The sequence below is a fragment of the Lampris incognitus genome, chromosome 8 (assembly GCF_029633865.1).
Source record: "Lampris incognitus isolate fLamInc1 chromosome 8, fLamInc1.hap2, whole genome shotgun sequence".
Classification (NCBI taxonomy): Eukaryota; Metazoa; Chordata; class Actinopteri; order Lampriformes; family Lampridae; genus Lampris; species Lampris incognitus.
Genome location: NC_079218.1, coordinates 12,373,375 through 12,517,553, shown reverse-complemented (window position 1 = coordinate 12,517,553; position 144,179 = coordinate 12,373,375). Strand labels below are relative to the sequence as shown.

Below are 144,179 nucleotides of genomic sequence, written 5' to 3'. Positions count from 1 at the left end.
TCGGTTATTATGCAACAGTATTTAAATAGGGTGGGAAAATGTGCAGTCAGTTTAGACTGAAGAGGTCACTTAGATGAGTGATGACATGTTTCTGTCAATACACGTTGTGTCCAGATGAACTGACTCAACTTTCTTAGATAACATTATAATGGTTTTGAAATCCGTTGCCGCGGGTGCTCAGATAAAAAGATGCAAACGCCTCTGTGACAGAGGATGAAACAGAGGAAAAGGAAGAGGAAGAAACAGAAAGAGAGACACACACACAAAGAAAAGGCTCAAGATAGACAGAGAACTAGAGAGGAAAATGAAAAATAGAAGTGGAAAAAAAGAACGGCAGATAGAAAAAGATAAGCACACTGCAAGAAAATAAGAATGTGTGAATTAGAGAAAGCAATAGTGTGTGTGTGTGTTAGACAGAGAAAGTGTGTTGTAGAAGGGAAAGACAGTCTACATGTTAGAGAGAGAGAGAGAGAGACCTTACCTTCATCATGTGTCTGTTGGCAGAAGAGAGGGACATGTAAGTCAGTCCAGCTGATGTGATGGTGTCCTACTGTTTGCTGTCAGATCAGTAAAACTTACCTCATTCCTCACCTCAGGCACGAATCTGTCAAACAACACAATGACACAACCCCCCTCACATTAGTGGTACATTAACTCGATAATGGGAGCTGCCACCTGTGTAGTATTGTCATGTTGAAATACAGTTGTTGTGGTACATTACTTTTTTTTTCTCTTAGGATCCCCCTCCCCCTTCTCCCTAATTGTACTTGGCCAATTACCCCCACTCTTCCAAGCCGTCCTGGTCGCTGCTCCACCCCCTCTGCTGATCCGGGGAGGGCTGCAGACTACCACATGCCTCCTCCGATACACGTGGAGTCGCCAGCCACTTCTTTTCACCTGACAGTGAGGAGTTTCACCAGGGGGACATAGTGCGTGGGAGGATCATGATATTCCCCCCAGTTCCACCTCCCCCCCGAAACGGCGCCCCGACCGACCAGAGGAGGCGCTAGTGCAGCGACGAGGACACACACCTACATCTGGCTTCCCACCAGCAGACAGGGCCAATTGTGTCTGTAGAGACGCCCGACCAAGCCGGGGGTAACACGGGGATTTGAACCGGTGATCCCTGTGTTGGTGTAGGCAACAGTATAGACCGCCACGCCACCCAGATGCCCCGTTGTGGTACATTTCTAATGCTGTGTTATTATGAAAACTCTTTGATCTCTTTTGGGAATGTTCCTCATATCTTAGTAAAGACGGGCTACACCTGAACCGACTGGGTTCACGGATGTTTAACTGCAAACATTCTCCACAGTGTCTCAGCTGTTCCAGAATGACTGATCACTGAAAACCCCTGCGCCACTGTGGACACAGATGTGGTCACTTCCTCTCTGCCCACAGCTTCCTCAAGCGCTGACACCCCCTACATGTCTGGATTGTGTCTCTCAGTGGCTCCCGCTGAGAGACACGGTGTTGCCTCAACAAATATTAGTTGTTCATCTCCTAAGAATTTTACTGTTTTCATGAATTTTATAGTTTTAAGCCTGGTGATGTATGCTCTAGTATAAATGTAATGGCCACTAGACCAAATGCATGCCTGCCTCGTCTGAAAAACAGACCTAACGGCACTGTCAAGAACAATCTTCTATACATCAAATCACAACTATCTGAAACTGCTGATAAAAACATAGCCCATATGGCATTAAAATTAAATATGGCTGTTTTTAATGTGAGGGTATTATCCAACAAGGCATTTGGTATAAATGACTGTTGGGATAGGCTCCAGCATCCCCGCGACCCTGAGAGCAGGACAAGCGGTTTGGATAATGGATGGATGGATGGACCTTATTGCTGACAATGAGCTGGACTGTCTATTTCTCACTGAGACTTGGTTGGATGTGGATGCACCAGCAACCCTTAAAGAAGCATGTCGCACAAATGATGTGTTTTACCATTTCCACAGAGAAGGTAAGAAAGGTGGGGGAACAGCTGCAATACTCACTGAAACTCTAAAGGGTGGAGATGTTGGATGGTGTTGATGTCGACTGACCTGTTAGGAGCAGAGGAGTTGCTCCTGTTGACAGAGGGGGACGGGAGGGGAGGAGGAGGCTTGCTGTTCCAACTGGGAGGTTCTGGCTTCCTGTCATCCATCTGGGGCCTGGACACACACACACACACACACACACACACACACAACTAAAGAACAATACACTACACCACACTACATAGTACACAACACTATGCCATATCACATCACACTACACTACACTACACTACACTATACGACACTACACACTATATCACATTACACCACATCATAATGCATGATACCTACACTACACTATACAAATACTACAATACACTACATTAAACTGCACATCAGTACACTACACTATAATACACCATGTCACACCACATCACATCACACTAAACTATGCTACACTCCATCTACAAAATAGTGTTGCACTATATTGCACTAAACCTATACACTATACCACAACGAAATAGACTAAAAAAATCCCCAAAATGAAATGAAATAAAAGTGCGAGTTTGTATTTATGTGTGTATGTTTTGTCTGTGTGTGTGTGTGTGTGTGTGTGTGTATGTATGTACTGACATGTTGGGGGGAATCCGGGCAGAGGAGTTGCTCCTGTTGACAGAGGAGGACGGGAGGGGAGGAGGAGGCTTGCTGTTCCAACTGGCAGGTTCTGGCAACCTCTCATCTAACTGGGGCCTGGGAGACACACACACACACACACACACACACACACACACACACACACACACACACACACACACACACACACACACACACACACACACACACACACACACACACAAAAGCAGGGTACTGATCAGAACATCATGTTAGAGATGCCATTTATTTACACAAGTATTCCTGCTGGTGGCTCCTTACCCCAAAAGCTGCAGTCTGGTAAGAATATACACACACACACACACACACACACACACACACGTGTATTGATATCCACTCAGTAGTGTGTGTGTGTGTGTGTGTGTGTGTGTGTGTGTGTGTGTGTGTGTGTGAAACCCACCTCCACGGCTGCGAGGCCATCTGCAAAAGGCAGCGAGAGAAACAGCGGTTAGTTTAACCCCTCAGCCGCTCATTGCTGTGTCTAAAGGACACCATCACTCTTCAAAGGTTAATTGAATTAGTGAAAGTCAGTTTACCTTGTCTGTTTTAGTGAACTGGTTTCCTGTCGAGACATGAGAAACTGTTACCAACAGCATCACATTGAAAGAAAGAAAGAACTAAGGCACAAATGTCAGTGATGACAGACAAACAGGTGGGGTTGTGTACCTGGCATGGGAGACTGGTTGGGTCCTCGGTCTCCTCGGTTTGGTTTTTTATTCCGGAACACTTGTGGTGGTGCGGAAGGTTTTGGACCCACTACACCCACTCACACACACACACACACACCCACACCCACCCACACACTTATAAACACGTTTGCTTTGTAACATATATTCAACTTTGCATAACTTCATAATATGTTTCTTGCATTATGTGACAGTAATTGTCTTTGTTTGATGGCTGGGAGAGCTGATGCTGGATAGGCTGGGAGAGCTTGGTCTGCTCATCCTGTGGGCCCAGGGGACCACGGCCCTGCCTGGAGCTGTGCCCGAAGAGGTAACGCCAACGGCGGTCTGACAGGATGCGGAAGTGGGGCAGGCTAAGCTAACTGCTAGCCCATGCAACCTGTCAGTTCTGAACACCGATGGCGGTCTGGCGGCGGCCTCGCCTAGCCTTGACTGTGTTTTTAGTGTCGTCGTGTGGAGTGTGGGGAGGTGTGTCGAAGGTGTCTGGCTGGGAGAGCTGGCGTTGGATCGGCTGAGGGAACTTGGTCTGCTGCGTCCTGTGGGCCCAAGGACCATGGCCCTGACTGGAGCTTTGCCCGAAGAGGAAACGCAGAGGGCGGTCTGACAGGATGTGGAAGCGGGGCAGGCTAAGCTAACCGCTAGCCCATTCAGACCGGCAGTTCCGACAGTCATCCTGGCTGGTGTTCATTCTCCTGGACAGGGATTTTTTTTTTTTTAGTTTAGATATATGTGTTAGTTTGGATATATGTGTTCTTGTAGTTTTATGATATGTGCTTTTGTCTTTGCGTTGCACTGCTGTGGGCTGAATGAAACGAAACGACAAATAAAGTGTTTCTGAGTGTGTAATTCATTTTTCACAGGAATGATGCAGATTATTCAAGCCAAGAGGGAAACGTGTCAGCTTTCGCTAGCTGGCTAATTTTCAACCCTCGTCCTTGCGGCCTGATATCAATCGGCAGAAATCGTAATTAAAAACAAGCTAATATGCAGACAGGCGTAATGCTGCTGTCACAATGGCAAGTGCGTGAAAGCCAGTCAAGAAAGCAGCTGAGCAACAGCCCCTGTCAACGGTTTAACGCCTGACATTTTCGTGGTCAAATTATAAACACGTCACAGGTACACAATAAAAGCCCGTATTTCACATCGATATAGATCCAAAGATTCGACCTCGTCTCAGTCGTTGGAAAACATGCTGTTTACCCACATCGTTCTCACTTCCTTCTGTTCCCCCAAAATGTCACTGTGGTCGTGTCTGCATTTGGAAGTCAAGACCAAAGACACAAGTGGAGTGGGTGTGAAGTGTGTAAAAAAAAAACACCAAAGAAAACCCTGACCTTTCAGGGGACCAACTCACCCTTTGCTGGGGGTCTCCCTCCGAAGTGGGGGGAATGATCTCGTCTCAGTGGGGAGGGCTCCACTGGCTGCATGCACGTGCACGTGCGCGTGCACACACACACACACACACACACACACACACACACACACACACACACACACACACACACACACACACACACACACAAGGTCAGTGCACGGACCCGTCATGAGTTTGCTTTCTGACTGGAGTGACCAAACGCTACAATGTTACAGCATTACAATGTAACAACGTTACAATGTTGCAATTTCATTTAGCAGATTCTTTTATCCAAAGCGATGTACATCTGAGAGTTGATACAACACAAACAAGGGTCCAGTAAGGAGACAGCAACGCGAGTAAGTGCCAAAAATCCAAACACCCCGTATTTCAGTCCATTTTCAGGTATCCCAACATAAGGCTTTTGCTCACCAAGTTCTGAATTTTTCATCCAAAAAATTTTTGCGCGCCCTCACGGTTTTTTCAATTAAGTTTACACACCAACTCCTAAAATGTCGTCCGTCGTAAATGTTTTCAGAACAGTTTTGATTTTCCGTGTTTTTTCCGCATCTGCTCATAAGATGAGCCACAATGATGGATTAAAAAGAAAATGCATTCGAAAAATTCAGTTTTAGAGCGTTTAGGCCCTTAATATGGAAAAAAAAAAGATTTGGTCCTGTTTTTCAATTGGCCTGACTTTGATCCCTTTCCTATGAGATGGGCGATTCTTAAATGATTCTTAAAACGAGGTGATGAGCTACTCCTGTGTGATTTAAGACTGTCGGACTCGATCGGATATACCGTTTTTGCAGTGTAGCTAACTGTTGTAGCCTACTCACTGTGTTGAAATAGGAAATGTCTAAAAAGTGAGCGTTCGGCTTCACTGAAGAAAAGGAAATTCATCTTTATTAAAGGTGATCTCTTGTTTTCAGATGCGAGTAAAGTGGCATCCTACCAGACTGCTTATATTACCATTAAGAAGTTTTAGTTTGCCGGTAAAAAATAAAATTTGTTGTCACCTGGCTATTTGAGTATTTACATTCTGCTCTCCTAAAACCAGTGTCAGGTGTGTGTGTGTGTGTGTGTGTATGTGTGTGTGTGTGTGTGTGTGTGTGTGTGTGTGTGTGTGTGTGTGTGTCTTCTCCGTGGATTGACACCTTGTCATGGTGGAGAAGCTTGTGTGGTCCTGAGATCCAGGGGTGAAAATCTGATATCAACTTTGGAGGGGACAATTACATGAAAATTTCTCAAGTGCAATTCCTGAGGGGGACGCCAAAAGTAGTGCTGTACATCAGGGGTGAAATATTGGGGGGGGATATATCACATTTTTCCCAGGATGAGGGGGTCGTGTCCCCCCTGGGACTTCCGCCTATGCTGAGATCCCGAGAGCAGTGCCGTCTGGAGCTATGCCCCTGGTAGGGTCACCCATGGTGGTAAGGTCAAGGGGGAGGTTCCTGAAAAGTACAATCCAACCAAGACCTCAACAGTGGAACAGACAGAGGATGACGGCTGACTTCAGGGAAGCGTCACAACGGCTGGTAAGGCGGATGAAGGCTGCAGCAGAAATGGGCCCCCAGTCATCTTGGACTCCATGACAATGGATCCTGGCCCAGATCTGTCGAGGACTGTGTGGTGGCCGTCTGTGCACCAGTCTCCCCATGTTAAACAAAGTCACGCACAGGCGAGCTCCATAAAGGAAATCCACCCTAACATCCCGGTTTAAGTCTTATGGCAACCGGCAAGTGGCGACGGGGAGATCTGGAAGCCCCTAGTCATGAGCCGGCACATCAGGCGTTGGGTGCTAGATTCAGTCACTTGGCTCTTGGAACGAGGTAGAAAGAGCCCTTCAGTAGCTGCACCCAAGACTGAGCAGCCCTCTTTAGGATCCACTCTGCTCACCCCACTTGGGGAAGGGGTTAGAAAAAGTGCCCTAAAAGTAGCTTACTGCAAAACTCCTGACTGGATTACCGCATCCAGAGGGGGATCACCACATGCGGCCAGAAACATAGAAATATGAACTTTGGAGCCTGGAATGTGTGCACACTGACGGATGGTGCAACCAGTGGCAGACCAGAGAGGAGAACCGCAATCATTTCTAGAGAACTAAACATTCAGGTCCACATAGAGAAACCCTTACCTGTGGCTGCTGGGCCGGCTCGGGGCTGGAGAAGGCTGGAGGACGAGGGGTCAGAGTGGGGGGCGGGCCTCTGCAATAGACACGGTTGTTCCTGTTATCTACACACACACACACGCACGCACGCACGCATGCACACACACACACACACACAAAAGCAGGGTACTGATCAGAACATCATGTTAGAGATGCCATTTATTTAATATGGAGCCTCACTCATTATGGCTTTTTCCAGACAACATCGCTGTCCACACACACACACACACACACACACACACACACACACACACACACACACACACACACACACACACACACACACACATCTGCACAGGCCCGCTTCCACACCCTAGAGACAGCCCATTATTCAGTTATTTAGAAAATCGTTAATGTGCAAAAACACAGATGATATGGGTCACAGTTCATATTCTTCATATGACTTCATTCTAAGTTTCCATTGTAGACACACTGATATTATAAACTGGAAGTGGTAACCAATAACTCTGAGTGGATTACAGACCAGGCAAGTAGGGCAAATGCCCAGGGGCCCAGTCCACCAGGGGCCCCAAAATGAAGTGGCGGTCCTGAACCGGTACAGGCATGCAAAGTGCCTTATATACACACTATTGTTGGAGTCCACTCTCTCGTCCACTGAAGCTGCAGCTGACAGGACTGTGCAGCAGTAGTCCCGCCGAAACACATCATCAGCAGTCCAACCAACTACCCTCCTGAAGGTCTACTCGTGCTCTGTTAGAGGGATAACCATCCAACGCTTGCTAAAGCTATACATCTCCATAGACCTTTAAAATGTGATGTAAGTTTCATGTCCAAATAAGGGATTACAGATCCAGGCCTGTTTCAGTCCAATGGGTGTAACATGATTCCCTTTAACTATGTCCAATGCTAATATTGAGCAGCGGGCAGCCGCCGTGCAGTGCATGGGGACCAACTCCAGTTATTTCCATTGCCTCGGTCAAGGGCACAGGTTAGTGTTGGTATTAACCCTAACATGCATGTTTCTTCTTGATGGTGGGGGAAACCGGAGCACCTGGAGAAACTCCACCACAGACAAGAGGAGAACATGCAAACTCCACACAGAGGACGACCTGGGATGACCCCCAAGGTTGGATGACCCAGGGGTTCGAACCCAGGACCTCCTTGCTGTGAGGCAACAGCGCTAACCACTGCACCACCGTGCCGCCTTATGCCTTTCCAGATTGGTTGAGGTGGATTATGATTGGTTTTGAATATTCATTAAGAAATTGCAAGCAATTATCAGCATTGCATAACCTGAATTTGCATGCCCATAGCCCAGTGACACTAACATTCGCACCAGTATTTGAGAAAAAGGTACCACAAAAAGTGGCAGAAGCTGCACACCAGATTAAAACAAGATAAGGGTTAAAAAAGACATCACCTCATGTTCACTGTTTTTTTTTTAGGCCGGGCTAACGTGTTTCAGCTATAACAGCCTTCATCAGAGCATGTCCAGTGCATGCATAGTCAGGTTAAATACAGCCAATGTGCAACTAATTACAAAAATCTGCCCCACCAGCTGGGCAGGGGAGGTACAAAAGTGCAGAGGGTCAAATTAAAAACATCACAAGTCACTACAGTCAGTGATCATAATCGATATTGATCGATCATAAATCATAATCACATAGGATAAGCAGATTATGGACAAGATTTCATATAAGTGGCCACAAATACAGCAGAACATACACAGCAAAACACAATAGATGGGTCCATCAAAAAGTCAAATCACCTTTTTAGTCAGCCAGTCTTAGAGCGCCATTATCGCGGGCATACCCGGACACATACAGATAGATGTAATACAGAGCAATATGTGTTGGTAGGCCGATTTATAAGAAAGGTTTGAATGTGAAGTCATCATTTAGGCCTTGTGGCTCCATCGTATTTAGTTTCTCTATCCAAAACATTTCTCTTCGTGTTAACAATTTGGGCAGGTTTACGCCACGGGGGCAGTTCACTTGATCCAATAGTAAGGATGATGCAGACCCATGTACGGTTCGCTTCAATTTAATGCTTTGTATTGCATAGTCAAGGCTGCCTGTGTGTATGGCAGTTTTATGCTCAGTTATCCTCGTTTTAAGGCATTGTTTTATCTGACCAACATATGATTTCCCACAGGGGCAAATAATCCACATTAGTGGAATTGCAATCGATGGACTGCGTGTACTTGAATTTACGACCGATGCAGGGTTGCATTAAGTGTTTGCAGATGACAGCGTTGTTGCATTGGGCACATCTCCTGATTTGTAGTTCCTTGTATTGAGAGCCAATTGGAGTGATCAGCTGTGTCTGTAGGGATGCCTGACCAAGCCGGAGGTAACATGGGGATTCGAACCGGCGGTCCCCATGTTGGTAGGCAACGGAATAGACCACTACGCTACCCGGACGCCCCTTAGATAAGTTTTCTAAACAAATTCTTTGAATCCATGGAACGAACCGAACAGGCCTGCCTTGTTGCACAATCCAACTGCTTGCTGAAGTTTCCCATCGTAGCTTGCCAGGCTAGCTCAGGTGCTTCTCATCGATGTTGTATTCCAATTTTCTGTGTCGGGTTTCAGCAAGTCTGTTTTTCCAAGGCTAATCCTGTAGGGGGCCACGTGTTTGATTGTCTGAGGACCTACTTTGCGTTACCCAGACCCACAGTCTGCAAGAATTTAAAGTATACTTATTTTCCTCTACAAGTGCTGCTCCAGAGAGCCTTCCCTGGTTAGAACACTTGTAGACTGAATTGCGCTGCATTTTATTCAGGCTCTGTCTCCATTAGATTAGCCTTTTTGTTATTTAACCAACTCTGGCAATGTTACTCCTTTATTCTTTTATGTTTCAATTTCTTTTTTAAATGTTCTTTCTTTATCTTATTACATTTTAGCTTTTATTTTATTCTGTATTTCTTATTCAGCATCTTCTCGTGCCTTATGTAAAGCCTGCTGAATCCCCTTTGTGTATTAAATGTGCTGAATAAAATCTTGCCTTATTGCTCATAGGGACGGAGACTTTGAAAACAACAACACACACAGAGCTGAAAGTACTTATTCCAGTTTATACCAGCAGTCCACATCTGGTGAGTTAGATTACAGGTCTGCTGATGCAAAACCCACCTCACCCTGTATCACCAGTCTTCTACTGCTGCTCACCGGCACACACTCCGAACAACCAATGTCTAGTCTGGCTCTGCTGGATCAATAGGGAAGCAAATGCCTTGCTCAAGGGCACCAATGTGTTTTGTTTTTTTTGCCACCTTGTGGTTTTTGCCTACGAGCCCACTAATCTAAAGATCTCTGGAGACTTACCTATATAGTCGCTCTCTCCAATGGGCAGCGTGGGACACAGTTTGTGAGTGAGGTCCTCCGTTGGCTCAGAGGGAGGAGGCTCGTAATCGTTGTCAAAGGCATCATTTTCTGCCATGGGACCCTCGGAAGGAGACTCGTAATCATTGTCACTGTCTTGGTTCTCTCTCTCGTGGTCTTCCGTAGGAGACTCATAATCTCCCATGCTCCCTTCATCGTCCGGGTTCTCATAGTCATCATCACTGTCCTGGTGAACAGAGAGGGGGGGGGGGGTGAGATGGAGAGAGCTGGAGCACAGATAAACAGAGAGAAATGTACAGAACAACAGGCTGATACACAGGGACACAGGCATATATCGAGGAGTAGATTTGAAGAAAGACAAAGAGACAGAGACAGATAGATAGAGAAGGGAGAAAGACAGGCAGAAAGACAAAGAGACAGATAGACAGGAAGATAGAGCAGCAGACGTACAAATTCATCTTCATCCCAGCCTTGGTCATCAACAGGCGTGTCTGTGAAGCAGAGGCAAACAGCTGTGAGTTAAAATGACCGGTGGGAGAACACAATTATGAAAGCACCAGTCTACTAACAAACTTATTATTGGCTTTGGCCCTTTGTAAGATTTGATCTTATCTATTTAGACAAAAAAAGACAGTATGTGATAACAAAACACAAGCTTCATATGGATTTTGAGCATCAGAAAGCTTTCTTGGTATCTAACAGAACAAAAATCCAAAAAGCTTTTTTTTTTTTCATCTGCAAATGAAACTCTTCAAGAACCTCAAGATTTAAACATCATCCCACATTTGGATGGTCAACTAAAGTGGTGACCGGATTGCTTCAAAAGTGTAACGCTGCTTTGTCAGAGTATTTCTTATTCAGGTAGAGTCCAGCGGTGGTCCCGTGTCCAAAACCTCTAAAACGAAACCACTGAGTAAATCGATATCATAACCGGCATGCACGGTGCCAAAAACTGCAAAAATAAATCAAACTTCAAGATTGTTTTTATAGCGTTCAAAATATAGACCAAGCTGTTTTATTTGGAAAAATATCTGACTTGCGATACAAACTGAAATTGTACTGCATGTGATTCAGGATAATTGTTCTGAAACTGAAAAGAAAGGCAGTGATGAGACCCCATACCACGCAGCCTTATGGTTACAGAAGACCATAGATGACCCATTTCACTAGCTAAATTAATTTCATGTACTTATGAATGTAAATACTGAAGCTTTCCCTACCTGGTTGAACATACTTGGGAACCGTGGGTCTGGAATAGTGAAGGTGTGGGGGGTGTGGAGGAAGAGAGATAGAGTTATACAAATAGAAGAGGAAGATAGACAGAAAGAGAAAAACAACAAACTCTCTCTCACTCACTGACAAAGAAACAAGAATCAGGTGAACAGAGACACAAAGAAAGAAATCGAACCAGCGGGTGGATGTTTAATGTAAGTCAGAATGAAAATGAAAAGACGCTCATACTTTTTACCGAAGAAGCCTCTTCTTTCTTCTTTCTTATTGATCTCAGTGCAGAGCTTAGAGATCATACTGAGGAGAGAAAGACGGAAATGGCAACAGAAGAGGCAAAAGAGGGCGAGAGGGATGGAGAAGGGGTGAAAGAGAAATACAAATTAAACTAGTTCAAATTAAATTGAAATGACGACACAGCTCTTAACATCTTTTAACCTTTGACACTCCGTTGGCCCATAACGGCTGCTTGCTTGCTGTGCAAGATGTTGACAGGCAGACTTTAAACGCCTCCACCAGAGTCGCTGTAGATCACATGACATGTTTGAGGCCGTGTGATTTATTGGACGCGTTTTTGTCGATGACTAACAGGAAGTGGTGCCGCTTGGAAGTTTTTATATCAGACTCACTCGCTACCACCACCCCCCCCCACCCCCACTGCCCTGTTAACTTTACTGTATGACGGGGCAGTGTTTGTCCGGTCCCATGTCTGCCCTTGTGGTGGTGCCGGGCAGGCTGAAGAACCTCATAATAACCCCGTCACTTTCACCACACACACTTCTTTATTTCTTTATGCGTGAGAGAGGAGGAAGGTGGCATTGAGCACCAGCAAACACAGAGCTCCTCCCCGCTGGCTTAGTAGTTTGCTAAAAACTGGAGCAAAGCCAAATGTATTTTGTGAAATGCTTGTTTGGTCATTTCTTTAAATATGTTGTCAGGTTTATTTATCAGTTTCCTTGTCTGTATAGTTCTTTATTTACTCGAGATAATATGAATTGAGCTCTTTAACCTTTTACTTTGGCCTGAACAGATCTGATAGACAACCTCTGTTTCTTCAGCTCGCTCGCTCGCTCACGCTATCTCTCTGTTCCTTATTCTTCTTTGTGGCTTCATGTCTTCCTGTTCCTCGGTCCATTTCTCCTCCTCCCCCTCCTCCTCCTCCACTGTTTCTCCATCACATCCTCTACAACTCAACGTCAGGCCAACGGTCTTCTCTCTGTTGCTCTTTTTTTCCCCCTGTTTCCATCTCTCAGTTTGTTTCGTTGACTTTACCTTTTCTATCTCTACTTGTTCATTTTCATCTACGTTCTCGCGTTTCGTCTTGTCTCCTTCCTCATCCTATGTCCCACCTTTTCCTCTTCTTAGCTGTTCACTGTTCTTTCCCTCCCTCTCTGGTTTTCGATAAATGAATCAAATGTCAGAAGAGGTGGGACTTTTTTCTTTCTCTCTGTTTAGTGTCAAACTATGCAGATGGTTGCTACTCACGGAGCGTGGATTTTGGGGAACTTCTGCAGGGCGTTTTCATTCATATTCTGCAAACAGCAGAAGAAATAAAAATAAATATCATGTCACAGTTCATATTACGGCTTCTACCATAGTACAGTAATGATTATATAACTTTGAAACACATTATTCTTTTTAAATGCTGCCAAAATAATACTCCGTTTAATACTGCAAAGAGCACCAGTACAACAGTCCTGTTCCATTTAAGCCCTTAAATGTCAGTATGACAGCAGCAGCACCATTATCATTCGGTATACGGTTGATCTGCCTGTGTTTGTTCTGTTTTACTGTGAAAACCATAATAACATAAAAAAACAATTTTTTTGGGGTTATTTGTTTCTTAGAAATACTGAACGGAGATCTGAATAAATAACACAAAAGATTACAAGCTCCCCAGTTACTGACAAAGACGGCATTGCAAGCTATGGAAGAGATTGAATGTGTCTTTAATCCATCAGATTGCTTCGCTGAAAGTCCTTGCTGATTATATGGATATGAATGATGATTATGGATAAAATCCCGTGAAATTATCTGACTACAAGAGAGCTTGCTCCATGGTCCTGCCACGTAGCTGTTGGTTGGGGCCTCCCAACGCCATCTGATCTTTCAGGGCCATCTCAAGGTACAGCATTTCTACACAACACTAGCAAAACATTGAGAAAGTGGCACGGCTCCACACTCACCAGAAATCCGAGTCCGTTTATAGAATTATTCAACACCACTTTATCACAACCAGGCAAGCTCATCTGACAGACAGAGAGAGAGAGAGAGAGAGAGAGAGAGAGAGAGAGAGAGAGAGAGAGAGAGAGAGAGAGAGAGAGAGAGAGAGAGAGAGAGAGAGAGAGGAGAGAGAGAGAGAGAGAGAGAGAGAGAGAGAGAGAGAGTGAAAATAATTAAAGAGAATTAATCATGATTGGCAACATTATCTCACTATATGTGTTATAGAGGTTAGAGCAAGCCCGTCGGGTCCCGACACGCTGAGTTGATTTGGCTCGGGCTCATTCAACTTCTTTCCTTTCATTGTGCCCATATACATGCAGAGCACACATCGGCCACTGTATGAAATATTGTTGCATTAATTATATCAATTATATTATACATACGTTACATATGCATGTACACGTGCATTACATGTGACAATCAACCATGCTGTGTGTGTGTGGGTTTGTATGTATCAGACAGAATGCGGGTCAGAGAGGGCTTAAAGTGATATTGGTGCATCTCGGGTCGGGCTCATGCTGAAAAATTGCAGACTTTATCGGGCTGGGGCCGGGCTAGCAGGAGTTTTTGGCCTGTGCAGGGCTCTAATAGGGGTAACACTCCATTAGCAGCCATGATAATGAAGTCTTCCATTTGTCTCTTAAAATGGTGCTGAATTAGTGTGACCTCATTGGTTCGATAATCTGTGAATGCAAAATTGACTTCTTGGTTTATGATAGGCTGCATTGCTAAAAAAAGCAGATATCAACACCACATACAGCAATATAAGAAAATGCGAATAACAATGTTACATTATACAGCGGTTTTTAATGTTGTTATTTGTATTTTCTCATGCAATGCAGCCTATCAGCAAACCAGGAAGTAGGTTTTCTTCTTTTTTTTTTAACAAGTCACTTTTTAATCCTTAAATCCTTAACGGAACAATCATTTTCAAAATCACCAGGAAGTAGGTTTTCACATTTACAGATTGTCTGCCAGTGACATCACTAGCGGACACAATTTCGGCAGTGTCATGGCACATGTTCTGTGGCCTTCAAAAGCATATTATTAATTTATTTATTTATCTGTTTGTTTATTTATTTATTTTTCAATTCCCCCCCCTTTCCCCCCAATTGTATCTGGCCAAATACCCTGATCTTTTTCAGCTGTCCCGGTTGCTGCTCCACCCCCTCTCTGCCGATTCGAAGCATGGTGAAAGATAAGATAAGAGAGATAAGAAAAAGATTAACCTAAGATAAATTAGTGATTACTATAGTAGTTTTGGTGGTTCTTGTATATATATATATATATATAGTGAATATAATAATGCATTAATCTGTTCAGATCTTTATATTTGCATTTTTGATCTTGACCTCGTGTAGTAGTCCTGTACTGTAGGCTAACGTTAGTTGTTCTAACTAGCTTAACTAGCTAGCTGCTAGTTTAGCTAGCTCCTGTCCTGTCTTACGCAATTTTTGCAAAGAAGAATTGTGATGGTCGCAAACATCGTGGACCAGATCCTATGGGAAATCTTTTCACACTTTCTCCCATGAGGAAAAACTAGGAGTGAAGACACAGGAGAGACCAAAGCCCCCCATCAAGCTGGTGCAGAGAGTGGGCTCGCTAAGTCAGAGTTTTAAGTGTTCTAGGTATGACAAGGTGGAGTGGCTAACGGGGAGTGTGCTAAGAAACCGCTTGTATTGCTGGCCTTGCATGATGGTTAAGTCTGCTGCTGCAGGAGATGGGTGTTCCTCGAAGTTTGCAAGAGATGGATTTGAGGAGCTACGAAATTTTGACAGATCTGTTAAGCTTCATGAAAAATCAAAGGAGCATGTCAGTGCAGCCGTGCAATCAAGTCTGTTGGGAAATGTGAGGATTGATACTCTGATTGATGAAACCAAGCGTCTCCAGCTGGCAAAGCATAACGACACGGGCCGGAGAAACCGTGACATTCTGAAAAGGTTGATTGATTGGGTGTCATTATTGGGTCATCAGGAGCAGGCATTTAGGGGGCATGATGAGAGTGAAAAGTCCGATAATAAAGGAAACTACAGAGAGATGGTAGAAGTGTTTTCCCGCTATGATGGTGTTCTGGCTGCTCATTTGAAAAAAATATATAATGGGGGGGGGGGGGGTGGTTGGGTGGTTGCTTCACCAGAAACTTTGGTCAGCAGCCGCCACTGGTCTCTAGGGACGCCCGACCAAGTCGGAAGTAACATGGGGATTTGAACTGGCGATCCCCGTGTTGGTAGGCAACAGAATACATCGCTACACCCCCCCGACGCACTAATATGTGCTTGTTAACTTGTGGAAAGCTTTCAGTTGAACGGGTCTCCCAAAGAAATAGGATGGGAACCCCTACCCCAGGCAGGGTTGAGCTTGAATGTGTGTGGCCCCGGGAACTATATTCTTTTGGCCCTCAAATCAGCCCTCCATTCGCCATCTATGAGGAAGGCTTGTTAAGGGTTTATCCCAAGGTTTTATAAGAAACCTGGTATTACCAGGAGGACAAACAGCTTCACTGTGCCTGTCTTCCTGTGGAGGGCCTCGGTCAAAAGAAGTAAATAAAACAAAATTAAAAATGTAAAGCTTTATAATGAGTAGCTGTTAATAGTGATTCATTAATGAGTTTCAGGCCACATAAACCTTTATTTATTTATTTTTTTGGGAGGGGGGGATTTTCCCCCCTTTTTCTCCCCAATTGCCTTATGGTCGCTACTGTACCCCCTCTGCTGATCCGGGGAGGGCTGCAGACCACCACATGCCTCCTCTGATACATGTGGAGTCGTCAGCCACTTCTTTTCACCTGACAGTGAGGAGTTTTACCAGGGGGACGTAATACGTGGGAGGATCACACTATTCCCCCCAGTCCCCCCCCCCAAACAGGCGCCCCGACCGACCAGAGGAGGCGGTAGTGCAGCAACCAGGACACACACCCACATCCGGCTTCCCACCCGCAGACACGGCCAATTGTGTCTGTAGGGACGCCCGACCAAGCCGGAGGTAACATAAACGTTTATATCACAACTGGTAACATTAGTAGATGGCTTAAAAATATTATAAACTGTTTTAACAATTTGCTATGTTGGCTCTAGTGTCTTCGTCTAAACTCAACCTCTTCCAAATACCGCCTACCAGACCAGACTGCCCAAACCAAAAGACTGGCTAACCTCAATTTAACCTTCAGATTCAGAAATGTCAGCTTGAGATTCTAAATTAATTTTGTTTTAGATTTCCTGTTTTTTTTTGTTTTTTTTTGTAATGTTAATGTTAACAATCATTCAAAAGTTATAATACAGTTGTTAATACTTCCGGAACTGTCTGATAGTATGTTGTAAAAGCATACAAGTGCCCTATCACTCATTTATTAATCACTTTTTACAGCATTCATATCAATTATCTTATAGATAGATAGATAGATAGATAGATAGATAGATAGATAGATAGATAGATAGATAGATAGATAGATAGATAGATAGATAGATAGATAGATAGATAGATAGATATCGTCTTATTACATAAATCATCATTATAAAGAGTGACAAAAAAAGAAAACGTTAAAACATCCTCCAGAAGTGATGGTAAATGACTCAAAGTGAAGGTCTTACCCTTCTGAGGTACTCAGCCAGGGTTTGAGGGCTCCATCCGATCACCTCCGCCTTGGGAGGTATTCGCTCTGAACTCATCCTGCTCTCCTCTGTCGTCTGTCCGACACTCTGGAGGAGTCAGTTCACGCAGGGATCCGTTGGAATAAGATCCTGATTAAAGTCCTGGAGCTGCATTCCAAAAGGAGGCTTCACCCATCAGACAGCAGCCACACCTCAGCTCTCACAAGCGAAAGTAAGAGAAATGTGATGATGATGATGATGGATGATGGATACGGCGACAGTGCAAACTCTCCACGTTAACTGAAGGTTCAGTTTAGTGTCTCAAATCTCCAGAGCTGAGATTCAACAGTTCTCCCAGGAAGTCCAAGACGAAGTCGACACAGACAGACAGCTTCAGATCACTCCTGAAAACCACTGCACGAGGGAAAACAAATGAAACTGGTAAAGTTGAATAAAATGAAACGTAGTATGTTTTTTAAACCTCTTGAGCACTCGAGGGCCCATAAGTATGTTTCGGTACCTTGATTTACTTAAAGAGAAGTGGAAGTAAACAGTTTTAAGTGAAGTCAGACTAAACCAGGTCAAATGGGGTGAAGCAAGGGACAAGTGTAAATATCAGAGAAGAAAACGTCTTCTTTCTTTCTTACCTCGGCCTGCATGTGTGTGCCTCTCTCTCTCTCTCTCTCTCTCGCTCACTCTCACTACACCCCAAGACGCTTCTTGCAAAAACGTCCTCGTTAAAGAGGAAGTGAGAAGCGTAGCTGTGCTGAGAAGAAGAGTGTAAGAAGGAAGGCAACATCCTCTTCTCTCTCACCACAGAGAGGAGAACAGGCAGGGCAGACGCCCACGAGCTGCAGCTTCACCAATGGAAGAAGAAAAAAAAATAATAAAGTGATGAAGGTGTAATGTTTATGCATGTGATGCTTCTTGTGTTTTAATTTGATGTTGTTTTATTTTATTCACTGGGGGGGCGCTCTTGGTTCAGTTTATTGTAAGTGGTTGTGCCCCCCCCCCCCGGAAATTTAGAATCGTTTTGGATCGTTACGACTGCTGCCTTGGAATTAGATTTAATAACTTTACAGATGGAACAATAAAAGAATTGGGATTATTCTCTCTGGATGAATCAAAGGCAGAATCAATGGCCATGGCAAAATAAATGGAAACTTAAAAAAGAGGTCAGAGGACTTCCTAAAAACACAAGGTCATCAGGACCACCGGTCCAGAGCAGGGGCCTGGGCCTGTGCACACACCCACAGCATAGGCGACCTGTCCAGGGTGTCTCCCCGCCCCTGCTGCCCAATGACTGCTGGAATAGGCTCCAGCATCCTCCCCGTCCCCATGACCCTGAGCAGGATAAGCGGTTTGGATAATGGATGGATGTGTGTGTGTGTGTACATATATATATATATATATATATATATATATATATATATGTGTGTGTGTGTGTGTGTGTGTGTGTGTGTATATATGTATATATAAAATCCAGTGAGTCAAGTAAATTCTTTATGAGACAACACAAGCCTGTTTCATGCCATAAGCAATCATCAGCTTATTGACAGCTGATGATTGCTTATGGCATGAAACAGGCTTGTGCCGTCTCATAAAAAAATTTACTTGACTCACTGGATTATTTTGCTCCTTATTTGTTGAGCACTTTCCCTACCGTTGAGTGTTTCTTTTAACAAAGTTATATTCAGCTGATTTCCCTCCCCTTCCTCGCTGAAGAGTTTTCGTCACTGGTTTAGTAGAGCAGATACATAGCTAGAAAGAGGGAAGTGCTCCCATAACCGACATAGCACGGGGGAACTGAGGATCACTGTGGCTGCCTGTTCTTAAAGAATTATTACAAAATGCCAAAAAGACTTGAACGCAGTTTGTTTCTACCAACTAATAATACATGACTTAGGCTGAGGTAAACAACATACTATAGTCTGTATTTTAAAACCTGAAAGTACTGATTATGTTCTTTATCATTATCACAAGGAGTTACCTTCTCAGTGCCAGGTTAGCTTCGTGCTTGTCGTTAGCGCTAAACTCTATGGAGGCAATTTGTCCACCATATAATCATATATAATATTTGCTTCCGTTCAACCTTTGACCAGGTATGACCTATACCAGGTTTTACTATAGCCTATGTCGCTTAGATAGATGTTTAAAGTTCATATGTAGCAGAGCAAAGGTAGCGTTATAAAGTGTCTTCTCCATATGAATAAATAAAGGCCTATTGCTAACTTTTAGCTGACAGCAGATGAATGTGTGAGAAACTCACTGAGTGCAGCAGTCTGTACAAAGTGGTTGGAGAAACGGCCTTAGCGGGATATGAGCTAGAAGACATGAGATGAGGTGGTGAGGAACCAACAGCTGTCCTCTAGTCACCCTCTATGGGAATGCAGCTGCTTACTAGAAGGAGGAAGCGCTCTCGGGGGAGGGTGTGCACCTTGGTATCTATGCTTTGTGTGTCATGCTCGTGAGGATTATTAAAATGTGACAGTAGTGTAAAAGGTTTTTGTCTCGCTCCTCGTTTATTGTCAGAGTGGAATTAAACAATTGCCACGACAACTCTAACTCCTGCCAACGGGACTCCCCCACAAGGCTGCCCTTGCTCGCCGAAAGCTTTTTGCACCTTCTAACCAGCTATCTGTTTGTTTCTGACTTCTGAATGGATGAGTCTGTTGTGTGTCACATCTCTCTCATCTCTCTGTTCTCCTCACTTTTCAGGACCAGAGTGTTGTTGGGGGTGATGGAGGGATGAAGCTTCTCTCTACATTGCAGCCTCTGTTCCTATTGACCGCGACTATGACCTCTCTGGAGACCTCTGTCCGCCTTTTGTTTTGTTTTTGTTGATGACTACTGCTTCATCATTCAGGACAGCTATGCACTGCTAGAAAAAAACAAAACAAAACAATTATGCCAGTTTAAGTGTGTTTCCATCAGATCTGTTTAAGTGAATAAAAGCCTGAACGTAGGCCTACGTGTCCCATGGCATACGTCCACACTTCCACACCCACGTGAAAGATGGATCGGTTAACACTGTCATTTTGACGGTTTTGGCTTTTCAAAGTTTAATAACGTTGCGGGGGGGAGGGAGATACAGACCTGTCGCTCCTAAAATTGCATTATATTTGCATTAAAATTAGTTTTAGATCAATTGCACAAAAATTTATGATAAGAGCTACCTAAAACGACCCAGAGCGGTCAAAGACACGAATCGTAATTTGCGCGCCATGTCACTATGACGTGTGTTGTCGCGTCATTTCTTACGTGACGTTCGTTGCTCTGTCCTAGAAACACACTAGCGCCCTCCAGTGCAGAGAAATAGTCTAAACTTGATTTTTTGATTATTTCCAACATGTCTGGTTATTGATGCCGTTTCAGATGCACCGTGACTACCACCGAGGCGTTGCAGTATTTACAGGCATTGGACAGCGGCCATTTTAAGTTGTTTGAAAAATAGTATAAAATTTGTTAAAATTTTAATTTTGGCATCAGTCGTTTCTTAACAGACAAACTAACATATGCAACGCATTAATATCTCAGTTGGGTATTAATCTTGGCAGAATATAGAGTTTAAAACCGCGGCAGTCAAAATGACTGCCCATGATCGTTTTAGTAGTTTGTAATGTCCGGTCATTGTTTGGGAGTTTCAATGGTTATTTTCAGTTCTTTTTTACATTTCACGTTTTATAGGCCTTGTTACGTTTGTTAGATTAGCAATATATGTTTTCCGGTTTGTTTTTCCAGGTAATATTTTCACTTTTTCAATTTTGCTATTCAAGTTCAACTATGTATCTCTGAAATTTAAATTGTTTAAAAATACTAATATAGTTGTTAAAATTTTAATTTTGCTGTCAGTCGTTTCCTAACAGACACACTAACATGCAATGCATTAATATCTCAATTGGGTTTTTATCTTGACAGAATATAGAGTTTAAAAACTGGTGGTCATTTTTACCGCCCATGGTCGTTTTAGGTAAGTGTGAAGCCTCGGATATATATATATATATATATATATATATATATATATATATATATATATATATATATATATTAACATAGTATTGGATTCATTTTGGAAGCATACTGTGGTGTTTATGACAGAATGACACTACCATCATTCACAATAGTTTCCTAGAAGTCTTGTTTTTCACTTTGTATTTTGTCTGCCATGGACACTGAAGTATTAGTGGATGACAAGGCAGACAACCAGGGTAGTGTTTAACATAACTTTATTCCACATTATGCTCAGGCGTCAATACATCATACATCACTTCCTGAATCACTCCACCCAGCATCCTGCCCTAATAAACATATCACAACATCCCCCCTACTTGGCTGAAGTCCCCGACATACTATAACAAGGGTAAACATATTCTAACAGTCCTGTATAATAAACAAGAACTCAAATGCAGTGTCTTTCAAATGCATTAAACACCATTTGTCCACATATCATTGGAATGATTCAACTAACGCATGTACCTCTCACAAAAGTATAAGATCTTTTTTTTAAATCAACATAGTTAAGAAAAGTGTACATGAAAGATAAGGAAGATAGTCACAAGATGTTATCTCATAACGATAGTCCTTTGTAGTGGGCTGGTTTGATTATAGCCCTTCCAGATCTTGTGTGTGTTGGCTTTGGGCTTTTGAGCTCCTCTGCATTTGTGTTATATTCACCGGTTGGTGTGGTAGGTGTTTCATCTGGGCCCCTGTGATTCTTTTGAGATTAATCTTGAGATTGTGACTCGGCAAAGCGGATCTTTTTTGTATTGTGCTGCAGTTGTGGATTGTATAGCTCTTGCAGAAGGCTCCTGCAACATCTGACTTTGTTTCCATTCGGTGTTTGGATAATGTAGCTCCTTGGCTCAGTGCACTTTTGAAAGGAAAATTGCTGGGTGCCATGTTCCTCTCTCCTTATTAAACACAGCGACATGCTGGCCAGGGTGGAGTGGAGGTAGTTCTCTGTGGCAGCTGCGGTCATGATGTCCCTTCATTACAGCTGCTCTGTGAGCCAGATGCATTCGGTGTCTCTCTTTGCCTGGGGCTGCCCGACTTGGCAGCAGGGTGGTAACAGGCCTACCAAAGATCAGTTCTGCAGGTGAGGATAGCATACTATCAATAGGGGTCGCTCTAACTTGTAGTAATGCTGTGTGTAGATCACTCCCATTTTTCTGAGTTTTCATCACAATTGATTTGTTATGTTGCTTTTTGGGTAGTGGGGTGAGCTTGTTATGTATCTTACTCCCCAGTCGGTTAAAAACTTTTTAAAAGCCTGCCCCGTGTACTGTGGTCCATTGTTAGTTAGTATTTCATCAGGGCGTCCAAATAAGGACATGTACACTTGCATTTTCTGTGCAACTGCTTGGCTAGATACTGGAATTTTCCTTTCATCCACCAGTGGATATTTTGAATATCTGTCTACAGTCAGCAAGTATTGGCGGCCATTGATTTCAAATAGATCAGAGGCTAAAGTTTGCCATGGCTTGGATGGAATTTCATGGAGTTTGAGAGGCTCTTTTGGATTTGCATCTTGATGTTCCACACATACATTGCAAGATCTGCAAACTCTTTCAAAGCCGTCATTCATCTTTGTCCAATAGACACTTTCTCGTGCAAGCTGGTGTGTTTTCTCTATGCCTTGATGGCCTACATGTAACTGTTTTAGGATAGCCTCAGTCATGGAGTCTGGAATGAGAACCTGCCTGCCCTTGAATATGACTCCTGATTCCACTGCGAGTTCGTCCCTAAAGGACCAATAAGCACGCAGGTCTTTGGGCAGGTCTTGTATCTTTTCTGGCCATCCTTGGTGAATCAGCTCTTTCAGCGCATTAAGTTAAAGATCTTCAGCAGTTTCCGTACGGAGCGCATCCTGTTTTTCAGAGGAGAAATGTATTATGGTGATGGTGTGCAACTCTGGATCCTCAATCTCTGCATCAATTCCATCTATGCGCTCATCTAGCTCAATGTCACCATGGTTTTCTGGATTTGGTAACCAGCTTAGAGTATCCGCCAAGACCATTTGTGTTCCAGTCGGTATCTTATTCATAGTTGTACCCGTGTCTTGATCAGTATGCGCTGGAGTAGTGGTGGTGCAGCATGTAGTGGTTTTGCACATATGGTGATGAGTGATTTGTGATCTGTTGTCACTATGAATGACTTCCCGTACAAGTAGCTGTGGTATCGCTGCATCCCATAAACAATGGCAAGCATTTCACACTCTATGTTGCTGTATCTAGAATGGCAGTCTGATAGGGTATACTTAGGCCTTTCTGTGACACATCAACTTCAAAGGTTAAGGATGTGTTTGGGTCGTAATATTTTAAACATGCATCCTCAGTGATTGCTGACTTCAAGTCTTCAAAGTATTTTTGGTGATTTGTGTCCCATATCCATGGTGCTTAATTTTTCAATAACCCTCTCACTGTGTGAACTTTGTCTGCAAACTTTGGTATGTAGGGTGATAGGTATGTTAGGTATGTCAACATTCCCATGAACCTATGTAGGTCATCTTTGTTTTGGGGGGTTGGCATTTTCTGTATGTCTCTGATTTTAGCTGGGTCTGGTTTGATGCTGCTGTCTGTATACAGATTGCCAAAGAATGAGATGCTGTTCTGTTTTATTGTGCATTTGTTGCTGTTGAACACAATACCTGCTTCAGCTGCGCGTTCCATCAGGTTGATCAGGTTTCTATCATGTTCTTCCTCATTTTTTCCGTATACAGCTATATCATCAGCTATGCTGACCACGCCATGAAGGCCCTCAAGGATGTGGTCCATCTTGGCCTGGAAAAGATCTTGAGAGACACTTAGCCCAAATGGCAAGCGTTTCCAACAGTACCTGCCAAAAGGAGTGCGAAATGTTGTCAGCAGTTGTGAGTCTTCATCAAGGTGTATGGAGCAGTATCTTGCTTTTGCATCAAGCTTGCTAAATATTTTTGCATTTGCATACTTTGGATTCAGTTCTTCCACGGTTGAAATCTTGTGCACGCACCTTTTCAGGCTGGCATTCAGCTTTTGTGGATCTAGACATATCCGTAGGGACTCATCCTTCTTGGTGCCATACGCAAGGCTGGAGTACCAGTGTGTGTGTTCTTCCACCTTTTGCAGCACGTCTTGTTCCACAAGTTTGTTTAGCTCTTCCTGGAGCTTGTCTTTGATGTGGATGCTGCGCTTCCGTGGTAGGTCTATGAATGGCTCGGTGTTCTCTTTCAGAATAATCTTAGCAGTTCCCTTGAAGTTGCCTATTTTATCAAGCTGGTCTGGGTACACTCTCTTAAGGTCTGTACAGGTTGATATTTTTGGTGGTTTTGTTTGCTTTGCAAGTGCTTTTTTCTGGTTATCATTTACTTTTTCTTTTACTGTATCCACATTCACAGTTACAAGGCTTAACAGTTCACTTGTGGGTAGTCCAACTACGGCTGGCCCTGGTACATTCACAACGTAGAACCTGGCATTGACTCATTTAGACTCCTTATATTGGCATGGAATGTTAATAGTTCCGAGGCAAGAGATCTCATGGCCACTATATGCAGACAGTTTTGTGTGATTGTTTTTTAGCTTTTTGTAGGCATAGGCTTCATTGTCATACAGTTGTCTAAATGTGCACAGTGGGAGTGTGTTCCCCGATACTTCTTTGACTTCTGCTGCAGTGTTGCTGCCTCTGCCGTCTGTCCTTTCTGCAGCATCTTGCCCAGTGTCCTTTCACGCCACATGCAGAGCATTCATCATTATATGCTGGACACTGACGTGGTTTATGGCTTGTACCACAGTTTTGGCATGTTCGCCCTCTGTTTACAGCATGTACTTTTCCCGAGTGTGACAGATCAAGCTGATTTAGCTGTTCATTGCCTGCTGATAGCGCTTCATATTTTCATCGTGCTGTTAGTATTTCAGCCAAGGAGTAGCCTTTGGGTTTGCCATAGAGATCGTTCCTCAGAGCGTCATGTGGTGTGCTAGCAATAATAAGCTCAGTCAGGCGTACATTAAGTTCCTCATCAGTGAACTGGCATTTCAGTGCTAATGTTCTAGCTCTGGTCACAAAATCCTCAATATTCTCGTCTGTTTTTTGTCTACATTGCATTAAGTGGAGCCTGAGGCTCCTAAAGTTCACATTCAGTTTTAGCTGACCTTCGAAAAAGTTCTATAGGATCTCAGGCTTTTTCTTGTCTGCCTCACTGAGCCCGCTAGCATTCAGTCGTTTAAGCCCTTCGTCTCCAATGCCACAGCATATTTTCCTTGCTTGAGTAAACTACTAATAAGACACGTTAGCCCCTAGCTAACGGCTCTGACCCTTTAGTGGAGCGGTTAGTGATGTCGCCTTGTGGTGCAGTACACCCCGTATCGAATCCCGCACCGGGCAAGAAAATAACCGGTTACACTTGTTTGGCTTCGTCTGCTATTTCCTCATCTTCTAAGTAGAGACACATTTTTTTTTGTATGAATAGCGAGATAGCCTCACCTAAATCAGGGTCGGACCAGTTCATTGTCGGTAAATGCGATGCCATTTCGACTTTGCTATGTTTCCACAGTGTGGTCTGCGCGCTCCCGCTAGCTTCCTAGCCTGACGTAGCCTGTGGCCTACACTCAGCGCCTCCGGCGACAGAAATGATCCTCGGACAACTCTGTTCGCGTCTCACGTCGAGCACAAAGCGGGTCTTTGCGTCGGTCTTATAGGCAATCCATTACCGCTGCCTCCATGCAGTATTAGTGGACGACAAGGCAGACAACCAGAATAGGGTTCACAACATAACGCTACTCCACGTTATGCTCAGGCGTCAATACGTCATACATCACTTCCTGTATCACTCCACCTAGCATCCGGTCCTAATGAACGTATCACAACAGACACCGAACCTCACAGGAAGTTTACTTGTTGCTTTGCAGCATACACATAAATAAAGACCGTTGACTTTAGCTTGTCTGCGGACAGTTCCTCTTCTTCAGCGATAGCCGTTCGTGCAACAGCGTGTAGATAAATGTGCTAAGAAAAAGGAAAAGGACAAAATTCTCTTGGTTTCCTTTGCAACAGCACCGTGGCGCAGTGGTTAGCGCGGTCGCCTCACAGCCAGAAGGTCCTGGGTTCGTGGGTTTCCTCCGGCCGGGTGCTCCGGTTTCCTCCCACAGTCCAAAAATATGTGTAGGCCAGGTGAATCGGCCATACTAAATTGTCTCTAGATGTGTGTGTGTGTGTGTGTGTGTGTGTGTGTGTGTGTGTGTGTGTGTGTGTGTGTGTGTGTGTGTGTGTGTGTGTGTGTGTGTGTGTGTGTGTGTGTGTGTGTGTGTGTGTGTAGGCCATGTGATGGACTGGCGGCCTATCCAGGGCGTCTGCAGCCCAAAGGCCGCTGGGATAGGCTCCAGCATCCCCGATTGGGACAAGTGGCTTTGATAATGGATGGATGGATGTCTTTGCAACAGTTGATGTAAATGTGGCTGAAATACAGTTAGTAACCCGGTGCCGCTTCAAGATTAAAAAACAGAACATCATATATTACACAGATGATCATGTGATTCAGTTCTATTCACATTAGATTTTTTTTCATTTGGCAAATGCATTTCCATTGCAATTCCTCACATATCTTTTTATCGAGTCTATAATTTATCCACCTACGCAAGGCCAAAAACTGTTCCACAAATTTTGGGAATTTCATCGATATTTTCCATTTCCATCAAGCTTTTTTATTTGAAATGACACAATTTGCATAAAAGCATTGTACTCGCTTGGTGATGCTGAACGGGTCAGGGCTGCTCTGTGATGATGTTTGGGGATGATGTTTTGCGTGTTTCTGCGTACGATGCTTTCTAAGCATCCACTTTTCCTTTTTTGCTTTGTTTCATTGTGACAAAGTGTAGTCATTAAGTGTTTTATTTAGAAAATCTTGTTACCTGCATATTTACCTTTCCCACAGGTCACCTGGTTCTAATCTATCAGTCCTGGAAGAGGGGTCCCTCCTCTGATGCCCTGCATGAGGTTGCTCACTTTTTTTGTTTGTTTTTTTTTCCTGAAAAGGGAATAACTGGAACAGGGCCTAAGGACAGAAGTTGTTGTTCATTGTTGTTGAGCCGAATGACCTTGTTTTCCCTTATGCAAATGTAAAGAGCTTGTACTTCTGATTAAGATCTTTACAAATAAACTTGGGTTTAAAAAAGTGATCGACTGAATGTGTGAAAAGGCCATTGAGCCTTAAGGTTTATTCAAATCTAATTTGTTAATGGCTTGGTCAGATTTCCTTCCCCTGTATGAGCACTTTATGAGCACTTGAACAAATTCAACAACTGTTATTGTTAGAGGATGTGTCTTGAGCACCCCCCTTCTCTTTTTCAGTCAGGGTCCGAGTCCTCTCTCCTCTGTCACATCCTGCTTGGCTTCATGTCACATGACTGGCAAGTACACTACTGAAAACATAAAGCAGAACTGAAGTAACACAGTTACAAAACGTGGGCCCAAACACGCAGCTAAGGTTTGTTAACTTGAATTACATTTGAGGAGGAAGATGCATTTTGATCCAGGGACTGAAGACAAAATAAATAATGTCACACAGATGTAAATGAGGGTTATGTGATAACAATTCATTTCTACATTCCACTGACTAAGGAACAAAGTGGCCGAGATGTAATTGAAAATCAACAGAATACAAGTCAATCACGATATAAATTACCATGTGATGTAAGCACATAATATGTATCCTAATTACATTCTTGGAGAAATTCGGTCAAACCTCGCATCCTGTGTGGGGTGATACTCCGACCCCTCCAATACACCCTGGCTCACAGCTCCACCCCTGTCTATACAGTTATACTCACTACTATGTGTGTGTATGTGGGGGAAGGGGTATAGGTGGGCAGATGAGTGGTGATGGTGGTTAAGCAGTGAGGAGTTTGGGGGAAAGAGAGCAAACTTCCTTTTGTATTTCCTGTTGAACACATTTGGTAGCGAACAGCAAAGAGGAACATGTGTCTTTTTTTGAGACACATGAGTCAGCCATGCATGTGCAGCTTTGCAAATGGGGCTGGCTGAGAGCAGCACCGAGGACTCGGATGACAGAAATGTTTCATAGAATAAAATGTATCATTCACAACTTTCATACTTAATGAAATCAACAGGCAGCCAACCTGCTTCAGGTTGTCCCCAGCTTTCTCACAAAAGACAAAAAAAAAAAAACAGCAACAACCACATTCAAATAGGGCATATATTGGTTGGCACTCTAAAAACTCGAACCAGAGAAATGTATTAATTTGTTTAAGCTCGGGTGGGGCTCATCCAGCTAATAATGACTGAAACAAGACTCATACAATATAAAATAGTGAATTTGATCTATTTGAGGCAATGTCATAGTTTCTCATAACTGGTGTGCAATTTGAAATATCTGGACTGCACTGCACGCCCAGCAGTCTGACAGGGTCTGTGCTTATGAGGTGGAGACTGACTTGACTGGCTTATGGACCCATAGAACGAGGGCGCCGTTTGTAAAATGTTATATGCTCAAAACTACAAATAGTTCCCCCTCATTTAGCGTCGACTTGAAAACTCTCCGCCGTTCTTGTTATGCGTAGAGTGACAAAATGGGAAATAATTAACAATGCTGCACGGTGCATGGTTTGTGCTGAATGATAATGTAAACTACTAATAAGACCCGTGTCCGACTCTTTAGCCGAGCGGTTAGCGATGTCGCCTTGTGGTGCAGTACACCTCGTATCGAATCCCGCCCCGGGCAAGAAAATAGCCGGTTACAATAACAGCTAACTGTTGAATCATTATTTGGGCCAAAACATAAATTCTGGGGGGAGGGGGTCCAGTTGTTCAATATTAATTTTACTCCAAAGGCGAGGTTTGAAAAAAAGCAGAGCTTTCTTTAAGGTCTGTGAGGGGTACGTGTAGAAAAATACTGCTGTTGTTTGGAGAACGCAATGTCTTACAGACGCTGTCCCAGGCGTCCCGCACACAAGCGCTCCGTCCTTTTCTCTCGTCTTGATCGTGGCTTGGCTGCTTGGCTTTAAAACCGTGTAGACCAGTGGTTCTCAACCTTTTTGGGGTCCTGGACCCCCCTGCGTATTTTTGATCTACCCTGAGGACCCCTCCACCTGATCTTGGGGGAGGGGGGTTGCAATTTGATAGAAACAGTAGAAGCTGCATTTTAAATTGCATTATAGCATTTATTCACTCTTTGGGGCAAAAATAAGAGCTTTCAGTTGTAACTTAGATATAGTTAACAAAACAGAATTCTGATGCAGTAACTTTCAGATATACACTACCGTTCAAAAGTTTGGGATCACCCAAACAATTTTGTGTTTTCCATGAAAAGTCACACTTATTCACCACCATATGTTGTGAAATGAATAGAAAATAGAGTCAAGACATTGACAAGGTTAGAAATAATGATTTGTATTTGAAATAAGATTTTTTTTACATCAAACTTTGCTTTCGTCAAAGAATCCTCCATTTGCAGCAATTACAGCATTGCAGACCTTTGGCATTCTAGCTGTTAATTTGTTGAGGTAATCTGGAGAAATTGCACCCCACGCTTCCAGAAGCAGCTCCCACAAGTTGGATTGGTTGGATGGGCACTTCTTTGAGCAGATTGAGTTTCTGGAGCATCACATTTGTGGGGTCAATTAAACGCTCAAAATGGCCAGAAAAAGAGAACTTTCATCTGAAACTCGACAGTCTATTCTTGTTCTTAGAAATGAAGGCTATTCCATGCGAGAAATTGCTAAGAAATTGAAGATTTCCTACACCGTTGTGTACTACTCCCTTCAGAGGACAGCACAAACAGGCTCTAACCAGAGTAGAAAAAGAAGTGGGAGGCCGCGTTGCACAACTGAGCAAGAAGATAAGTACATTAGAGTCTCTAGTTTGAGAAACAGACGCCTCACAGGTCCCCAACTGGCATCTTCATTAAATAGTACCTGTTAGAGCCTGTTTGTGCTGTCCTCTGAAGGGAGTAGTACACACCGGTGTAGGAAATCTTCAATTTCTTAGCAATTTCTCGCATGGAATAGCCTTCATTTCTAAGAACAAGAATAGACTGTCGAGTTTCAGATGAAAGTTCTCTTTTTCTGGCCATTTTGAGCGTTTAATTGACCCCACAAATGTGATGCTCCAGAAACTCAATCTGCTCAAAGAAGTGCCCATCCAACCAATCCAACTTGTGGGAGCTGCTTCTGGAAGCGTGGGGTGCAATTTCTCCAGATTACCTCAACAAATTAACAGCTAGAATGCCAAAGGTCTGCAATGCTGTAATTGCTGCAAATGGAGGATTCTTTAACGAAAGCAAAGTTTGATGTAAAAAAAATCTTATTTCAAATACAAATCATTATTTCTAACCTTGTCAATGTCTTGACTCTATTTTCTATTCATTTCACAACATATGGTGGTGAATAAGTGTGACTTTTCATGGAAAACACGACATTGTTTGGGTGATCCCAAACTTTTGAACGGTAGTGTATGTAACAAAACAGAATATGTATTCAGTAACTTTCAGATATATGTAACAACAGAATTCTTATGCAGTAACTTTTAACAATGCAAACGGGAGCGAGATCTCTTATTAAAATACAATAAATTACACTTGTGAAACAGATGTAATTAGAGAAAAAAGTCCTGTTACCCTTTACAGTTTAGGTAGATAAAGGTCTCAGTCACATTTGAGTAAAATAATCCTATTTCTATAAATGTCATAGATCTTTTTTTTAAAAGATATTTTATTTTCACGGACCCCTTGCAATTACACCACGGACCACTAGGGGTCCGCGGACCCCCGGTTGAGAAACACTGGTGTAGACCATCAGCGGAAGGGGACACGCACGGAATCCACAAACTCGTTCGTCGCTGCAGTGCGTCGGGATGTCCTGCTCGCGGTGCTTCCGGTTTGGAGTCTAGGATTTACGACGTTTGCGTCGGTGCCCGAACGCACCGCGTTCACCGCTGCCATGGCAACGGGCAGGTTGGCCACGGCGTAGAAGGAGCGAGAAGTTTGAAAGTGAACGGTTATAACATTATCATTTATTTTATTTTTTTACCAACATGAACCCCGAAACAAATACCGAAGACAAACCGGTACCCGTGAAAATCACCGTCGTGCGTGGAAAGAATCTGGTGAGCTTGTTTTGCTGGGGAAAGGATCTGATCGTTATCAATAAACGGCAATGTTTAAGCTAGCGTCCAATACCGGTGACGTGACGTTACGAAACATTTAGAATTAAACGGGTATTCGTGTTATTCCTTTTATAATCATGAAAGCACAGTAACCATAAAATTAACAAACAACAAAAAACAAAACTAGTTACAGTCAATAAAGTTTGTAGTGTCAAGTTCTGATTTCTGTTTTCTCAAACGATGGCTTCTTGACACTACTATATTCTTTGCTATTAGCAAACGGACACTGATCAAATTAGCTAGTTAATATGGACTTCTGTTTTGATAATTTATTGTTAATTATTAATGACATTAATTCATTGATTTACTTTACTTGTATTATTTAACCATGTAGTACATTTACGTCATCTATCAAATTTAATGTGTTATGTTTACAGTGTGTTAATCTCCTTAGTTTTGAGGAACAGAAAGGCCTCCTCTGTGTACTGTAGTATAAGCAGATCTCACCACAAGGGACTATGGTGGTCGAAGGCGCTTTGTCTACAAAACGAAGCAACTCACAAATAGTCAGGGGTTTCTAAGACCAAAACAAGGAGGACTCAAAGGAAACCCATAATGGAGAAATATTTACATTTGATCTGCACCAGATCCACCCTTCTCTCCCTTATGATCTTCTTCTATTGTCTTCCACATTCATTCTTAATATAAACGAGTAAAGGGAAAACTGATTACTTTTTTCTGAAATAAATTACTTATTGAAGGAGAACATTGCCTTTACAAGGTCAAAATGTGCCATTTCAGCACATTGTACACATGCACATTTGTCCTCCTACTTGAAGCTAATCGCCTCACATTTGGACCATTTGGAGGTCCTCCGGACTACAGATATACCCTACTCAAAAACCGGCTTCTGCAAATGATGTTAATTTTCAAGAAAAGTGGGACATGGTCTCTGGTTACATTTTGGGGCCAATTTGTTGAGTTTATGGTCAAGATAAAGAGTTAATACCATTTTTGGGGCATATTTGTCAAAAATCATGCAATTTACCTCAAACTAATTTAAGTTTCATATTTCAAATTATACTCTATAAACACTGCTATGGTGAGAAATGCATTTTTTTGAAGTTCAGTATTGGTCAAAGTTCAGGGTGTCAAGGGCAATGTTTCCTGTATTGTAAACATTCCTTTTTTTCATTCTTAATTTTCTTGCTTTTCAAAAGGAAAATTACTGACCACAAAGTGCACAGATAGCTCAATTTATAACTGGCTTCTGGGGGAATTGAGCCCACAGAAAACATGAAGAACTTGATCCACTGATCATGATCACGGCACTTTGGCTCGTATAGCATAGCAAGACACACATATTTGGGATTAGGGGCTTGACTCCCATTGGAACCATCCATGCAGAAAGTAAGAAATATCCATTCCATTTGCAATCCATTTGTAAAAGATAAGGCTAATTCAAAGCATGTAAAATCCAACAAAAAGAGAGAATGAAAATGTAATGGGGCTGTTACCCCACTCTGTTTAATTTATTATGTACTTATGATAAAGAAAAGATGCTCCAGATGAAAGGGGCACACAGTAATTCTCCTCTCATGGTCAGCGGGGCAGCAAATCAGACAACTTCCAGAGCTCGGTAAGAGTAGAATTCAATGAGGCGGTGCTGGGAAACTCACCAAGGAAGCAGGCAGCTTCAGCTGGAAAGTCTGTGGCGCAGCGGTCTGTGGATTATGATTTCACCTGCAGCTTTGACTGCTTATGCACTGCTGTGAGTCTCGACCACATGGCCCACAAGCCGGTTATAGGTAAGAACCATGTTTCCTTTGGAGGCACTGTTGTTTGGGTGCACCCTTATTTCTGTCCCACTTACTGGTTCCTGTAACATAGATTAATTAAGATTCTACTGCCATTCCTCACTTTATGCAAAAATGTGAAGCCGCATTAAGCAATATCTGATGGCTAGATGTCAGATGGTAGGGCTACAGAAATCCCAAAACACACAGTCAAAGCTGAGTCACTCACTCCCCGTCTCTCCAGTCTCTTCAAAGAAGTTATGCCCATAATATATACAAGTCCGATATTCACTTGTGCTTTAGCCCTGGTTTGGTTTGCTAACTTATGAGATGCATACTTGGGTCTCTTTGGCTCCCTTTGAATCCCTTCACCAGTCACTCTCCTTGTTTGGCTAATGGCTACTGCACGCTTAACAGGTAGTGTTAGTTTTGAGAGAAGGATGGACTCAACTGGAGAGGGAGTATTGAGATGGACTCAACTGGAGAGGGAGGTGTGATGTGCCTGTCTGACAAAAACAAACAATGAGCTGAGAGTGAAGCTAAACTGTAGACTGGAATGTTGATTCTCAGTAGTATCAGCAGTACCAGAAATCCTATCACATTGCATAGCATTTGATTCAATGCTAATATCAAAAATATTGCTTAATGCAGCATCAACTTCCCTGTTACAATCCAAGTATGTTTGTTTGGTATGACCTCTTGTTTCGCACATATATTACTGGCCTGCTTGTAGTACTCTGCTTGTTGTGTCTTTTATAGGCTGCTGTGTTCAGCCAGTATCTCGGGTTTTTTCTGATTTAGTCTGATCTGAATCTTGAGGAGACACTGTCTGAGACTGACTAGCTGCTACCCTGTGGCTTGACGCACAGGTTAGTCTAGGAGGAAGTGTAGGAACCACCGTTAATTGGTGCTGTTTTGTTCAGTGACAGTGATGGAGATCCTGTCCAGGGAAAAGAAGCAGGCAGAGGAGAGGACAGCCGTTCTGGGTCAAGCCGTGCTGGACCTGCTGCCCCTGCTGCAAGGTGAGACAGCATCAGAGACAGATTTACATCATCTGAACTGATTGTCAGTGATGTTCACATTCACTTCCATATTGATTATTTGGGATATTCTTCTGTGTTCAATTCTGAGTCAGTCTACATCAGCTATCATGATTTACAATTACCAGGATGAGCTCTTATTCTCACAACAACAGGCCTGCAGGGCTCAAAAGTCTCCTTAATGATTTAGTAGACTAAAGCCTTCCATCACAAGGTTACCAATCTCTTGGGAAAATGTTTGTGAGTTATTTTGAGTGAATATGATTGAAGTACAAATGAATATATCGACTAAATTAATTAATTTTATCTGATAAAAAAATTATAATTCAATTAAATTCAATTCGGTTTATTGTCATTAAAAACAATGTGCAGGCACATGGTAAAAATGAAATGAGGGCTGTGGCTTCACCAAACAGTGCAAGACAGACACAGACAAACACAGTATAAGATATACACACATGAAGACCAAAAGCTAAAAATAAGTTAAAAAAGATTATAAAAAAAGTATTTAAAGTAACAATCCTGAAGTTTTACATGCAAGAAAATTGACTTTTTGATACTTCTAACGCTAGGGTCTTTAAGTCAATCGCTTATCCTCAAATTTCCAAATTATTAATGCTTTTGTAGTTTCTTACTTTAATAGTCTAATAGAACTTGCCTTGGAAAGAAAAGATATGGTGCATAGGGGTGCGTGGTGCATGGTGGTGCATGGTGCATATCTTCATCATAGCAGCCAAATGAGGAAGAAGAAGGTGAGTAGGGTTGGAAGTGAAATTTTTTATCTAAAAGCAGATTTGACAGAACAAGATGGTAGAAGACCTTTACCAAAAGATAGTACATCGATAAGTTTTTTGTTTGGCGGCGGGGTAGGTGCTGACACAACAGCACTGCTGACTCTCGTTCATTTTGAATAGAGCTCTCACTTTACTGACACCTACACAGGGGACAGTGAATTAAACAAAAACTTCAGTCCTCAGGATTGTGACTTTGAGTATATATGTAACATTTTTTTATTGTTCCCTAATGAAGGTGTGGTAGGATTTTTTTTCCAGGGTTGGAGCAGTACTACAGCGGATGCTCCAACCACAAAGAGTTCTGTTTGTCAGTTGTTTTTTCTCCCCTCTCTGTAGGTCAGTGCAGCTTCTCATCCACCGTCCCACTGTATCCAACTCCAGGCTCTCCGATTGAGGCTGCTCCACTGGAGGGTGAAAACAAGGTCAGCTGGATCGCTCCCTGGCACGTGGAGAAGCTAAGATGGTGTCTGACGGGCCTCTTCCCATTCATTTCACTGTTGACAAATACAGTTAGATTTATGTTAATTAGTAGCAGCACAAACTTTATTAAGCATGTTCTGTTAAAATGATAACAGTTTAAACAACAAATAACATTCACTGCAACAAGATTTAAATCTCAGTTTTATCCCAAAGTAAATACAGACCATTCTCTCCGTTTCTGTCCTGGAGGAAAGTAAAGACCCACTGAGTCCTCTGCTCTCTTTGTCTCACCTCAGCCATCCCTGGATGTTTCAGTTAGTGTACCAGATTCCCTGCTTTCCGACGCACAGCTGTCTGCCTCCAATCTGCTGAGGGTGACTGTGGAGACGGCCTACTCCGTCCCTGAGGTGTGGAACCCAGTGGCGGGTCCTGCTGGTCCTCCTCCCTCCAGCTACATAGCTGCCCTCCAGATCCCTGTCACTGCTGAGGTGAGATGGATGTGTGGGTATTTATGTACACATCCACATACCTGCCAACCTACATGCATTTTTGCACCACCTATGCAATTCTTGGTCAAAGTACACAGGTATGAGATGTGATTTAAAACTACACAGAATTAGTGCGGTGTCCTTGAATTTTTAATGTTCTCATTCAATTTGTGTATTTAATTCCATGTGACAATGTATAGCCCCAATTTCTGAGACAAAACGCAAGTGATGGAGTCTGTCTCATCATCAAAACAAAACAGAGTACAGAGCCTCCTTGAGCACAGATATATTGAGTACCCTCATAACAAAGAAAGTGTCAATGAATGCCAGGAGAACTGTGTGTCACAAGGAGGTTTGCTCAGATGCTCTGCTTAGGGTGGCAAAGTCATCAAGCTATGAGGCAAAGCTCCCAAGAAGGGATCCTTTGCAGTGGCTTTTATATGCTTGTGGTACATATTGTTATGCAGCTGTTCAAAACATTCATTGGCGGACAAAAAGTTGGGGGTGGGGTGGTTCTACATTTGCAAGTTTTAAAGGTACTTTTGTTTTCTCCTTTGTCTAGTTAAACACATGAAAGCAAAGTTATTTTGAAAAATTAAAAAAGAACATTGAAAATTTGAAAATTGAAAAAGTTCTCAAGTGTATAGGCATATTGTGTATTCCTTTCTTATTAGAGTAATACTTTATTTTAGAGCAGGGCTGGGCAAATGTCTCCCCCCCCCTTTTTATTATTACTACGACTATTACTGCTACTATTACTTTTGGCTGCTCCTGTTAGGGGTCGCCACAGCAGATCATCTGTTTCCATCTCTTCCTGTCCTCTGCATCTTCCTCTGTCACGCCAGCCACCTGCATGTCCTCCCTCACCACATACATAAACCTCCTCTTTGGCATTCCTCTTTTCCTCTTGCCTGGCAGCTCTATATTCAGCATCCTTCTCCCAATATACCCAGCATCTCTCCTCCACTCATGTCCTAAACATCTCAGTCTTACCTCTTGCTTTGTCTCCAAACCAGCCAACCTGAGTGGTCCCTCTAATATAATCGTTCCTAATCCCGTCCTTCGTCAATCCCAGTGAAAATCTTAGCATCTTCAACTCTGCCACCTCCAGCTCTGCCTCCTGTCTTTTCATCAGTGCCACTGTCTTCAAACCATACAACATAGCTGGTCTCACATCTTGTAAACCTTCCCTTTAATGCTTGCTGTTACCCTTATGTTGCAAATAACTCCTGAGACTCTTCTCCACCCACTCCACCCTGCCTGCACTCTCTTCTTCACCTCTCTCTTGCACTCCCCGTTACTTTGGACAGATGACCCCAAGTATTTGAGCTCATATGCCTTCTTCACCTCTACTCCTTGCATCCTAACCATTCCACTGTCCTCCCTCTCATTCACACATATGTATTCCGTCTTGCTCCTACTGACTTTCATTCCTCTTCTCTCCAGTGCATACCTCCATCTCTCCAGGCTCTCCTCAACCTGCTCCCTACTCACACTACAGTTCACAATGTCATTCGCGAACATCATAGTCCATGGAGACTCCTGCCTGATCTCATCTGTCAGCCTGTCTATCACCATTGCAAACAAGAAAGGTCTAAGAGCCGATCCTTGATGTAATCCCACCTTCACCTTGAACCCATCCGTCAATCCTACCACACACCTCACCACTGTCACACTTCCCTCATACATATCCTGCACCACTCCTACATACTTCTGTGCAACTCCCGACTTCCTCATACAATACCACACCTCTTCTCTCGGCACCCTATCATATGCTTTCTCTGAATCTACAAAGACACAATGTATGTAACTCCTTTTGGCCTTCTCTATACTTCTCCATCAACATTCTCAAAGCAAACATTGCATCTGTAGTGATCTTTTGTGGCATGAAACCATACTGCTGCTCACTAATCGTCATCTCTCCTCATAACCTAGCTTCTACTTTCCCATATCTTCATGCTGTGGCTGATCAACTTTTTACCTCTGTAGTTGCTACAGTTCTGCACATCACCCTTGCTATTGAAAATCAGTGCCAGTATGCTTCTCCACTCCTCAGGTATCCTCACTTTCCAAGATTGTGTTAAACAATCTAGTTAAACACTCCACTGCCATCTCTCCTAAACACTTCCATGCCTCCACAGGTATGTCATCTGGACCAACTGCCTTTCCACTCTTCATCCTCTTTATAGCTGCCCTCACTTCCTCCTTGCTAATCCACTGCACTTCCTGATTCACTATCTCCTCATCATCCAACCTTCTCTCTCTCTCTCACAGAAAGTTGAATCAGTTCATCTGGACACAGCGTTTACTGAGAGACATTTTTTATCACTCATCTAATGATAATAATAATAATAATAAGCTTTATTTGTATAGCACCTTTCATACATAAAATGCAGCTCAAAGAGCTTTACATTGAAAACAAGGGAAGCAATAAAACTCAACAACAATACGGATAAACTAAGTTAAAAGTAATTTAACACAGACCTAGGCAAAAAAACATAAAACAAGGCAAGAAATAAAACCACAGTACAAGATAAATAAGAGTAAAAGAAACATCTAAGTGACCATTTCAGTCTCAACTGACTGTAGGTATCCCCGCCCTTATAAACAATACAGTGGCATAACTACCAAGCACAACAGTCAGTTTCATATGCAAATTGCCGTGACCATAAACTCGAGTTACAATGGCAATGTGTACTATTCACAGAAGATTGGGGAATAGTTGCAATCACAGCTTTGTAAGATGGTAACAGATATACTCTTAGGCCACCCCCTCAGTTCAGGGATGGTCATTCCCTCTTCACATAGATGGCCTCTTTGACTTCCCGTTCAAACTAGCATTCCTCCCTATCAAGGATGTGCACATCCTCATCCTTGAAAGAGTAGCCACTGGCCTGTAGATGGATGTAGATAGTGTAGTCCTGGCCTGACGCGTTAGTTCTTCTGTGTTGTACCATCCTCTTGGCCAGTGTCTGTTTGGTATCCCCGATGTACAAGTCATGGCAATCCTGCTGGGACTTACAGTTGCAATCAAAATTATTCAACCCCCCACTGCAAATTAGGTTTATTGGCAAAATTTACAAACTGTCAGCTGTTTGCAATAAACAAATCAAACAAGAATAATTTAAATAGCTCAACACAACTAATATTATAAGTCGTTTCTCCAAATTCAACACAAAATGCCACTTTTAATGACTGCAGCAATCTCAAAATTATTCAACCCCTTCATGACAAGTGTCTTTAGTACTTAGTAGAGCACCCTTTTGCTATTATGACTTGCTGCAAACGTGATGCATAGCCAGACAACAGCTTCTGGCAGCGTTCCTGAGAAATCTTAGCCCATTCCTCATGGGCAATGGCATCCAGTTCACTAATATTCTTGGGTTTGCATGCTGCAACCGCCTTCTTCAAATACCACCAGAGATTTTCTATGGGGTTCAAGTCAGGCGACTGTGACGGCCACTCTAGAATCTTCCAGGACTTCTTCTGAAACCAAGCTTTGGTGGACTTTGAGGTATGCGTGGGATCATTGTCCTGTTGGAAGGTCCAATGACGCCCAAGCTTCAGCTTCCTCACAGACGGCATGACGTTTTCTCCTAGGATTTCCTGATACTTGATTGAATCCATCTTGCCCTCCACATGCTGCAGGTTTCCAGTGCCAGAGGAAGCAAAGCAGCCCCAGAGCATCACCAAACCACCATCATGCTTCACTGTAGGCAGGGTGTTCTTTTCAGCGTATGCTTCATTTTTCCTCCTCCAGACATAGCGCTGATCCATAGGCCTGAAAAGTTCCAGTTTTGTTTCATCGCTCCACAGAACAGAGTCCCAAAACCTCTTTGGCTTATTTATATGGTTTTGAGCATATTGGAGCCGACTTTTCTTGTGCTTTTGGGTCAGTAGTGGTATACGTCTTGGAGTTCAGGCATGGAGCCCTTCAGCGTTTAGTTGCGCCTTACTGTGCAAACTGCAACCTCAGTGCCTGCTGCCACCAAGTCTTGCTGCAGGTCTTTTGCAGTCACTCGAGGGTTTTTGACCACCTGCCTCCTCAGGAATCTGGTGGCAGCTGTTGATAGCGTCCTCTTTCTGCCACGTTCAGGTAGTGTAGCCACTATTCCTTTAACTTTGAACTTGCAAGCTATGCTTCCAACTGTATCTCTAGGAACAGTTAGTGCCTTTGCTATCTTTTTGTATCCTTTTCCTTGTTTGTGCAAGGCAATGATCTCTTCTCTTAACTTTTTGGACAATTCTCTTGACTTAGCCATATTTCTAACATGTAATCAAACGTCACCGTCAACAAACCCCTAGCCAGTCCAGGTATTTGTTGTGTTCTATCTCAAGCACACCTGATGAAACTAATGAAGCCCTTGATTAGTTGCATCAGATGTGCTTGAGACAACACCTGATTTGCAAATGTGTGCTCTTATGAGGGATTCTGTTCAGGGGGTTGAGTAATTTTGAGACTGCAGTAGTCATTAAAAGTAACAATTTGTGTTGAATTTGGATAAAACCCTTGTAATATTAGTTTTATTTAACTATTTAAACTGTTATTGTGTAATTTGCTTATTGCAAACAGCTGAAAAATTGTACATTTTGCCAATAAACCCAATATGCAATGGGGGTTGAATAAATTTGATTGCAATTGTAACAGCCACTATACATTGGTAAATTATGTTACCATCAAGTGTGAGACCAGTTTATTTTTACATCTCTCAGGAAGTTGAGTCTCTATTTAAAAATGAGAACTGTCTGAAGGTGATAAGCATTGAGTTTGCACACAACAACTGGTACATCACATTCCAATCAGATACGGCTGCTCAACAGGAAATGACTTTTAAATCATGTAGTGCTTACAGTATGCCTGGACTATGTGTTTGTGTGTGTGTGTGTGCCAGCCCTGTGATGGCCTGGCGGCCTGTCCAGGGTGTCTCCCCGCCTGCTTCCCAATGACTGCTGGAATAGGCTCCAGCATCCCTGCAACCCTGAGAGCAGGACAAGCGATTTGGATAATGGATGGATGGACTATATTGCTCTGTTTGTGCTGGGGGACCTGATCCTTGGGGTGGACCAATTTCTGGCGCAGCGTATTTTGGGGTTTGAAAACAACTGAGACGCCGTGTTTGGAAATTATGTGTCTCAACTGTTCCAAAACTCCTGCCACATGCAGAATCACCACTGGTTTACGCTAAGGCAGCTGTTGTCCTCCTCTCTTTGACCAGCTGGTGCACTATTTGGGTGTCTTCCTGGCTTTGACAAACACCCAGTTAGGATAACCTCACTTAAACAGGGCCTGTTTAATGTGGGATTTCTCCCCTTCCCTGGCCACTGTGTCGGTGAGGACGTTGTCAGCTCGGTGGTACAGCATCCTGATGACTCCTAGTTTGTGCTCCAGTGGATGATGAGAGTCAAACCTTAAGCACTGATCAGTATGTGTTGGTTTACGGTAAACATCAACAATCAAATATCCCCCATCACCAATTGCAATTTCACAGTCTAAGAAGACTAACCTGTCATTTTTCACATTCTCCCTGGTGAACTTGATTTGGTTGTCCACAGAGTTAATGTGGTTTGTGAAATGTGGTACCGACCACATTAACTCTGTGGCCATTGACCATCCCTGGACCGAGGGGGGGGGGGTAAGAGTACATCTGTCACCATCTTACAATGCTGTGGTTGCAACTATTCCCCAATCCTCTGTAAATAGTACACATTGCCATTGTAACTCTAATTAATAGTCACGGCAATTTGCATGTGAAACCGATCATTGTTTTTGGTCCTTATGCCACTGTATTGTTATAAGGGTGGGGATACCTACAGTCAGTTGAGACTGAAGAGGTCACTAACATGAGTGATGAAACATTTCTCTCAATAAAGTTGTGTCCAGATGAACTGATTCAATTTTCTTTGATTTCCTTACCTGGCTTATTGAGCATGCTTAAAGACTTCTCTCGCTCTCATTTTCTTCATTCAGCAGCCCCCCAAAGTACTTCTTCCAACTTCTCAACTACAGCTCTGCACATCACCCTTATTCTTGAAAATCAGTACCAGTATACTTCTTCCAAGATTGTGTTTAACAATCTAGTTAAAAACTCTGCTGCCATCTCTCTTAAAGTTCTCCATGCCTCCACAGGTATGTCATCTGGACCAACCGCCTTTCCACTCTTCATCGTCGTCATAGCTGTCCTCACTTCCTCCTTGCTAATCCACTGCACTTCCTGTGTCACTGTCCCCACATCATCCAACCTTCTCTCTCTCTCTCGTTTTCTTCATTCATCAGCCTCTCAAAGTACTCCTTCCACCTTCTCAACACATTACCATCTCTATCGTTCATCACCCTAGCCTGCTGCACATCCTTCTCTCTCGGACCATCTGTCTAGCCAATCGGCACAAGTCTTTTTCTCCTTTCTTAGAGTCCAACCTCTCATACAACTCACCATACACCTTTTTCCTTTGCCTTTGCCACCTCTTTATTCACTTTACACTTTGTACTCCTGTCTACTTTCCTCATCTCTCTGACCATCACACTTCTTCTTTGCCAACCTCTTCCTCTGTATACTTTCCTGTACTTCCTCATTCCACCACCAAGTCTCCTTGTCTTCCTTCCTCTGTCCAGATGACACATGAAGTTCCTTCCTAGCTGTCTCCCTCACGATATCTGCAGTAGTTGCCCAACCATCTGGCAACTCTTCACTGGAACCCAGTGTCTGTCTTAACTTCTCCCTGAACTCCACACAACAGTTTTCCTTCTTCAACTTCCACCATTTGATCCTTGGCTTTTCCTTCACTTTCTTCCTCTTGTTGATCTCCAGAGTCATCCCACAGACTACCATCTGATGCTGCCTAGCTACGTTCTCCCCTGTCACCACCTGACTCCAGGTCAGCCTGAAGGTTTGAAAAAGAAGGCTTGGCATTTCAAATGTCCAGAGAATGGATAATTTTATCTCACCTCCTCTCATCAACGTACAATTAGATCACTTGAGCAAGACAGTGGGCCTTCAGTCTTGCTCACTGGCCAAACCTGTTCTCCTTCATGTCCTTACAGAGGGAGCAGGTGCTGCTGTTTCCCAATGGTTTTTTAAAATCTGGTGGGAAGAGGGAGGCTGTGGGCAGACCAAAGAGGTGGCCACTGGCTGCTCTGCTGGCCCAGAGAGCTCATTTCCTTCCTGGGGTCTCCATCCAACCAGATCCAGTCGAGAAGGAAGATGGAGAGCTCACAAGGATCGAGGTATGAACAAAAAATACAGTTCAATCTTAAATACATTCTCCACCCAACATATAAGGTTCTATTTGTAATGTTTCTGCTTTTCTGAAGCGTAAAATAACTCTAATTAATTAATTGAACTTAAATTAAAATAACCAGAGTGAACCTACTGAGAAAAGTAGTGTTCACTAGGTTTTTAACTTGTGCTGGAATGGAATAAAAGTGGGAGAAAGTCAGGCTTTCTGAGTTCGGTGGACTCTTTATTTTCACTATATATTTCCTGCCATCACCTGAACTAAGAGGAAATAAGGGTTGACAAGGCTGTGCATGGGGAGTCAATGTGCTCAGTCTACATAAAATGACCACACACACACACACACACACACACACACACACACACACAGACTACAGATTTCTGCATTCAGCTTAAGTGGGTAGAGTTTTTTTCATTGTTTAGGCATAAGCTAAAGGAGGTACCAAGCTGTGTGATTATTGTGATTTGAATTAATTATTCACGTATTCTTATTATTCACTTATTATTCACTCAGCAATAGATGTCTACACTCTTACCTGGTGTCACTTGCAATGTGCTGGTTGCTCTGCGCTGCTAAATATCACTAAGTGGCTGTGTGCTTAAGTCAACTTTGTTAAAAATGATCCAAAAAAAAATGGATTGAGGGCATCCGTCTGGTGTGGCGGTCTATTCCGTTGTCTACCAACACGGGGATTGGCGGTTCGAATTCCCGTGTTACCTCTGGCTTGGTTGGGCGCCCCTACAGACACAATTGGCCGTGTCTGCGGGTGGGAAGCCTGATGTGGGTATGTGTCCTGGTCACTGTACTAGCGCCTCCTCTGGTCAGTCAAGGCGCCTGTTTGGGGGGTAGGGGGAACTGGGGGGAGTAGCGTGATCCTTCCATGTGCTACATCCCCCTGGTGAAACTCCTCACTGTCAGGTGAAAAGAAGCAGCCAGTGACTCCACATCTATCGGAGGAGACATGTGGTAGTCTGCAGCCCTACCCGCAGCAGCAGAGGGGTTGGAGCAGAGATCAGGACGGCTTGGAAGAGTGGGGTAATTGGCCGGATACAATTGGGGAGAAAAAGGGTGAATTTTTTTTTTTTAAATGGATCAAACTGAAGAATGCTCATCTCTTTCATGAGATAACTGTTGAGATGGGTCTACTTTTTTTTTTAAATTTTTTGTTCTACTTGTTCAGTCTAAATTTTGAGGGTTTCATTGTAATTGTAGCACAGGATGTTTCGTAACGAGGCAGAGATGATGAGAAAGAGAGTCAGCTGGGATGCTGAGCGACGCTGTTTCCTGGATGCAGGAGGAGTGGCCCGGTCAGTCCATCTAACACTGAATCCTAATCCTTACCCTCATCATGATGCTAACATCTACAGTGGATATAAAAAGTCTACACACCCCTGTTAAAATGGCTGGTTTATGTGATGAAGAAAAAAACATGCAACCAAGATAAATCCTTTCAAGTTTTTCCAGGTTTTTTTGGAAACTGCAACCTATAAAAATAAAATGAAAAACAATCAGAAACCCTTTAGGGAAAAATATAAAAAATACAAACTTTACAATAACTTGGTTGCATAAGAGTGTACACCCCTAAACTATAGTACCTTTTGATTTTATTACAGCACTCAGTCTTTTTAGATATGAGTCTGTCAGCTTGGCACATCTTGACTTGGCAATATTTTCCCGCTTGTCCTTGCAAAAACGTTTGAGAGCTGTCCGATAGTGAGGGCATCTGTTGTGCACAGCCCTCTTCAGGTCACCCCACAGATTTTCAGTTGGAATCAGGTCTCGTTCTGGCTGGACCATTCCAACATCTTGCTGATCTTCTTTTGGTGAACCCATTCCATAGTTGATTTGAATGTAAGCTTTGAAAGCCACTTTATTTTGTCATTGTATTCTTACAATGAATTTTTTCTCTGCATTTAACCCATCTTATTATATAGGAGCAGTGGGCAGCTGCAATGCCCAGGGACCAACCCCAGTTCTTCTTTTTGCAAAATTTAGCCAGGCTTGGATGTTTTGTTTTGTTTTTCATTTGAAATGGCATCCATCTTTCCACCCTACCCCATAGCCCAGACATATGATGAATATGGGGAACTGTTGTCACATGTAGGGACCAACCACCATTTGCCAGATATTCCTGCAGCTCCTTTAATGATGCCACAGGCCTCTTGGCAGCGTCTCTGACCAGTTTTCTCCTTGTCTTCTTATCAATTTTGCAGGGATGTCCTGTTCTGGTAATGTCGCTGTTGTGCCATATTTACTCCACTTGTTGATGATAGTCTTCACTGTATTCCATGATATAGCTAATGCCTTGGAAATTCTTTTGTACCCCTCTTCTGATCAATACCTTTCCACAATGAGATCCCGTTCATACTTTGTAAACTCTTTGTGGACCGTGGCTTTTGCAGTTGGATGCAACCAAGAAGATGTTGGAAAAATCCTACTAATTGTCTCTGGTCTCTTACCTGTGAGGGGCGATGATGAGATGTACAGTAGGCTCACCTCAGTGAACCACTGGCTGGCTCGTTACTGTAATGAGCAGGGATTCGGCTTTGTTGATAACTGGCCTTCTTTCTGGAGTCGCCCTTACCTGCTGAAAGTGGATGATAGTCACCCTACTGGGGACGGCACCACTCTTTTGTCTAACAATATAGATGCTGTTTATGTTTAGTTTGACACTAGGGACTTATCATTCAGCAGGTTGCAGGTGATTAGAGAGCCTGCTAGGTTTAAATCTAGTGTGGATGTGGAGTCATCTCGTTTAATCAGTGATGTTTAGTCAGGGAATTTCTCATAGTGTAGATTATCAGACTGACAGCTTGGTCTATAACATTGAGACCATCTCCCTACTCTGCTGTATTGCTCCCAAGCTCTCCTCTCCTAAATGTGTGAATCACAATAATCTAATAAGCATTCCTACCACTGGTGGTGGTGAAATGTGTGATGAAGTAGCTAATAATCTACAGAAGCAAACATCTAATGTTATCAAAAGTGTGACCACATATTGTACAAAGCATTGATAGTCAAAATTGTCAACAAGGTGTCTAATTCCAATTAATATTTCACCTATTGGTAGCTCCAAAGTTCTGCCTACTACTGATCACTTGTCTACCAAAGCCTTACTAATAAATTATCCGATTCTTAAACATAGTTTCAGTATGATTGGGTTATGTGAAACATGGCTGAAACCAAAAGTTTGCCTTCCCTTACATGAAGCTTCCCCACCCAACTACGTATACTTATGCCCATGTAGCTTGGGCAAATAAACAAGGTAGGGGTGTTGCTTTAATATATAAATCTATTTTCAATCTGACTTCAAGACTTGAATCTAAATTCCAGTCTTTTGAGGCTCCTGTTCTTGGTCCATCTCCCTCAGCCATGAATAGACTTGGCTCAGTCCAAACTGTGATACTCTATCAACCTCCTGGCTGTTACCCACTATTTCTTGAAGAATTTGGAGAATTTGTCTCAGGTCTTGTTACTTATTCTGATGAGATTCTAATTCTTGGTGATTTAAATATTAATCTGAATTACGCTGCTAATCCTCTAAGTAAAGCCTTTCTGGTGCTAGTTGATGCTTTTGGGTTCGCTCTGTTGTTCAAGAGTCGACTCATTGCAACGGTAACACCCTTGATTTGGTTTTATCTAAAGGGATAGCTGTTTTGATCTGAATATCTTGCTAACCACATCTGCTGTGTCAGATAATTTTTTTCATAAAATTTGAAGCAGTATTGACCTGTCCACTTAATGTCGGCACAGATGTAATTGCCTCTCGCCATACTGGTCCCTTCACTGTAGCTGTATTTGGCCAGCAGCTGCCTGAAGTCTTGGCTCCTTCCACTATAGTGACCGATTCTGTTGAAAATTTAACTAATGACTTAAATGTGGCCCTCTCTAGTCTCCTGAATTCAGTTGCTACCAGAGCTAGGCAACTAAAGAGGCCTACACCCTGGTTTAACGATGAGACACGGGCTCTTAAGCGGGCCGGCAGGAGACTGGAACATAAATGGCGAAAATCAAAATTGGAAGTTTTTTAACTATCGTGGCATGAGTGTTTATTGAAATACAAACGTGCTTTATCTACTGCAAAAGTGTGTATCTCTCTCACTTAATCAATATTAAGTATTGATTAATAAACATAACCCCAGTTTTCTCTTTGACACTATCTAAACTTACTAAAAAGCAGCTGTCTACTAGCTGCGCATTCACGGCCCATGAGTTTCTAGACTTTTTCTACAATAAGGTTGATGAGATCATAAACAAAATTACTTCTTCAACTCACTTAATCAATATTAAGTATTGATTGATAAACATAACCCCAGATTTCTCTTTGACACTCTATCTAAACTTACTAAAAAGCAGCCGTCTATTAGCTTCTCATTCACGGCCCATGAGTTTCTAGACCTTTTCTACAATAAAGTTGATGAGATCATAAACAAAATTAGTTCTTCAACTCTGGCTATTCCTGCAGATCCTGTCTTACCAAATTCATATCTATACAATGAGTCACTGATAGCCCCTGTTATTTCAGCTTTTGAGACTATCTCTCTTGATACTTTGACTAAGCTCATTTCAACTTCTAAACCAACTACTTGCCTACTCGACCTGTTACCAGAAAAACTTTTTAAAGACCTCTGGCCTTTCCAGGGACCTACAGTGCTAGACATTGTTAATTTATCACTTACTACTGGCACTGTTTCCAGCAGTTTTATGACAGCTGTGGTTAAACCTGTACTTAAAAAACTGCGCCTTGATCCAGGGTCTCTTAATGACTATCAACCAGTCTCTAATCTTCCATTCTTTTCTAAAGTACTAGAGAGACTTGTGTATCAACAACTTTAGACCCATATAGAAGAAACCCATCTATATGAATCTTTTCAATCAGCTTTCAGGGCCTGTCACTCCGCTGAAACTGCTCTGACCAGAGTGGTGAACGATCTTTTACTAGCTATGGACTCTGATTCCATTTCTGTGCTTCTACTACTGGACCTCAGTGTAGGCTTTGACACCATTGATCATTGTATACTATTAGGCAGATTAAATTGTAATTTTGGTGTCTCTGGCTTAGCCCTCTCTTGGCTTAAATCCTACTTATCTGAAAGAACACATTGTGTCTGCTATAGTAATATTACGTCAAAATTCTCTGACGGTAAATATGGTGTACCTCAGGGCTCAGTTCTTGGCCCTCCACTTTTCTCTCTTTATATTTCACCGGAATACATTTCTATTGCTATGCTGATGATACTCACCTGAATGTGCATATAAGGGCTGATGATCATACTCAAATCTCAAATGACTAATTTAGAGGCCTGCTTGGCTGCTGTGAAAATTGGATATGACTAAAATTTCTGCTTTTAAATTCAGATAAAACCAAGATGCTGGTCATTAGCCCTGCTAGACACTGACACCAATTTGATCAAGTAATGACAACAATAGACAACTCTGTGATTTCACAGTGTGGCAGCTAAAAATCTTGGTGTAACGTATGATCCCAGCCTTTCCTTTGATAATCACATTAAAGAAATCCCCAAGACTGTCTTTTTTCACTCAAGTAACATAGCTACAATTCAGTCTTTCCTGTCCATGGCTGACACAGAGACTCTAATCCAGACTTGATTACTGTAATGTTCTGTTTTCAGGTCTGCCACATGCTAGTACTAAAAGTCTTCAGATGGTTCAGAATGCTGCAGCTAGAATCTTAACTAAAACTAAAAAAATTGACCATATTACACCAATTCTTGCCTCCCTTCATTGGCTTCCTATCCATGTTAGATCAGGCTTTAAGGTGCTTCTGCTGACTTATAAAATCCTAAATGGGTTTGCCCCATCTTACCTATCTGATCTCCTTAAACCATACATTCCATCTTGAGCTCTTCGCTCTCAAAATATAGGGCTGCTGTGTTTACCCAAAGTTAAAAAGAAGTCAGCTGGTGGCAGGGCCTTTTCCTATCAGGCCCCGTCCTTGTGGAATAACCTGCCTGCTGCCATCATACAATCAGAGTCTGTTGAGTCCTTTAAATCCAAATTTAAAACTCATCTTTTTGCCTTATCCTACAATTAGTTTCCTTTAAGTTGCGTGCTCCACAACCTGTACTGCATGGTGGGTCGGTTTCTGTCTCAATGAATTTACCAAGCACTGTCCTGCTGACGAACAGGCTCTGCAATGGCCTGGCTGCCTGTCCACGGTGTCTCCCCGCCTGCCGCCAAATGACTACTGGGATAGGATCCAGCATCCTGTGACCCGGATTCAGATAAGCGGCCTGGATAATGGATAATGGATGGATGGATAGATGTTCTGACGATGAGATTATCATGTATAGATCATTGACTTTTGCAAACTGTTCTCTTCTCTCACATGTCTTTTCTCTCTCTCTGAATGATGTCTTCTCCTTTCTCTTTTTCTGTGTGTGAATGGTGTGATGTGAGTCTCCCTTGTGTGCAAGTGCACTCTGTCCTACTCCCAGGTCTCAATGGTGATCGTGGTCGCCACCAGGACACTGCTTGGCATCCTCCTCATCATATTCTTCCTATATTTTATAATTCCATTTTAATTCTGTTATCCTCTTTCAGTGTTGTATTCTGTAAATTGTGTAAACACAACATCCATTGCACGTTGTCCATCTTGGGAGAGAGATCCCTCCTCTGTTGCTCTCCCTGGGGTTTCTTCCTATTTTTTCTCCCTGTTAAAGGTTTTTTTTAGGGAGTTGTTCCTTATCCAATGTGAGGGTCTAAGGACAGGATGTTCTGTTGCTGTAAAGCCCCTTGAGGCAAAATTGTAATTTGTGATATTGGGCTACACGAATACAATTGACTTGACTATAGGAACAGCTGAACTTTATTTGGGGTTAAGCAGAGTCACTTTAATTGATGGCAGGTGTATACTGACTACTGTTTAACATGAGTTTGAATGTGATTGGTAAATTCTGAACACAACCACACCTCCAATTATAAAAGGGTGTGTACACTTATGCAACCAGATTATTATAATTTTGTTATTTTTCGTTTTTTCCCCCTAAAATGTTTCTGATTATTTCTATAGGTTGCAATTTCATTTTGAAAATGCTAATAACACCAGAACACAGAGCGCTTGCTCCACCTATTCTGTCTGGTGGACCAACCACTGCTGGGTGATGGAAAACTTGTCACCTAGTTTTTTATTTACATTTTTGGGAGGTAAATAGATTCAGTTTCTTAATGTGTTTACTAGTTCTCATACTGGTCTTAGCTGTAGTGCTTTAGCTTCAATCCCCCTAATAACCTGACTCCTACAAAAACCCCTGTCCCCACACCCTACAAAACTCTATCTCAAAATAACTCCAGCAACAGAGAAGAAATGGAAGATGGCTTTAGTATGTCTTCTCTCCTTGAAAACATAAGAAATGCTTGAATAATTTTATGGAACTTGGCTCACCTGCTGACCAGATGACCCTCACCCTACATGCAGTTACATTCCCCTTCTTGTCTCTGTCAGAGTTTTGTGTAACCTGTAAGATGTGTGTCCCAGTCCATATATCATTGTTTGTTGGTAACTGCGAATGTGATTCCAGCCTGTCTCAGAGGATTGGCGAGCACAGACTGTGGCCAGTGGAAATGATGATGTCATTGGCTCAGGAACCAAAGGGAAGAAAGGCTGGCAGGCTGGTGAGAACAGAACAGTATTTATAATTTCAAGTCTTTCACTATTAGTAACAGTATCTCAACTTCAGCTCATATTTCTTATAGAAATATGAGAGATTTTACATATAGTTTACGCTAGAGGTCTTCCCTCATATAAACTAGTCGAGGGCATTAGCATTATGTCAGATACATAAACTGCCTTTAAAGTAATATAATATTGATAATACAATACGGGCAGCATGGTGACACAGTGGTTAGCACAGTCGCCTCACAGCAAGAAGGTCCTGGGTTCGAGCCCCGGGGTAGTCCAACCTTGGCTGTGGTGAATACATATTTCAAGAAGAGGGAGGAACACAGGGTGATGTACAAGAGTGGAGGAAAGTGCACACAGGTGGACTATATCTTATGTAGAAGGCGCGATCTAAAAGGGATTAGAGACTGCAAGGTGGTGACAGGGGAGAACGTAACTAGGCAGCATCGGATGGTGGTCTGTATGATGACTTTTGAGACCAAGAAGAGGAAGCGAGTGAAGACAGAGCCAAAGAGCGAGGTGGCAAAGGAAAAGGTGTATGGTGAGTTGTATGACAGGTTAGACACTAAGGAAGGAGAAAAGGACTTGTACCAATTGGCTAGACAGAGGGGCCGAGCTGCAAAGGATGTGCAACAAGTTAGGGCGATCAAGGATGGAGATGGAAATGTGCTGACAAGCGAGGAGAGCGTGCTGAGAAGGTGGAAGGAGTACTTTGAGGGGCTGATGAATGAAGAAAATGAGAGCGAGAGATGGTTGGTTGATGTAGGGATAGTGAATCAGAAAGTGCAGTGGATTAGCAAGGAGGAAGTGAGGGCAGCTATGAAGAGGATGAAGAGGGGAAAAGCAGTTGGTCTTGATGACATACCTGTGGAGGCATGGAGATGTTTAGGAGAGATGGCAGTGGGGTTTTTAGCTAGATTGTTTAACACAATCTTGGAAAGTGAGAGGATGCCTGAGGAGTGAAGAAGAAGCATACTGATACCAATTTTCAAGACCAAGGGTGATGTGCAGAACTGTAGCAACTACAGAGGTATAAAGTTGATCAGCCACAGCATGAAGATATGGGAAAGAGTAATAGAAGCTAGGTTAAGAGGAGAGGTGATGATTAGCGAGCAGCAGTATGGTTTCATGCCACGAAAGAGCACCACAGATGTGATGTTTGCTTTGAGATTGTTGATGGAGAAGTATAGAGAAGGCCAGAAGGAGTTACATTGTGTCTTTGTAGATTTAGAGAAAGCATACGACAGGGTGCCGAGAGAGGAGGTGTGGTATTGTATGAGGAAGTCAGGAGTTGCAGAGAAGTATGTAGAAGTGGTGCAGGATATGTGTGAGGGAAGTGTGACAATGCTGAGGTGTGCGGTTGGAATGATAGATGGGTTCAAGGTGGAGGTGGGATTACATAAAGGATCGGCTCTGAGCCTTTTCTTGTTTGCAATGGTGATGGACAGTTTGATGGACAAGATCAGGCAGGAGTCTCCATGGACAATAATGTTCGCGGATGACATTGTGATCTGTAGCGAGAGTAGGGTGCAGGTTGAGGAGAGTCTGGAGAGGTGGAGGTATGCACTGGAGAGAAAAGAAATGAAAGTCAGTAGCAGCAAGACGGAATACCTATGCATGAATGAAAGGGAGGACAGTGGAATGGTCAAGATGCAAGGAATGGAGGTAACAAAGGCATATGAGTTTAAATACTTGGGGTCAACTGTCCAAAGTAACGGGGAGTGCAAGAGAGAGGTGAAGAAGAGAGTGCAGGCAGGGTGGAGCGGGTGGAGAAGTGTGTCAGGAGTGATTTGCGACAGAAGGGCACCAGAAAGAGTTAAAGGGAAGGTTTACAAGATGGTTGTGAGACCAGCTATGTTATATGGTTTGGAGACAGTGGCGCTGACGAAAAGACAGGAGGCAGAGCTGGAGGTGGTAGAGTTGAAGATGCTAAGATTTTCACTGGGAGTGACAAAGAAGGACAGGATTAGGAATGATTATATTAGAGGGACAGCTCAGGTTGGATGGTTTGGAGACAAAGCAAGAGAGGCAAGATTGAGATGACTTGGACATGTGTCTTTTCTTGCTGGGTATATTGGGAGAAGGATGCTGAATATGGAGCTGCCAGGGAAGAGAAGAAGAGGAAAGCCAAAGAGGAGGTTTATGGATGTGGTGAGGGAAGACATGCAGGTGGCTGGTGTGACAGAGGAAGACGCAGAAGACAGGAAGAAATGGAAACGGATGATCCGCTGTGGTGACCCCTAACAGGAGCAGCCAAAAGTAGTAGTAGTAGTCAGAAAGGGAAGTGGGTGGAAGAGTGGATGTAGGCTTGGTGGATAGATAAAGCTGTGTGTCATCTGCATAGCAGTGAAATTGAATGCCAAATTTCCTGAAAATGTGGCCAAAAGGTTATAGGTAAACAATAAATAGGAGGGGTTCCAAAAAAACAAAAATAAGGCATAAGAAGATGTTGAATAAGAAATACAGAATAAAATAAAAGCTAAAATGTAATAAGATTAAAAAAAAGAAAATTAAAAAAAGAAATTAAAACATAAAAGAATAAAGGAATAGCGCTGCCAGAGTTGGTTAAACAACAAAAAGGCTAATAAAATGGAGATCGAGTGTCTGCGTGGGTTTCCTCTGGGTGCTCTGGTTTTCTCCCACAGTCCAAAGACATGTAGGTCAGGTCGGCCATACTAAATTGTCCCTGTGTGTGTGTGTGTGTGTGTGTGTGTGTGTGTGTGTGTGTGTGTGTGTGTGTGTGCCCTGTGATGGCCTGGTGGCCTGTCCAGGGTGTCTACCTGCCTACCGGCCAATGACTGCTGAGATAGGCTCCAGCATCCCCGTGACCCTGAGAGCAGGATAAGCAGTTTGGATAATGGATGGATGGATGGATAATGAATGGATGGATAACTTGTGTAATTTTTTTCCTCTCTGTTGTTTCATATGTGTGTGCTCATTTCTAGCCTGCTGAGGATGAGCTGCAGATCTCCTTCCATGGTGTGGCGTATGTGGACATGGGCCCCTTGCTGTATCCTGGGGCCTCGCGCATCCGAGGAGCCTACAGAGTGTTTCCCTTCACTGATGCTGATCTACGGGCCAAGGTTAAACTTAGTGTTAAAAAATTTTTTTTTAAAAAAACTTCAACAAAAGTACTTGTATTTTGACACATAACTTAAAACAAATCTGTCTCGATCTTTTTAAAGACCAAGCGCACTGTTAGTGTGTTGAGGGACCTGGTCAGGACTTTAGCCACTCAGGACAAACAACCCACCAACTCCCCCGGTGGCTCCGGCAGCAGAACGTTTGACTCAGTGGGTGGTGATCATTTGCCAAAGGGATCTATTAAGGAATCGCCCAGAAAGGTTAGTATGGTTTTCATGTACACACCAGGATGGAGTGTGTGATGTGTCAGTAAGCTGCTCTGTGCATCCGTCTCATATGAATTTATTCTGGCAGGAGTTTCAGGGCCTCCTGGAATTTGAAAAGAAAACCCTCCATGATATATTTTTTTAAATGCACATGAAAATATAGATTTTTTTTTCCCTCACAGTAAAAACTACTTTTGAAATAGAGGTACTGTTATCTAATTGACTGGTTTTCTTGGGAGTCTATGACCCAGTCACTGGTTTTGCACCTCCCAAAGTGGCTGGGAAAGTCTGGGTGGAATGTGGGAATGAGGCAGCTGTGTAGGAACAGCTACTGCCAATGTGCCATTGAGCAAAAGACTAAATCCTTTCACCATTCAGTGGACACAAAAGCTCATAAAAGATCTTTTCAGGTTGGGTTTATAAAGAAAAGAAAATCACTTTGGTTTGATCTGTGACAAAATCATGTAGTTGTAACTATTCCCCCTCATGTCCTGTTTCCAGTCTAGTGTCCAGGGCGGGCCAGGCGGAGCTGACATTGAGATGGACATGGAGCCACAAGTTAACGCAGAAGGACAGGTGAGCTGCTGTCACGTCACAGCATAAATACAACACAGTAAGTTATGTGGTAGTTTCTGTATAAGTGGGGTCATTTCTGCCAAGTTCTCTCCATTATTTGCTAGATGTACATAGAGTCCCAAACTTACATCATCATTGAGGTCTCTTTGGAGAAGCCACTGGTAGCCAAGAGATCTCCCGAGGAGTTGGCCAAAAGGTGACATTTTGCAGCTTTGTGTGCTAAAATTTGCTTTGCAGATGTCTTTGAATGGTAAAAGTAAAAACGTGTATTTACAATACAGATGCATATGTAAAATAATTTATTTTTTGTAAATGTTTTTTGTAAATGTCAGTCCATTTACCAGGGTTAATCCTGCATAGATACAAACTGTTTCATGTTTCAACTTCCAAAACACAAGGGAGTGTTTGTTGATAAGTAATATATATGTGATATGTGGTGTGTTAATGTGGACTGCCTACTAGGTTAATTTTGGTTTATTTGGAAGTCAGTTTTCTATCACTGTCTGTTATCAGTAGTGTGTAAACGTGAAAAGGTGGTGAGATGCATCTTGATGTGTGTATCTGTATTTTCCTGCAGGGTGAAGGAGTTGATCCCTCCCAGACCTCCACCATCACCATCAGACTGTCCCACCAGAGCTGAGAGAGTAAAACACACACACACACACACACACACACACACACACACACACACACACACACACACACACACACACACACACACACACACACACACACACACACACACACACACACACACACACCCCTTAACCTAACCCTAATTCTAACCTTAACCCTAAAACCAAGTCCTAACCCAAAAATGGACCCTTTTCCTTGTGGGGCCCCAATAAAATGGCCCCACACGGTAGGTGGCTTCTGATTTTTCTATCCTAAAGGGGCCATTTGGGCCCCATTGGGTCAGAAAAACGAGTACACACACACACACAGAATTAGTTTGACTAGGTAACCTCTTCTGTGTTCAGGCAGTGCAGGAGTACCACAGCCAGGTAAATAATGTGATAGCCCAACTTCTAGACAAGTATCAGGAGCTGTTTGGACCTGCCTTCCTGCCTGGAGCTGAGCCCCTAGACCCCAGCACCCAGGAACAACGCAAGATCCAGCTGCTGGGAGAGCTCAACTACACTGGGAAATACTTTGCCTTCAAGGAGCAGTTGAAGGTAGCAGGATCTTAACGTTCTGGATGAGAGATCAGTTAACTCTGATCCAGGCTTAAACATGCAACAGCAAAATAAGCTTTAAATCCCAAATCACCAAGTTTTTGTTGGAAAGATCAAGGTTCAGAGCCAAAGCAGTAGAACAATATGAAAAACTGAATTAAGACCCAAGTAGAAAAGGGAGAGGGTCTTAGTCTGCAGTAAGCTGCTGTTCGGGTGTTTGACAGGAGCTCTAAGGAGTGGTGAAGTTTAGGAATAACTGGCTTATGTGGCTAGTTGACAAATAACTTTAATTTCAGTGAAACCTGCACTAAGAAAATGATACCTGGACCTCTAAGTAAAATGTACATCAAAATATTCTGGAAGGTTTAAATCTATATCTTAAGACCTTGTTAATTTTGACATGTCTTTGTATATTTTTCCTGTTTCTCAAAAAAAAAGGAAGAAAAGTCAAGCTTGGTCTGCAGAGACAAGTCTGTCAGACAATCTTATATTTCTGAAGCTGAGTGTGTTTGTGTTGCTGTGGTTCCAGTCATCAGTGTTGAGGCTCGCTCGGGAAAAGATGCTGCGGACAGAAGACTTATCTGACCCAGAGAAGCTCCGGGCCCTCATCAGTCAGCTCTATGTCTACCTGGTGGACCAGATGCATGTGGCTCTCAACAAGGTTACAGACATCATGATGCGATTACACAACAGTTTATATATTTATTTATTAATGTTTTATTAAGAGTATTGCTATAAACAGACAAAGATCTGGGGCTGCATTCATGAAACATCCTAAAGTTAAAAGTAACTCCTGACTGACTGATTAGGAGAAAACAAATGAAAATAATGGACATATCAGTCCTAACTTTAAGATCATAACAATTTTGGGCTAACAGTAATTCACGAAGCATTTTAAAACTTAAACTAGTTCCTAAATCTGTGAAATGTTAGGGGTAGTTGAGAGGACTGTTGAGAGGACTGAAGTCCCTAAGACCAGATCATAAAAGTTCCAGAAATGGTTGCTCCCATTCACAGCTGCTACTGTTAGACAGGGAGGGGATGCCAGGTCTAAATTATTATAATTATTTTTTTACCTCTATGGACAAGTTGTGCAAGAAGTAAAAGCTGGTCTTGTGTTCAGGTTGGTTCCCCGTTTGCATTGCGATATGTCTCAGGCTTGTTCCTGGTCATAGTCATTCTACATTATCAATGAAAAGGCTTAATTTTAATGCTTACATCGCCAATTTGATAATTACTTTAGGAGGCACCAGACATGTAAGAAGGTACATTAATTATCCAAAAATATAGCCATCTTGATTAAGTCAGTATTTTATTTTTGGTTTCATGAATGTAATCAACGGCACCCACACATTCTCCAAAAGTAAATTCTTCGACTATGGCAACATGATTTGTACCTCCTGCCATTGCATTGTTAGTCTACTTACTGTAGAACTCATCTGATCCAAACGTCTGAAAATTTTTATGAAGAATTCACAGACACAGAAACTGATCACTGTGGACACAGTAAGCGAGCGTGCTCATGAAACACGATATCTCCACGGCAATAGGTTCCACAAAGCCTTTCCTCTTAACATAAGATTTCACACGATTCCTATGTAAAAGTTGGTCTCAGCAGTGTCTTTGCTTAGTTTTCAGAAGAAACTTTTACCTACTTAGGAATCAGGAACACTTTATTTGTCATTTCATTGCTTAGGTAAAATACTTAGTGGATATGTCTCCTGATTGCTAGTGTGCACGTAAATGTATTGTATGATCTAAGGGCCCTGTTTCTTCATCTGACTGTGATCTCAAGAGTTTGATTCTCCTCCTATTTTGTCCTCTCCTTCTCTCCAGAGTCTGTCAGCAGATTCCCTGGAGGTTCCTGTGCAGCCCCAGTTAGACTTTGCTCAGCTCAGGCACTTTGCCAAGGAGGCTGAACTCATTGGAGACTACCAGCTAGCTGCCCGCTACTACCAAGAGGTAGAATGCACCACCTGACCATTTGTATACCAATGTGAAATTCCACATCAAATCAAACACCTAACAGCTCACACTGTTTCTCTAAAACATCATCTATTATTTAGAATTCTATCTATTCTAACTATTGTTTTGTTATTTAAAACGCTATCTGATATTCAAAAAGAATAGCAAGTGTTTTTTTTTTTTTTCCCCTGTCCTGTTTGTGTCCTCACAGCAGGTGGTCAGGGAGCCCACTGAGCCGTCTCACTGGTTTGACTATGGCGCCCTCTACATGCTGACTGGGGAACACCTGAAAGCAGAGGCGTGTTTCCATCGGGCGTTGTCTGTCCAGCAGACACATCTCCCCAGGTTAGTCACATTCCAAGTCTCCGCAGTCTGAAAATCACAAGCAATTAACTGATCAATATTTACTTAGTTATCAAGACGTTGATATAATATTTAAGGTAACTGTAAAAAAAAATAGTGAACAAGCAAGATCTTTGTTCTTACTTCAAACAGTTTTATTGATTATGTGCATGGTGAGAAGAGCAACTCAGTACATTGCAAGTTCTCTCAAAGAAAAAGGCATTCAGGCTCAGCTTTTATACCACATAAAATAAGATAGAGAGTGAGCTAGCAGGCTCAAGGATTAATTCCTCTTTAGTGTAAAGTTAAAGAAAGATAGAAAAACAGGGCAGATGTGAAATGGTCTGAGACTGAACTAACCATGTGCGCTTAGACAGATTTTCAGAGTAAAGGAAATGGTTTACAAAAGTATGGATCTTAGAAGGTGTACAGAGTATAATATTTAAATGTCTTCCACATTTGTTCCTGAAATCATAAAGACTGATAATTGTAATAAATAATGGGGATCAGTATCTTTCAAAATAGTCAAGATTATTACATAGAAGTAAGAATACTTTGAAATGTAAAAATATTTTTGATGGCACCAAAGCAAAAAGGGCTTTCCTTGGAGTCAGAGTTGCACTAACAACCTACACTTTTGATAACTGCCACCTATATATACAGATAAAGATAACCAGAAGAGCATTATTGCTATGGAAAATGTCAAAGAGGGAAGATTGTTATAAAGTTTAAACTTGGTAGTTTTTCACCTCTTGTCCTCTGTCAAATGAAGCCATAATGATGACTGGTACTTTTTTCCATCTTGAGCAGCTGGCATTCGTGTTTTTTGTTTTTGTTTTTTTGTATGTTTCTGTTGCGCTCTGCCGTAGTCTGGAGCAGATTAGTTTTTGTTCTGGGTTCGTAAGGTAAGGAGGTTCCCTGAGTGCTGTACAAGTGAAAACACTCAGTTGAAACCAATAAGATCACTGTCTGTTATAACCTTGTTCAGCACACCTGTTCCAAGTGTGATTATGTGCAGGATGGAACCATTTTTTTGTGAATTTAATGTTGAAAAGATGTTTTTGCTAAACGCTAATTGTGTGGTATGGGCGAGCTAGCTTATCTGGGCACAGCTAAAAAGGCTAAACGTTGTATTGGGCAGGCTAAATATTTCTCGACCCTTGACTTGACATCTGGCTACTGGCAGGTGGAGCGGAGCAGGACAAACATAAAACGGCCTTCACCACCCCTATGGGTCTCTATGAAGCCAGCAGGAGGCCATTTGGCCTGCAGAATGCTCAACGCTCATCAATGCATCAACGTTCCAGAGGTTGATGACCTGTTGTTTCAAAGATTTGAACTTCTCACATCTCCTTATTTACCTTAAAGACCTCATAATCTTTTGAACGACCTTTGAGGAACATCTGGAACAGCTGCAGTTGGTATTTGACAGGCTTCATGAACATGGTCTAAAGCTGAAGCCTTCAATGTGCCACCTCATGAGGAAGGAAGTCCAGTATCTCGGATACCTGGTGTCCTCGGAAGGAATTCATACAAACCCAGCAAAAATAACAAGGTGAAGGACTGGCCGCAACCCACGAGCCGCAGGGAGGTCTTGCAGTTTTGGGGCTTTGCAGGATACTACAGGTGGTTTGTGGAGGATTATGCTAAGCTTGCTGCACCCCTGTATCATCTCACCTCTGGCGACCCCAAAAAGAAAAAAAGCGGGGAAAAGTTCTGCTCCGGAGCCCCCCATTTCTCTGGACGGAGGAATGCATGGAGACATTCCGTATTCTGAAAGATAAACTCACACATCATTGTTGGGCTACCCCAACTACACTTTGCCATTCTTGTTGCAGACAGATGCCTCTCGAGAAGGTCTCGGTGCTGTCCCGGCACAGGTTCAGAGTGGGACTGAGAAGGTGATAGCATATGCCAGTAAGTGACTGAGCCCAGCAGAAACTCGTTACCCAGCTCACAAGCTAGAATTTTTAGCACATAAGTGGGCAGTGACTGGAAAGTTTAATGACCATCTGGACCTGGTCACAAGTTTTTTGTACTCACAGATAACAGCCCCCTTAAATATGTTATGACCACTGCCAAACTGGATGCTACTGGGCAGTGATGGGTCTCGCAGTGTTTGGCTTTGACATCGTGTACCACCAGGGGAGATACAATGCCAACATTGATGCTCTGTCCAGAATGTCTAACCAGGATGTGTGTAAAGCACTTCAGTCATGCCCCCAGGGAGTAAAGTTGAGACAGGCAAAAGGGGTGCTGGTCGAACTGGACCAGATGCAGGATGGCCACGCATTGTGTCGGGCTGGGGCAGCAATCCAAACCGGCGAATCCAAACATCATTATGAACTGTACGCATGTGTCAGAACGGAATCGCTTCCTTCAATGACCAAACAGGAAATCAGAGCAGGACAGAAAGATGATCCCATCATAAGGCCAGTTCTGCACTACAGGAATCAGAAACAACTTGTCATTTCATCTGTGTACTTGTGTACACAAAAGAAACAAAATTTCGTTTCTCCCAGCCCACAGCAGTGCAACACAAAAGATGACAACACTTATCAAAGTTTCCCAAAAGTGACACCACCAAAAACATACAAAAACATAGAGAACAAAGCAAAAAAAAACACAAGCAGTTAACAACACAGTCCATTCAGTGCAACACAGCCAAAAATTTCACAGTCCAGAGAACAAACGCCAGCCAGGATGACTGTTGGAACTGCCGGTCTGCATGGGCTAGTAGTTAGCTTAGCCTGCCCGTTTCCATGTCCAGTGCTAGCTCTCCCATCCAGACACCTATGACACACCTCCCCCGCACTCCACACGACGTCACAAATGCAGATGCAGACAAAAACACTGCACAGTCAACACTAGGCGAGACCACCACCAGACTGCCCTCAGTGTTATCGGAACTGCTGGTCTGCATGGGCTAGCAGTTAGCATAGCCTGCCCCGCTTCCGCATCCTGTCAGGCAGTCTTCTGTGTTTCCTCTTTGGGCACAGCTCCGTGCAGGGCCGTGCTCCCTGGGCCCACAGGATGCAGCAGACCAAGTAATCTTAGCCAATCCAATGCCAGCTCTCCCAGCCATTAAATGAAAAAAAAAGAGGATGATCACAGACATAAATCCTCGCAAAATTCTTCACATGACGGCACAAATGTAGATGTGGACAAAAACATTGAACATTGGACAGAACATTGAACACCAAACCTCGTAGGGAAGAAAGACAGAACTGGGGAGAGTGAGCCTCTATCCTAAAAGAGTGGAGGAGGTTGTTGGTAAAAGATGATACCCTATATCGCAGAGTCCAGAATGGTCTGAATGGAGTCACTGAACAGTTGATGCTGCCCTAGAAGCTACAGAGGTTGGTAAAAATAGCTCTATATGGTGAATCAGGCCACCTTGGATTCAAGTGGATATTCACTCTGATTCGAGAACACTTTTACTGGCCCAGGATGTTTCAATAAGTTAAAGTGTGGTGTGAGCAGTGTGAGTGTTGCTGTCTCAGGAAGACCGCCACAGCAGGCCTCAGAGCTCCCCTTGTCAGCATACATACCAGTGCCCCCATGGAGCTCGTTTGTATTGATTTCCTGGCGCAGGGAAAGTCTGTTGGCGGGGTTGAGATTTTGCTGGTGGTCACTGACCATTTCTCCCGTTTTGCCCAGGCCTACCCGGCTAAGGGCCAGAAGGCAATTGTAGAGAATTTCCTCTGCCATTTTGGATTCCCAGCAAAGCTCCATGCTGATCAGGGGCACAACTTTGAGAGTGCAGTGGTAAGAGATCTTTGCAAGATCCCTGGCATCACCAAAACTCGCACCAGTCCATACCACCCTCAGGGAAATAGAACCATTGAGAGGTTCAGTTGTATGCTGATGAACATACTGGGCACCTTGGACCCTGACCTGAAGCCTCGCTGGCACACGTATGTCTGTCTCTACAAAATACATGGTGGATGAAAAAACCCCATGAGATTCAATCATATGCTGACAGAAATGATATGCACAATTTCTACATTCTATAAATACTATATATGGCCCTAGGAACTGTTCTATCACACCCTTAAAATCAGCGGACAGACTGACAAACCTAAAAGACCAAAAGTGGGTCCTGGCAAGGTAGGCTGAACATTTTGAAGCTCTACTTAACCAGCACTCACCAACCGACCAATCCATCCTGGAAGAGCTGCCAATTCGTCCACCCATCCCAGACCTTAACCACTCACCAACTTTTCAATAAGTACTGCAGCCATCAACTCCTCAAGAACAGTAAGTCCCCTGGCAGTGATGGTATCTAAGCAGAACTCCTAAAACAAGGAGGATACTGGTGCATCAGAATGATATATCATTACATCCTGCAGGTCTGGGACCAGGGGAATGTCCCTCAACAATGAAGGGAATCTAAAATTGTCACTCTGTACAAAAACAGGAGTGACAAGTCCATCTGCGGCAACAGTCGTGGCATATCCCTAATAGCTGTTGCAGGCAAGGTCCTAGCAAAGGTCATGCTATGCAGGATGGTGAAGCACTTGACACAACATCTGCTCCCAGAGTCACAGTGTGGTTTCAAGAAGAACAGGAGTACTGTGGATATGATTTTCACAGTAAGACAGCTACAAGAAAAGTGCCACAAACAACATCAAGACCTTTTCATGGCTTTTGTCGACCTCCCCAAAGCTTTTGACACTGTGAATCGAGCACTACTTTGGAAAATCCTGAGAAAGTTTGGCTGTCCAAGCAAATTTGTGAACATTCTATCACAATTCCATGATGGGATGATGGTAGGGGTGGCCATAAGAGGACAGGAATCGGCGCCCTTTAATGTATTCACTGGAGTGAGGCAGGGGTGTGTGCTGGCACTGGTACTCTTCAACATTTACCTCCTATGTGTCACAAACGTTTTTCATAAAGATCTGGAAGACAGTAGTGGGATCACAGTAGATTTTAGGCTAGATGGAAACCTCTTCAACATCCGAAGGTTCCAGGCAGCCACCAAGTTGTCTGCAATGGAGGTCCTTGAGCTGCAATACACTGATGACTGCGCTCTTGTAGCTCACACACCAGAAGACCTGCAAACTATCTTGCCGCAGTTGTGAATGCCTACAGCAGGCTGGGTCTATCAGTCAACACCAACAAGACTGAGGTGTTATGCCAATGGAGGTCCAGTCCCCCACCCACTATGCCTGTCTTCACTATAGAACACCAACCACTCTCAGTTGTTCCATCTCTCAAATACCTGGGCAGCATCCTTTCTGAGGGCTGCAACACCGATCACTAAACTCATAATAGAATCAAACAACCCTCTGTAGCCTTCAGCAAACTCCGATGTAAGGTCTTCCAAAACAAACACCTTCACCTGCACACCAAAATTGCCATTTACAAAGCCGTCTACATCACAACTCTCCTATACAGCTATGAAGCCTGGGTCACATACAGCTGCCACCTAAGGTTGCTGGAGCAGTTCCTCATTTAGAGTTTCAGTGAGTATTGATGCTGTTCCCCCACCTTTCCTACCTTCTCTATGGAAATGGTAAAACACATCATTTGTGGGACATGCTTCTTTTAAGCTTTGCTGGTGCACCCACATCCAACCAAGTCTCAGTGAGAAATAGTCAGCAATAAGGTCATTTATACAAAATGACTTTTTGGATAATGCCCTTGCATTAAAAACAGCCATATTTAATTTTAATGACATATGGGCTATGTTTTGATCAGCAGTTTCACAGAGTTGTGTATTTGATGTATAGAAGATTGTTCTTGCAGTGCTATTAGGTCTGTTTTTCAGACGAGGCAGGCATGCATTTGGTCCAGTGGCAATTACATTTATACTAGAGCATACATCACCAGTCTTAAAATGATAAAATTCATTAAAATGAACAGCTAATATTTATTGAGGCAACACCGTGTCTCTCAGCTGAAGCTGCTGAGAGACACAATCCATAAATGTAGGCATATGCAGCGAATCATGGGGATCATGTGGCGTGACCATGTTCCTCATGCTGAGATTCTTGCTAGGACAAATTGCAAGAGCATAGAAGCCACGGTCAGTGAACACCAACTGCGCTGGCTTGGGCATGTCATCAGGATACCTCAAGAACTCCTGTCACGTCAAGTCCTGTATGGACAGCTTCATCTGGGCTGCCGGTCTGCAGGTGGTCAGAAGAAGCGATACAAAGACCAGCTAAAAACATTGCTGAAGAAGTGTTGTGTATTGACCCCTTGAGACTGGAGCAAGCTGCCATCAATGGTTCCAACTGGCGACTGCCACAGAGGTATAGAATAGCTTGAAATGGAGAGGAATGTGAAAAAACAACAGAAATTACTAAGGAGACACACAACTATGCCTGCCCCCACTAACTCAGACTTCATTTGCCCAACATGCAATAAAACTTGTGGTACAAGAATTGGACTCTAAAGTCATCAAAGAACACACTGTTAATGAGGAGGGATGTCATCGTCGGGTTCGATGGACTACTAGCAAGCAAGCAAGGTACACTTGACCTAACACAACGCAGAGACCTTACTGGGGCTCACCGCCTGAAAGACAAGGTTACATTTACAGAACTAGAAATTTACTTTTACAGTCATAGTGTATATATATAATTTGTATTTTTTCTTATTTATGTGAAATAAAGTTGAAAGTTGAAATTTGTGTTGTATTGAAATGTACCTCCCATCTCTGTTATCTCTCAATGGAAGGTGCAGTCATACACCTCAATACTAAAATATCAATATTAAAAGTCTTCCCGTATGGGTGTGCCTGGAACAAGATCTTATTTACAACTAGGGCAGGTTGTGCATCTATTTTGACCTCCATGATATTAAATGGTTTGGAAAAACCCTGGTATACACAAAAAGTCAAAGGCCTTATGTCCACTCTCACCAGCTTGATGATATGTGGGATCCTAGAAGAGATGTCTGGACACTTTACAGAAGCTCAGACCTACTTGGAGAGAGCCACCTGCATTGACCCTTCCGCTGTGGTGGCCTGTACCCTCCTAGGTGGGTGCTGCAACACCAAACCAAAAAGCAGGAACCAACCAACACACAAACCACACCCCCTACTGCCAAATGGATTTCATGATTAAATACAGTATGGCATTATCCCATTGTCCTGCTAAGAGCATTTTTGTTATGGAATTGGAAAGTATTTCACATTTTTTGTTGGAATGAATTTGTTGCTAGTCTTGATCTTTGCCCTAGTACCTCTGTCCCAGCATCTCTAACCTTGTATTTTTGACCTAGCTTCTGGCCAAATTATGTTGGTGACCATAAGCAAGAAGTTCAAATGCAGGACAAACAGTATGATTTTGCGTAAAAATTAGACATTGTCAATAATCACTTTAGTTTGTGGGTTACCATTACAATGAGGTTTACAACTTTGATATAATGCATATTGGGCTTAATTAATTATATCCTACCTGCAGTTACTCTTGCCCATTAGTGTACTACAATTTATAATGTGCTTGAATAACATTTTAGAAAATAAATTGCTTAAAGCATGATCACTGATGAATAATGACAGCAGTCTTGAACTATGTACGTTGGTGTTTTTTTTTTTTTGACTGAATCGAACATTAATTTACAACCAGTCATTTAATGTTTAAATTGGGAAAAATGTACAATTGTTATTTCGCTTCAACATGCGGGGATGTTGTCTCAATATGTGTGATGCAAATCAAAGGGTCATAATGCTGAGCAGTGCAACATAAAGCAGGGCACTTGGTCACTCTGTTGAGTATTAATGCATGACAGGTGCATGATGTCTTCTACTATGGCTCCAGTGCAACCTTGTGTTTACTATCCAGGTCTGTTTCATGTGGGACAGAACAACTCAATCCAGGCAGAGAGATGTTTTCTGGAGGCTGGCAAGCAGCTGAGGGCCACCTTAGTGCCCAGTCCCACCTGTCTTGAGGCAGAACACTCAGCAGACAAGCCACAGCTGGAGGAGGCACAGCAGAGAGAAGAGGAAGTGTCAATGCCAGGTTGCAAACCTCTCAGTGTGAAGCCAGGTTAGGATCGGGAGGAGTTATCGAGGGATCAGAAATGATCACTGTTCTACTGTGTCAGCGCTGTATTTGTAAATGTGTTTCTAATCCAATGTTCGGTTGTGATTTCACTGAGTCTTAAACCATATTCATTAAACCAGAGTTTTATATGGTAGCAGTGAGCAGAACTCCCTATCAGGAGCCATTAGTCAGTCATTGTTTTCTCACCTTGTGAAGCTCTAAATTCCTCCTCCAGAGTGTGCAGAGCAGGAGGCAAAAGGAAAGAGGAGGCTGAGCAACTGGTGCCAAGAGGGCGCTCCACCCAGACTCAACACCACCATCTACATGGAGACAGCCCAGTTCCTGCTGCGCAACACAGCTCTGCAGGTAAAAGAAATAAAGAAACATAATGTAAAGCCATTTATCAGCTAATCTGGTTCTTTCACTGGTCAAATATGATTGAACCAATGGGGAAAAAGAACATTATTTTTGGTGTAGCTGTAATAGTGAAGTGCTGCAGTTGTTAACAGCATTTGGTTAGTGGTTGTTGGGCATTCCTCAGCATGTAAAATCTCCCTTTTTTAATGATTGTCTACGTGATGCTTCTGTATTATAAGAATTCTCTTCATAGCAATTGAGAATTAAGATTTTCTGGGGCAGGAGAAGCTGTGGAAAATGATCAATTTCAACAAGTATTTTGGAAATATCCTACCAATTGAGATGATGTGAAACTTTCATGATCCCTGTGGACAGATGAATTGTTGCAAGAATTTCAAGAAAATTTAGGAGAAATAGATATTCATCCAAAATAACAAAAATGAAGTAAAAATCAGGCATTGGAATAAGGTGAGAGTGATAACCAGAACATGTGAAACATGTCCGCATGTTCTTCAGCATTAGAACCTGCACACATCTGAACCTGAAAACATGTTGACAGGAACATGTAATGCAGGGGTTGGCAACCTATGACACGCGTGCCCACATTGGCACACGAGGCCTTTAACACAGGTACGCATTGCATTTCAATAAAAAGTCCTGGCCTGACGCGTTATCGCTTCTGTGTTGTGTCATTCTTTTGGCCAGCGTCTGTTCAGTTTCCCCAATGTACAAGTCACTGCAATCCTCCTGGCACTTAACAGTGTACACTATATTGCTCTGTTTGTGCCGGGGGACCCGATCCTTGGGGTGGACCAACTTCTGGTGCAGCGTGTTTTGGGATTTGAAAGCAACTGAGATGCTGTGCCAGAAGTTGGTTGTAGTTGGTTGTAGTCAGGCCAGGACTCCACAGTCTACATCCATCTACAGGCCAGTGGCTGTTCTTTCAGGGATGAGGATGTGCACATCCTTGATAGAGAGGAACAATGGTTTGAACAGAGAGTCAAAGATGGTTTGAAAGATGTTAAGAGGAAACTGGTCGATGGTTTCGATCGTTATGCAACTGTATTGTTTGTAAGAGAAGGGATTCCTGCCGTCAGTTTAGACTGAGGCTGTCACTTAGTTGAGTGATGAAACGTGTCTGTCAGTAAACGTTGTATCCAGATGAACTGATTCAACCTTCTTTGATTTTCTTACCTGGATTATTGAGCATGCATCAAGACATTGTGTGTCAAACTTCAAGTGTAAAACGTCATTTTGAAAAACAGCACGAGAAAAACGTCGAAGATAAGGCTGATACAGCTGAATCAATCCAGAGGGCAGTGGCCCAGTATGGGAAGCAAAGCACCGTGTTCACAAACCTGATGTGCCGCCAAAAACCAAGCTACAGAGGGCAGCTATAAAGTCGTACAGTGCATTGCTTAACACGGGAGGCCATTCTCCGATGGAGAACCATATAAAGGAGGCTTTCCTCGGCAGTTCGCAGGTCATATTTGATGGGTTACCAAACAAAGACACCAACAGGTCATCAACAGGACCAAAGAAATGCCTGTAGAGAGACGCATTGCACACATGGCTGAATACGTAAGACACCAGCAAACTCCAGCATGACAAATACGTAGCTCTTAATGACAGTGTGGATGTAAACGTAGTTCTACATCTAGCTGTGGTTACCAGATATGGCAACAAACAAGGGTTGCACTAAATCAGTAAGCTTGAAATGATTATCTTTTGTGCCCCAGTAATTTTCATACATTTGCACAAATAATAATAAGTGTGTGTGTGTGTGTGTGTGTGTGTGTGTGTGTGTGTGTGTGTGTGTGTGTGTGTGTGTGTGTGTGTGTGTGTGTGTGTGTGTGTGTGTGTGTGTGTGTGTGTGTGTGTGTGTCTGTATGTATGTAGCGCGCAGATCTTTTGGCATGCAGAATCTAGACAAGGAGACAAGCTGTAGCAATAAATAAATAACTAGATAAATGTTCATTATAAAAATTAACTGGCACTCGGGTCTGTAATTTTTTTTTTTACTTTGTAAAGTGGCACAGGACATACAAAAGTTTGCCAACCCCTGATGTAATGTCAAGTCAAGTCAATTTTATTTGTATAGCCCAATATCACAAGTTACAAATTTGCCTCAGTGAGCTTTACAGCAACACAACATCCTGTCCTTAGACTCTCACATTGGATAAGGAACAACTCCCTAAAAAAAACCTTTAACAAGGAGAAAAAAATAGGAAGAAACCTCCGGGAGAGCAACAGAGGAGGGATCTCTCTCCCAAGACGGACAACGTGCAATGGATGTTGTGTTTGCACAATTTACACAATGCAACACTGAAAGAGGATAACAGAATTGTAATGGAATTATAAGATATTCAAGAATATGATGAGGAGGATGCCAAGCAGTGTCCAGATGCCACTGGAACAGCTCAGGACCTGAGCCATGCAACCACCGTCACCATGGAGACCTGACAGGAGGACAGACTACCCATGCACACAAGAGAGACTCACATCACACCTTTCACACACATGGGAGAGAGACAAGAAAAACATGTCACACATCTTAGTGAGAGAGGGATATAACACTGAAACAGGATAACAAAATTATATGGATTTATAAGATATGTAACAAAATGTGGGCAGCACTAGGCACAGTGGTTAGTGCGATCGCCTCACAACAAGAAGTTTCTGGGTTCAAGCCCCAGGGTTGTCCTACCTTGGGGGTCGTCCTCTGTGTGGAGTTTGTATGTTCTTCCCGTGTCTGCGTGGGTTTCCCCCGGATGCTCAGGTTTCCTCCTACAGTCCAAAGACATGTAGGTCAGGTGAATCAGCCGTACTAAATTGCCCCTAGGTGTGTGTGTGTGTGTGTGTTGGCCCTGTGTGATGGCCTGGTGGCCTGTCCAGGGTATCTCCCCGCCTGCCGCCCAATGACTGCTGGGATAGGCTCCAGCATCCCCATGACCCTGAGAGCAGGATAAGCGGTTCAGCTAATGGATGGATGGATAAAAAAATTGTGATGAGGAGGATGCCAAGCAGTGTCCAGGTGGCAACCACCATCACCATGGAGACCTGGGAGGAGGACAGACAACACGTGCACACAGGGGAGACTCACATCACACCATTCACATTGACAGAAGAATAGAAAGGAGAAGACATCATTCGGAGAGAGAAAAGACATGTGAAAGAAGAGAACAGTTTGTAATAGTCAATAATCTATATTCTATAATCTTGTCAGCAGAACAGTGCTTGGTAAATTCATTGAGACAGAAACCAACCCACCATGCAGTACAGGTTGTATTGCATGTAACAAGTGTAGACGTTCAGAAGATGGATGTTGTATCAACAAAGACGCTGACATGTTCTGGTACCTGCAGGTGGCAGAGAGAGCTCTTTCCCAGGAGCTGCTGTGCTCAGATGGAGGCCCCAGCATCTCCTACCACCTCGCTCTGGCAAGGTTGCAGCTGCTTAGGAAAGATTACCGCAGTGCTGCCACCAGCCTCGAGGAGGTGCTACACCACAACTCACAGGTAGGCAAATCCAGGTAGCGTCGGATCTAAACGTTAAGTGACTGCATGGGTCTGCATTGTCCCTGTATTTCAGTCTTTTGGAAGCCCTGCTGCCCCTGTATCATGTGTGTCATGATGTACTGTGCAGTCACGCAGGCTGTCAATATATGTGTCCCAGTGTCTTCGAGACAACTCCCTGTACTTTTACTGTACTTGGCAGTTGAGGTGTCTCTGATAAAGATTGCATCTGTGCATTCCAGGTTTTCAATGATGAAATATCATCTTATTTAGGTTTCATAGTAAGATACATAGTTGGCAAATCTTAGTACTTGCTAGGTGAAACTACTGAAACAAATAGCTGCAGCAGACAGACACAGCAGCTTAAATCCACTAACAGTTGGTGTGGTGATTTAGCTGGGGTAGTTTTCATTGGGGTAAGGAAATGTAAAAAAAAAAAAACTATAAACAAAGCATTTAAATATTCTCTATTTTTTATGGGGGGAGGCAGGAACAAGAAATAAATCAGTAAGTTTTCAACTGTTTCAAACTATGCTGTGTTGGTTACATAATACAAGTGACCTGGATAACCTCCTCAAATCTCCTCAAATCCACATGATCCAAATAATCTTTTTTTCTTTTCTTTTTTTAAAAAAAAGGTTCGATTTAACTTATTGGACTCCATTTTCTGATCCTTATCAAAGTAAACTGTTTCCCAAATAAAATTAATCTCTGCTTGTCTTAACATTTGTGATTGTGTACATACCGTAGGAGGCGGATGTGTGGGCTCTGTATGGTCACTGTCACTACCTGGCTGAGGAGTTCAGGGAGGCCCAGATGTGCTATGAGAGGGCCCTGGTCCAGCAGCAGGAGCCGTCAGAAACACACTCCATCTACCTGCGCCTAGGATCCATCTACCTCCAGGAGCGAGAGGTGAGACTGTCATACCTGCAGTGCAAATGACTATTTTGTTCTGTTTTAAATAAGGAGTAAATGGAAAGTTGTGACCAATTTCCTCATCAGTTTTTAATATTCACCAGCTGGGAGGTTTTTTTTTAAAACATATAAACGATCTAATACGTGGTCACATGTTAGTTAGCTTATCAAGAGTTTATCCAGAATAAGTCCAAATGAAAAAAGAGCAATTTATGTATATGTTATTTCCACCATTAATACATTTTCACCAGCTTCATTCCTGATATTCATACTTAACAGAAATAATCCCCAGTTTGCATTTTTTTGGTAGATGTTGTTTAACTTTCAATCCCTTCATGCAAAACTCGGAAAATAATTTTTTACCTTCCACATTTGTGGGGACGGAATTGGTTTTTCCACCCTGCACCAGAAATTAAATGTCTCGTAATTGAAATCAGAGGTCATGTGTGACTTGGAAATTCAGGTTTATGGACAATGTGTTGTATTGAAACAGTCTGATTGAAGACACCAGCTGTTCTTCAACATTGTACACAAACATCAAGTCAAGTCAAATGACTCTGCTGAGTTCTTTCCAAGACTGCAATTACAGTTACAAACATTATGGGATAAAAATATTTTAAACACTAAGAGTATCTTTACCAGCAAGGTCACCACAAAGCCCCACATGGATTTTCTGATCCAGGGAGAACAAGATTTTTCTGTGGAGATTTTCCTCATCTGATTCGAGGGTTTAAGGATAGAGGGTATTGGCCATCATCAGTTATTGTATCTACCTGTTTCTGTGTGGATGTAAATCCCTCTTGGACTGGAAATGTGATGAAGGGCTAAACTGGACTTGAATGGGAAAATGTTCTCAGATGTAAAACACCTACGGCACCCATAACAGAAATCTACAGATATAATAAATTCTAAAAAGCCTGTCCTGTCGCAACAAATCTAGTTACACGTTGCTTCTTTCAGTTATAGAGAATGTACAGTAATTTTTTAACACGTTAAGCCTATCTAAAGCCTTCCTTTGGGACTTCCTGAAAATTTAAACGATAGCTCACTCTTAAAATGAAGATTCTGTCATTATCTACTCACCCTCATGCCAGTAGAAACTTGGATTAGCGTTCTGTTTCCGTACACTGAAGGAATTAGCCAACAAAAAGTCAGTGGCTTTCTTCCAAACAATTGCAGTGAATGGTTGCCAGTTTATTAGAGTTCCAAAAATGACCATTAAAGTAGTTTTACCGCTTGTGAAGCAAAATCCAAGTCTACTAAATTCATACAATAGCTCTATGAGTGGAAAAACAGTGAAATCTAAACCATTATTTCCTGCAAGTCGTCCCTTGCTGTCAAAATGTTCACACTTCCTCACACCCAATCCTTGGACGGACATGTTTGCATTCACGTTCCACCTGTTTACACTCCTACCAGAGAATATTCACTTCACCGCAACAAATGACAAGCATGTAAATCTTACTCCTGATAAAAAAAACTATTTTATTTGATTGTATTATGGTCAAATAACATAAGACTTCACCCCATGGACCCACCACCTGTGGGGATGAGCATTGGGGTAGGGTGCAATGCAGGCAGGGCGGCAGGCAAAGGTGGGGACCAGGGCGTGCTGACTTCTGACATCACAGACTGGTCCTCGCAACGTGGAATGTCCCCTCTCTGGTAGGGAAGGAGCCTGAGCTGGTGCGGGAGTTGGAGCGGTACCAACTAGATATAGTTGGGCTCACCTCCACACATAGCATGGGCTCTGGTACCAAATTCCTGGAAAGGGGCTGGACTCTTCTTTTCCGGAGCTGGCCAAGGTGACAGGCACTGGGAGGGTGTGGGGATACTCACAAGTCCCCGATTGAGCGCTGCCGTGTTTGAGTTGTCCCCAAGGAATGACAGGGTTGCCTCTATATGACTGCAAGTTGCTGGGGGGAAGGCTCTGACTGTTGTGTGTGGACTGAATAGCAGTTTGGAATATCCGGCCTTCTTGGAGTCTCTGGCTGGTGTCCTGGATAGGGTTCCACCTGGGGACTTTATAGTACTGCTGGGGGACTTCAACACTCATGTGGCCAATGATGGAGAAACTTGGAGGGGCGTGATTGGAAGGAATGACCTCCCTGACTGGAACCCAAGCAGTGCCTTGTTATTGGACTTCTGTGCGAGTAATGGATGGCCATAACAAACACCATGTTCGAACATAAGGTAGTTCATAAGTGAACTTGGTAGCGGAACACCTTATGCTGAAGATCGATGATAGACTTTGTGGTTGTATCATCAGATCTGCGGCCATATGTTTTGGACACTGAGGGGGGAAGAGAGGAGCAGAGCTTTCAACTAATCACCACCTAGTGGTGAGTTGGATCAGAAGGCGGGGAAGGCTGTCCAGTCTTCACCTTGAATGATGCTATCCTTCGTCCTATCCTCAATGCCTTATGTTACCTCCGGCTTGGTCGGGCGTCCCTACAAACACAATTGGCTATGTCTGCGGGTGGGAAGCTGGATGTGGGTATGTGTCCTGGTCGCTGAACTAGCGCCTCCTCTGGTCAGTCAGGGCACCTGTTTGGGGGGGGGGCTGGGGGGAATAGTGTGATCCTCCCATGCACGACATCCTCCTGGCGAAACTCCTTACTCTCAGGTGAAAAGAAACAGCTGGCGACTCCAACTCCACGTGTTGGAGGAGACATGGTAGTCTGCAGCCCTCTCCGGATCGGCAGAGGGAGTGTAGCAGTAACCAGGATGGCCAAGTACAATTGGGAGAAAAATCAAAAAGAAAGAAAGAAAGAAGAAAGCCACTTTATTTTATAGTTTTATAGGTTACAATGACATTTATTTTCTGCATTTAACCCATCCTACTGTATAAGAGCTGCAGTGCCTGGGGACCAACTCCAGTTCTTTCCATTGCCTTGGTCAGGGGCACAGACAGGAGTATTAACCTAATATACATGTCTTTTTTATGGTGTGAAGAAACCAGAGCACCTGGAGGAAACCCACGCAGACATGGGGAGAACATACAAAGTATAAATGGTGGTTAAATTCCCAGTCAATTTAGACAGTGGTTACTGAGTGTTCTGGTCATATTAACCAATGAAAGCAATCGGCTTCTTGGATTGACTGTGTTCATGTAATCAGGTGGTTTCAGAGAGATTGTTTCATCTGTCCTCTTTCACTCTTACCAACAACCAATCACAACACAATACTTGCTGAGAACCCAATGAAAATAGATAGTTCTTGTCCTATGAGACAGAACTGGTTTATGACTCGGTTGTTTGAAAAGAAAAGATTGTTTGAAAGAAATGGTAGCACGATGGCGCAGTGGTTAGCGTGGTCGCCTCACAGCAAGAAGGTCCTGGGTTTGAGCCCTGGGGTAGTCCAACCTTGGGGGTCATTCCCAAGGGTCGGATAATGGATGTTTGAAAGAAGGCTGCTCTGATATTTTTTTTTGATATCTCACTCAGTGCTGTATTGAAACAAAGCACCTATCCAGGTTTCCACTGTCATGAGGGAGAGTAGATAATGATATAGTTTTTATTTTGGGGGTGAAGTATCCCTTGAATTTCTTTTAAATCCTCTATTTCCCTGTTATATCATGTAGCTACAGTTAGTATGTTTCAACTTGTAAATTTGCAGTTTGAGAGTGCCAGAGTCATCTACCTGCGTGCCTGCGGGAGTTCACCTTCTTGTCTCACTTGGCTGGGACTCGGCATTGCCTGTTACCAGGTAACACACACCTCACTCTCTCCTTGTTTTGTGGCCAAACCAATCAGGCTAGGATTCCCAACAGCATATGGAGACAGAGTTGTTCCATTTGACCAGCATAGGCAGTGTTGTAACGTGTTAAGATGGTTTGTGTGTGTATAGCTTGAGAGGCTGGGTGATGCTGAAGAGGCGTTGGTGGAGGCCAGCTCGTTGAACAACATGAACCCAGAGGTCTGGGGTTACCTGGCTCTGGTCTACCTCAAGGTTGGTTATTCACACAAATGTCCCTTTAATCTTTATCTGGAGAAAGTATGTTTAGCACCAATAACTGAGAATTGCCCGGTACAACCACCGAGCAGGTGAGTGGGGGGTCTCTTGTTACTCAAGGGCAGCTCACCAGCATTTAAACAGAAAGAGAATATTACTTGCTGCTTTTCTCTGTCCGGTGTTGTGGTAATTCCGGGGCACAAAATTGTGACTCTGAACATAGACCACCAGTCTCACACCTCTTTTTCAGTCTGGCAGGAAGGCAGAAGCAGAACAGTCTTATAAATATGTTGTTAAGGTAAGCTAGAAAGCTATTCTTCTCTTGGTGTTATCAGAATCAGAATACTTTATGAAGGCACATTTACAACCTGCATGTTGACTATAAGGTAAAATGACAATTGTGTGGTTCTCTGTCCAGCTGAACCTCCAGAAGGAACCCCTTCTTCGGGAGATCAGAGAACTACAGGACCGTCTCGGCTTTGGGGATCCATCTTTCTGAACAGACCATCAGGCTCTGGTTTTAATTTTACGTCAAAGCTTAAAATTAATGTTTTTAAAGAAAAATGAACGAGATGCTGTTTATGGACTCGGTGTCTCACTCAAAGGTGTTGCTCACAAAGTAAGGCAGGGGTTTCATAAAACCTTAATAGAAAATTAGGATAAACGAATCTTTGATGGAAATCACCATTCACCCCAAAGCTTCTCTGCAGCTCAAAGACCTCCTGATGTTCTTAAACCTGGAGAAAGATTAAGTACAACCTGAGGGGGTCATCTGGAAAACTGCAGTCTGTTTGGGGCCCTTTGATTAATTACATAATTTAATTAGACACTACAGGACAATGAGGCACTCACCATTGATACACAGTCAATGCATGTCATTACCTTTCAAATCATGTAGTGTTGTCATTTATGTGTTTTGTTTTATTATTCACTGTGTTAAGAAGGAAGGATTGGTTATTTGTTATTCATTCCTTTTTTATTGTATTTGTAGAAATTTTATGTGGGACCAGGGTTGAGGAAGAGGGGTTAAAATCTAAAAAAAACAAGTCCTTAATGTTCATTGTACCTTTATAAAAATAACCTTTGAAAAGGATCAGAAATTAATTGTACAACTGTTAAAAGTCCACATTTTATTTAATGAACAGCTCCAGTCTGTGGTGTGTAGCGCAAATCCTCACCTGAAGGCAAAACACAGGTCTGGACCAGACTATCACTCAGAACAAATACAAGAATGAGTTGTGTTGTAATGGTCAGCCTTCAGTCAGATGTCCCTGGAAACACACTAGACTTCATTTCTAAGCACTCAATGACAGAAATTATCAAAAAAAGAAAACCATCCCAGGGCTTGCCATGTTTACCTGACAAAGGAAGTGGTGATGACTACAGTTAGCCTGAACATACAATACTGGTGGTCACTCATTAGCATAACATTTTTAAGTTGCGTGGATAAGAAAAAAAGGCAAATAAATCCAGGGTAAATTGAAAGTAAAACAGTACTTCAACTTCAACCAAACTTTAGTAAAACTTACCTACAGCGAGTAGAGAAGTCTGGTTTATAGTTTAAAAATTTTAAACTAACATTTTCCACAGATATCTAGTTTGGATTTGGTGTAACAGATTTATACATCCCATAATTATAAAAAAATGATCAGTGTGCTTCCCACAGGCAACCAATGTAAAAATATTAGTACGACAGCAACAGAAGAGGAAAATAATCCTCAAACATAGATAGAAGGAATCCTTTTGATGCAACACATCAAATCAAAATGTATTCAAATGACATCTAAAAGAACGAGACACTAGTGTGCTGCAAAAACTGAAATCCATTAATATAGGATTACACCAAGACGGTCCAGATTTGAGTGAAGCTTGTTGTAAGAAAACATCAGTGTTGCACTTCGAAGTCTCACAAATTAATGGCATTACATTCCAACCAATACTTCTAAAAAGATCCTTTCATAGCAAAGCCTGTGTGTATCTCCAGATAGTCTGCTTTTCAGCCAGCTGTGGTTGGACTGAGGAAGGGTTTAGAGTGAAAGGATGGACTGAGGAAAGGTTTAGAGTGAAAGGATGGACTGAGGAAAGGTTTAGAGTGAAAGGATGGACTGAGGAAGGGTTTAGAGTGAAAAGACATCTGTTCTTGGGGCCAATTCCTCCTTTAACATCAGTGGTACATCACTGGCAGCCGTCCGACATTTCACTGGTATATATTGAGGCAGGCTAGCTCAAGCCTGTTAGCCCTTACTTAACAAGACTCTAGAACTAACTAGTCCCAGGTCCAGGATAAATTAGGGTTTAGAAGGCTTGTGGTAGAAGAGTTGGACTGGTCAGCAGATTTCAGGGAATTAAATTGTGTTTGGGTTGAAGCAGGGATTCTTCTCTCCAGCCTGACAACTCAATTGAGGCCTATACAGCCAATGTCTTGATATGTCAGATGTAAGCCAACAAAACGCCAAGCAGCAAACCTCTCCCTGCTAATATGCTAATATATGCTAATATGCTGGCAGTGAATATTTGTTTTAATATTAGGCCAAAACAATGCGAACCTGCCGTTTTATACAAGAAAACTAAAAATCAGCAGATCCCTTTGACAGAAGTTTTGTCTGGTGAGGAAGCTTGACCTGGTTGGTTCTGGACTAGCAGAGCATCAGGACTGGTGGTTGACCTCAATCAACAGAATGATCCATATGCCAGAGAAATAATCTCTGAAGGCTAGAAAACACAAGAGTAAAACCTTAACATGTTCAATGAAACAAACAGGGATGCATTAACTATACCATTATTGGATAATGGGTAGATATTAGCTCAAACCTGGGACATACCAGATACCAAACAGCATGTGTACAATCTCAAAAACACAGCAGTTTCATATTCTTTCATGTTTCCAGGAAAAATTAAGTCCACAATTAGGAAATCAAATTTTCTCTCCATTTATCCAAATGAACCTAAACCAATGGTCTCCATTTGCTCAGTAAGAAAATAAAAATGATGGATTGGATTCTTAGCACTGATTGACTGAAGGTTTAGTTTAAAAGGAGTGGTCGAGGGAGGAGGTTGCCACCAAATGCTGCTGGACAGTCAGTCTACCAGCCAATTGGGCAGGTAAGCAGCTCTCGTGTACATTTTGATGGGTGAAAAAGAAAAAGAAGAGCGACTGTTGACATTTGAGATATGTCATGGCCAGTGGACCAGAAGAAAAAGCCAGTTTCCTGCCCTGTGAGTGGTATGGGTGCATCCGAACACAAGAGTCCTCTTTAGGCTGGATCTCTGAAGAGGAGAGCCAGTCTGTGGGAATCTGAATCAATGGCTCTTCTTAGAGGAGCCAAACCCTGAAAAGCCCATGACGGCTGCCATCTCATCATCCTCCTCAAAGTCCACATCCTCCTCAGCCCTCCTCTTCCTTTCCCGCTGTTTCTCCTTCTTATATGCCTTAGCTTTCTCCTCCTGTGGACACACAAGTTTCTGGTCTTGTTAATTCTCCTCATTCTCAGGTAAGCACAACACACAATGAAACACTCACTGGAATCAATTCCTGGAAACTCTCTTAAAAACAAAAACGGAAAAAAAAAACAGATTCTCTAGTGATGTCATTCTTTGGTTCATCATTTACAGGTGACCATAACTGCCTGGATATATATTGAGATCACAGTTACTAAGGACTCCAATGCAGTCAAGTGCTGTACCCTCAATGCTGACCCTCATTATACTTCTGTTGGCTGTAGAAACTTTAAAGGATATAGGTTTACTTTTTTTAACCCATACATTATTAAAAGTGCTGTTGAGCATCAAACAAAATTGTACAGACAAAAACTGCCAGACTGCAGGACTTCCTGCTCTCATAAGTGCAGAAGTTTACAGTTCAAAAATAAAAGGAGGATGTATGACTATGAGCTTCTGGTTTTGAAAAAGGAGATATAGCATGGTTTCTGAAGGCTTTAACATTTGCTCCCATTGGTCTGTGTTGAAACCCAGCGTAATGATTCAGCAAAGTGTGAAGTTTCTCAACTACTGTCGGTGTGATTCTAAACGATGCCAGATGTTTTAATAAGGTCTGGATTAAAATAGGAAAAAAAGTGGCCTTATCCTTGTAGTTCAGGGAGTTCTGAACACAGCCTTCTCATTGCTTCACCATCACAGGAAGACATCTCACCTCCTCCCGGAGCTCCTTCATGCGCTCCTCAAAGTCATATTCCTTCTGCTTCTCTTCCATCTTCTTCTTGTTCACCTCAAAGCGTTTCTTCACCTGGTCCAGTGAGGAGCGCTCCACGCGCATCGACATGCCCAGGTTCCTCTGGTCTGCAGGGAGGCAACCCACACCCACATTAGCTACTAGCCCAGTTCATGCAGGGGTTTTAAGTCTCGCAGCAAAAGAGCGCTCTAGTTTAAGTCCAGAAACCCGGAAGTTAGTTAAATATGTACATGTCATATTTAATATTCACAATAATGCAGAAAAGCACAAGACTAATACCCCTTTCACACTGGCCAAAAACCCCACGAATGTCCGCCTTTGGTCAATGTAAAAAGGAGGATGTTAGCAGGTTTTTTTGGCCAGTGTGAAAGGGGTATAAGGTGCCTGTTAAATTAAATCTTTGTTATTAAAAGAAAATTTGTAGATGCCGATATCTATGAGAATTAAAAATTAGCTTATGACATGAGAGAAAGTGTAGGCAGAGAAGTTGGCCCTGACATTAAAAACCAGTGAGCAAAGTGCCAGTCTTTTTCTGAGGACCAGCTGGCTCCTGTCTGTACTCACGTTTTTTTCCATTGATATGGTCCAGGAAGTTGATGGAGTCTTTCACAACACAGTCACAGACGTTACAGTAGTAGCTGGCAGACGGAGAGAGAAAAAGTGAAAGATGCAGGTCAGACACTCAGAACTGAAACTCCTGTCTTTGAAATAATATGAGCAGGTTTTCATTTTAGTCCTGTTTAACTCTGGCTAATTGTCTATAAACAGTAATTGCGAGCAAACTTCCTCAGAGGTGCCAAGCCAATGTCATGTGTGAGCAGGTGAATGAAGGAGTGCAGTACCCGCCCATTTCCGCCTGGGGCGTCGTCTTCGTGATAACGATGGTCTTCCCCAGTTTGGACTCCAGGTCCACTTTGTAGTCTCTGTGACGCAAGAGCTCCCGCTTGACTGGCGGCACCGGCTTGCCTGGTGAACCAGAAAATGTATATACTTATATAAAGTTTGGTAAACAGAATGTTAATTAGTCTTTGAAAAAAATATAAATTAAAAAAAAAACATCATTTTAAGTAAGGCAAACAATACTAATGATGTTGTTCATCTCTTTAAATCACAAGAATGAGATGCACTGTAAAGATGATGTGAACTTGTGGTGGTGTGGTAGAATATCTTTAAACAGAGAAACAAATAGAAGCAAATACAGCAAAAAAGTAAGCCTTTCCAGAACGCCTTATACAACAAACAAGAAGTGCCAATGAGGGAGAAAGTGTGAGGAAAAAAGAGAAGATGAAAGAAGGGGGTAGAGGGATGAGAAGAACAGAGGACAGAAACAAATAGAAAGAGGGGAATATGGGAGGAGGAAGGCAGAAATGGCTTTGTTCATGCTACATAGACAACCTATGATTCAACCCTTCTCAGATGGAAGTTAAAATAATTTAAACAATTAATTTGACAACAATTTTAACAAAAAGTGTGGAGAAATTTTCAAATCATCAAAAAAATTTCCTGGCAGTTGGTCTTGAGTTTGAAAAGCATATCCTGTGTGGAAATGTGCTTTATTTAACTTCAGTTTTTAGCAAAAAAAATAAAAATAAAATAAAATGTATGCAACGCTCCAAGATGTAATGTTTGGAAAAAGTCAACGCTGAGTTGAACTGTATGGTGTTTGGTCTGCAAATTTAGCAATCTTAGAAGACTCCTGTGCTTCTTTTCTGAAATGGGTCATTAAATGATATCAGACTCTTTACCATCTTTCTTCTCTCTCTCCTCGTTGAGTCGTTTCTGAGCCAGCTGTTCATACTCATCTTTGTCCCACTTCCGACGAAAGTCATTTTTACTGGACTGCAGACAACGGGAGACAGACAGTTTCATGAGTTAACTTAGTGAAACAGAATGATGGGAACACTGGCAAAAGAATAAAAAATGGTGAGGATGTCTCAACTAGTATGGGTGTGTTCAAAAAAAACCCAAAGGAAACACTACAATACTTAAGACCAGAAAAAGGGTATGCCAATTAATAAAATGGAAACTGAACTGCATATTCTGTAGTTTCTACTACAAATTGTCAAATAGCACTGTAGCCCTGTCATTTGTTTTAAGGGGTAATTGGGCCTGAACCTTGTATGTCGTCAACAAATATGTTGACTCAAACCATGAGGAAATTCTTTACTCTTAAGTATTTCCAGATTAAAAAAAAAAATTTTTTTAAAGTATCATCACCAGCCACTCAGGGTCAAGTATGACTGTCCTCTTTCTGGGTCCTTCTGAGTCTTCAGGTGGGCATACAGGCCAATCCTGGAGTTGCATAATGGGAGGATGTTTGCGCGTGACAGCTTTTTACATGGAATGGCTGATGCACCTGCAGCCACCACACGGTCCTTGGCAGGGGGTGGCCAGAGTCCAATGGCATGGAGAACCAAGATGTTTGGGGACCACCCTCTGTTGCAGCCTTCATCCGCCTTCAATGCCGCTGTGACCTGGAGACATCTTCCACCAGTTCCGCCATTGAGGACTTTATTGGATTGAACTTCATCTGGAACCACCCCCTTGACCTAGCCACCATGGGTGACCCTACCAGGAGCCAAGCTCTGGACGGCATAGCTCTTGGGATGTTTAGTACAAGCAAGCTTTTCACCACAGCAAGGTGGCGATCCAGAAGTAAAAAGTATCCCTTTTGTTCAAAAATCAGTTTTATGAGGCACCCCGGTGGCTCACCTGGTAGAGCGTGTGCCACATAAGGCTGAGTCCTTACAGCAGCGGCCTGGGTTCGAATCCAGCCCAGGCCCTCTGCTGCATGTCATCCCTTCTCTCCCCTCTGCCTTTCCCCCCTCTCTCTCTCTCTCTCTCTCTCAACTATCACAATCAAATAAAGGTGGAATATGTAACAATTTTTTATTTTTTTATTTCAAAAATCAATTTAATTTCATACACTTCAAATAGTGGCCATCTCATCTCAACCATTCTTGGAGAAACTTTAAGTGGTCACATCAGTAAAACTAAAGCATGATCTCACAGACTCTAAATTTAAATTAACTTAAACTTTTTGCTAACAGAGCATTTCACCTACTAATATATAACACATCAGCTTTGAATTGCGCTTTGCTAAATACTCAAAAACATTTTACATCAGAACGTAAAACATCACGAGTGCAAAACAGCATACTTGTAGCTCAGTGTTTATTTGACCCTGTGCAACTATCATCATCATCATCACTATCATTATTAAGACTTTACAACCAGAAACAAATGTACTTTGATTTAACACTAAACTATGGGATGGTAATCATCAGTAAGAAAGTTTTAGCCCTTGTTAGTTCTCTACTAAATCCCTAAAATTTGTGGTTTAAGGGGGCACAGTGATTTAGTGTTTAACGTTATCACCTAACAGTAAGTGTCCCGGGTTTCAACGTCAGTCAATCAGTGTCGCATTTACATGTTCTCCTTATGTATGTGTGGGTTTCCTTCCACAGTCAAAAGACACACGTTGGGTAATCTGAAATATCTAACTTGGTGTGAATGATGTATCAGTGTCCTGTGATGGACTGGTGACCTGACCAGTCTTAAACCCCCACTACCCTAAACTGGATTTAACAGGTATGTACAGGTTATCGCATGGGAGTAAAAGATGGATGGAGGGGATGTGGATGGTGAATATAGATAATTTATGGGAAAATAAGATGGATGGACGGATGTGTAACGTTATAGATGATGGTTTATCAATGACATAAGTAACGGAGTTGGCGCTTTCGCCTGTTCATTGGTGATTTTGCTCCGATATGAAATCGATCATTATTACTACTACACACAGCTTGATGCTTTACGAAATTATTTATCGGGATTATATAGCTGATCTGTATTTTTACTCATTTTAAAATTGGAAGATCCCCTTTGTTAGTTAGCTAACTGTTAACCAGACGGCTAACGTTCTCGCTTAACCTGTATGGCGTTAAACCTGCAGTCCCGACTTGGGCGTCGTTTGTAACTGTGACCGGTCATTTGGTGGACGTCTTAGCTGTTAAACGAACTCTTTGGGTTATCAAAACAGAACGTGAACAATCGCCGGTTCCGCTTGAACGTACCGTTCACTTTAAAAACAAACACAAACATTTTTTCAGACACTTACCCCGCTGCCAGACGCCATCTTGTTTGTCACGAAACGCAATACGACTATCGTAAAATGTTGATACCTGTCGCAAAAAATGTTGGCACGTCAGACGCCCTCCTGCGCGGAGTGTTCGCTGTTGCTGTTTTGTAGCGTCACCTTTTATTTCTTTAACAGGACAAAAGCGTCGCGCTACATCCGTAAAAAGCAATAGCTTATTGCCACGTGTGATACTTGTATGTCTTATTTTCATGGCTTCATTCATTTGACTAGCCACGTATAAAATAGTATTCACAAACTTTCGTGTTACAGCCTTCAGAATATCATCTAAATTGGACAAACGCCGTAGTGTTTATCGACATGGCCAGTCGAGCTCAGTCTTAATTTAAAGGACACAGGCAGCGGTTAATTAAAATACCGTTATCCTTGTCACCTAAATATTAGAGCGAATCCGGGGGACAACGCAACCACAGGAACTGCCGCGGCCGGGACGCGAACCCGTATCACCCGCACCGCAGGAGGCATCGCTAACCGCTAGACTAGAAGATTAGACTCGCCGGCCAGCGGCGAGCGTGTCCACTTATCCATGCCCGTTACAATAATCATAATATGTTTAATTAACACTTGCACGTGCGAGCCTAATCTCAAAATGGCCCCGCCCCGCATCACTTGATCCCAGTTTGTGGCCAATTTAAATCTGTCTCTGCTGCTCGGGGCGACTATCGCTGCGTGGGGGCGAGCGCGAGATGGAAACTGCAGCTCACAGCCCGCTGATGAAGCCAAGGTCGTCACAAATGTTGTTTTTAGTTTGTGGTCTGTGTGATTTTTGAACGCCACCCGGCTCACTCATACTTCTGCCACCGGGTGGTTTGCAGAGCCCTCGTTTTAGTGCTCATAAGAGAATAACAAGAGGTCGAACAAGTTTCGTGACTCGCCGATGTGGCGTGTTTTAGGAACCCGCAGAAGTAACAACTGTAACGTGTGGTAGAAGTGCCTTTTATTTTACCGGCAGCCGCAACATTGTATCCTCCGGCGACTCCTCGAGTTAATCGAGAGCACGCTGCTGGGATAGGGGATAATGGATGGATGACAAGTTGTTTTGTTTTTGTTTGTTTTTTTTAGCAGGTCATCTTATATAGGTAGATCACTTTAAAAACCGCACGTGTTTTTTATTATTCCTTTATTTGTTGTAACAATTAGTATGGCTTGGTTCTAATGGCAGGTGGTCGTAGTCTAAGCAAGACTTTTTAAAAACGGAAGACGTGCGAAGTGTGTGGCCAAATCACGTTAATTCTGACAGCGCCAAATAACTGACAGAGTATTATTATTATTATTATTATTATTATTACCGTTATTAACTAAAGAAAAACAACCACAGCCCTTGACCGAATTGCCTCGTCACACTTGACTGGGACCTTCTTTTTTGGGGGGGGGGCCTTCAAATCGGATTTGAAATGTATAAACGTTTGAAATCGATGTGAAATGGACTCGGTTGGAAATAAGTGCAGTGGCCGTCTAAACATTTCTTTATTTACGGGCCGAAAAGCAACAAAAAAACTTTTGCAGCTGAAGATAACACACGTTTGCTGGTTTCTAACTGATGATTTGACTGACCTCCCGAGCCTGGCTTTTGGAAAATTATCATTCACTAGTGATTTGCTCAAACAGCCCTCTCTCAGCCACTCAAGTCTTTATCCGTTACATTGTTGCCGACTGGCAAGTTGTCATTCATTCATTCATTCATTCATTCATTCATTCATTCATTCATTCGTTGACCTTATCTGCTGTTAAACCCTCGAGATGCATGCATGCACTAATCAAACTAATTTGTGTTGGGTTAACATTATGTGCGCTGTCTTTGCTGTCCACAGCTTTTGTTTTAGCCCCAGGTCGCATTTGTGTGCCAAAGGGTGGTCCTCTGCAGTGTGGAGCAGCCTTCCCGATGACCTGCAGGCCGTCCCCTCCTCCAGGGACTCTCCAGGCTGCAGCAGCCCAGAACCATGGCTCCTCCCGGGCTGCAGCTCTATCTATGACAGCCTGGTCAGGTAACGTTTCGGTATTTCGGTGCGTGTTGACGAGACTCGAACGTCGACGTCTGCAACGGTGAAGTCGGGTTATTCTGACGTCATGTGATATTTGGCTCAATTGGTTTGGCTTCTTTTAATGTTTGTTCGAGCCCCAAGGGGAATACTCTTTTTCAGTCGATGGTGAGGGTACAGGTCAATCCTGTAGTGAGCAGGTACGAGATGTGAAATGTGAAGTTCATTTAACCAGTTTTTACATATGCTCACGTTTACAGAGATGTTTAAGGTGCCAGCTGTTCCCCTGCCTTGTTGGTAAAATCAGCATCCGGCTTTATTAACATATGATTTAGTTTTTCTGTAAAGATCCTGAAAGTATCAGTTTAAAAGGGGGAGATGTAGTGAGCAGGTTTTGATATGCGATGAGCGCGAGTGTGGAGACTTGGAAGATGTGCCTGGTAAAAGGTCAACGTTATGCCTTGGTCTCCGGTCCATTCGTTACTAATATAAGTACTATAAAGTACAAGACAAATCCAGCTAGTTCAGTCCCCCTGGAGTTGACGGTTAAATACTTCGCTCAAAGATGCTTTGAAACCTATAACGGGGAAGTGAACCCTCTGATGGATGACTTCACTACCAAGGCCCTCAAGCTTCACCTCTTCTGAGCATGTCGGTTCTGGGTCTGGCACCAGGCCTCCCAGGGCTACTGGTGCCACTTCCTGTGTAGTAGTGATGCGCGGGTTAGGGATTTTAAATACCCGCGCCCACCAGCCAATCCACCCCGCCCGACCCGCTAAAGTATGCGTTAGTTAACCCGACCCGTAAACCTCAGGGTGTAGCCCAGGCCACAGCAACTGAGCAGTGCTGCGCCATTTCGTTTTTCGTCATCGGTGTTGGTTCATGGACGTCGCTGCCAGCTGTTTCCAGCTTCCGCCTTCGTGAGATCGATAACTGCTGTGTATTTTCTTGCTCTCTCCTCTATTTTCTGCCCTAACCTCTTCATTTGTTCTGATTTAGCTATTTTCTGTGCTTGGTTTACTTATCACTAGATTCTCTAGTTTTCTTTCTCGTACGACTCGTGTTTAGTAGGCAGCTTCGCGTTCTTACATTGTTACTAGCTTCGAGCTCAGTCAGAGCAGCCTCGCTAAAACGATGGTGTGTGGTGACTGTTCCGTAGTTACACTTGTCTCTATTGGAGAGACGTGTCCGTGAGTTGGAGCAGCTTCTTTCAGCCAGGATTACGTTAGATGTGACGGCCACTCCAGGTGGACTTAGCCCCGGGCCTGACAGCAGACCTGCTTATTGTTCGCACTAGCTCAGCCTCGTCGGCAGATGCACCGGAGTTTCTCAGTTCGCCGGCATGGGAAGGCTCGCAAGAGCAAGCCATCGGTCATGTGGCCCGGTCTGCAGTCACCTCTCCCGACTGCAAACCGGTTTTCACCACACACCAGCCCTGTTGGTAGTCCTACCGGCCAGTGTGCTTCTCCCGCTCCTGTCGACTGAGTAAAGCAACGCACGCCAGTGATAGGAGACTCCGTTAGCTTCGCCAGCCTTGGTTCACTGTTTACCCGGGGCCAGAGTCTCCCACATGGAGGATAATCTTAGGGTGCTGGTGTCACGGAGGGAGAATCGGGGAACACAGGCATACAGCACCGCTACTTTCAGCAACATTGTTATTCATGTCGGCACCAATAATGCTAGGCTGAAGCAATCCGAGCTCACAAAGGCCAGCCTAGTCAGAACACTTGAGTTTGCCAGAAAGATGTCGGCATCGATTCATTCTCTGGTCCCTTACTTGTGAGGGGTAATGGTGAGATGTACAGTAGGCTAACCTCATTGAACCGCTGGCTGGCTCGTTACTGTAATGAGCAGGCTTTGGTGTTAACTGGCCTTCTTTCTGGGGCCGCCCTCACCTGCTGAAAGTGGACGGCATTCGCCCTACTGGGAACGGCGCCGCTCTTTTGTCTAGCAATATAGATAGCTGTTACGTTTAGTTTGACACTAGAGACGTGTCATTCAGCAGGTTGCAGGTGATTAGAGAGCCTGCTAGGTTTAAATCTAGTGTGGATGTGGAGTCAAGTAGTTTAATTAATATGTTTAGTCAGGGAAATTCTCATAGTGTAGATTATCAGACTGACAGCTTGGTCTATAACATTAACACCATCTCCCTACCCTGCTGTATTGCTCCCAAGCTCTTCTGTCCTAAATGTGTGAATCACAATAATCTAATAATTATTCCTACCACTGGTGGTGGTGAAATACACAACGAGGTACCTAATAATCTACAGAACCAAATATGATATCAAAAAGGTGACCATTGTCGGTCGTCAAAATTGTCAATAAGGTGTCTAATTCCAATTAATATTTCACCTATTAGTAGTGCTAAAGTTCTGCCTACTACTGATCACTTCCACAAGATGCTTAAATTTGGCTTCATAAATATCAGATCATTGTCTACCAAAGCCTTACTAATAAATGATCTGATTCTTAAACATAGTTTTGATATGATTGGGTTATGTGAAACATGGCTGAAATCAAATGTTTTCCTTCCCTTAAATAAAGCTTCCCTACCCGACTATACTTACGCCCGTGTAGCGCAGGCAAATAAACAAGTTGGGGGTGTTGCCTTAAAATATAAATCTATTTTCAATCTGACTTCTTGACTTGAATCTAAATTTCGGTCTTTTGAGGCTGTTGTTCTTGGTCCATCGCCCTCAGCCATGAATAGATTCGGCTCAGTCAAATTTTGTGACGCTCTATCAACTTCCTGACTGTTACTCACTATTTCTTGAAGAATTTGGAGACAAATATGAGTAATGTGAACCGAAAACAAATTCCACCGGCCTTGGTCGTGTGGCTAATGAAACAGTCGAGTCCAGTCTAACAGAATGAGTCGAGTATGAGTAACAGAATGAGTCAAGTATGAATAACAAGACCTGAGACATTGGTTCCTAAATGTCATTTAAGATGACGAAAAATGACAAACAAAAAAAAGACATTTAAGACCAAATGTCATTTGGTCTTAAATGTCTCGGGTCTTGTTACTCATTCTGATGAGATTCTAATTCTTGGTGATTTCAGTATTCATCTGAATAAGGCTGCTGATCCTCTAAGTCAAGTAAAGCCTTTCTGACGCTAGTTGATACTTTGGGTTTGCTCAGTTTGTTCAAGAGTCGATTCATTGCAGTGGTAACATCCTTGATCTGGTTTTATATAAAGGGATAGCTGTTTCGATCTGAAAGTCTTGCCAACCACATCTGCTGTGTCAGATAATTTTCTCATCGAAATTTGAAGCATTATTGGTCTGTCCAGTTAATGTAGGCACACATGTAATTGCCACATTGGTCCCTCCACTGTAGCTGCATTTGGCCAGCAGCTGCCTGAAGTCTTTGTTCTTTCTACTGTAGTGACTGTTTAAAATTTCACTAGTGACTTAAATGTGACCCTCTCCAGTCTCCTCTATTCAGTTGCACCTCTCACTACCAGAGCTAGGTGACCAAAGAGGCCTATACCCTGGTTTAACGACGAGACGTGCTCTTAAGCGGGCCTGCATGAGACTGGAATGTAAATGGCAAAAATCAAAATTGGAAGTTTTTTTTTTTTTTACTTATCTTGGCATGAGTGTTTATTGAAATACAAGTGTGCTTTATCTGCTGCAAAAGCAGCGTATCGCTCACGTAATCAACATTAATAAACATAACCCTCGATTTCTCTTTGACACTATCTAAACTTACTAAAAAGTGTCCGTCTTTTAGCTTCTCACCATTCACGTCCCATGAGTTTCTAGACCTTTTCTGCAATAAAGTTGAGATCATAAACCAAATTAGTTCTTCAACTCCAGCTACTCCTGCAGAGCCTGTCTTAGCAAATTCATGTCTATACAATGAGTCACTGATGGTCCCTGTTATTACAGCTTTTGAGACTATCTCTCTTGAAACTTTGACTAAGCTTGTGTCAGCTTCTAAACCAACGACTTGCCTACTCGACCTCTTACCAGCAAAACTTTTTAAAGACCTCTGGCCTTTCCTGGGACCTACAATGCTAGACATTGTTAATTTATCACTTGCTACTGGCACTGTTCCCAGCAGTTTTAAGATGGCTGTGGTTAAACCGCTACTAAAAACCACACCTCGATCCAGGGTCACTTAATAACTATATACCAGTCTCTAATCTTCCATTTTTTTTCTAAAGTACTAGAGAGTAGTGTATCAACAACTTTTGACCCATTTAGAAGAAAACCATCTATATGAACCTTTCCAGTTGGCTTTCAGGGCCTGTCACTCCACTGAAACTGCTCTGACCAGAGTGGTGAACGATCTTTTACTAGCTATGGACTCTGATTCCACTTCTGTGCTTCTACTACTGGACCTCAGTGCAGTTTTTCCACACAATTGATCAACGTATACTATTAGATGGATTAAATTGTAATTTTGGTGTCTCTGGCTTAGCTCTGTCTTGGTTTAAGTCATACTTATCTAGAAGAACACATTGTGTCTGCTATAGTAATGTTACATCAAAATTCTCTGACGGTGAATATGGTGTACCTCAGGGCTCAGTTGTTGGCCCACTACTTTTCTCTCTTTATATTTCACCTCTTGGCCAAATTATACGTAGTTATTGAATAAATTTCCATTGCTATGCTGATGATTCTCAGCTGTATGTGCCTATGAGGGCTGATGATCATACTCGCATCTCAAATGATTAATTTAGAGGCCTGCTTGGCTGCTGTGAAAATTGGATGCCGCTAAACTTTCTGTTTTTAAATTTGGATAAAACCAAGATGCTGGTCATTGGCCCTATTAGACAGACACCAGTTTGATAACGCAACAAGAACAGACGACAACTGTGATTTCACGAAGTGTGGCAGCCAAACATCTTGGTGTGATGTTTGATCCCAGCCTTTCCTTCGATAAGCACATTAAAGAAATCACCAAGACCGCCGTTTTTCTCTTGCGTAACATGGCTAAAATTTGGTCTTTCCTGTCCATGGCTGACACAGAGACTCTAATACATGCATTTGTTTCATCCAGACTTGATTACTGTAATGTTCTGTTTTCAGGTCTCCCACATGCTACTACTGAAAGTCTTCAGCTGGTTCAGAATGCTGCAGCTAGAATCTTAAGTAAAACTAGAAAATTTGACCATATTACACCAATTCTTGCCTCCCTTCATTGGCTTCTTATCCATGGTAGATCAGACTTCAAGGTGCTTCTGCTGACTTATAAAATCCTAAATGGGTTTGCCCCATCTTACCTCTCTGATCTCCTTAAACCATACATTCCATCTCGAGCTCTTCGCTCTCAACATACAGGGCTCTTGTGAGACCCAAAGTTAAAAAGAAGTCAGCTGGTGGTAGGGTCTTTGCCTGTTGGGCCCCGTTCTTGTGGAATAATGTGCCTGCTGCCATCAGACAATCAGTCTGAGTCCTTTAAATCCAAAATTAAAACTCCTCTTTATTGCCTTAGCCTATAATTAGATGCCTTTAATTTGAGTGCTTCACAACCTGTACTGCATGGCGGGTCAGTTTCTGTCTCAATGAATTTACCAAGCACTGTTCTGCCAACGAGATTATAGCGAATAGATTGACTATTGCAACCTTTTCTCTTCTCTCATGTCTTTTCTCTCTCTCTGAATGATGTCTTCTGCTTTCTGTGTGAATGGTGTGATGTGAGTCTCCCTTGTGTGCACGTGCAGTCTGTCCTCCTCCCAGGTCTCCATGGTGATGGAGGTTGCTACCTGGACATTGCTTGGCATCCCCCTCATCAAATTTTCTTTTTATATATCTTATAAATCCATATAATTTTGTTATCCTGTTTTAATGGTATAGCCTTCTCTCACTAAGATGTGTGACTAGTTTGTTTTTTTTTTCCTCCCCCATGTTGATGCTGGTCATGTGGCTTGGGTCCTGGGCTGTTCTGGTGCTGTCTGGACATTGCTTGGCATGCTCATCATATATTTTATAATTCTGTTATCCTCTATCAATGTTATATTCTGATATTGTGTAAACATAACATCCATTGCACATTGTCCACCTTGAGAGAGATCCCTCCTCTGCTCTCTCTCAGGTTTCCTATTTATTATTTTTTTTCTCCCTGTTAAAGGTTTTTTTTAGGCAGTTGTTCCTTATCTGATGCGAGGGTCTAAGGACAGGATGTTGTGTTGCTGTAAAGCCTCTTGAGGCAAATTTGTGATATTGGGCTATACAAATAAAATTGACTTGACTTTTTGGGCTGTTTGCCCATCATAATACACTGATTGCAAGGCATAGCCTATTTAATTTAGAATATTTAACTTTTTTTCAGTTCTCTGACTTAAGTCCACCATATCGTCTGTGGTAACTTCTTTCTGAAAAAAGTTTTTGGCAATGTGAACAAAAGCTACGGGTAGTAATTGGGGAAAACACTTTTCAGGTGAAGCCTAAACACATGCATTGACCAAAACCACAATTGCAAACCAATGATAAAGCTGCGTGTGTGCATGCATGTGTGTGTTTGAGAGCGAGTGACAAAAGGTGGACTAGCAATGCCTAGCCTACTACAACTACTACTACTTTTCGGCTGCTCCCGTTAGGGGGCGCCACAGCGGATCATCTGTTTCCATCTCTTCCTGTCCTCTGCATCTTCCTCTGTCACACCAGCCACCTGCATGTCCTCCCTCACCACATCCATAAACCTCCTCTTTTGGCCTTCTTCTTTTCCTCTTCCCTGACAGCTCCATATTCAGCTTCCCTCTCCCAATATTTTCCCCAGCATCTCTCCTCCACACATGTCCAAGTCATCTCAATCTTGCCTGTCTTGCTTTGTCTCCAAACCGTCCAACCTGAGCTGTCCCTCTAATATAATCATTCCTAGTCCTGTCCTCCTCCGTCACTCCCAATGAAAATCTTAGCATCTTCAACTCTGCCACCTCCAGCTCCACCTCCTGTCTTTTTGTCAGTGCCACTGTCTCCAAACCATATAACATAGCTGGTCTCACAACCATCTTGTAAACTTTCCCTTTAACTCTTGCTGGTACCCTTCTGTTGAAAATCACTCCTGACACTCTTCTCCACCCGCTCCACCCTGCCTGCACTCTCTTCTTCACCTCTCTCCTGCGCTCCGCGTTACTTTGGACAGTTGACCCCAAGTACTTAAACTCATACGCCTTTGTCACCTCTACTCCTTGCATCCTCACCATTCCGCTGTCCTCCCTCTCATTCACGCATAGGTATTCCATCTTGCTCCTACTGACTTTCATTCCTCTTCTCTCCAGTGCATACCTCCACCTCTCCAGGCTCTCCTCCACCTGCACCCTACTCTCGCTACAGATCACAATGTCATCCGCGAACATCATCGTCTACAGAGACCCCTGCCTGATCTCGTTCGTCAACCTGTCCATCACCATTGCAAACAAGAAAGGGCTCAGAGCCGATCCTTGATGTAATCCCACCTCCACCTTGAACCCATCTGTCATTCCAACCACACACCTCACCATTGTCACACTTCCCTCATACATATCCTGCACCACTCCTATATACTTCTCTGCAACTCCCAACTCCCCCATCAATACCACACCTCCTCTCTTGGCACCCTGTCATATGCTTTCTCTAAATCCACAAAGACACAATGTAACTCCTTCTGGCCTTCTCTATACTTCTCAGTCAACATTCTCAAATGAAAAAAATCGCATCTGTGGTGCTCTTTCGTGGCATAAAACCATACTGCTGCTCACTAATCATCACCTCTCCTCTTAACCTAGCTTCTATTACTCTTTCCCATATCTTCATGCTGTGGCTGATCAACTTAATACCTCTGTAGTTGCTACAGTTCTGCACATCGCCCTTATTCTTGAAAATCCGTACCGGTATGCTGCTTCTCTACTCCTCAGGCATCCTCTCACTTTCTAAGATTGTGTTAAACAATCTAGTTAAAAACTCCACTGCCATCTCTCCTAAACACCTCTATGCCTCCACAGGTATGTCATCTGGACCAATCGCCTTTCCACTCTTCATTGTTGTCATAGCTGCCCTCACTTCCTCCTTGCTAATCCACCGCACTTCCTGATTCACTATCCCCCACATCATCCAACCTTCTCTCTCTCTCATTTTCTTCATTCATCAGTGCCTCAGAGTACTCCTTCTACCTTCTCAGCACACTCTCCTCGCTTGTCAGCACATTTCCATCTCCATCCTTGATCGCCCTAACCTGCTGCACGTCCTTCCCAGCTCGGTCCCTCTGTCTAGCCAATCGGTACAAGTCCTCTTCTCTTTCCTTAGTGTCTAACCTCTCATACAACTCACCATACGCCTTTTTGCCTTTGCCACCTCTCTCTTTGCTTTACGCTGCATCTCCTTGTACTCCTGTCTACTTTCTTCATCTCCCTGACTATCCTACTTCTTCTTTGCCAACCTCTTCCTCTGTATACTTTGTACTGTACTTCCTCATCCCACCACAAAGTCTCCTTGTCTTCCTTCCCCTGTCCTGATGACCCACCAAGTACCTTCCTAGCTGTCTCCCTCACTATTTCTGCAGTGCTTACCCAGCCATCCGGCAACTCTTTACTACCACTCAGTGCCTGTCTTAACTCCTCCCTGAACTCCACACAACAGTCTTCCTTCTTCAACTTCCACCATTAGATCTTTGGCTCAATGCACAGCCTAGCCTATTGCACAATATTTCTGTAAGTTATTTATAACTTACTTGGGATGCTGCTTTGTCACTTTTTTGACCCGACCCACCTGAACCTGTTATTTTCTAGTAAGCCCGAACCTGCCCGACCCGCTGGTTGTGGGTCGATCCACTACTCTCAACATTACTGTGTTGAGTATGGCAATAATACTTGCAGGGTTAGGAATGGATTCCCTTGATGTCACTATAAATATTTATTGATAGAACTGTAACTATAAGGTGCATTTGAATAAAGGGCACATTTTATGATTTGATGATTTTTTTTTTTTTTTTTACTTTTGAGCTAACTTGTGTACCCTACATTGTTCCAGTAATGCTGCCTGGGCCCCATCTACTCCCTCTAGGAGTAGTCTGTGTGGAGAAAGGGGATATCTCACAAACAAGCCTCGCAGGTAGTTAACTCCAGCATGTTATCCTTCGGAATGTTTGTTTGGTGCACATTGGATGTGATGGTTAGCGTTATATCTTCAAATGACTCGTGCTTTACTGCCAGTTTGCACTGGAGGACTGTCGTGATTTTCCAGGCTGTGAATAAGCTTTAATAACTCAATACCAGTGAGTGCTATATCCAGGCAAGATCTTGTTGCCATGACATGTGCAATGTCTCATCAGGTCGTCCATCCTTGAACGCTGTATTCTCAAAGTGTCCACCACCAGTGTTGCCGTTGGGACAGATGATATGGACCGTGTCAAAAGGTTAGCAGCTCTGCGGTCACATATTTGTCTTTCTAGATACAGTCCGTGTCTTCTGTATGTTTCTGAAACGCCGCTGAAATTGTGCAGAATTCAGTGAATGGGTGTCTTTGTATGGCCTTAGGTGGTGCTTGTCACAAAGCTATATGTAACATTGTATGCATTTTCTTGCACAATAATTTCTCTGTAGTCTACCGAAGGTAGCAGAAAACCAGTATGTAGGGGGTTGTAGTTTTCAGATTCATGGACTGTCCATCAGTGGCGTCAAAGGAAGACACTTTTTTTGCACCAATTTGTCTTGTGTTTCAGAGACACACAGAAGACTGCTCAATGTTATCGCTGCTAATGGAGTATAATAATAATGATAATAATCATTATTATTATATTTATATAGTGCTTTTTAAGACACCCAAAGCGCTTAACAACATTATAACAGCATAATTTTAACAGCAGCCAGCCCATGACACCGGCACTCCCTGCATTATCAAACAAATGTATATGGATCAAGTTGGGCTTGCAGCAGCTGTAATCGTACCACAGCTGTGTAGACACACTAAAAAGGGGTTGAGAATACTGGTTGTTAACTCTAACATTTTCAACTCTATTAAAGAGTCGATGGGACTTAGGTTTCCAGATGTTAAATGAGAGCATGCATGATGCATTTCTTTGCCTTCTAGTTTGAACTAAGATTGTGATACAAAGTTAAAGCTGTTAATGCTTTTCTAAAGCAGAAACTGTGCATATGGAAGGCCAGGACAAACACAAACCAAAGGAATGGAGGGATTCTCTTATCTCCAGTATCTTTGTTTCCCAAATCAGCATTGTGAAAAGAAATGCTAGAATGTTTTAAGTGGCACAATAAGGAATGAAGGATGTGTAAAAAATATTTTCTCCTATGTTTGGAGTACACCAACTTTTTTTTTTAATTCTGATTCTCGCAACCCGACACGGTGGCGCAGTGGTTAGTGCAGTCACCTCACAGCAAGAAGATCCTGGGTTCGAACCCCAGGGTTGTCCAACCTTGGGGGTCTTCCTCTGTGTGGAGTTTTCACGTTCTCCCCATGTCTGCGTGGGTTTCCTCCAGGTGCTCCAGTTTCCGCCCACAGTCCAAAGACATGTAGGTCAGGTGAATTAGCTATACTAAATTGTCCCTAGGTGTGAACATGTGTGTTACCCCCGTGAGGGCCTGGCAGCCTGTCCAGGGTATCTCCCCACCTGCCGCCCAATGACTGCTGGGATAGGCTCCAGCATCCCGTGACCCCGATTAGGATAAGCAGCTTGGATAATGGATGGATTGATTCTCACCACCTTCTCCTCCTCCCCCTCCACCCTTGCCCTCCTCAGCAGCATTGTCAGATGTCCACAATGTCAGATTGTCTCTGAGGAGATGCATGATGAGAGTGCTGTCTTTGTAGGACTCCTCGTTCAGCTTGTCCAGCTCAGAAATAGCTTCGTCAAATGCCTGCTTGGCCAGTTTGCAGGCTTTTGTAGGAGAGTCAAGGATCTCGTAATAAAAGATGGAAAAATTGAGGGCCAGACCCAGGTGGATGGGATGTGTGGGGTCCATTTTTTTTGTCTGCTCCAGAGGCAACTTCAACAAGGTATCTATAATAGTCTCCTTTCAACTTTAGGTAATACATGTTGCTTTTGACGTTTGTGGAGTTCTTGATTTGTCCAGCAGTTCCAATACGTTCTTACAGATATCTTGCAGCTCAGATTCCATCTTTTCTCAATATTCGTTGACCATCTGCAGCTTCTTGTCGCCAGCCTCTGTTTTCTGTCTAATGCTGAAAATGGCTCTCAGCACCGACCATCTGGCTCCGACCACATTTTTGTAAGCCACGGAAAACAGGTTTCTCTCCTCGTATGACAGCTCCTCTCCATTCTCTGTGACCGCCTTCATAGATGCTGCCATATCATCATGACGCTCTGCTTGCTCAGCCAACTAGGCCTTCTGAATGAGAAACAAAAAATAAACTGTGGATAAAAATCTGCAGTTTATTTTTTATTTCTGTATTGTAGTATTCACTGATAAACGGCAAATCAGAAGTCCAGGAAAGTGACAGTAAAGGAATCAATGTTATAGATAGAATGGGTATCGGTTGGTGGTAACCGACGATGATCCAAAATTCATTTCATCCCATCTCATCATGAGCCACTTCTCCGGGGTTGGGTTGTAGTGGCAGCAAGCTAAGTAGGGCACTCCAGATGTCCCTCTCCCAAGCAATGCCCTCCAGCTCCTCCTGGGGGATCCCAAGGCGTTCCCAGGCCAGATTGGACATGTAGTCCCTCCAGCAAGTTCTGGGTCTACCCCGGGGTCTCCTCCAAGTTGGATGTGCCCAGAAAACCTCCAAAGGAAGGTGCCCAAGAGGCATCCTAACCAGATGCCCGAACCACCTCAACTGGCTCCTTTCAATGCAAAGGAGCAGCGGCTCAACTCTGACCTCCCTCTAGCTGTCTGAGCTCCTCACCCTATTTCTAAGGCTGAGCCCAGACACCCTATGGCGGAAACTCATTTCAGTCACTTGTATCTGCGATCTCAGCCTTTTGGTCACTACCCAAAGCTAATAGATGAGGGTTGGAATGAAGATTGACTGCTAAATTGAGAGCTTTGCCTTCCGGCTCAGCTCCCTCTTCATCACAACGGTCCGGTACAATGTCCGCATTACTGCTGATGCTGTACGAATCCGCCTGTCAATCTCCCGCTCCATCCTACCCTCACTTGTGAACAAGACCACAAGATACTTGAACTCCTTCACTTGATGCAACAACTTCTCCCCAACCCAGAGGAAGCAATCCACCGTTTTCCGGTAGAGAACCATGGCCTCAGACTTGGAGGTGCTGACTCTCATCCCAGCAATTTCACACTCGGCTGCAAACCACCCCAGTGCACACTGGAGGTCACGTTCTGATGAAGCCAACAAAATCACATCATCTGCAAAGAGCAGAGATGCAATTCTGAGGTTTCCAAAATGGACACACTCATCGCCTTGGCTGTACCTTGAGATCCTGTCCATGAATATCACAAACTGAATCGGACACAAGAGACAACCTTGGCGGAGTCCGACACCCACCAAAAACACATTTGACTCTGTGCCGAGAATGCAGACACAGCTCTCACTTTGGTTATATGAGGACCGGATGGCTTGTAGAAACTGCCCCTGTACCCCATAGTCCTGCAGTGCCCCCCACAGAGTGCCCTGGGACATGGTCGTAAGCCTTCCAAGTCCACAAACGCATGTAGACTAGTGGGTCAAATGCCCATGCCTCCCTCAGCACTTCCACAAGGGTAAAAAGTTGGTCTGTTCTTCCACAGCCATGACGGAATCCACATTGTTCCTCCTGAATCCGAGGTTCGACTATCGGTCGGAGCCTCCTTTCCAGCACCCTAGAGTATACTTTCCCAGTGTGACTGAACAATGTGATGCCCCGATAATTGGAGCGTACCCTCTGGTCCCATTTTTTAACTATGGGAACCACCACCCCAGTCTGCCACTCCACAGGTACTGTTCCTGACCTCCATGCGACACTGCAGAAGCATGTCAGCCAAGACAGCCCAACAATGTCCAGAGCCTTCAGCATCTCTGGGCGAATCTCATCCACACCCGGCACCTTGCCACCGAGAAGCTTCTTAGTTACCTCGGAGTCCTCTGCCAGGGATACGAGTGGGGCTTCCCCCGAGTCTTCAGACTCTACCTCCTCTACTGAGGATGTGTTAGCCAGGTTCAGGTGCTCCTCAAAAGTGTTGGAACTGATGGGTATCCTTTTTAAACACTGGTTATTTAAACCGCAAGGAAAACGACTTAATTTTAAATGGTACAATGTGGTTTTTCAGGAATTGTCAAATGTCTCTATGATTTACGGTGGGTTGCGTTCCTTTCACCTGTACACTTTCACCTCCAAGACCACAGGTGGGCCGCTGGTACCCCCGCCTCCTGGACCCAGCCAACACGGAGACCAACACAGCGGTTCTGAAGAGGCGGCAGAAACAGATCCAGTATGGCAAGAACACAAGTGGATACCAGAACTACATCCAGCAAATCCCCAAGTAAGACAAAGCCTCAGCCAGGCACAGATATTGTATAATTTGGGGGGGGGGGGTGCTTAATGATGTTCAAGGTGTGGATGGTAAAGTTGATTTAAATGTAGGAACAAATTGACTGAAAGCAGGACTGAAAACAAAGTTGGAGTATAGCCCAAAAACATTTATTTAGCTAGCTAGCTTCAGAAGTAATCTGCCCTCTGTGTCAGGAAACTGATGACACAGAGGGCAGATTACAAAGATGGTGGCTCAAATGGAAGTATGTGGGTCTTCATAAACGTATGCAGTGTTACTTTTTCATACTTTGACCCTGCTACAAGTACTCCACCTACCTCTACCTCGTGTGTCCCATTTTAACAGCGGTTCATACTTTCACTCATCCATACTAATAACCACATACTACTTCACACTTAGTACACTTTCTAACTTTCTCCCCTTTTTTATCTTTTTTTCCATTCTCCTTTTGTCAGTTAAGGTTTTTTTTGGGGGGGGGGGTCGCTCAACTTCTGTTTTGACTTAATTTGAGTCCGTCTTTAGCTTGTTTACTCCATGCCAGTTGAAGGTTGAACCACGGCAAATGAGTGCTGGGTAAAAGTACAGTTCTGCAAAGTCAAATTCCAACTGGTTAAAGTTGTGGAGATATAGTATTTACTGCTAACATTGGACCTAGAGGTCTGTGCATGTTAACACAGTGAGCACTCTGTATATGTAAGGTCTGGTTTTGCCCAAAGATGCATTGAAGAACATGACGGGAGTGTTATACATGTAAACTCTACATACTCATCGAGTGCTCAGTGAAATTTTTAAGGGGTTCAAACTTGACTCGTCTCCTCCCTAGGCATCTCAGAGATCCCAAGCTCCACCCCTCCACTCCTAACAAGTACAGGAAGTACAGCCGGCGTTCATGGGACATGCAGGTCCGACTGTGGAGACGAGCACTGCACATCTGGGACCCCCCGGTCGACACCCAGTCAGAGGTCTCGGACACACAGGACCCAGTCGACCATCTGTAGGTGGCAAAAAAAAAGTTAAACAACTCAAGATTTGTCATGTTTTTTTTTTTTTTTACATCTGTTGACACTAGTATTTGCAGTGTTTTTTAAGCACTCTAAATGTTGGGATCCATTCACAATAAGCCAATCAGCCTCAGTGCTGTTGTGTCAGCACCTTCCCCACCGCCAAACAAAAACCTGGTTGAACCTGAGTTTTACTTATTGATGTTGTACCATCTGTTGGTAAAGGTCTTCTACCAGCTTGGTCAGTCATATCTACTCATTAGCCAAAACGACTTCTTTCACATGTGCACCCACCCCCCTTCCACGTTTAGTTTCTGTGGTGAAGTTATAAAAACCCTTATGTGCTGTGTCATTTTCCCCAGGAAAGTCGTACATCGAAATGAGCAACAAAAAAGCTTTTCATAGCGTGCATATTGGAAGATTAGCTCTCTTAAATATACCAGCAATGGAAAGTTTCAAAATTGAGATTTGTTTGCAAGTAAATTTTCATAATTGTAGCTTTAACTAAAATACTAATTGAGGAAAATGGACGGGAAAATTATGCATTCTTGTCCTTATAGGCAGAGTCAACTGGCAAAGATGACCTCTGAGATGTGTGAAGATGGAGGAGGAGAGGGGGATATGCTGAGAGGAGGAACTCCACCAAATTATAAGGCCTTCTCCATCTCCCCTCCATCCACTGCAGGAACCCTGGACCTTTCCTTACCCAGGAAGCCACGATACGCCTCCCTGGTAAGATTAGACACACAAAACCTCCTGCCTGTGAAGGGAGGTGGTCCTACAGCAGAAATTGAAGAACGTCATCAAACTTGAGGATAATTTGGTTTCCAGAGATTTTACATAGCCAGACAAACCCATGGATTTTTTTTTTGTCTGTGCATGTAGTTTGATGGTATATTGCACTTAGCCTAGCATAGCGCAGTTGCTGGATCGCTAGCAGCTCCTCTCAAAAGAAGAGAAATACTCCTGTGCTCAAGCTGATTGTTAGTACTTTTTATTAGCCTAGCGTTAACAATTTTTCTTAACCAACATTTTCACAAGTACCTGCAAAATCCTAACAATTAGATTATAGTTCTATTGAATTATGTATGTCGTCTTTCTTCTGCAGTAGGAAAAAGTAAAAAAAAAAAAAAAACTAGGATAACCTGATCCGACTGCGGTTCTCAAACAAAGCTGAAAATCCAGAAATTGGCACAGTTCAGAACCATTCTATACAAAACTGTACTAAAGAAATGCCAGCTGAATGGTTTATTTGCAAGCGCAGAACCATTGGGTCTTGCTATGGGGGAAAAAAAAGTTTTGCACACCAATTCCCCCTTAGTTCAATTTTGATAGAGATTTTGTTTTTTTCCTTGCTGGCCTTTGGAGCACTGAGCATTCCTTTTTTTTTTTGTTTTTCCTTCCCCCCCAAATACCTCTAACATGAATAGCTGGACATAGCACACTCTTATTGAACAGATTTGCAGGGAAGTTGGGCTGAGTTGATGCATAGGCGTGACCTTACAAGCACTGTATTCAGTTGAACGTCATAATCCTCACTGATGGTGTATATCTACACTCTGTGCTGCAGCAATCTAGTCACATCAAAATGTTGAAACCGTATTGATCCCTCCGGTGAATTTGGATCATTTAGTTTGCCTTCCAAAACAAGTCTTGAACTGTACGCAAGGCCTCTGTAACTTTGCTCTGGTGAAACTGGTGCTGGGACGATGTGTGCGTTGATCGATTGGTTGTACCCGAATATTCAAAACGAGAATTTCTCACAGGTGCCTCAGTCCAGCCTTCACCCTCCTCATTCCTCGACAGACCTGAGTTACTCCTTTAGGAGCCAGTTGACTGCTGATGAAAACTTGATGAGCTGGCTACGCTTCCCATTTGAGGCGGATCATGCTCAAGGTTGGTTGTGTTGTTGTTTGTTTTTTTAAACAGAAGAAATCCTCTGTTTAAAACCATAATTGTAACTGAAGAACAATGACAACCACATACATGGTAATGTAATAGAATGTTTAAATCCCTAATGTATACCGTTCGTGCTTGTAGGCCACACCCCCGATGACCAGCAGGTTCCTGCGGTTACCAACCAGCTCTCGTGGAGTCTCATGTGAATGTGAAAACCCTACTGTTGTCTTCTAGTAGTGAGGCTAATGACACTCGGTGTGTGTGTGTATTTGTCTTTTTAAGACTGTTGTGATGAGTTAGGATGACACTTAAGTCATCGCTGGTCCTAGATCCCCATCATTGCCGTGACGGTTGATGAATTCCAGTTGGGTTCTGGACCACCCAGGAAAGCGTGCCGACCCCAACATGAACGCTGTTGCGAGGGGTCAGCAGTAATGCTCTGAAGGTTGGCAGTCGCGCCCACCACAAGTGTGTGTGTGTGTGTACATACACGCGTATAAATGCACAATCAGCACTTTTTTTTAAGACTCCTGTGATGCCACCGTCCTCCTGTTCCACTTATAGCACAGGGTGCATTAAGAGATTTGTTTGAGCACTGTTTCACTGGTTGATTTTGGGTTTATTTATTTATTTATTTATAGTCAAAGGAACTGCACTAGTTAGAATAACTAAATTTTGGCATCTATTAAAGTCATGTGAATGTTTTGGTTGCCCTCCATTGTAATTACTCAGTCCTGTTGTCTGTCGTTCGCTGCACACATCCTCCCTTTTGATAACTGACTGGCATTTTCTAACTCGTTCTGGATCAGATTCCAACCTGCCTCCCCTCTTAACTTGGTTTTTTTACCTGCTAAAGGCTGTCTTTTTTCTTCTTTTTTTATTGTCTACCTTTTGTCTCAATTGTCTTTTTTTTTTTGCAATTTCAATATTGAAACGTGTGGAAGAACAAAATTTAATAAAGATGTTGGTGTCTCAATCCTGTTTTTTGTTACTTCATTTCCCTCTTTTGCAAATACGGTATACTTTTAGTGAAAGTTGGTACTCTACATATAACTCGCTTCATTACAATTTTTAAAAATTTAAAACAAAATCAAGTTTCAGGCGTTTAATGTGGAGTTCCCCAAAGTGGGGAGGGTTAAAGCTAGTTTTTTTTTTCTTTCACGTTTTATAACATTGAGTACCTGTATAAAATAACTTCTAAATGGCAATTGCAATTTATGTTGTGATTATCCTCTCTTCCATGTGGCACCACCTTACATCCAGTGGACAGAAAATGAATGTACCCCCTTCAATGTTTTTTCCTTGTGGGTCTAAATTTCATGGATTTAAATGGGACTTATTTTGCTTTGATCAAAAATACAGTAGATGCCATGTGAATACATTAAACATTTTGATTTGGGGGACAAAAGAGCATTTGATTGTTGCAACAATTTTTCAAGTATACAACCCCCTGAGTCACTACTTGGTGGAAGCACCAGTGGCAGCAACTACAGCTACCAGTCTTTTGGGTAGCTCTCCACAAGATGGGCACAGCTGGATGTGGACATCTTCCCCCAATCCTCTTTGCAGAACTGTTAGATATGGGAGAGGCTAACTAGTTTTTGCTGATGGACGGCAACCTCCAAGGTCATTCCAAAGATTTTCAATCGGATACAGATTGGGGCTTTGATTTGGCCACTCCAGAACATCCATCTTGTTCCTCTTGTTTCTATTCTTCGTCTTCTTTGCAAGCAACTCCATGGTAGCTTTGGCCTTGTGCTTTGGGTAAATCTGACCCATTTTCAGACTTTTTGCAGACTCCATCAGGTTCTTCTCTAAAATCTCCCTCTACTTGGCCCGTTCAATCTTAACATGTCCCCCGGTTCCTGCAGATGAGAAACATCACCACAACATTATGCTTCCACCACTGTGCTTCACAATGGGGATGGTGTTTTGGTGATGGGCTGTGTTGGGTTTTTGCCAAACATAACATTTGACATACATGCCAAAAAGGCTCTATTTTGTTTTCATCTGACCACAAAACTTTCTGCCAGTTTGTTTCAGGTTTCTCCAGATGTTTTTTTTTTTTGTGTGCAAAAAACAAATGGGACTCCAGATGGACCTTTTTTTGGGAATGGTTTTATTCTTGCCACCCTCCAATACAGGCCAAATGTGTGCAACATTTTGATATTGTTGTGTGATGCACATGTTCTCTGCTGGTCATAAAACACTGGAGGTCTTTCAAGGTTGCCATTGGATTCTTGGTGTCCTCTCTAGGTAATTGTCTTTTCTCCCAGTCATCTAGTTTCGATGGATGCCCTGATTTGGCAGACTGTGGGTGGTGCCATGTGCTTTCCTCTTCTTAATGATGGACTTAACTTTAATTAATGTTGGGAATATTTTATAATTAAATTTTCACTTGAAAATTGCTAAGTATTGTGTGTAGATTAGTAGGAAAAAAAATACAGATTTACTGCATTTTAATTCCAGGATATTGGTCAGCTAAATGTGAAGATTGTTCAACGGGTATATTCATTTTCTATCAACTGTACATACATACATTACTGCTAACTTAAGCACCTACTCTCAGTACCATTTGCCTGTAGTCACCTTTCAACCCTTTAACTATACAGCACACTTTTTACTGGCGGTACATATTTATTTGCATACATTCCTGTTCATATTCATAAGTCAATGTAGATTTCGATGAACAGTTGAAGCCACTTTGATGCTCTGCTGCTATGTTCTGGTGCTATTGCAAATTTGTCATTTTGGGGGTCAATATCGCTGTAGGGTGCCTTTTGGTGTCCTGTACATAAATAATTCATTTGCCGTGTTAATTTAACACAAAAATGACTATGAAAGGGTTTGTTATATTTGGACAAGTTTTTAGATTAATGAAAAAGCATTACTTAACTCTTTAGATACATTTTCTAGATTTTTTCAGTTTTGTGTAAGAGGATGCATGCTGTTTTGCTATGTCCCATGAACTGCTCATTCAATTTCAATGTGAGTAAAATATAGTCAAATCATAAAATTTAAAATGTTTGCTTTCATATTATTATTTTGTTAAATGAGATATTACCGAAGTTCATTGATCATTTGGTAATAAAATCATATTCTAATAAATATTAAAAAATAAGAGTTTGTGTGTGTCCCTAAAATGGCTGTGGGGTCCGCGGTGGTGTAGCGGTCTAAGCGTCGGCTTTGTGTCGATGCAGTTGCCCACTGGGCACGGGGGTTCGCGCCCCGGTCTGGTCAGATCCGGCTATGGCCGGACTCGATGAAGCGGCAACAATTGGCAGCGTTGTCTTCGGGAGGGGGGCGGAGTCGGCTTGTGTTCGTCACATGAGCGCGTCTGGGTGTGTGGGAGGGGGCGGCGGTTCGGCCTGGAGTCGCCCCGTCACGAAATTGGCGAGGCGTCTCCTTCGAGACTGCTGCCGGCCGGAGAGACGCAGTTGGCGAACGCGTGCAGTGCGAGGGTGGGTGTTTGAACTACAACAGGGATCGATTGGCCACTAAATTGGGAGGGGACGGAAAAATCAGAAATAAATCTAAAAAAAATGGTTGTCCACCCTGTCATATTGGGGAATCTACCCCTTTAAGAATAGGCCGTCCACTCTAGTGACGTCACGGCGACAGTCCCCCCCCCCCCCCTCTCTCTCTCTCTCTCTCTCTTCAGTGGCGGGAAATTCAACTGCTGAGGTGAGTGATGGCTGACTTTCCCATCCAAAGGAATTGAATCGAGCGCAGCTGGACTTGGTATTTATCCGTGAAGACGTTTCGCCTCTCATCCAAGAGGCTTCCTCAGTTCGTGCCTTTCTGGCTAGACCAAGCTAGTCTGACTGGCTGGTGATGAGACTCAGAATTTATCCTCTTCGGAGTCGTTATCAGAGCTATTGATGGCCGTGGCTCTTTGTGATTCGATGTTAAGCAGCGACGGTCGTTGGGGGTGTTGGTTTCGACTTCGTCAGTGCTCCATTCAGTGGTCATGAGAGTGGTTGGAGCCGTTAGTGGCCGACTGTTGTTCTTGGAGGCTAAGCTTCTTGAGTCTCCTGGGTAGAGATGCAAGGACGGCATTGTGAGTGGGAGATAGGTGGTGTCGCGGACCTCCTCTTCTGTTGAGGGGTGGCTTTTCCAGTTTGGCGTAGATGGCTTCCTTCACCCCTCTTTCAAACCATCTATCTCCCCTGTCCAAAAATGTGTAGGTTGCTGTCCTGGAAGGAGTGTGTCTTCTCCTTTAGGTGTAGCTAGACTGCTGAGTCTTGTCCTGAGGAGTTTGGCCCTCTTGTGTTGGGCCATATGTAGACTAGCTGACTTTCCTATTGACCGTTTTTCTTTTTATAAGTTTGCCACTTGCTCCGCCCGAGCTTAACATGTCCACCCTGTCAGCGTGAAATATGCCGGAAGTGATTAGAATACAATATTTTCAAAACGTGTAAGTTTAACTATAACGAATTCTCTTCAAAAACCAGACTAGCTAGTTAGCTAGTCACAGTTTGCTGTAAGCTAATATGCTAACTGAAGCTCAAAATGTCCACCCTGTCGTTGGATCGGCTCCGAGCCCTTTTTGGTTTGCAATGGGGATGGACAGGTTGACGCACAAGATCAGGCAGGAGTCTCCATGGACGATGATGTTCGCAGATTGACATTGTGATCTGTAGCGAGAGTAGGGTGCAGGTTGAGGAGAGCCTGGAGAGGTGGAGGTATGCACTGAGATGGCTTGGACATGTGTGGAGGAGAAATATTGGGAGAACGATGCTGAATATGGAGCTGCCAGGGAAGAGGAAAAGAGGAAGGCCAAAGAGGAGGTTTATGGATGTGGTGAGGGAGGACATGCAGGTGGCTGGTGTGACCGAGGAAGATGCAGAAGACAGGAAGAAGTGGAAACGGATGATCCGCTGTGGCGCCCCCTAACGGGAGCAGCCGAAAGTAGCAGTAGTAGTAAGATTAATACTCATCTCAGATCTTTTGTTACTCGAAAATCAAGCAGTTATTAATGAGTTGTAAAGTCACAGGATGTTAAATATCATGTTAGGCCAACGGTAACGTTGATGGTAGCAAGTGCTGGTTGACAACACTGCTGCTACAGTGGCTCACTAATCAGCAACGTCATCCATTCGTCAGTCTGTTTGACTTGTTGACTGACAACCGATTTTTATGCATGTGCATGTGCAAGATTCATTTAGTAATTATAAATAAATCATGCCAATAGACAAATACCCCCCCTTTGAACCGTTAGCGATCACGTGTTTTTGAATTTTGAATGGCGCACCTCTCCCTTCCCCATTGGACGTTGTACACGTGATGTGTATGACGAGCGGTAAACGGTCTGTCCTTTCCCGAGTAGCTTTATTGACAGCTGATGATTGCTCGTGGCATGAAACAGGCTTGTACTGTCTCATAAAGAATTTACTTGACTCACCGGATTATTTTGCTCCTTATTTGTTGAGCACTTCCCCTCCCTTTGAGCGTTTCTTTTAACAAATTTATATGTGAATATATTGTAGCGAATTCGGTGGGGAGCTCGGCCGGACCGTCACAGCCGGGACGCGAACTCACGTATTCCGCACCGCGGGCGACAACGTTAACCAGTCGACTAAAGGGTAAGCAAGTCTATTTATCCGTTATCGTTATATTGCCCCCTTCCTTCGGGAAGGGCGTCCCCGGCCGGACCATCACAGCCTGTGTGTGTGTGTGTGTGTGTGTGTGTGTGTGTGTGTGTGTGTGTGTGTGTGTGTGTGTGTGTGTGTGTGTGTGTGTGTGTGTGTGTGTGTGTGTGTGTGTGTGTGGCGCGACAGGCATGGGTGCAAGTCCATGAATGGTAAAGGGAGAGAGCTGGCTGATATGGAGAGAGGGTAGATATACTGTGTGTGCAAGAGACCAGGTGGGAGGGGAGATAGGCCAGGAGCATTGGAGGTAGGTTCAAACGCTTCTATCATGGTGTGGATGGGAGGAGAAATTGGGTAGGGGTAATTCTGAAGGAAAAGTATGTCAAGAGTGTGTTGGAGGTGAAGAGAGTGTCGGACAGAATGATGAGTATCAGAAACACTGCCATTTCATTTCATGCACTTGCGCATGTGAACAAATTTTGTCCTGGAGAATTAACACAAGCCAGGATGACTGTCGGTCGGAACTGCCAGTCTGTATGGGCTAGCAGTTAGCTTAGCCTGCCCCGCTTCCGCGTCCTGTCAGACCACCCTCGGTGTTACCTCTTTGGGCACAGCTCCAGGCAGGGCCGTGGTCCCTGGGTCCACAGGATGCAGCAGACCAAGCTCTCCCAGCTGCGGTGAGCAGAAAAGTGTCTCAGAATGCACAACACATCAAACCTTGAGGTGGAAGGGCTACAAAAGCAGAAGACCATGTCGGATTCCACTTCTGTCAGCCAAGAACAGAAAGCTGAGGTTGCAGTGGGCACAGGCTCACCAAAACCAAACAGCCGAAGGCTGGAAAAATGTAGCCTGGTCTGATGAATTTCAATTTCTGCTGAGGCACACAGATGGTAGGGTCAGAACTTTGCGCCAACAGCATGAAACCGTGGCCCCAACCTGCATTATGTCAACAGTCCAGGCTGGTGGCAGTGGTGTAATGGTGTGGGGAATGTTTTATTGGCACACTTTGGGCCTGTTAATACCAATCAATCAACACTCGACTGCCACAGCCTATTTGAGTGTTGTTGCTGACCGTGTGCATCCCTTCATGTCCACAATTTATCCATCATCTAATGGCTACTTCCATTATGATAATGCACCATTTCACAAAGCAAACGTCATCTCAAACTGGTTTCATGAACATGCCAATGAGTTCAGTGTTCTTCCGTGGCTTTCCTAGTCACTGGATCTGAATCCAGTGGAACACCTTTGGGGTGTGGTAGAACGGGAGATTCACAGGATGAGTGTGCGGCTGACAAATCTGTAGAAATTGCATGACGTGATCATGTCATCATGGACCAGTCTCAAAGGAATATTTCCAACATCTTGTGGAATCCATTCCATGACGAATTGAGGCTGTTTTGAGAGCAAAGGGAGGCCCTACCCACTGTTTTTATTTTTATTTTTACTTATTTGGTCTTACTCTTATTTTTACCTTGTCTGGGTTTTTTTTTGTAAAGCACTTTGTAACATTTTTTTTAGAAAAGTGCTATTTAAATAAAGTTATTATTATTATTAGTAGTAGTAGTAGTAGTAGTGGTAGTAGTAGTAGTAGTAGTAGTAGTAGTATAGTGTTGCTAATAAAATGCTCCGTGAATAGTCCCACTAATGCTTCTTGTTAAATGTGATGTAGAGTTGAGACCCACAATTTGCAGAGTTCTCCCGTGTGATATTGACAGCTCTGCTTTTTGCTCCTTGTACAGAATAGAGCTATTTCTTTCCTAAGTTTCTCCGAGACTGATATTTCCCACGGTTTAATGTGTGTTATCCTGTTAGTTTCGTGTGAGCGTCACACGAAGTCAGCTGCATGGGCAAACTCATACTCGGCAAATGAAGCACATTATGATCTGCACCGGCTCGGCTGAATCTCTGGGGGGGAAGGGGGGGGGCAACCTCTGAAGTCCATGACTAGTTTTGCAGCACCACAACTGGTCGTTATCAATACATTTAAAAAAAAAAACCTAGTCGGCCCACAAGGTGTCATGGTGGGCACACCCAGATGCTCAGACACGCTGACTTGTTCCACCAGGCAGGTTCAGATCTGGGCCATAATAAGCGATTTATACCCGCTCGGCTCATATTCGGGGATAAGAACAGTTCGGTTGGGGTATTAACGCTGGCAACTCGGATGTATGACAACGTGGCTGTGCTGCTGCGACAGGGACAAAGTGAATCTCGGAGCCGGCGTAAACAAGCGACCTGCCCGAATCACGTTTTAAACTTCAAGTCCCATGATCCTTTGTAGCCACGCGTCGGAGGGCTAATTAGAAAGTCTCCATTTAACGACAACCGTTATTGTCGTTGTCGGTTCTACGGCAAAGGGTGTGGGGGCGAGTTATATTTTGAATTAAGATGATTTAGCGGTTCGTAAAATTGCGGGCGTTAATCCCCCCTCCCGTCGGCGGTGCCGCCGCCCCTCCTCCCTCCCCCCCTCCGCCTCCTCCTCCCTGACACCGTAAATGTTATTTATGAATTCCAATCGCTCGCGGGCGTGTGACGTGTGAACGCTATTTTCTTTCTTTTTAAATGGACGACACTGGGGATTGACTGTACGTGGTTATTTTTTTTTCTCTCACACGCCTTATGGTGCGTGTTCCGGTTGGGGGGTGGGTGGTGGTGTGTGGGGGGGGTTGAGTTTAAATTTCAATATCAATTCTGTGTGTTTATTCATTTCATAACCACCACCCCCCCCACCCCAACTCCACCCCCCACCCCCAATGTAGTGACAGGCAAGCGGTGCTGCTGTATTTTGCTTCTTTTTTTTTTTTTAACACTAGGTCAATACATCCGAGACGCGCGTTCCGTACCGACGCCGCTCCCACAGCCTCCTAACGTAAAACCCGCTGAAGCGTCGCAGCAGGTCGATCGGGCCGCCCCCCCCCCCGCCGCCGCCCCCCCCCGGTTCGGAGGAGGATCGGGTCGTTGAGGTAAGGACGGTATTTTGTGGAGAATTTGTTCCGACTAAAGCCCGTTGTTATTCTCTTGTTTGTGCGGCGGTAAAACGCTTCCAGCCCTCTCGCAAGCATCCCGCCGTGCTCGGCCCCGCCGTGTGTTGTCCCCCCCCCCCCAACGCGGGTCCTCCGCGGCGGTCCGCCGCGACAGGCCGGCCGACCAGCCGGCCGGCCGGGCCGGTTCTCCAGCGGGCAGGCAGCGTTTATTCTAAGCCCAGTTGCCACAATGAGAGCTGGGAATTTGCAAACACCCCCCCCCTCCTCCTCCTCCCTCCCTCCCTCCACTACCACCACCACCACCTCCTCGCCAGTCGTTGGGGTCTCTCGCAGGGGAGGAATTACGATGGAAACGACCGGTGCACCGCGTTAGCCGCGCAGCTTTCTCGGGGGGGGGGGGGGGGCATCTCTGCGGAGATGACGGCGGGGTAAGTCCGGCGGGGCGACGTCCCCGCGTCCCCGTGTTTGTCGCTTCGCGTCGCTCCGTGTTGACGGAACACTGAGCCCGGGGTGGGGGGGGGGGAATGGGGGGCAGCAGCAGGTTAGCGCTAGCCAGCTAACGCTAGCTAGCCTCCATGCTAGCCCCCCATCCCGTCTAGCTCTCGGCTCAGACGTCCCCCCCCCCGCAAGACCTCCATCCTTCTCCGACGCACGACCGGCTGCTCCGGCGGGGTGAGCGGCGGCAGGTGACACGGGGCGAGTGGCCTCGGGGTGACTCTCGCACGGTAAAACGAGAGATGATGGACATTTTGCTGTTTTGGGGCTGTGTTGAATAAGCGGCGGGCGAACGGGGGGGGGGGGGGGCTGATCTGTGAGTCAACGCCGGCCAGCGAGGCGGTGTGACGGGATGCAGCTCCCCACGTTTTGAATTTGGACTTTTTTTTTCCTTTTCTTTTTTTTCTTGCGATGCCTTTCCGTTTTTGTTTCCACATTGGCGATGGCGACTGCTTTAAGCCCGGGCAGCAGTTTGATAGTGTATATATAGATACATAGTATCCCCCCCCAGCCAGAGGCCAGCACCGGCATAGATGCCAAGCGGGCCTCTCGTTGACAGACACCTGGCGGGGGTGCAGAGGGTACCAGCCTTCACACAACTGTGGCCGAGCAACAGGGCCAGAAAATCACCACAAAAGGAAAATATGTAAACGTAAAAAGTCAAGACGCAGTGAAAAGTGAGGCCAGATCAGCCTTGTGAAGATGCTATTATGATAGTCTGTGTCAGTGTTGCTGGGCGAGCATGAGGAATTTGACTCCCTGTAACAACTAACATGCACATATGTGTCTACAGTTGGATAAGAGAAGTGTGTGTTAAGAGAGAGCAAAGTATAAGGTTAAGGTATCAAAAAGCTAAACATAAGTATAAAAAGTAAAAACAGGAGTGTGAGTGCAGTACCAAGCACGAGCTATATTGGAGGTGTAACAGAATTGGTATGTGCTATAAGTATGGTAACACCGGTTACTGGGAGACATGAAGCGTGTCACACTGCACAATGGTTAATAATACACACATCCTGTAAATGTAGTCGCACAGATCCTGTTGCGTAGATAATTGCACAAGTTATTATCCATCCATTATCCGAACCGCTTATCCTGCTCTCAGGGTCGCGGGGATGCTGGAGCCTATCCCAGCAGTCGTTGGGCGGCAGGCGGGGAGACACCCTGGACAGGCTGCCAGTCCATCTATTATTATTATGTGTTAAAACTGATAGTCTAACCGGCTTCAATGTACTGCCTATACATGAACAAATCCAAAGCACAAAATTGTCCCCAACCACCACCAGGACCACTCTACCTTATATGACATATGTCCTCTCCAAATAAATAAAGAAGATCTGGGACTGGGTGGCTTTGCTAGTCTTCCAGCTGTCCCTATCAGACATCTGCTGCATGTCATCTGTATATGTAATACTTTCTAACTCACAGCTGAGCTTTGCATGAAGTGAATAATTTGTTAAAGTTGAACATCGGTGGGATTCAACATGATCTTCTCATCTGGCATAATTACCTTGCTCATTAGCAAGTGCACTTGTTCATCCATATCCTCATATGTATAACAGCTGGAGGACGGTTTTATCCCAAGAATATTTTATTTTATTTAACCTTGATTTAAACAGGAAAGCCAGAATGAGATTAAAAATCTCATTTACAGGTGTGCCCTGATTGAGACAGGCTCCTTTGGAAGCTTTGTCTCAGGCAGTGTTGATGTCCTGCTTCACCCAGTAAGCCATGCGAGGGATGAGACCTCCAACCAGGGCTGGGAAATAATTCAGTATCATCATTTATCAGCTTTCAGTGCAATTGGTTTGGGTCGAAATTCAGATTTTGTGATATCATGATGCACAATTGTGTTGTCTGAAATAATGATGAGAATCAATTACTTAAGCTTTCTCACAAAATAAGGCCTTAAATGTTTGAGGAAGTATTATTTGAAAACTAGTTTTGGTTTGGTATTATACTTTACATTACCAAACAGTTGCATTCTTAAACTTTTTTTTGTTGCATATTTAAGCATATCTCTCTCTCTATATATATGTATAGATCTATATATATATATATATCCATCCATCCATCCATTATTCAAGCCACTTATCCAAAGTTGGGTCGCCCTGTGATGGACTGGCAGCCTGTTCAGGGTTGTCTCCCCGCCTGCCACCCAATGACTGCTGGGATAGGCTCCAGCATCCCCGCGACCCAACTTTGTATATATATATATATATATATATATATATATATATATGTGTGTGTGTGTGTGTGTGTGTGTGTGTGTGTGTGTGTGTGTGTATATATATATGTATACACACACACACACACACATATATATATATATATATATATATATATATTAATTATGATTGTCATGATAATATTTTCCATATCGCCTAGCTCACCTCTGACCCTTTGATATTTCCTCTGTAAAGTCTTGGTCTTGTGACTCACATGTTGGTAGTGGGGGTTGGACAAAATTAGGTTCACAGTCTACAGTATACCTGTGCGGATAATGGTTTTGAGAGTGAATCCTGCTGGTAGGATCGTCATCTTCATATATTATCCATGAGGAGCTAAATTCCAGAGCATGTTATGATACTGAAATATTAAACCGTTCATACTGGAACCCTCTCAAAGCCCCGCTGCTCTTTATGACCTCTGACCTCTCTACTGAATTGTGGCACTGCAAAGTGTGTCACATGTCAAAATGCAGAGGGATAGTCTTTGGCCCTAAAAATGAAATATAATTTTAAAAAAACGAATCTAAGGGCACGCATGAAAACAGTATAGAAAGCAGACTTGAGGCATTCAGGGGCCGTATGGAGGAAAGATACACAGTTGGGATGTACTCAAACGCAAACCTGAGCTTTTCCCTACCGTCAGCTACAATGGTTGTTTATTGTTATCCATGTCAAAGCATTAGCATATCTTATTTTTCCATTTGTTTTCTTTTTATCTATGTTTTCTTTTTTTGTGAGGAAGGCGCTGACACAACAGTGCTAGTCTCTTGCTCTCTTCGTAAAAGATCTCTGTGGTTTGGAGTTGTCCAGTGCCCCTTCAATTACGAGTCATCACAAGTGCCAGCGGGTTAAATCAAAAAGAGAATTTCAGATTCTAAAAAAAAAATCTGTTCCGGCAAAAGAGCCTGGATTATCATCATCATCATCATCAACTGGAACAGAAAAGAACAGTAGCTTGCATCTGAACGCTGTAATCAGAGATGTACGTCAGGTAATGAAAGGGTCTTTACTAGTCTTTAACCTTTGACCTTTGATGATGATGATGATGGTTATGATGGTGATAAGAAAGCTCCCGGTAATTTTTATACTGGTCATACTGGAGTATGGGTTGGGGGTTTGGCTCTAATTCTAACCCTTGACATAGTTCTAGCACGCTACAAATCCTGTAATGTATTAAGATAATATTGTAAACACCATCCCATTTTTTTCAAGAAAAGCCAAGCCTAAGTTCCTAATTTTATTTTTATACTGTATTTTGTGAAGGTTGGAGTCGGCCTTGACTCTTGATTGGTTAATTGATTGATCAATTGAGGATTTATTGATTAACTCGAGATCATTATATGTGACAGCAGGTCCCTGTCTTCTAATAGTCACCCCGCCTTACAAGAATATTACATGTTACTAGGCTGTACAGTCTTTTTACCTCATTTTCCCCTCATGGCATTCAGAATAAGATGTGTGTGTGTGTCTATGAGAGAGAGCGAGGCTCAAAGAAAGAGGAAGAATAACTGGTGGATTGCAAAGTTCCCACCATAAACATACCAAATCTTTTGAAATTGTTTTTTTCACCAGTGCCTGTATTTACCTGGAGAATCTACCTGTATTTCTCTCTTCCTCCTCAGGTGCGTTGCCGTGGGCAACAACTGACCAGTGATGTCATTGTGAGAGTGGGCGGGGCTATCTGGCCCTGAGGGGGAAAGGAGGAGGAGCTGCCAACCATCAGCCCGTCCCCTTTTCCTGCACAGCACCAGTTGGACCAAACGGACCGATACAAAGAGGGACGCGCTTCTCCCCTCCCTCCTCCTCTTCCTTCTCCTCCTTCCCACCCTCCCCATCCTTCCCGTCCTTCCCTTTCCTCCCAGAGTTCTCCTCCTTCCCCCGTCTCCTCACCCCCTGCCTCACCGGCCTCCCCGGCTCCTTGCCATCATGCCATGGTCACTCTGCTGGTGGAGGGACTGAGGAAGCAGACTCTTAAAGGCAACACAGCCCACCCAGGAGACATCTACCTGGTAAGTTTGGTATACATATATAAACTCTTTTAAAGGCTTCATGAAGGTTCTCCCATGGAAATAACGATGGGTGGCCTGATATTCAAATTGAATGGCCATTTTGTTACCACTCTATAAGTCAGAAATTGCCTTCTTGCCAGCTGTTTTCTGTGTATTTTTAGGGAAGAGGATTTGATTTTCTCTAACCAATCACTATTTACTGATGCATCTGGCTGCTATAACATCATTTTCAGTTGACATAAAAATAGATTTATCGATTTTTAAAAATTAGCTTAAAGAAGAATGTGGGACTTCTACATATAAATGAATGTCTGCTGCATTCAAGCCCTTGCCAAACGAGTTCATACAATGCTGATTAAGTCTATCACTGCCAGGTAAATCTCTGTATTTTGCAGTATACCTGTTTTGTTAGTGATTCGTAATGACCACCAACATGAATACGTTTTTAATAAGTCCCCCGACTTTATTCTCCACAGTCCACACCATACCATCCATGTTTTTCTCCCTCGCCTCTCATCCTTCCCCACTGCTCCACTCGCTTGACCAACAGTACCCTCTAGCGGCAGGACTCCATAATGTTACAATTTCATTTGAGACGCTTTTATCCAAAGCGGTGTACATCTGAGAGTTAATACTACACAAGCAAGGATCTAGTCAGGAGACAACAACGCAACTAAGTGCCAAAAAAAAGGTTCAAGTCTGATAGTACATAGGTGTCAACAGGCAGTGCACAAGGGCATAGGGTGCATAGAAGCGATTTTTTATTTTTTATTTTTATTAACACCATCAGAAGTGGAGGTGTTCGTGAAAGAGCTGGGTCTTTAGCTTCTTCTTAAAGACCGAGACGGACTTAGCGGATCGAATGGAGTTTTGTAACTCGTTCCACCACCGGGGAACTACAGAAGAGTCTAGCTAGTGACTTAGGGCCCTGTTGTGGCGGAAGTGCCAGGCGCCTTTCATTGGCAGAGTGTAGTGAGCGGGACTGAGTGTAGACCTGAATAAGGGAGTTTACCAATGTAAATAAATGGTAAATGTACTGTTTTTGATGTAGTGCTTTTTCTAGCTGCAACAGCAACTCAATTACAATTTTTACTTTCAATTTACAATTAATTAATTAATGTCTCACATTCACCCACGCGCACACACACACACACACATGCACTCATACACTGATGGCGGTGTCAACCATGCAAGGTGGCAACCAGCACTGGTTGGAGCACTGCCTGTAGCTGGGGAAAGTCCCCATGCTGGGCAGAGCAAGTCTAATGTAGTGAGAGGAGTGGTGGTATACGTCAGGGTAGCAGTATGTCCAACACGTTGCAGTTCATCCGTAATAGATTTGATCCTGCCATGTAATCTAGATATAGATCTCTGCTCGGCCTTTTGGCTAAGATCTAGTGTGTCAATTTAGATCTGGCCATTTACGGTGGGCCTCAGAGCGCCATCTAGTGGGCTACGGAGGCAAAACAATATTTATTTTTTTGGGCAATTTACAAAGCTAGTTATTTCTATATCTAAATACTCAAGAATTCACAAATAAAAAATGTCAAATTAAAATGCATAATTTCAATGACCAGTTATGTTTGAATATCACCACACCAATCACAGCACATCATCGGGTAGAGAAAAACATGTTTTGCCACTGTTAACTAGCTGTAATGTTCCTTCGGATGAAGTGACACAAAATGGATCGGTTTTTGAAACGAAAAAATTATGTGCGAGACAACTCTGCGCCAGTAAAAGTTCCAAAATGTGGGGTGAGGAAATACGAATACATTAAATTTGGATTCATAGTGGCAGGCAGTAATGCTGAGCCTAAAGCACAGTGTGTTGAATGTGGTGAAATCCTGGCAAATGAGGCATAATAACCATGGACGCTCCAGAGACACTTAAACACAAAGCACCAGGTTGTGTTGGGAAAGAAGAAGAAGAAAAGAAAGAAAGCCACTTTATTTTGTCATTGTACAGGTTACAATGAAATTTTGTTTTCTGCATTTAACCCATCCTATTGGAGCAGTGGGCAGCTGTGGTGCAGCACCCAGGGACCAATTCCAGTTCTCTTCCTATTGCCTTGGTTAGGGGCACAGGCAGGAGTATTGACCCTAACATGCATGTCTTTTTGATGGTGGAAGGAAACCGGAACACCCGAAGGAAACTCACGCAGACACGGGGAGAACATGCAAACTCCACACAGAAAGGACCTGGGACGGCCTGGGGTTTGAACCCAGGACCTTCTTGCTGTGAGGTAACAGTGCTAACCACTGGGACACCGTGTCACCAAAAGAATATCTCCTAAGGAAAAAGCGGGCTTCAGGAATAATAGAAAGTCATCACAACATTAACAACTCAGTCAAAATCCACTTTAAAAGCTAGCAATATGGTTGCTGCTCACGTAGGTTGTAGAAAGAAACCCTTTACATAGAGGAGCTTGTTTTGCCTAGTGCTGTGGATAAGGAGAAGATAAGAAGACATTTTATTGTCACTGTACACACATACCACGAAATTCATTCTCTGCCTTTAACCCATCCTATGCAGTGGGCAGCCGCAGTGCAGCGCCTTGGGACCGACTCCAGTTCTTTCTTCCCTTGCCTTGGTCGGCGGCACAGGCAGGAGTCAATCCTAACATGCATGCCTTTGATGGTGGGAGGAAACCAGAGCACCTGGCAGAAACCCATGCAGACAACATGCAAACTTCACACAGAAAGGACCTGGGACAGTCTGGGGTTCAAACCCAGGACCTTCTTGGTGTGAAGCAATAGTGCTAACCACTGGGCCATCGTGCTGGATATGTGCCGAGAGTTACTAGGGGAGCCAGCTGCAACCAGAATTCAGTCAATACCACTCTCCAATGACACCATGAGCAGAATTGTTGACATGAATGATGACATCAAATACCAACTAGTGGAAAGCATGAAGGCAAGCCCATAGTTTGCCATACAGCTGGATGAGTTGAATGATGTTAGCAATGCTGCTTTATTGTTAGTTTTTGTAAGATACTACAGGGACAGAACGATCTACTGTTTTGCAAAGAGCTTCCCATGAGAACAACAGCATATAAGATAACGCGCTGCTTTGATGATTACTTCACCAAAAAAGGTCGTGATTGGAAATACTGTACAGGAGTTTGCTCAGATGGCACTACATCAATGACAGGAATACATCGTGGTGTTGTCGATCAGTCCCAAGAGAGCACACCAGACACCAAGTGGATGCACTGTTTCTTACATAGGGAAAGCCTAGCAACAAAGCAGGTGTAGCCAGAACTGCATTAAGTCATGAACATGGCTGTGAAAACTGTTCAATATATTAAGAAAAATTAGACCACTGACCCGGAGCTGGGCCCCGTGACTAACAGACCAACACACCACTGGGGGCGTCCACCCAGCAGGCAGGCAGGGAGGCCCGATGCCCCCCCATACCCAAAGTAGAAGTGAGGCTCGCCACACCGCCGCTGGCTAGATTCCCCATCTGGCCGCACGCTCCATCTGGCCACACGCACCGAGCATACACCTAAGTAGCCAAATACACCCAATAGCATCTCCCGCCCCTCGGGATGGACAGGGCCCCGCCAGCACCTGCAGATAACCAGACATGCCCCCCCCCCACAGCCCTCTGCACCTGCAGCGCCCATCACAGAATAGCTACACAGCAGGATAAAGTCTGACAGCTGCCCCCCCCTCTGCGGCCCTGCCGAAATGCAACAGGCAAGAGACCACCCAGCACCGACGAGAGAGGGATCCACCTGAGCAGGGGGCCTCCCAGCCGACCACCCACCCACCAACACCGACCCACTGACATTCCACCCATCTCGGTAGTTCCAATGTTTATTGTGCGCTCGTGTCGTGTAAAAAGAAAGAGAAAGCCACTTTATTTTCTCATTGTATTCTTACAACAAATCGTATCGTTACAACGAATTTGTTCTCTGCATTTAACCCATCCTATTGTATAGGAGCAGTGGGCAGCTGCAGCGCCCAGGGACCAACTTCGGTTCTTCTTTCCATTGCCTTGGTCAGGGGCACAGGCAGTATTAACCCTAACATGCATGTCTTTTTGATGGTGAGAGGAAACCGGAGCACCCGGAGGAAACCCACACAGACACAGGGAGAACATGCAAACTCCACACAGAAAGGACCTGGGATGGCCTGGGTTTCAAACCCAGGACCTTCTTGCTGTGAGGCAATAGCACTAACCACTGAGTCACCATGCCACCTGTATGGAGTTAAAATGGTGAGGTGTGGGGATATGAATTGTCCAGGCTCATCAGACCTGAATCACTCATATTCCTCCTGCCCAGCCAACTCTGTCCTAGTAGCGGGTGTTGTTTGGAGTTTGGTTTGTGTGAATGTGTGTATGTACTAAGCTAGTGTGGTTGGCATTAAAATTTGAGGACATTGTTGAGCACTGAATCTTCCATATGCAGTGATTTTAGGTGATGTGATGTAGGACCTTTTGCAACACCAAAGGGTGAAGGAGTGGTACCAGTGAACCTCAAAGTGAAGGAGAGGCTCTAGGGGATTATCGCTCTATGAAGTTGAACTGAAGGCAGACCCAGAGTTAAATTCCAGATCCTGTGAAGCTGAAAGTGCAAAAGATTATCTCAGACTGCTGCCATTTTACCAAGCAAATCTGTAAGCCAGTCCAGAGAAGGTGATCAGATCCAGAGCTCAGAGGCTTAGGGACAAGCTTTAGGGTGTTGCCGGGAAGGAACAGCTTTTCCACCCAAGTGCCCCTTAGGCATTTTTCTGTAGGTGCATTGTAGAGAACAGATCCAACTCTACAGCTTTGGTTTGATGAATGTCAGAGGTTGATGGGGTTAAGCAAGGGAGGCTGAGGATAACATATTTCTTTAGAGATGGTGTTCTCTTAGGATGCAAAGGCAAGCTTGATGCTTCAGCCTTACTGAAGCATCTTTGCTACCGCCAAGCTGTGTGGGAAGATGGTGGCGTGAATTCACGTTTGCAGCAGCCTCACCCAGTACTGACTATGTAGTATCTTTGTCCACATCTATGTCTGCATCTAAGTATGTGTCATCATTTTTATTTTGATCGTCGATTTTTTTCCCCGTTTAATGGTTGGGAGAGCTGGCGTTGAATTGGCTGAGAGAGCTTGGTCTGCTGCGTCCTGTGGGCCCGGGGACCACGGCCCTGCCCAGAGCTGTGTCCGAGAGGAAACACCGAGGCGGTCTGGTGGCGGCCTCGCCTAGCGTCAACTATGCATTGTTTTTGTCTGCGTATGTGTAACCTTTCCAAAGAGCTTCGTGGGTGTGGACATCAAAGTACCTACCTTAGCCTTTGTAGTTCCAGACTGTCATGCCACGGCCCTGTCACCAGTCCAGCGTTAATAGGCACCAACACGTTAGATGTAATGTACGAGCAATACAGTGACACGGGGCATTGCTCGCCATCAGCCTTCTCCGTATGGCTACCGAGCGGTGCTGCTTGCACTCGGGCAGAAGCAAAGAACAGATGGCAACCTAGGATCAGTGAGACTGCACGGGAAGTCACCGGAAGTTATCCCAGCAGGACAGAGAGTTGTGATGGAGGGAGCAGTCAACATGCACAGTGCACACACAGAGAAATGGGCAGTAATGGGGCCTCCATCCTTATACTCGCTTCCTGGGGGCATACTAGTTACTTGCAGGCTATTCACCCTTCCAACTAGAGTGCCCTACCGAGTACCTGTGGTGCTAACCAATGAGACACACCATGACATACTCTTACGACCAAGAAGTGTCTTGGCTGAGCTCAACACCATACAGCAAGTGCTTCTTGGAGTAGGAGCGACCAATACCAAAGATCCCTCAGCTAGAACCACCACAAGTTCCTTCACCTGCGTTCAACTTTGCAGACTCCATGATACCTGAAGAATGGAGGGAGAGGATGAAGCAGAAGTTACGAGCTATGCCAGATGTGTTTTCACAGCATGACTTGGACTATAGAAGGACCGACAAGGTGTAACACCACATCAGCCTTCACGATGAGACCCCCTTCAAGCAAACAGCTCATCTCATTCATCCCCAAGACATCCAAGCTGTCTGCAAGCATCTCCAAGAGCTGCTGGATGCAGGTATCTTCCGGGAATCCAAGTCTTCTTTCGCCTGTCCTGTTGTGGTGGTCCTGAAGAAAAACGGTGACATATAGCTCTGCATTTATTTCCGGAAGTTAAACACTCAGATGGTGAAGGATGCCTATGCCTTACCAAACCTGGAAGAGACATTCACAGCACTGCATGGATCGCAGTCGTTCTCTGTATTGGATCTCAAGTCAGGATACTAACTCTTGGGAAGAAAAGTGACTGACACATGCATCCCTGATTTCAATAAAGCTGTGATCGGTAAATTTGCGCATCTGAAAAATCGGTGTGCCAAGTTCTTCTATAAGTGAGGTGACAGGATGGGATTGTGGCATGACAGCATATAGTAGGCCTATTTTATTTACTTCTGTATATCATTGTCATATGCTCATGCACTTGATCATTTTTTTTTCTATAAGTTTGTTTCAGCTCCCAACAAACATGTCATTTTCATTTTGTTTTCTGTTTATCAGCCCAAGTTAAGAATAAACTGAAAAGAGGATGCAACCTGTCTCCTGATCCTATTTCTTATCAATTTTGAAACTGTCATGTCCTTCTCATAATTATGAAAAATTGGAGTAAGCTATTTTTAGACATTGCTTTAAAAGATAGCCTATGGTTCATCTTTGAAAAGTGTTGGCTACTGCAGCGTTATGTGGGCTGCTGGCTGGTATTTTTACAGTTATGTAGGCTACAGTCTATTCTCTAATATAGTAATTATTATACTTGATTAATATAAGTATTTAATAAACTTAATTGTTCAAGTCTACTACTACTTTCGGCTGCTCCCGTTAGGGGTCGCCACAGCGGATCATCCGTTTCCATTTCTTCCTGTCTTCTGCGTCTTCCTCTGTCACACCAGCCACCTGCATGTCTTCCCTCACCACATCCATAAACCTCCTCTTTGGCCTTCCTCTTCTCCTCTTCCCTGGCAGCTCCATATTCAGCATCCTTCTCCCAATATACTCAGCATCTCTCCTCCACACATGTCCAAGCCATCTCAATCTTGCCTCTCTTGCTTTGTCTCCAAACCGTCCAACCTGAGCGGTCCCTCTAATATAATTGTTCCTAATCCTGTCCTTCTTCGTTACTCCCAGTGAAAATCTTAGCATCTTCAACTCTGCCACCTCCAGCTCCGCCTCCTGTCTTTTCGTCAGTGCCACTGTCTCCAAACCATATAACATAGCTGGTCTCACAACCATCTTGTAAACTTTCCCTTTAACTCTTGCTGATACACTTCTGTCGCAAATCACTCCTGACACACTTCTCCACCCACTCCAACCTGCCTGCACTCTCTTTTTCACCTCTCTACTGCACTCCCCGTTACTTTGGACAGTTGACCCCAAGTATTTAAACTCAAATGCCTTTGTCACCTCCACTCCTTGCATCCTCACCATTCCACTGTCCTCTCTCTCATTCACGCATAGGTATTCCGTCTTGCTCCTACTGACTTTCATTCCTCTTCTCTCCAGTGCATACCTCCACCTCTCTAGGCTCTCCTCAACCTGCACCCTACTCTCGCTACAGATCACAATGTCATCCGCGAACATCATCGTCCATGGAGACTCCTGCCTGATCTTGTCCGTCAACCTGTCCATCACCATTGCAAACAAGAAAGGGCTAAGAGCCGATCCTTGATGTAATCCCACCTCCACCTGGAACCCGTCTGTCATTCCAACCGCACACCTCACCATTGTCACACTTCCCTCATACGTATCCTGCACCACTCCTACATACTTCTCTGCAACTCCTGACTTCCTCATACAATACCACACATCCTCTCTCGGCACTCTGTCATAAGCTTTCTCTAAATCTACAAAGACACAATGCAACTCTTTCTGGCCTTCTCTATACTTCTCAATCAACATTCTCAAAGCAAACATCGCATCTGTGGTGCTCTTTTGTGGCATGAAACCATACTGCTGCTCGCTGAGCGTCACCTCTCCTCTTAACCTAGCTTCTATTACTCTTTCCCAAATCTTCATGCTGTGGCTGATCAACTTTATACCTCTGTAGTTGTTACAGTTCTGCACATCGCCCTTGTTCTTGAAAATCGGTACCAGTATGCTTCTTCTCCACTCCTCAGGCATCCTCTCACTTTCCAAGATTGTGTTAAACAATCTAGTTAAAAACTCCACTGCCATCTCTCCTAAACATCTCCATGCCTCCACAGGTATGTCATCACTTTAACAAACTTAATTGTTAAAGTAATTATATCAAAAGTGGGCGTGGTTAGCGATTCAGGAACTGGAGCCAGTATCCGCCCCACTAGTATCTTCACCAGTTGTTGAAACCTCTTTACAAAATTATAAGCATTGATGTCAAATGACCCTTGGAAAGGAGTTCCTCAGGCAGTTGTCACATCCTAGTAGTTTGTGAGTATGGCACTTGCTATTAATTTCTTTTAGGCGTAAGTGCTGCCTTTGACACAGTCGATCACAACATCCTCTTACATCGCTTAGAGACTTGGGTTGGCATCAAGGGCTCAGCTCTTAGCTTATTACGCTCTTACCTCACCAACAGAACTTTTTCTGTTGTTCTGGGTAACTCTACTTTCTCGATGGCTCAGTTGAGTTGTGGTGTCTCTCAAGGCTCAGTTCTTGGCCCCCTTCTCTTTTCTATATACATGCTAACCTTTGGCCAGGTCATTCAAAATCACGATGTGCTTTGCCATTTTTATGCTAACGACATTCAGTTATACATGCCACTAAAACCCACAGATCCTAGCGCCCTAGCAAATCTCACAACTTGCCTCTCTGACATTAAATCTTGCATGTCCCAAAATTTTCTCCAATTCAATGATGATAAGTCTGAAGTCATTGTGTTTGGTCCCGAAAATTCCATCAGCCCTTTTGTTACTGATCTTAGTGGTCTGTCGGGTCGTCTTAATCAGGCTCCTAGGAATCTTGGGGTAATATTCGATGCTTACCTTGGTTTTGATAATCAAATCAAACATGTTGTTGCATCATGTTTTCTCCAGCTCAAGCTAATCTCCAAAATTAGATCATTTTTATCAATTGCCAATCTGCAAAAAGTTGTACATGCTTTTATCTATTCTCGGCTTGACTATTGTAATGCACTTTATTCTGGTATCGGCAAGGGCTCCCTCCACCGCCTGCAGCTTGTACAAAACGCTGCTGCTCAGCTCATTACCGGGACAAAGAGGCATGACCATATCACTCCTGTGCTTGCCTTCCTACACTGGCTCCCTTTTATATTTCGAATTAATTTTAAACATTTATTGCTCACTTTTAAGGCTTTAAATGGTCTTGCTCCTACGTACTTTTTTGATTTATTGACCTGGTATATGCCCTCTCGACCATTAAGATCCGCAGATGGAGCCCTGCTGGTTATTCCTTGGTCTCAGTTTGTTACAAAGGGTGATCAGGCTTTTGTTGTTAGAGCCCCCACATTATGGAGCGCTCTTCCTGTCGAATTATGACAAACCAAGTCTGTAGCTTCTTTTAAATCTCATCTCAAATGTTTTCTTTTTATGAAAGCTTTTACAAATGTTTGATATTTGTTTTTTATTTATTTATACCGTTTTTATTTTTGCTCTTACTTATTTGGGCTTACTCTTATTTTTGCCTTGTCTGGTTTTATTTCTTTGTAAAGCACTTTGTAACATTGTTTTAGAAAAGTGCTATATGAATAGACTTATTATCCATCCATCCATTATCCAAACCGCCTATCCTACCCTCAGGGTCGCGGGGATGCTGGAGCCTATCCCAGCAGTCATTGGGCGGCAGGTGGGGAGACACCCTGGATAGGCTGCCAGGCCATCACAGGGCAAAATTATTATTATTAATATTATTATTATTTATTACCCAGTTTCCCTGAGGGGATTAATAAAAGTATTCTGATTCTAATTATTATTATTATTATTATTATTATTATTATTACTAGGGCTGTCCCGAATACCTTTATTTGGGCTTTGAATGTTCGGTTAGCAAGTATTTGAAGGTATTCAAAGCTTCACTACAACTAAGTTGCTCATATGTTTGCTGGCACTCAGCTTTTTGGGGGTCAACTTCAAATTTTGGAAGTTATTCCAGATGGTTGACTTTTTGGACATCTGGCTAAACTAGCTGTAAGTCATTTTATGACATTGCATTGAGTGTAGAAAAGATGACAGCTAGCATGCTGCGGTCACGTGGACACCGGATGTCATCAATTGTGGATGAGACCTGGAGGGTAAAATCAGATGACACCAGCAAATTATGTGGACAACGGTAGACGGCACTGCCACCCAAATTTAAAATAGTTAGGTTGCTGTTTTTTTATTTCTAGTAAAACACAATGTTAATTATGTGTGTGTGTGTGTGTGTGTGTGTGTGTGTGTGTGTGTGTGTGTGAGTGAGTATTATTGAATATAATTATATAAAGCAAACAATTTTGTACAATGTAATTTTTTTTCTGCAAACAATACCTCACCATAGCAACCCATCATCCTGTACTGTGTTTTGCTGGCCTTTCTTCTTCTTTTTTTTTTGGGATTCCCCCCACCCCCCCTTTCCCCCCAATTGGCCAACTACCCACTCTTCCGAGCGATCCTGGTCATTGCTGCACTCCCTCTGCTAAGCTGAGGAGGGATGCAGACTACCACATGCTTCCTCCAATACATATGGAGTCGCCAGCCGCTTCTTTTCACCTGACAGTGAGGAGTTTCACACACGTGGAAGGATCACGCTATTCCCCCCAGTTCCCCCTCCCCCCCCGAACAGGCTCCCCTACTGACCAGAGAAGGCGCTAGTGCAGCAACCAGGACACATACCCACATCCGGCCTCCCACCTGCAGACACAGCCAATTGTGTCTGTAGAGGCACCCAACCAAGCCGGAGGTAACATGGGAATTCGAACCGGCGATCCCCGTATTGGTACGCAATGGAATAGGCCGCCACACCACCCGGACGCCCTTCTGCCAGCCTCTCTGGCTCCATCACACAGTTTGTTGTTTTTTCCTGTGTCGTATTTCCAACTGCTGTTTACGTCGCCTGAAAAAAAAAAGTCGAATTCTGATTTTGCCCCCGATTACCATGGCAACGATCTAATGCTTCGATGCATTCGGGTCAGCCCTACTCGCTGCCTCAAAGACCTTCCCCTTAAATCAGTCAAAGCAATAGAAGTTCCATACTGCCTTTTCTAGCTTCTCTCTATGGTAGGCAGCTCAAAAGAGAGGTGAGCAGGCTGTGGGAAAATGTATTTTTCCAAGCTGTTGCAGCTTTCAGAGATCAGCTGTGGACACGAATCTGACATGTCACGTGAAGGACCCATCAGATGATTCATGTAAACCTCTTGAAGGAGTTTCAGGTTTTTCCTTAACTAATTCAGGTGCTGGCTGTCAAAGAGGAAGAAATACTGGAGCAGTTTCATCCAGCTGGGGATGCAGAGCACAACCCAGTGGACTTGTCACATTTGTTATCTTCTCAGCAGGATGAAGTCAAAGCACCTCTAGACCTAAAGCTATCCCAGAAGATGCCAGATTACACGATTGTGGTGCAGAACTTGGGAGCAGTTGATGCATGTGCTGATAAAAAGAAATCCATATGATGTCAGAGTTGAGGATAATGATATAGCTCACTCCATCGGAGGGTTTTGGGGGAAAATTTCCGCAGCGGTTCATACAACATCTGAGGTTCTGGAAAGATCTATCACCCGAGATGGTGTTGGTTTGTGGGCATGTAACTGATTAAGTGTATTTCCTTCCCCAACTTTGTTCATTCACTTACCATATAAAGATTGATGAGAAAGTTGTAGACTTAGAATAATTTTGTTATGTACCTTTCTTGTAGTTTTTTGGGGACTTGAGATGATGAATTTAGCATGTGAAACCCAGTTGGGGTGCCTTATTTATTTCCTGTGTAGGGAATTTGAAAGATGACCAGCTCATCTTCTGTGATTCAAATGTCACCCTCTCTCTGCTAACTGATACTCCAGCTGCTATATCGGCCATTCGTCACAGAACTGAATTTGAGTTTTAGAACTAAAATGATCCTCGTATCCACCCCTACAAGAAAATTGTACAATAGGTAAAACTGTGTGTATGCGTGTCTGTAATGAACACAGAGTACGTGTTATAATTGCATTATCCAATTCTTGCCAACTCGCTTGCCCTTACATGTTTGCCCTCACATGTTAAGTGAAGACTTTAATCCAAAGCTTTGACCTGAGCTCACCTGTCTCAATGGAAGGAGCAAGTGTTCCTAGTCATTTGTACTAGCACGTTGTGGAGTTTCTGTAATGGTTAAGCTCAATGTTTGGTATCAGCAAATATTTACTGTTTCGTTCAGTCAGACTTCAACATTTGCTCAAAAGAAGAAGAAATACCTGGGCGTCCCTATAAATAACACATATGCGCCTATTCTCTTTCCCTCTCTCTCTCCCTCTCTTTATTTATAAGTCTCTTTTGGACCCTAAAAACCTCCCAGAGTGTTGGTGTCCAGATGGCTTGATGCCTGGTGAGTATATGACACCCACCACTTAACTGAATGGCAGAAACTATATGACTACGAAGACTGTGACATAAATTGTGATATGAATTAACCTCTCATATTACTGTCCCTTGCATCAATGCAGATTTTTTGAAAACGGCTGATAATTAAAAACATGGTTCAGCAGATATATACCAAACAAGTTATGACTAACCCTGTCTGCTTGAACCAAGTCTAGCTAGAACAAGATAAGATGCATAAAGAAAAATACATATCTGAATCTCCTTTATATTAACAAATGGGATATATAGAAATCCTTGTTGTCACTAACCAGTTATTTTGTCCTTAACTCTCAGAGAGCAGTTATTGGCAGCTGTGCCCTCCCTCCAAGCAAGTCCTGCAGGGGGGGCTCCTAAGCTCCAGTTTCCCCCCGGGCCCCATGCCCCTGGTCCCTCCAGACCCACTGGAGCCTCCCCCTTCTCTCCCCCAGCAGATCCGGCCCCTGGTCCCTAGCACCTCTGCCTCTGAACTGTCCCTCCCTGGAGCCGTGGCAGCACCACCAGGCCCTGGGCCCCCTCCTCCCCCTCCTCCACCCCCTAAACGCCACTGCCGCTCATTGTCGGTGCCTGAGGATCTGTCCCGCTGCCGCTACACCTGGCGGCCAAGCGCCTCCCGAGTCTGGACCCCCGTCAGCCGCCAGCAGTGCCACGGAGGTGGGGCCGGGGGTGTTGGGGCCATGGGAGCAGGGGCGGGCCTGGGAGGAGGTGCTGTTGGCGGGGGAGGGGGAGGCCCCTGTCCTCTCCGAGCCCCTAGCTCCTCCCTGAACTCCTCACTCCACTCCTCGTCCAGCCCCACATTCTTCAGCCTGGCGCTGTCCCCTGACTCCCCGCTTCCCTGGAGTTTCCCCTGGGACCCCAGTGAAGCCGCTGCCGGAGGGGGAGCCTGCTGCTGCTTCTTCCCCTCCCCTTCCTCTTGCTCCTCCTCACCTTCCCCACTCCACCCGCCTCCCCCACCCCAGCGGCGGTTCTCCCTCTCCCCCGTGCTCATCAGAGACTCCACAGCCTCCAACTTCCTGCCCCCACCGGCCATGCCCAGCCAAGTCGCCGCTCCCCCGCCACCAGGATTCTCCTCCACGCCGGGTGGAGTTGTTGGCGCTGGCGCCCCAGTACCTGCCTCCCCCTCGTCAGCATGCAGCACGCCGTCCTCACTGCGGCGTGCCCTCCCCCCTCAGCTCCCTCGCTGTCACTCCCAGCCCTGCGACCTACTGCTGCTCAAACCGGGCCTGAAGAGACGCCGTGACCCAGACAGACCCTGTGCCCGGCCGGTCCTTGACTTCACCAAGATGACACAGGTACTGACACCATCTCAACATGTCGCTGTAAATTTTACACTGTTTGCTACATTTTTGCTACTATGGCCAGTTTGCAGGTCAAATTCCAGTTATTGGTTAATGTCTCTTAAAATGGAGAGTAGAAGAAATGCGCCACTTTCTTTCTATCTGATGGCTAAGAAAAACATTATTAAGTTTTATACCAAAACCTCTGTACTCAGACCAGTGTCACAAAAAGAAGAGTGGGCTCACAAATGGCTTTGTAACCCTGTCCAGACCGATTTATTTCAACAAATGTTTTTCTCATTTCTTCCGGAATTTCTTTTGATCTTGGCATAGTGTGCTGTTTGTTGAGACCTTGTAGCCCAGCGTTTCTCAAACCTCTCCTGGCGGACCCCTTGTCCTGCATGTTTTAGATCTCTCCCTGCTCCAACACAGCTGATTTAAATGATCAGTTTTGTTATTAGGCAGCTTCGGGAGCTCATAACGAGTTGATCATTTGAATCAGCTGTGTTGGAGCAGGGAGAGATCTAAAACATGCAGGACAAGTGGTCCACCAGGAGAGGTTTGAGAAACGCTGTTGTAGCCTACTTCACATTGATGGTAAGGTTTCTACCTAAGTCATGTTTAGATTCAACAGGGCTGGCAGTAATCAAGCCTGGGTGTGGCGGCTCTTATGGAATCCATCCATCCATTATCCAAACCCCTTATCCTGCTCTCAGGGTCGCGGGGATGGAGCCTATCCCAGCAGTCATTGGGTGGCAGGCGGGGAGACACCCTGGACAGGCCGACAGGCCATCACAGGGCCCACACACACTCACACACACACACACATTCACAGCTAGGGACAATTTAGTACAGTTGATTCACCTGACCTGCATGTCTTTGGACTGTGGGAGGAAACCGGAGCACTCGGAGTAAACCCACGCAGACACGGGCAGAACATCTAAACTCCACACAGATCTCAGGACGACCCGGGACGACCCCCAAGGTTAGACTACCCCGGGGCTCAAACCCAGGGCTTTCTTGCTGTGAGGCAACCGCGCTAACCACTGTGCCACCCCCTTATTGAATCCAGTGATCAGTTAATTGGTTGATTGAGTTACTAAGGGGTCAATTATTTTTTCACACAGTGTCACTTGGTGTTAATTTTTTTTTTTATCTTATATTACACTTGTTTGAAGATGTGAAACAATTCAGTGTGACAAATATACAAAAATAGAGGAAATCAGGAAGGGGGCAAATAATTTTTCACAGCACTGGATATGCATCTTTAACGGTTCACACCCAACAGGATTTAATAAATGGATTTAAGTGATGATTCTCATTCTCATAAACTTACACTGGCTATGTTCACATGTAGAGCCAATAAAGGCAATATTCATCCATCCATTATCCAAGCTGCTTATCCGAACTCAGGTCGCGGGATGCTGGATCCTATCCCAGCAGTCATTGGGTGGCAGGCAGGGAGACACCCTGGACAGGCCGCCAGGCCATCGCAGGGCAAATCCAACTTTAGAAAAAGTCGTGTAAACATTTTTATTTCATTATCTTTTTCTGGGTTAAGATCAAATTAGAGTAAACATATCATGATCAATACACTTATTCAGTATGATGATATATTTGCCCTGTCTTCCTTTTTTTTTTAATTATTATTTGGGTTCTTCTACACGTTTTAATCGGATTTCTTTTGACTCTTTGAAACTGCTCATGTGGAAGGTCCCAAGACACAGTGAACCTGATGTATAGAGAGGCCTTAGAACCTGAACAGGTTATTGAATTAATCCCTGTATTCCAGGGTATTGTAGAAATTACGTTATTTTGAAATGTGTAAATTGCATTCATACAGTTATCAGGGTATGAGTTTGCAGTACACATAGGCACGGATTCTGCTCGTCTAAACTGCAGGGTTGATATGGTCAAGGAAAACCAGGAAAAGTAAGTAAATTTAAGAAAACAATTTCCAGGCCCTGGAAAAATTATCAAAAGTTTAAATTTTGTCAAAGTGTGGGAAAAGTCATAGAAATCCGACTAAGTAATAACTCTGTTAAAGATTGATCGCACAGTTAGAAAAATAATAAGTAACAGCAGGTGGAAAATGGCTGTTGTGTGTATGCCTGGAGCAGTTTGTCTCAGTATGCTAACAGGTGCCTCCTCTGGCTAGCTTTCCTATCAATTAGCTAGCTAGCTTGCTGATGGTGTGTGGCTCATATACAGTATTTGAAATATAGACTGACTTTCGTACCATGTATAGTGTTAAAACACACATATTCAGTGGCGATTCTTAAATCAGAATCAGAAACACTTTATTTGTTGTTTCAGTTCAAGCACTTGCGCACATGAAATGAAATGAAATATCGTTGCCCACAGCAGTGCAACACAAGACAAAAACACATCCAGAAACTGTAAGAACACATATATCCAAACTAACACATATATCTAAATTAACACATATATCTAAACTAAACAACAACAACAACAAAAAATCACTGTCCAGGAGGACGAATGCCAGCCAGGATGGCTGTCGGAACTGCCGGTCTGCATGGGCTAGCAGTTAGCTTAGCCTGCCCCGCTTCCGCGTCCTGTCAGACCGCCCTCGTTGTTTCCTCTTTGGGCACAGCTCCGGTTAGGGCCGTGGTCCTTGGGCCCACAGGACGCAGCAGACCAAGCTCCCTCAGCCAATCCAACACCATCTCTCCCAACCAGACACCTTCGACACACCTCCCCGCACTCCACATGATGGCACTAAAAACACAGTCGAGGCTAGGCGAGGCCACCGCCAGACCACCCTCAGTGTTATTGGAACTGCCGGTCTGCATGGGCTAGCAGTTAGCTTAGCCTGCTCCACTTAAAGATAGCTATCTTTTTTTGTTTTGGTTATGGAGATGAAGCTAAAACCTATGGAGAAGTCATGGAAAAGTTATTGAAAGCCATTGGTGCAAAAGTACATGCAATCTGAAAACTGGTTTCAGAGCCTTGTGACCCTGATGGCAGTCAGCCTTGTCATAGTCAGCCACCTTTCAGACTTCTATCTAGAGTTTAACATGGCCAGAAAAGTGTGTGTGTGTGTGTGTGTGCGTGTGTGTGGGAGGGGGACCTTCAAATGAGCATTGCAACAAAATATTACAGGTGAACACTTTAAATTTGGATTGTCCTCTCAAAATCTAAACCTTGTCCCCCCCCCCCCCCCCCCCACTGTCTGTCATCCAACAGACCCGGAGCATAGACCCCCAGTGTCTGGAGCGAATCGGAGGCAGGCTGGCCTGTGGCGGAGATGTGTGCATGGGCCTGGAGCCCTTCCTGGGGGACTTCAGGGGCTCCTGCTCCCCTGCTGAGGGTCTGGGCAGGACCAGCATTGGCCCGCTGAGTGAGAGCGATGAGGAGGGTGGGGAGGATGATGAAGAGGGGGAGGAGGAGGAGCCGGACGAGCGGGAAGCAGCCCAGCAGGCAGTGTTTGAGAGGGATTGTACAGAACTGGACTTGAACATGATAGAAGAGAACTGACATCTCTGTAAATTCAAAAGACCTACCTGGTTTCTTTTTGTTTAATTTTCTGAAACCTCAAAAACATCCCCTTCCTCCTCCTTGTCTACCATTCAACCTCCCCACCACCCATGCTCTAAACCCTCCAGGCTCCCTCCTTCCCTCTCTGGACTCCTCACCACCAATCAGCAGGGCTCTCAGGAACAACACCTTCTCTAATTCGATGAGATGGGGTTAATTGAAGCTGATTGAAGACAACGGTAATGACCTGACTACCACCAGTAGTGTTAGACTCAGCGCTGTAGTTCTCCTGGCTGTTTTCTCTCAGACATGGTTTGAATAAGTGACACCTTGACATTTTTGAATTTCTACCCTGCTACCCTTTGCTACCCCGAGTCTAATGAAAAGGATATCTGTATTTGTTCTTCAATTTTACCGAGAACATCAGCGCAGCGTCGTAAGACTTCCTGATTAAAACCAAAGGTACCGCTATCTGCGAGCTAACTGAGCTTTTCTTGAAGGTAGCTGAGGGCCAAATACCATATCACTGGGTGGGTAAAAGATTCATATTGTCAAGGTGTCCTTTTAATATAGCTGGTTATTGGCATCAAGGCCTTTACAGGAGCTTCCCACATTGTTGCTGAGTCTGTCTACAATACTTTTGCCTTATAGGGCTGTCACAACGCTGAAATGCTACCCCGTACTACCCCAGTTAATACTACCAGTTATTAAAAACAACAGCTTTGTTCAACATGCCTCACAGTTGGGACAAATTACATAAAAAACACACTAGACTAGTGTCGCCGTGTCACACTGCCCCTTTAAACACCAGTCCAAGTTATGTAGTATGCCGGTTCGCGTTTTGAGCTAAACCACGTTGGTGTTAACCTTGGTCAGAAAAACTCAGATTGACAAAAAAAAAAAACATCACACAGCCACCTTTTATTGTGTCCGAGGAAAAACGCACGTTACCGTCAACCTCAGAGGAATTGTCTACATCATATGGGGACATCGGCGAGACCTATGTGATGTAGGCGGCAGCACATTAGACCAATAGAATATGAGACGAGTTGAAAGACCACACGCCAGCGTTAGCCAGCTAAACTCTCTGTCTACTGCAACACTGCCACCTTCAGTCTAACCTAAACCACAATCACCATCCTCTACATCTACACCCCTTTATAGCCTTTATACATGGACACCGTCATCACTGTCCTCTACATCTACACCCCTTCATATCCTTTATACATGGACACCTCAACCACTGTCCTGTACATCTATACCCCTTTATAGCCTTTATGCATGGACACCTCCACCACTGTCCTGTACATCTACACCCCTTTATATCCTTTATACATGGACACCACCATCACTGACCTTTACATCTACACCCCTTTATATCCTTTAAACATGGACACCTCCATCACTGTCCTCTACATCTACACCCCTTCATATCCTTTATACATGAACACCTCCATCCATGTCCTCTACATCTACACCCCTTTATATCTTTTAATACATGGACACCACCATCACCATCCACTACATCTACACCCCTTTATATCCTTTATACATGGACACCACCATCACTGTCCTCTACATCTACACCCCTTTATATCTTCTTGTACATTTCAGGAGACACATACAGAAAAAAAAACAAGTTACTCTTTAATATTTACACTCTGTTGCAAAAACAAAATACTTTACAGTTGTAAGCTAAACTTGTAATACTATACCAGCCCAGTTTAGTGCCATACAGTTCATTATCATGACACCATGTACCCTGCAGTATTAAACAGTATCTTAGGTCCAGTGGCCCTGTATAGTCAAAGAACAGATTATGGTGCCAACACTGCCAGAGTTGGGGGTTCAGCCTCCCCTAACTTCATCCAGAAGAATAATATATAAACTAATATAACTGTAAGACTTTTCTTTTAAACGCAGCCTCCAAAAGGTATGTTAGTATTGGCACCATGATGCGGCCCCAAAACTTGTGTCCCGTCTATTCAGACCGTAGATGAGGGTGTCGAGGTGAGCTGAGAGCTCGACATGTGGTCAAACAGCACATATCTGGGTGAGGGAGGGGCAACAGAGGCTGACATGACGACACTGGGGGTAGTATTGAAGCTGTGTGCGACCCTATAAGGCTCCACTGAGGGCAGGTAGTCACTGACACTGTTGTTCCATCTGAATAATAACACATTCCATCACCCGTAGCTGAATAACATTCTTAATAATAAAATCTGAATGCTGGACATACCAGCTAATTCCCCCATAGTCTCTGTCTGTGCACATGTGTGTGGGTGTGTGTGTGTGTGGGTGTGTGTGTGTGTGTGTGGATGTGTGCATGTGATGCCGTGCGTGCGTATGTCTATGCATGCACTGTCCAAGTGACCAGGGCCTGGTTTGCTAAAGGCATCCTAGCACCGAGATCTTGACCCGTCGAATTAGAATGACTTATATGCACCTCTATTAACATCCACTGTGGACGCGACTGCAAGTGATTTACCTTGTAAATTATTATTGAAACTCCAGAACATTTTGATTATTTACTTTACGTGATACCTTAACATTTTGAAATTTACTTAGTTGTGTCACATCACCAGGCGCTTGACATTTGTCCCTCCGCTACTCAGAAAGTGAGTTGTTAGCATTTTTAGCATTACCCATTGCATGCAATGGGCACTGCTAGCTACTTGCAAAGAGGCTAGCTTACTTTTTTGTTGTTGTTGTTTTTTTATTAATTGAATCATCGCATTTACAAAAACTTTATCCACACTGCAACAAGTGCCTGAAGACAAATAATGACATGAAATTCAAAATGTTAACGTATCTGCACTGACACACTGCACCGAGTCGTTTTTGTTTTGTTGGTTTTTAGAGAGGCGAGGTGAGGACACGACCAGAACCAAGCTGCTGATGCCTTTGGTGAATGCTGAAAAGGGATATTGGGGGGGGGGTCACAAGTTTTTGGAGTCCGTAAGCAAGGGACTTAAAGGAGACCAGATGGCAAAAGAATTCTGGTCGCGGTGGTGTGTATTTGTGAAGGCGAGTAGTAGTCATCAGTGTCTAGATCTGTATTGTTAGTAGGCCTGTGGTTCTCTCTTACAGAGAGGTCTTAACCAGTCCCCTTAGAATCTTTCTACTTGGTTTCTACGTAATTATCTTGAAATTAACTGAAATATCGATTTTTATTTATTTTTTTTACGACAACTCTTTTTTCTTTTTCTTTTTTGTAGGAAAGCTGATGATTTAGTTAAGGGACAAACTGACAATGTTCTGCCGGTTTACGAGAACTGAGACTAAATTGTCAACTGACTAGGTCGCCTAGTTTTGTTAAAAAAACAAACAAAAAACACTTCCTTGAGTCCAATGATTCATTGGAGGAAAAAAAGCCTTTGCGATGTTTTTTTTTTGTGTGTTTTTGTTGTTTTTGGTAGAGTACTACTTCCTGTCGAGGTGGAAGGTTCTCAGAGGGGCTGCTTAAAGCTTGTCTGTGTGTCTGACTCAAAGGGACACATGTTGAGTTTTAGCCTGTTTTATTTCCAAATCGATCACTTTGTAGGGAAAAAACATATTTATGTTGGCAATTCAGTCTACTTAACACTTGTTACCGGCTAATACCCAGAAGCTAATGGCATCTTGCGACGTCTCTTCCTGTGAACAACGCCAGCCAGAAAGTCAGGCTCACTTAGGAAGCAGCGAGGAAGCTTTGTACTGAAATTTTAACAGGAGAAGAAGAATGGCTTTCTGGGTTTGCTGTTATCAGCTGTGAAAATATGAATGCTTAATTCAGTATTACAGTAACGCCACAGTTACAGGAGTAACGGGAGTATTGCAGTTTTGCCAATGGCTGACAGTGAGATTAAAGGAACATTATGTTTTATAATAAAAAACTATAATTGGCAGGAGGTGTCTGCCTTTAGTTTAAAAAAGATTGAAATTCAATTTAAAAGGAAATTGCTTTCCCAAAAACTCAACTTAAACCAAATTGGAAAAAAAAGAGGAAACAATCATGAAGTTGGTGAAAAGGAATTTATTGTTGGATTTACAAGAAGAGCTTTGGTGTCACAAGAGCGACGATTCGCCCCAAAAACTCGAAACGAAACTCTTATCGAGGAGAAAATCTCACAGACCAAATAATCATTCAGTTAGTTGAGCAAAAGGGAGAAAGAAGGGGAAAAAAGGCAGCATCTGAAAGACCTCAGACCCCCAAGTCCAGTGTCTTCTTTGTCTTTAACACGTTTCATCCACTATCTGTCCATACATCCATTACTCTCAGCTGAAGCCTTAAATAAACTATTTTTTCTCTGTAAAACAAACAAACATAAAAAGGAGACGACTGCTTTGACGAAGAAATGGAGTTGTGTACTGTTGCTTTTAAACCATTTAGTCATTTAATTTTATTTATTTATTTTTGTTCTTCTCTGTGTGACCAAGACTTCTGAGGAGAGAGAGATGTGGTGTTGTTTTAAGGAGTTTAAAAAAAAGAGTAGTTTAATTGGGATGTGAGGCCTCTGCGTTGGGACAGCAGCGGCTCTCGGTTGAAAACCACTTGTGTAAAGATGTTAGCTAGGCCATCTGTCTTTTAGAAATGTTTTTTATTGTATGTGTTAAAAAAAAATATGGCAATTTCAAACACAGTTTGTGTATAATAAATTTATTGGAAATTATTTTACAAAGATAAAGAAAAAAATGCGTTTTTTATCATTTTTATAGTAGAGTTATTAGTTTAAATATGGCTGTTACTCTTGTTAACTTTTCTTTTTTTTCCTTTTTACAAAATGACAACATTTGACAACATTTTCTGGTACACACTGGATAACGGCACATGGTCAATAAAAAGCAGTTTAGGCTTCAAACTCTGCAGTAATAGTAACTGCACAGACCCTCTCCTGGAAAATAACCTGTGAACAATCATGACCCACCAACGACGCAGTAATCCTTCACGATACTACACCGTCCACCGTCAGTGTCGATGACAAGAAACTTAAATATTATAAAGTATACAGAATGTCAATATTGTATAGATATTTATACAATGTTGTATTTGTATGTAGGGCTAGCTAGATTCCAAAGTTTTTGGCGAGAATGCTAATGGGGAAGAAATTGCAGCAGCACCATGAGTGTGCTAGCTTTTAGCTAGCCTGCTAATGACCTGCTGTTAATGATGGGCTCTAAAATCTATCTGACTTGTATTCAGAAAAAAAAAAGATGTTTTGAAAAACAGGGAGTTTTATATGGTGGCTGCCAGTGATTGATAGACTACAGAAACGAACCGCCCGGCTGGTGTTGATTACTCACATTTCTAACAGAATAGGTTTGACGGCGACTTTCACAGCAACCAGGACAACTTTCTAATGAGGGTTTTGAGAGTAATGACCAATATGCATCCATTTTTGTGATAACATTACTGAGAGTGAGATGGTTCAAAATCCCAGTTGGATGATGCAATTCCACTTGTAGCCACAAGATGGTGCTGGTACTGTTACCTGCTGGTGCCAAACACGCCGGCCGACTTCCTCCTCGAGAAACCTGATGATGCCCGTGAGCTGAGCCGCAGCTGTCCAAGGCGGTCTGTTTGACTCTGAGACGGGACGAGGAGAAGATAGTCTGTCGTCTGCGAGTAGGAGAAAGGAGAGCAGGGATGAGCTGCGCAGGAGTGGCAGGAGAAGAAAGGAGAGGTGGCGAGAGAAGAAAGCAAGACCGGTTTAGAGAAAGATTAGAAAGAGACGTAAGACAGGAGTGACTCTGCTCTTGTCCATCACCTCAGGGGGAACAATGTGGTTCTATGCGTCATGTCAGAGTATTAATATTTGACAGACGTGTTCACAATGAAGACCAATAGAATGAATCACTGTGAGGTAAGCGACTAGAATAGCAGCTTTTTGCAAAAGAAAGTCAGAAGTGGATTAGATTTGCTGACTGGCAAATTTAAATGACACAGCTAAGGTAATTCTTCACTTAAATATGAGACTAAACTTCTGCAAAACAATATGTGCCAAGTCTCCCCCCCCCCCAGGAAGGTCTTACCAAATAGTAATAATTCATGCTTTAGATATTTGAGGATTAGCTGCTGTTTTAAATATGTGAGAACATTTCTTTCCATGAAAAGCTCCAGGATTGTATCTTCAAATGGCATGCGGCTGTGAGGGCACTGTAGAAACGTCTATTTCTCTGTTGATGGCGGAGGAAACACTCAATTCTAATGTTTCAGGGGCAATTGTTTGGTTTGAGAAGACTTTTTGAGCAGTGAAATCTTTGATTTAGACACCAGTCTCTGTCCGCCAGAAGACATGCATGTGAGGACTAGCTGTGAACAAGCCGTGGTGTGGAGCTCTATTTAAAGTGGATGATGTAAGGTGGGACGTGGGTCTTAACTCGCACACTTACTCAAGATTTCAGCCACTGGGGGGAAAAACGTGGTGAGTCATATTTACAACTTCATACTTCAATAATTCCACGTATGTACTCAAAATTGTGATATCAGGAAGACTTTATCATTTAATTTCATGAAATGAAACGAAGTGCCATTTCCCCCCAGCCCACAGCAGTACAACACAAGACAAAAACACATCCAATAACTACAAGAACACACATATCCAAACTAACACATGTATCCAAACTAAACACACAAAAAAAATCACTGTCGGAGGGAACGAACGCCAGCCAGGATGACTGTCGGAACTGCCGGTCTGCATGGGCTAGCAGTTAGCAGCCTAGCCTGCCCCGCTTCCGTGTCCTGTCAGACCGCCCTCGGTGTCTCCTCCTCAGGCACAGCTCCAGGCAGGGGCCGTGGTCCCTGCTGGGCCCACCGGATGAAGCAGACCAAGCTCTCCCAGCCAATCCAGTGCCAGCTCTCCCAGCCATCAAACGAAGACAAAACATAGACGCAGACATGGACAAAGATACTGCATGGACTGTACTGGGTGAGGCCACTGCAAATGTGAACTCATGCCGCCATCTTCCCACCCATATTACAACTATGTATGTTGTATCTATCTGCAGGTGTGGCACAGATATACTTAGCCCTACCAGAGAAGAAGAAGAAAGCCACTTTATTTTTATCATTGTACAGTTGTTTGGTCACAATGAATGTGTTCTCTGCATTTAACCCATCCTATTGTATAGGAGCAGTGGGCAGCTGCAGCACCCGGGGACCAACTCCAGGTCTTCTTTCCATTGCCTTGCTCAGGGGCACAGCCAGGAGTATTAACCCTAACATGCATGTCTTTTTGATGGTGGGAGGAAACCAAAGCACCCGGAGGAAACCCACGCAGACACGGGGAGAACATGCAAACCCCACACAGAAAGGGCCTGGGACGGCCTGGGGTTCGAACCCAGGACCTTCTTGCTGTGAGGCAACGGTGCTAACCACCGTGCCGCCTGTATCACCTCAGGGAACAGTCATTGTTCTCTAAAGGTAACGGGTAGCTTCAAGGAGGGACGAATCCTGCATGTTGAACATGTTTACTCCAGAGCTGACTCGCAGAATTTCAGACATTTAAAGGTCATCCTGAGTCTATCATTCAGAATTACAGAGATCATTTTATAAATGTACATCAGTTTTTACTGCTAAATTCCCTTAGTGTTTGCTGTGCTGTGTTGTGATGGAGCGCCTCCTGCTGGTATCCTCTTGTAGGCTGTGTTGTAGGAAGTAACGTGGTAAGAAACCACCATAACAGACCATTAAAACAACTGCAAAGTCTTAAAATGACACCTGCAATCCAGCATTACAGACTGCTGTAGCCTCATGTTGGCTTTGTCTGGACCAGGGAGTGTTTTTGTTTACGCTACATGTAGTCACTCCGTTTAAAGTGTGTCCTCGGACTTGAAAAGTGCTATAAAAATGCAGTAATTTCATTTCAGAAACAAAAAAAATGCCAATTAGCAAAACCACCTTAGATATTCAATGGTTAGTAGACACTCTCAAACAGGTATTTTTAGATATTCTCTGTCATTCAGAATCCTGTGTTTACATCCCTCATGTTCTTCATGTTGACCATCCAACAAAAACAAACTCCTCACTTGTGTAAAAATTAATTGGATGATAAACATGAACTTGGAATTTACAGCAAATCACCCTTCAGAATTCAACTAATGTCAGTGGATTAGAACAGACAAGGAATGTTGACTAGCGGCATCCCTTCTCCATTTCTATTTAATAAACAAAACAAGGGCTGGGCAATATTTCCAGATTATCGTACATCGTCTTTCAGTATTGATGTGTCAGGGTGAAATTCAGATATCCTCATATGTTGACACACAATGTTGTCTGAATTAATGATGAGGAGACTCTATTACTTAGAATTTCTCACAAGATGATGTCTGAAATATTTGAGGGAATATTGTTTGAAAACTAGTGTTGGTTTAATAGGTTTTACATTACCATACAGTTCAATGTGATGAACTTGAGTTGGATTCTTAAATATGTTTTTTTTTCATATAATATAAGCAGATATTGTGATGATTTTCAAGAAAATAATATTTTCCATATCGCCCAGCATTAAACAACAATGGTTATATCAGTTTAGAAAAAACAAAAGTTTTTATTTTCTATAATAAAGCTTATTAAGGGCCACCAATACAGTTCAGAGATCCAGTTAAGCCCAGTGTTTGTTCATTCTGTCTTGGTCTGGGTTTCTGTGCCAGTGTCGCCGGCAGCAGCGCTTCCCTCCGCTGCAGCAGTGGCGCTCTGTGTCGGGCTGGAAGTGATTGCCGGGGTGAAGCTGATGGGGACCACTCTCTCCTTCCCATCCGTCAGTCTCTCCCTGGGGGCCCGGATCTGGAGCCGCCCCCCCGCCAGCGAGCAGGTGACTGCCTCGGGGTCCACCCCATCAGGCAGGTCGAACTCCTGTCTGAACTCCTGACACTTGTAGGAGTATGACCCTTTTGCGTCCTCCTGTTTCTTCTCCATTTTCCCGCTCACCCTCAGCTTTCGGCCCACCTGCTTGACAGACAGCTCCTCTGGGGAGAAGTCCTTGGTGTCCAGGCTCAGGGCGAATGTGCTGTCATCCTTCCCCACCTGGAAGGTAATGGGTTTGAAGATGGCCATGGTCGAGGAGGAGGAAGAGGAAGACATTGACTGGTCGATCTCCTCAAATATCTTCTGGTGGAGTCTCTCCATGAACTCCATGTTGTGTCTCATCTCCTGCATATGACGGATCATCTCCTGCTCCATCTGGTAGAAAAGCGGCCTGGTCTCTGGCCACAGGCTGCGGATGGGCCAGTGCAGGTCCATTAGGGGCCTCATGCTCATGTTGATGGAGGTCGGCTGGAACACGCTGGGGCAAAGCATCTTGATCAATTCAGATTTCTGTCCTGGTTGGGAAGAAAGATACCGGTGTGAGTCCGAGTTGGTCCTGGTTGTGCTGGTCTCTCGCTCTCTGTCTCTCTTTGTTTTTCTGTCCGCTGCTTGGATCCTCTCTGCTTTTTATACCCACCAAGAATGTTCCAGCAGCTGCTGTGTGTGAGTGTTGTCACTCCACCACTGCGCTCATAATCTAAAACCAGCCTGGCAATATGATCACAGCCGGCCTGCCAAATGCCTGGGACAGCACAGCTTTGTCCTATTTACAGGACGTTGACAGAGAGCAAAGTATCACTTTGGGTACATGGTTACCGTCTTTATAAAGACCGTGAACATGTTGAATTCCCGGGACATTATGTGTCACATACATTGGGGTGGGGACGGCTGAGATGCGTCACTCCCGTCATTTTTAGGGTCTGCTATAATGTTGAAAACAGCAAAGAGAGGGTCTGTGCCTCGGCCTCAAATAGCATGGGGCTGGTGAGGGAAGGGTACATATAAGGTCAAAAAATAAATAAAAAACAAAAACAAAAAAACTCTACGCACAAAAATAAAACCTCGGAAGAGAAAAGGATTCAGAAATGGGGCACAGAAAACGTTTTGTCATTCTGTGACATCATCAGCACTCAAACGGAGTTGTGACGTACTGGCAGACTTACTGTAATCTGACAACACCCACATAGCTTGGTGTGACTAAACATTGCCACATAGACACAGATAAGCTAGAGCAGACATAGAGCTACCCCAACTAGAATGATCTAAAACAAGATTGTGTAGCCATAGCATATATGCAGCTGCAGTTTCACAGATAACTGTGTCCACTACTTTGAGGCCAGACATGATCCTATACTCAAAGGGGGGACGAATAGTCTACTTGAAGTTATCAATGCCATTTGAGGATGTAAAGAGGAGGTGTTTGAGAGGAAGAGTTAAAGTGTGCAGATTTGGTGGGTGAGGAAAGGGGTTGCATTTGGCAAGTCCCAATTGGACCAGTCGAAATAGGTGTTAGAGGGTTTGTCGTCAGATCAATGAAGTCGTTTCTTTTAGAATTTAGTATTGCAGGCTGCTTTTTGAGATCAGCCCTGTAGAAGTTGTCTGACACAAAGGTCAAGTCAATGGCTGTAGATGAGAAGAAATCGAGTCAGCTGGGGGAGTAGCTCTGAGATGTTGTTCTTACCGGTTAGTTGAACGTTGGATATGGGAATGGAGGGAGGTGGTTGTGGAATGCCAGAGCTCACTGCTGAGCCTTCTGGAATTTTTCTAGGCCCAATTTAACAAAGCATCTGGGATGGAAGGTGTCCACTTGATGACCACAGTGAAATACTCATGTTGGTACTGTCGTTGGGTATTGCAGTTTGGTAGCCAAAGGGTTGCTACGAGACGTTCGGTTTCTGAACTGCTGAGCAGCCTGTTTCAACCCGGCAGTGTCAGCCGTCCTATTACCTTACAGTTGTTAATATCAAGAGCTAGGATGCATTAACAGATGTTCGGTTTCTGAACTGCTGAGAGGGCTTTTTCAAGCCAGCAGTGTCAGCCATCCCATTAGCTCAGTTGTTAACACCAAGAGCTAGGATGCATTAGCAGACGTTCGGTTTCTGAACTGCTTAGAGGGCTGTTTCAAGCGTGTCAGCCGTCCAATTAGTTCAGTTGTTAACACCAAGAGGTTGGATGCATTAGCAGACGTTCAGTTTCTGAACTGCTGAGCAGCCTGTTTCAAGCCGGCAGTGTCAGCCATCCTATTACCTTACAGGCATTAACAGACATTCGGTTTCTGAACTGCTTAGAGGGCTGTTTCAAGCCAGCAGTGTCAGCCGTTCAATTAGTTCAGTTATTAACACCAAGAGGTTGGATGCATCAGCAGTCATTCGGTTTCTGAACTGCTGAGCAGCCTGTTTCAAGCTGGCAGTGTCAGCCATCCTATTACCTTACAGGCATTAACAGACGTTCGGTTTCTGAACTGCTTAGAGGGCTGTTTCAAGCCAGCAGTGTCAGCCGTCCAATTAGTTCAGTTGTTAACACCAAGAGGTTGGATGCATCAGCAGACATTCGGTTTCTGAACTGCTGAGCAGCCTGTTTCAAGCTGGCAGTGTCAGCCATCCTATTACCTTACAGGCATTAACAGACGTTCGGTTTCTGAACTGCTTAGAGGGCTGTTTCAAGCCAGCAGTGTCAGCCGTCCAATTAGTTCAGTTAACACCAAGAGGTTGGATGCATCAGCAGACATTCGGTTTCTGAACTGCAGAGAGGGCTGTTTCAAGCAAGCAGTGACGCCCCATTAGCCCAGAGTGAGGATACACCTACTTATATTGGTTGTTGTGGTTTGGGAGCCAATTAAGCTATTTGGAAGTAGGTTTTATGGAGAGTTATGATGGCATGGCCTGATGGTTGCTCTTTAAATGCAGGGAAAAGTTTGTCAAGTTGGTTGTATTTTTGTCTCCATCTGTTGAATTGGGATTGTGTGTAGCCCTCTAAATATCAACACAAGGAATTTAACATCAAATCCTGTGTATTACTGAATTCCATTGGTTGTAGTTCGACTAACTGTATTGACTAGATGGTTGCTGATTAGAATTATTCAACATCTTTCAAGTTATGAAAATTGCACTAAACAGGACGTAAATCAAGCCGTTTTGCTTCTAATAAATGCTTAAACACAAATTATAGCCATAATAGAGTATACAAATAAAAAAAAGATAAATGATAAAAATCTGCAGCATAAATTTGCCATTGCTGGATGAGACTGAATTGATTTTTAGC

The 144,179-nt window shown here is 43.7% G+C and overlaps 6 protein-coding genes and 1 pseudogene across 7 annotated transcripts in view; 3 read left to right on the top strand and 4 right to left on the bottom strand.

Annotated features, from left to right (window-relative positions):
- Nucleotides 1-17,972, bottom strand: part of lcp2a (lymphocyte cytosolic protein 2a) — a 24,024-nt gene extending 6,052 nt beyond the window's left edge. The window contains exons 1-17 of one of the 2 annotated variants that reach the window (XM_056285121.1): nt 17,856-17,972; nt 17,209-17,622; nt 13,585-13,647; nt 12,884-12,930; nt 11,633-11,698; nt 11,392-11,420; nt 10,622-10,662; nt 10,154-10,397; nt 6,834-6,931; nt 4,697-4,763; nt 3,323-3,421; nt 3,193-3,218; nt 3,057-3,076; nt 2,618-2,734; nt 2,051-2,158; nt 580-604; nt 482-494 (exon numbers count right to left, since the gene is read on the bottom strand). In XM_056285121.1, the coding sequence (XP_056141096.1) occupies nt 482-494; nt 580-604; nt 2,051-2,158; nt 2,618-2,734; nt 3,057-3,076; nt 3,193-3,218; nt 3,323-3,421; nt 4,697-4,763; nt 6,834-6,931; nt 10,154-10,397; nt 10,622-10,662; nt 11,392-11,420; nt 11,633-11,698; nt 12,884-12,930; nt 13,585-13,647; nt 17,209-17,286 (1,141 nt within the window). In that variant the 5' untranslated portion in view covers nt 17,287-17,622; nt 17,856-17,972. The remainder of the gene's footprint in view (nt 1-481; nt 495-579; nt 605-2,050; nt 2,159-2,617; nt 2,735-3,056; nt 3,077-3,192; nt 3,219-3,322; nt 3,422-4,696; nt 4,764-6,833; nt 6,932-10,153; nt 10,398-10,621; nt 10,663-11,391; nt 11,421-11,632; nt 11,699-12,883; nt 12,931-13,584; nt 13,648-17,208; nt 17,623-17,855) is intronic. The other variant, XM_056285123.1, reaches the window with a different exon arrangement.
- Nucleotides 17,973-31,224: 13,252 nt separating this feature from the next.
- On the top strand, nt 31,225-75,721 carry cfap70 (cilia and flagella associated protein 70). The gene is made up of 26 exons (XM_056285249.1): nt 31,225-31,296; nt 32,903-33,104; nt 34,016-34,114; nt 35,263-35,348; nt 35,643-35,834; nt 42,874-43,056; nt 44,280-44,374; nt 50,609-50,702; nt 53,655-53,792; nt 53,895-54,053; nt 54,561-54,635; nt 54,740-54,831; nt 55,213-55,279; nt 55,616-55,810; nt 56,340-56,471; nt 57,647-57,772; nt 57,987-58,120; nt 64,995-65,110; nt 65,917-66,120; nt 66,353-66,483; nt 69,840-69,992; nt 70,740-70,901; nt 74,523-74,612; nt 74,754-74,855; nt 75,109-75,156; nt 75,277-75,721. The coding sequence occupies exons 1-26, from the start codon at nt 31,225-31,227 to the stop codon at nt 75,355-75,357; spliced, it is 3,228 nt and encodes a 1,075-aa protein (XP_056141224.1). The 3' UTR covers nt 75,358-75,721.
- A 188-nt stretch (nt 75,722-75,909) lies between these two features.
- Nucleotides 75,910-83,190, bottom strand: zmat2 (zinc finger, matrin-type 2). The gene is made up of 6 exons (XM_056284876.1): nt 83,168-83,190; nt 80,793-80,886; nt 79,890-80,013; nt 79,612-79,685; nt 79,009-79,154; nt 75,910-78,302 (listed from the first exon to the last, which is right to left on the bottom strand). The coding sequence occupies exons 1-6, from the start codon at nt 83,183-83,185 to the stop codon at nt 78,159-78,161; spliced, it is 600 nt and encodes a 199-aa protein (XP_056140851.1). The 5' UTR covers nt 83,186-83,190; the 3' UTR covers nt 75,910-78,158.
- An 893-nt stretch (nt 83,191-84,083) lies between these two features.
- Nucleotides 84,084-101,689, top strand: slbp2 (stem-loop binding protein 2). Its single transcript, XM_056285245.1, has 10 exons — nt 84,084-84,111; nt 85,071-85,191; nt 86,085-86,105; nt 94,178-94,225; nt 94,446-94,529; nt 98,431-98,574; nt 99,407-99,577; nt 100,145-100,316; nt 101,351-101,480; nt 101,625-101,689. The coding sequence occupies exons 1-10, from the start codon at nt 84,084-84,086 to the stop codon at nt 101,687-101,689; spliced, it is 984 nt and encodes a 327-aa protein (XP_056141220.1).
- LOC130116577 (14-3-3 protein beta/alpha-like) lies at nt 95,011-97,735 on the bottom strand (annotated as a pseudogene).
- Nucleotides 101,690-110,478: 8,789 nt separating the features above from the next.
- Nucleotides 110,479-132,514, top strand: fam53c (family with sequence similarity 53 member C). Its single transcript, XM_056285244.1, has 5 exons — nt 110,479-110,489; nt 112,211-112,280; nt 114,650-114,796; nt 127,652-128,650; nt 131,843-132,514. Exons 1-5 carry the CDS (start codon nt 110,479-110,481, stop codon nt 132,131-132,133), a joined length of 1,518 nt encoding a protein of 505 aa, XP_056141219.1. The 3' UTR covers nt 132,134-132,514.
- Nucleotides 132,515-140,641: 8,127 nt separating this feature from the next.
- hspb9l (heat shock protein, alpha-crystallin-related, b9-like) lies at nt 140,642-141,506 on the bottom strand. The gene has a single exon (XM_056284971.1). The coding sequence runs from the start codon at nt 141,408-141,410 to the stop codon at nt 140,733-140,735; it is 678 nt and encodes a 225-aa protein (XP_056140946.1). The 5' UTR covers nt 141,411-141,506; the 3' UTR covers nt 140,642-140,732.
- Nucleotides 141,507-144,179: the final 2,673 nt, after the last annotated feature.

Coding starts and splice junctions, on each gene's coding strand:
- cfap70 (XM_056285249.1), top strand. CDS start 31,225: ATGAACCCCGAAACAAATACCGAAGACAAACCGGTACCCGTGAAAATC. Junction 58,121..64,994: donor CAGCAGACACATCTCCCCAG/GTTAGTCACATT, acceptor CACTCTCACCAG/CTTGATGATATGTGGGATCC. Junction 69,993..70,739: donor TGCTACACCACAACTCACAG/GTAGGCAAATCC, acceptor TACATACCGTAG/GAGGCGGATGTGTGGGCTCT.
- zmat2 (XM_056284876.1), bottom strand. Junction 80,014..80,792: donor GGAGAGAGAGAAGAAAGATG/GTAAAGAGTCTG, acceptor CTGGTTCACCAG/GCAAGCCGGTGCCGCCAGTC. Junction 78,303..79,008: donor TGAAGGAGCTCCGGGAGGAG/GTGAGATGTCTT, acceptor GTGTGTCCACAG/GAGGAGAAAGCTAAGGCATA.
- slbp2 (XM_056285245.1), top strand. CDS start 84,084: ATGTGGCGTGTTTTAGGAACCCGCAGAA. Junction 85,192..86,084: donor ATCTATGACAGCCTGGTCAG/GTAACGTTTCGG, acceptor CGTCGCTGCCAG/CTGTTTCCAGCTTCCGCCTT. Junction 86,106..94,177: donor TGTTTCCAGCTTCCGCCTTC/GTGAGATCGATA, acceptor TACTCCCTCTAG/GAGTAGTCTGTGTGGAGAAA.
- fam53c (XM_056285244.1), top strand. Junction 114,797..127,651: donor ACCCAGGAGACATCTACCTG/GTAAGTTTGGTA, acceptor TGTCCTTAACTC/TCAGAGAGCAGTTATTGGCA. Junction 128,651..131,842: donor ACTTCACCAAGATGACACAG/GTACTGACACCA, acceptor GTCATCCAACAG/ACCCGGAGCATAGACCCCCA.
- hspb9l (XM_056284971.1), bottom strand. CDS start 141,410: ATGCTTTGCCCCAGCGTGTTCCAGCCGACCTCCATCAACATGAGCATG.